The sequence below is a fragment of the Pseudophryne corroboree genome, chromosome 9, assembly GCF_028390025.1.
Source record: "Pseudophryne corroboree isolate aPseCor3 chromosome 9, aPseCor3.hap2, whole genome shotgun sequence".
In the NCBI taxonomy this organism is placed as follows: Eukaryota; Metazoa; Chordata; class Amphibia; order Anura; family Myobatrachidae; genus Pseudophryne; species Pseudophryne corroboree.
Window position 1 is genome coordinate 411,568,892 of NC_086452.1, and position 144,179 is coordinate 411,713,070.

General features: G+C 47.7%; 2 protein-coding genes across 2 annotated transcripts in view; both read left to right on the top strand.

Moving 5' to 3' along the window:
* Positions 1 to 27,985: 27,985 nt before the first annotated feature.
* Positions 27,986 to 99,603, top strand: SNTN (sentan, cilia apical structure protein). Its single transcript, XM_063938835.1, has 4 exons — positions 27,986 to 28,105; positions 87,052 to 87,092; positions 97,123 to 97,262; positions 99,190 to 99,603. Exons 1-4 carry the CDS (start codon positions 28,095 to 28,097, stop codon positions 99,346 to 99,348), a joined length of 351 nt encoding a protein of 116 aa, XP_063794905.1. The 5' UTR covers positions 27,986 to 28,094; the 3' UTR covers positions 99,349 to 99,603.
* A 32,999-nt stretch (positions 99,604 to 132,602) lies between these two features.
* The window catches only part of LOC134957091 (protein S100-B-like), a 64,073-nt gene continuing 52,496 nt past the window's right edge, over positions 132,603 to 144,179 (top strand). The window contains exons 1-2 of the mRNA XM_063938836.1: positions 132,603 to 132,690; positions 133,544 to 133,674. Of these exons, the coding sequence (XP_063794906.1) occupies positions 133,553 to 133,674 (122 nt within the window). The 5' untranslated portion in view covers positions 132,603 to 132,690; positions 133,544 to 133,552. The remainder of the gene's footprint in view (positions 132,691 to 133,543; positions 133,675 to 144,179) is intronic.

Genomic DNA, 144,179 nt, shown 5'->3' on the forward strand with positions numbered 1-144,179 from the left:
CTGCCACCCGTGTGTGGAGAATTTCTACACGCTCAAAGGGGCTCGGGTGTGTTTTCATAAACAATACAGTTTTTGATCTTGCCAGTTGGTAGGCTGCCTGTAATGTATGTGGAGTTAATGATATTTTTAAATACACATAACTATATTTATGAATTTAAGAAAGTCAGAATGCATATATAATCAACTCATTTTTAAGAATTCCAGAGAGCGTATTATAGCTGCTCTAATCTACTACCTAGTGCATTGATTTATTGTACTTTTGACTGTGTTTTTGACAGAATACAAGCACAAATGGTGTACTTATCTATATACACATATCATGTAAACAATTTATGGATCTAAGTGGATAATCTATATTGTAATTGCATTTGACCCAAATAAAGTTGTTGCATAAAATGTACATGTTGTTTATTGAGTTTTTTTGCAAGAAATATAGTTTTAAACTGCTATTCTACTTTGATGGACAGGTAAGCGATATCTAATGATGTTATCACGTCAAATGCACTCTTTCTGGGCAGTCACATTGCTGGCGGCCTTTTGTGGACTTAACCAATCTTCAGGAAAAAAACAGTCAACAGTCCACTATGATTTCACAGACAGCATGCTCAGAGATTATACAAAAGTGCTCAAAGTGGTTTCCTATCTCCTGAATTCTTCTTTAAAATAAGTTACACCCTGTGGGCTAAAGCATTGATCCTATGACTTAGACATATGTTTATGATTTACCATTTATATTTTCTCTAGATGAATATATATCTTGTATTCTCTTTATTTGATCTCATAATAGGTCGAAACACCATTGGACCCCGCTACATCCAGTTTATCTCATGCCTCATTAATGTTGCTGGCACCTGGTGATTGATTAATTAAATTGCCTTGACCAGAGGTTCTCAAATGCGGTCTTCAGGGCACCCCAACAGTCCAGGTGTTAAGTATATCCATGCTTGGCCACAGGTGACTTAATTAGCGCCTCAGTCAATGTGATTTAACCATCTGTGCTGGGCCATGGATGCACCTAAAACCCGGCCTGTTGGGGTGCCTTGAGGACCGCGTTTGAGAACCTCTGGCCTTGATTATTGATTCAGTCGATAGAGTGGCTTCCATGACTATGTATAAAATTAAGGCTGCATGTTCAGTATATGGACTAAATAATACATTGTCAGTGGTCTCTGGTAGGGAGACCAATCCCAGGCCTTTTTTTCAATCCCGGCTACCGGGATTGAAAAATGATCAATCCCGGGATACCTGGGATTGGGTTGAAGATTTTAAAATTAAACTCTTCAGTGCCCCACCCCCCTTCCCACACCCGCCCAGCCCACAGAACTGTAGTGCGGGCTGGTTCAATTGCTGCAGGAGGTGGGTGACAAGGGGCGGTCAGGGCCGCGCAAGAGGCTGGCATCAGACTGCGCTGCGTGACCTCTGACTTCACATCAAGCACGGGGCAGGTGAAGCCGGGAGGAGCGAGCTGGGCAGCGTCTGAGCCTCCTGAGGACGCTCAACCCTGCCTGGCATTGAAAAAACAAGGGGGTTTTCTAATCCCGAAATCCCCGGTATTGAAAGCACCAATCCTGGGATTGAATCCCGGGTCAATTTTAGGCTTAAATTCTGGGATCACACCGATCCCGATCCCGGGATTGGCCACCCTAGTCTCTGGTGACAACTAGGTAAATGCTGCAACACACAGATCAGATTAAATGGGATGTTAACGGAAGCGGCCTGAAAATAAAGATCACTGAGTAAAATAATGAATTACCCATCCAATGAAGCAGAAACAGGATATGCATTTGTAAATCTTTGGGAGATATTATGAATCTTTCGAGATAATAGAGTGGAGAAGTTTTCCACAGCATTCAATCATTGTCTTGCTATCATTTAGCTAGCAGTCTATAAAATAAGTTAGAAGCTGATTGGTTGGTATGGGAAACTTCTCTATTTTGTCTCTCTCTAAGATTTGATACATCTCCCCTTTATTCTGACATAAGACAGTATTACACCAGGGATAGAGAGACTTGTTTCACAACCCTCTTTTCTTCTAGCACTTTTGGGTACAGGTAAAGCCAGATATAATAAAAACATGTTCTCTGTAAAGCACTGCAGAATATGTGGGCGCTCTATAAATAACTGGTAATAAATAAATAAAATGCTCTGTTTACCCTTTATTGCTGGAGGCTCATTAAACAAGCATCTTGCCAGGTAAGAAAAATAATAAAATACTTATAGAGCATCTACAGTACCAATGCACTGTATTGGGATGGCCCCAGGTCTATTAGCACCTTGTGCACACAGAGAAAGATTTAGATTTGGGTGGGGTGTGTCTAAACTGAAATCTAAATTGCAGTGTAAAAAAAAAAAAGGTTGTCGAACATTTGCGAGCTACATGCAAAAATGCAGCTAGTATTTACCCTGTGCAGAAAAAATATAATTGTATTTGCTCCCCTTGCATGACAACATGGTTTGTCCCAGATACAAAATTACATGTGTTTTTTCCCCCTTTACTTACAGTCAGGTCCCTTGTCTCCCATGGGTAAAGAATACACACACATTGTACCCAGGGGGGGAAAAAACACATTGTCCTCCATGGAAAAAAATACAACACATTGGGATCCACAGGAAAAAAACAAACACATAGTGGCCTCCACTGGAAAAAGTAAAACACATTGGCCCCCACAGGAACAAAACATTGTCCCCCACAGGAAAAAAATAATAAAAAAATATTAAAAATAATAAAACACACTGGGGGAATTCAATTGTTTTGGGTCTAAAGTGACCAGGAGCTATGCATTTGTTTTGGGCTCCCATCATTTATCGTGGATTTCTGCTTATACCCTCCTGAGGTGTGAGCAGAAATCCACCCACAGTTCGGCTTTTGCATGAGATAACTGCTGTGCACCTGGCTTTTTAGCACCTTAACTGGCTTGTAGCATTGGAGAAGAAGGTTTACACGGCTGAGCCTGTGCATTTTGGGTGCAAGAAAGGGCCCATTGTGACCAGTGCAGGGCGGGTCACTCAAACAATTGAATATCTCTAGTCACAAGCACCCAAAACAATTGAATTTCTCCCATTGTCAAAAGAAAAATCAATCAGATATATTGTCCTCCACATAAATAAATACATAAAACATTGGTCCCCCACAGGAAAAAAATCAAACACAATAAATGCCCAGGCATCTTATAGAATCCTGACCGGACCTGTCGGTTTGCTGAAGTAGATGAGAGAGACAAGCTCTCTACCCTCCCTGCAGTGGCTGCAGCCTAACTCAGTGACTAAGGGGTTCATGTATTGAGCAGTGAAAAGCGTAGAGAAGGGGACTAGTGGAGAAGTTGCCCATAGCAACTAATCAGCTTTTACCGATCATTTTATAGTGCAGGTATGTACTTGATGAATACTACCTCAGTGCTGATGGTTGACATGGGCCTCATCTCCACTGGACCACTTCTCCACTTTTTTCACTGCTTGATAAATGAACCCCTAAATCATTGCTGCAGAGCACTGTATGGTCGGGATGGTGGGCGGCTGCGTAACCTATGATGTCATATCACCACAGGTCATGGTTAGTGCCGTGTTTAAGCTGAATAGACGAGCCCAGTGTAGCTCGGCCCTGAAGTTAGAACTGGCGGTGCAGTTGGCGCTGTGGCTGCCCCCTGTCCCGCCAGTCTTGTTGGATTTGGGGCATGGCTAGGTGGAGGAGGGCATGAACTGGTTTATATTATGTGTGCTACTAATGTTGTCCTTAGATTTTGAGAATATTACAGATGCATTCCTTCATGTAATGCCCATAGCACCAGTGAAGGCTGGGCGGGAAGGGGAAGAGGGATAGGGATCTAAAGATTAATAATTGAAAACATTTTTGGAGCATGATACAGTACTTCTTTAATTGCTGGTGCTTAAAATAAACACAGTAGTGTAATAATAAAGTTAACTTTCCATATTGTGAGTCAAAAGTTAATTCTTTAAGTCAAGCAGACCAATTCATAGTTTAGACCGAAATGAACTGGACTGTGGAAACATTTTGCAATCTCCAAAATGTAACATACAGTATGTTGCGGCTAGGCTGTGTTGCAGGGGGGTATACACATCAATAACTATTATATGCCTTGAGCTGGCATCCAGCCAGTCAAGTCATATTGGCAGTGGCTACGTCATACACCACCAACCACAACACTGATCCTATGGGGTCATTGCGGGTAGTACCTCTATCAATATTTAGCCAAAGTAAAAAACAAACCTTTTCACCAGCAATAAGTAGAACCCGCTACTCCCTTCCTCTCGGCACTGCACACTAATTGGTCATACTACTGCAGGAGACCTGCATCATCCGCACTAGATACTGGGCAATGTGGTGCAAGAGGGTAGGTGGGACAGCAGTCTCCAGAGTCTGCTCCACTTCCGCTGCTGATTTGATGGGCAGAAATGACAGCCCTGGTTAGGAGCATCAGATTTGTGTCTACAAACAGTGGAGTTATGGATTGACCAGAGCACATTACCCCGGACCTGGTCTTTTTTTTAGTGTCCTCCACTTGTGCTCCTCACACACTATAGCAGAGTTCTGGATGGTCAGCTGCGGTCCCTAGTGCCAGCTGCATAGGTGCCATTTTTAAGACTTTTGTTTCTAGCAGTGGGAGTGATCGCTTATTCTGCCCCCCCCCCCCATCCCTCCTCCTGACTATGTCCCTGGTTATTACTGTCCACTTTGGGAACAGCTGGTCCACTCTATGAGGTCAATTGAATTATCAGCGAATTAACATCAAATTGCCCTTAATTCACTCAGATTTCAACCCATATTTGGGTATTTTGGTTCGAAGCCCCATATGGGTCGATAGTAAAATATGCAACTTGGGGCTACCATAAGTGCGGCATGGAAGCACAAGAAAGCGCCGCCATCACACGTAATTGATCTGACCCCTATGCATTTTAGCATTTGGATCATGTGACTGTCTAGATGGGCTGCCAATGATGGGGTACTATCTTCACTGACTATGCTAAATATTTACTGAGAGTCAGCATATTTTTCTGACATCACATCGAATTACAGTCAGTCAATACATCCATTAATTTACTGATCAATACATAAGCAACATCTGGTGAAGATTATTTTGATCAGGGGTAAATAATGCTGGCAGAACCTACGATGGTAATAGGTTTCAGCGGTGTGCAATGGAAGTCAGTCCACACATAGATAAACATAATGAGTGGTTTATTCATCAGTAGAAGAACAGGTGCAGGTGGTATGTAGTGTTGAAAGTGGAGTGTGCTACTGCGCAGACTCCATGTTGCTGCTTCTCCAGGGAAGCGTCACTCCCTGTACCAAGATGGCCCCTGAGGCTACTATTGAGCATGTGCGGGAGCCATCTTGAAACTGTGTGAGCGTGCCACAATGAGCTTTAGTGAGACCTGCGATTAGCTGCTGATATCACTGCTTTTCCAGTAATCCTGCACTGCTACTCGGTACCTACATACACTCACTGGCCGGTGATATGTACAACACTCAGCTCAGCTCTATCTACCAGTGTGTATAACAGCGAGTACAGCCAACCCCCACATTATCTTCAATAAAACCACTTTCATTGGTTAAGTAACTGGGCTGTACGTGGTTTTAAGGCATCCGCTGGTGTGTACAGAAACTGTGCTATATCCTCTAGCCTGTACACACATATTTCCAACATGCAGCAGGTGCACAATGCAGGCATTCAACACGTGTAACAGCAGGTATGTAGTATGATCAGCAGATCCAGCCAGGAGTATATGGGGTTAATGCAGGTAGGATGCATGTGGTGTAGCACACACCTGTATATACAACTAACGCTTGTGGCCTTGAGCAGAGTAGGCAGCAGTGTGAGTGGGAACGCAGCACTAAAATGTGCCAAGAACATGCCAGTCGTTCTCTCCACTCTCTCTTTGGAAGATGCGTACTCACCTGTATTTATGGCTGACATGAAATATACGCTACCAGACTTTTATTGACTGTCAGTAAATTTTGCCAACACAGAATTGCGATTAACAATATGTTAACTAAAGTGTAGGTCTGTTGAGACCAGATGTTGTCAGTTGGGTGGAAACAGACAATTTCCATCTCTTCGGTCCACAAAACCAGAAAATTACATCCTGGGCACTCCAAACGCTGAACATGGAACAGATGGAGAAAATATTTTTAACATTTGTGGAACGTTGGGTGAGTGATTAAGAAAATAACAATCCTTTGCATCATCAGTAATTAAGGACTTGGTACTGATGGACACCAGTAATGTGCGCTTGCCTTGTCACTACAATAGCATGTAATTTTCCATTCTGCCGGAACAGGGGAGGGAAATATACACAGTTTAAGCCTCTTGTGATACTTCTCAATTATCTGAGTAATGACACTGTCAGATGGCAAATTAGCATGCTTTTATTATCATACCCCTTTTGGTGATGAAAGAGATGAAGAAGGTGATGCTCCCTATTCATTAATACCCACCAGCGTCAGCATGCCTTACTCAGGATGTATCTAATCCTGCCAGCCATCTGTGTGATGCTCAACTGGGCTCATCACAAGACAGAAGACATAGTGCGAGCTGTATCAAAGCTTGGAGAGAGAGATATTGGATATAAAGTACAAACCAATCAGCTCATAACTGTCAGTTTTCAAACACAGCCTGTAACATGGTAGAGAGTAGCTGATTGGTTGGTACTTTACCTCTCCAATGTCTCTCAATCTCCAAGCTTTGATACACCTCCCTCATAGGGGAAATGTTTAAAACCTTCTAAAGACTGGAGAATTTGCCCATAGCAACCAGCTTCTACCTATCATTTTGCACAAAATTTTTAATAGGTAGAAGCTCATTGGTTGCTCCTCCACTCTTTAGAAGGTTTCATATATTTCCTCCAAAGTTTACCAAAGTGTATTGCAAGCCATCTTGCCTTTTCCCCAAAGGTGTGTAGTGTGTAGGTGTGTATTCCACTCTGTAATATTAAGTCTTGTAAACTATTTAATATGTTTTTGTTGCAGTATGTAGTATTGTAGTCACACACAGGGCAGCCATCGGGGGGAACTGTGGGGACTCGAGTTCCAGGCCCTTATAGAGAGGGGGGCCCACCTCTGGCTCCTACAGCCAATGCCCGGAGAGTTGCACAGGCTGTGCAACAACAGCGGGTTGATGTACAGGGAGGGCTTAAAACAAGCCCTATCTGCGCATCATCTTTGTGAATCGTTCCTGCATTGTGCTCCCCCTATATGTAACATCATGATGTGTGACATCACATAGGGATGGAGTGGGGGCCCTGTCTATTTTGTCAGTCCCGGCCACCACAATTTCTGATGGCAGCCCTGCTCACATATATACTGTATATTTATATGCAATATGGTAACTGGGATGCAGAATGTGCAATATGGCAGTCACTGCGATTCTATCCCTGATATACTGTATGGCAGTAATTGGGATTCTGTCTGAGCGCTGTAGCAGCTACTTTAATGCTGTCTGCTTGCTATGGTGGCAATTGGGACACTGCATGCATGCAATGGCGGTGATTTGGATGCTGTCTGAGCACTGTGGCAATGACTAGGATGATGTCTGCATGCTATGGCTGTGACTAGGATGCTGTCTGCATGCTATGGGGGTGACTGGGATGATGTCTGCACACTGTGTATAAGTAATATAAGGAGATGGGATCCGGTCTGAAGATCGACACTGTCTAGGTCGACCACTATAGGTTGACAGTCACTAGATCGACATGGATGGAAGGTCGACAGGGTTTCTAGGTCGACATGTGCTAGGTCGACATTGATGAACCACACCCAAGGAGATCATGTTTTGCTTTCAAATTGTCAGTATCCATGTAGTAGAATAGATAATTTTTTATGCAACATCAGCAATTTTTTCTACATTAAGGTAGGACTTTACCAAGTACATTTTTTATAATTATTATGATTTATCATGGTCACTAAAATAGTCCCTGTATTGCATATGGATCACTAATTTAATGCACTGGTAGAATAGCCTAGGCCAAAAACGTATTTCTGGCCCCCAGGCTGAAAGTTGCCGGCCAGTGCCTGGTAAGGATTACCTGGGCTCTGGGAAGAGTGCTATGCCATGACCATGCCCACCAATTTTGGTAAGTACTGAACGAGAGGGCATAGCTGTTCTCCCTCCTGTGGCAATGCACCAAGTACCTGGACCCGCTAGATGTTTTGACGGTTCTGATTACAGTAATTCCTATTTAAATCCCATACAGTATGTCCCACTTATGTTCAGAAAGCTTTAGCATTTTACACTGTGGAACACCATCTCACGGACAGCGGGATTGCCATGGGCTAGTTAATAAAACAAAAGAAGTTTTCCCCTTTTTCGTTATGTTAATTTTGTTTTATCCAAAGACAACACAATGAATCAGTTACAGTATGCCTTTGATATAAATGGATTAAAATAAGCACAGATGGGAACCAGCATGATAAAGGGGTTGGGTATAATATATCAATATGTAGAAAGTTCACGTTCAATATTTCGACACCATAATGTCAACATGTTCAAAATGTCAACATATGTCCATAATGTCATTTTCACAATGTCAACACTATGAAGTACTATTTTATCTTAAAGCTAACCATATCCCTAATTGCAGCCTAACCCTAACTACAACTAGAGATGAGCGGGTTCGGTTCTCAGAGAACCGAACCCTACCGGACTTCACTAACCGAGCCCGGTTTTTCCCGCCTGACCCGGAAACCAGAACGAGGCAAAACGTCATCATCCTGCTGTTGGATTCTCGCAGGGTTCGGATTCCATATAAGCTGCCGCGCATCGCCGCCATTTTCACTCCGGCATTGGAGAGTGTAGAGAGAGGACTTGTCTCCGTCCTCAGTGTCCTGCATCAGTTCAGTGTTAGTGTCTTGTGCTGCATCAGTCCAGTCACAGTGGTGGTGTCCTCTGCTGCACATGTCCAGTGCTGCTGAATAAATCCAGTCCAGTGGTGCTGTGTTGTGCTGCATCAGTCCAGTGGTGGTGTCTTGTGCTGCATCAGTCCAGTCACAGTGGTGTGTTGTGCTGCATCAGTATAGTCACAGTGGTGGTGTCCCCTGCTGCCATATGTCCAGTACTGCTGTGTAAGTCCAGTCCATTGCAGTGGTGCTGTGTTGTCCTGCATCAGTCCAGTGTTGGTGTCCCTGTGCTGCTGTATATGTCCAGTGGTACTGCCGTATAATTCCAGTGATCCTGCCGTATAATTCCAGTGATCCTGCCGTATAATACCAGTGGCACTGGCGTATAAATCCAGTGATCCTGCCGTATAATTCCAGTGGTACTGGTGTATAAATCCAGTCCACTGATACTGCCGTATATGTCCAGTGGTACTGCCGTATATGTCCAATGATACTGCCGTATATGTCCATTGATACTGCCGTATATATGTCCAGCGGTACTGCCGAATAAATCCAGTGATCCTGCCGTATAATTCCAATGATCCTGCCGTATAATTCCAGTGGTACTGGCGTATAAGTCCAGTGATCCTGCCATATAATTCCAGTGATCCTGCCGTATAATTCCAGTGGCACTGGCGTATAAATCCAGTGATCCTGCCATATAATTCCAGTGGTACTGGTGTATAAGTCCAGTCCACTGATACTGCCGTATATGTCCAGTGGTACTGCCGTATATGCCCAATGATACTGCTGTATATGTCCATTGATACTGCCGTATATGTCCAGCGGTACTGCTGTATAAATCCAGTGATCCTGCCATATAATTCCACTGGTACTGGCGTATAAGTCCAGTGATCCTGCCATCTAATTCCAGTGATCCTGCCTTATAATTCCAGTGATCCTTCCGTATAATTGCAGTGATCCTGCCATATAAGTCCATTGATCCTGCCGTATAATTTCGGTGGCACTGGCGTATAAATCCAGTGATCCTGCCATATACTTCCACTGGTACTGGTGTATAAATCCAGTGATCCTGCCGTCTAATTCCGGTGGCACTGGCGTATAAATCCAGTGATCCTGCCATATAATTCCACTGGTACTGGTGTATAAATCCAGTGATCCTGCCATATACTTCCACTGGTACTGGTGTATAAATCCAGTGATCCTGCCGTATAATTCCGGTGGCACTGGCGTATAAATCCAGTGATCCTGCCATATAATTCCACTGGTACTGGTGTATAAATCCAGTGATCCTGCCGTCTAATTCCAGTGATCCTGCCTTATAATTCCAGTGATCCTTCCGTATAATTGCAGTGATCCTGCCATATAAGTCCATTGATCCTGAAGTATAATTCCGGTGGCACTGGCGTATAAATCCAGTGATCCTGCCGTATAATTCCAGTGATCCTGCTGTATAATTACAGTGGTACTGGCGTATAAATCCAGTGATACTGCCGTATAATTCCAGTGGTACTGGCGTATAAATCCAGTCCAGTGATACTGCCGTATATGTCCAGTGGTACTGCCGTATATGTCCATTGATACTGCCGTATATGTCCAGCGGAATTGCCGTATAAATCCAGTGATCCTGCCGTATAATTACAGTGATCCTGCCATATAATTACAGTGGTACTGGCGTATAAATCCAGTAATCCTGACGTATAAATCCAGTGATCCTGCCGTATAAGTCCAGTGGTACTGGCATATAAATCCAGTCCTGTGATACTGCCGTATATATGTCCAGTGGTACTGCTGTGTAAATCCAGTAGTACTGCCGTATAATTCCAGTGATTCTGCCGTATAATTCCAGTGACCATGACGTATAATTCCAGTGGTACTGGTGTATAAATCCAGTCCAGTGATACTGCCGTATATGTCCAGTGGTACTGCCGTATATGTCCAGTAATACTGCCGTATATGTCCATTGATACTGCCGTATATGTCCAGCGGTATTGCCGTATAAATCCAGTGATCCTGCCGTATAATTCCAGTGGTACTGGCGTATAAATCCAGTGATCCTGCTGTATAATTCCAGTGGTACTGGCGTATAAATCCAGTGATCCTGCATATAATTCCATATAAGTCCATATAATGCCGTATAAGTCCAGTCCAGTGGTGCTGCCATATAAGTTCAGTGGTGCTGTCCTGTGCTGTATATTATATACTCCAAATAAAGGAGTTATTAGTATTTAATCCAATTAATTTTCATAGGGTTTGCCCTGTGTGGTGTAGAAGTACGCCCTCCTGTACCGCATATTGTTATATAACTCCAGAAAAATAATGGAGGATAAAATACAGAAAGATCAAGAACCACTTCTTCCTAGTGCTGAAGCTGCTGCCACTAGTCATGACATAGACGATGAAATGCCATCAACGTCGTCTGCCAAGGCCGATGCCCAATGTGATAGTACAGGGCACGTAAAATCCAAGAAGCCAAAGTTCAGTAAAAAGATCCAAAAAAAGAAATTGAAATGGTCTGAGGAGAAACGTAAACTTGCCAATATGCCACTTATGACACAGAGTGGCAAGGAACGGCTAAGGCCCTGACCTATGTTCATGACTAGTGGTTCAGCTTCACATGACGATGGAAGCCCTCATCCTCCCACTAGAAAAATGATAAGAGTTAAGCTGGAAAAAGCACAGCAAAGAACTGTGCGTTCTAAGATGGTATCACAAATCCCCAAGGAGAGTACAAGTGTGTCGGCGGTTGCAATGCCTGACCTTCCCAACACTGGACGGGAAGAGGTGGCTCCTTCCACCATTTGCACGCCCCCTGCAAGTGCTGGAAGTAGCACCCACAGTCCAGTTTCTGAATATTCAAATTGAAGATGTCACTGTTGAAGTACACCAGGATGAGGATATGGGTGTTGCTGGCGCTGAGGAGGAAGTTGTCGATGAGAATTCTGATGGTGATGTGGTTTGTTTAAATGAGGCACAGGGGGAGACACCTGTTGTCCTTGGATGAAGAAGCCCATTGTGATGCCTGGGCAAAATACCAAAAAGCCACCTCTTCAGTGTGGAATTATTTCTCCACAAATCCGGACAACAGGTGTCAAGCCATGTGTTGCCTCTGTCAATCTGTAATAAGTAGGGGTAAGGACATTAACCACCTAGAAACATCTTCCCTTATACGTCACCTGCAGCGCATTCATCAGAAGTCAGTGTCAAGTTGTGAAACTTTGGGTAAGAGCGTAAGCAGTCCACTGACACCTAAATCCCTTCTTCCTCTTGACCCAAGCTTCTGCAAGCCACACCACCAACTCCTTCAACGTCAACTTCCTCCTCAGTCAGGAACGTCAGTAGTCCTGCAGGCCATGTCACTGGTAAGACTGAGGAGTCCTCTCCTAACCGGGATTCCTCCGGAGGATCCTTGTGTGGTACGCCTGCTGTTGCTGTTGTTGTTGTTGTTGCTGCTGGGAGTCGATCGTCATCCCAGCGGGGAAGTCAGAAGACCACATGTACTACTTCAACTAAGCAATTGACTGTCCAACAGTCTTTTGTGAGGAAGATGAAATACTGTATGACAGCAGTCATCCTGTTGCAAAGTGGATTACTGAGGCCATGACAGCTACGCTGGTGTTAGACGTGCGTCCGGTATCCGCCATTAGTTCAGTGGGACTTAGAGAATTCTTTGAGGTACTGTGTCCTTGGTATCAAATCCCATCTAGGTTCCACTTTACTAGGCAGGCGATATCGAGAATGTACAGAGACGTCAGAAAAAGTGTCCTCAGTGTCCTAAAAAATGCAGATGTACCCACTGTCCACTTAACCACGGACATGGGGACAAGTGGAGCAGGGCAGACTAAGGACTATATGACTGTGACAGTCCACTAGGTAGATGTATGGCCTCCTGCAACAACAACAGCAGCAGCACGAGTAGCAGCATCTCGCAAACGCCAACTTGTTCCTAGGCAGGCTACGCTATGTATCACCGCTTTCTGTAAGAGGCACACCGCTGACAACCTTTTACAGAAACTGAGGGACATCATTGCACAATGGCTTACCCCAATTAGACTCTCCTGGGGATTTGTGATATTGGACAACGCCATCAATATTGTGTGTGCATTACATCTGGACAAATTCCAGCACGTCCCATGTTTTGCACATACAATTAATTTGGTGGTGCAGAATTTTTTTAAAAATGACGGGCATGCAGGAGATGCTGTCGGTGGCCCAAAAAATTGCGGGCCACTTTCGGTATTCAGCCACCGCGTGCCAAACACTGGAGCGCCATCAAACACTCCTGAACCTGCCCTGCCATCACCTGAAGCAAGAGGTGGTAACGAGGTGGAATTCAACACTCTATATGCTTCAGAGGATGGAGGAGCAGCAAAAGGCCATTCAAGCCTATACATCCACCTACGATATAGGCAAAGGAGGGGGAATGCACCTGACTCAAGCGCAGTGGAGAATGATTTCCGTCTTGTGCAAGGTTCTCCAACCCTTCGAACTTTGCCACACGTGAAGTCAGTTCAGACACTGCCAGCTTGAGTCAGGTCATTCCCCTCATCAGGCTTTTGCAGAAGCAGCTAGATAAATTGAAGGATGAGCTAAGACAGAGTGATTCCGCGAAGTACGTGGGACTTGTGGATGGAGCTCTTCATTCGCTTTGCCAGGGTTCAAGGGTGGTCAATCTGTTGAAATCAGAGCACTACATTTTGGCCACCGTGCTCGATCCTAGGTTTAAAGCCTATGTTGTATCTCTCTTTCCGAAAGGTTCAAAGACCTGTTGGTGAGAAAATTGCCAACTCAAGAGGAACGTGACCCGTCAACAGCTCCTCCTTCATTTTCTCCCGCAACTGGCACTGCGAGGAAAAGAATAAGATTTCCTAGCCCACCCACTGACGGTGATGCAGGGCAGTCAGGAGCGAGTGCTGACATCTGGTCCGGACTGAAGGACCTGCCAACGATTACTGACATGTCTGCTGTCACTGCATATGATTCTGTCACCATTGAAAGAATGGTGGAGGATTATATGAGTGACAGCATCCAATTAGGCATGTCAGACAGTCCGTACTTATACTGGCAGGAAATAGAGGCAATTTGGAGGCCCTTACACAAACTGGCTTTATTTTACCTAAGTTGCCTCCCCCCCTCCAGTGTGTACTCCGAAAGACTGTTTAGTGCAGCCGGTAACCTTGTCAGCGATCGACGTAGGAGGTTACTTCCAGTAAATGTGGAGAAGATGATGTTCATCAAAATGAATTATAAATTCCTCCGGGAAGATCTTGACCAGCAATTGCCTCCAGAAAGTACACAGGGCCCTGTGATGGTGGATTCCAATGGGGACGAATTAATACTCTGTGAGGAGAAGGATGTACACACTGGAAGGGGTGAGGAATCGGAGGATGAGGATGAGGTCAACATCTTGCCTCTGTAGAGCCAGTTTGTGCAAAGAGAGATTGATTGGTTTGTTTGGGCCCCCACCAAAAAAGAAGCAGTAATTTCAGCCACAGTCGTGTGGCAGACCCTGTCGCTAAAATGATTGGTTTGTTAAAGTGTGCATGTCCTGTTTATACAACATAAGGGTGGATGGGAGGGCCCAAGGACAATTCCATCTTGCACCTCTTTTTCTTCTTTGCATCATGTGCTGTTTGGGGCCTAGTTTTTTTAAGTGCCATCCTGTCTGACACTGCAGTGCCACTTCTAGATGGGCCAGGTTTTTGTGCCGCACACTTGTGTCTTTTAGCTTAGTCATACAGCCACCTCAGTGCAACCTTTTGGCCTAAAAACAATATTGTGAGGAGTTCAGAATAGACTGGAAATGAGTGGAAATGAATGTTATTGAGGTTTATAATACCGTAGGAGCAAAATTACCCCCAAATTCTGTGGTTTTAACTGTTTTTATGGTGTTTTTTTTTTTCAAAAATCATCCAGATTCAAAACCAAAACTAAAACTAAAACACGAAAGGGTGGTTTTGGCAAAACCAAGCCAAAAACAAAACACGAGGTGGGAATTAGAACCAAAACACAAAACACGAAAAGTGCCTGCCGCACTTCTCCAACTACAACCCTAATTTCGGCCTAGCCCAATCTCTAACCCTAACTGCAGCCTAACCCTATCTCTAACCCTAACTGCAGCCTAACCCTGTCTCTAACCCTAACTGCAGCCTAACCCAATCTCTAACCCTAACTGCAGCCTAACCCTATCTCTAACCCTAACTGCAGCCTAACCCAATCTCTAACCCTAACTGCAGCCTAACCCTACCTCTAACCCTAACTAACCCTATCTCTAACCCTAACTGCAGCCTAACCCTACCTCTAACCCTAACTAACCCTACCTCTAACCCTAACTGCAGCCTAACCCTACCTCTAACCCTAACTAACCCTACCTCTAACCCTAACTGCAGCCTAACCCTACCTCTAACCCTAACTAACCCTACCTCTAACCCTAACTGCAGCCTAACCCTACCTCTAACCCTAACTGCAGCCTAACCCTACCTCTAACCCTAACTAACCCTACCTCTAACCCTAACTGCAGCCTAACCCTGTCTCTAACCCTAACTGCAGCCTAACCCTGTCTCTAACCCTAATTACAGCCTAAAGGTGGGTACACACTATTAGATATATCTGCAGATCAATTGATCTGCAGATATATCTATGTACGGATCGGGCAGTGTGCTGTGCATACACACAGCCCGATCCGTCGGGGGACTGACGTCATGAACTGGGCGGGCGGGCGCTCGCGCCCGCCCAGTTCACCTGTCAATCACCGCCGGCCGCCGCAGCATGTGTACGGGCGGTCGGACGACCGCCCCGTACACACACAGCGACGCGCCAATATATCGTTAGATATATTGGCTGTCGGCTGTGCTGCGCGGCCGACGCGATACGTCTGTGAACGACGGAGTTCACAGACGTATCGCCTGTACACACTGGCCGACGGTCCCGCGATGTATCGGCCGTTCAAGAGAACGGCCGATACATCGACCAGTGTGTACGGGCCTTAAGTCTAACCCAAATTACAGCCTAAGTCTAACCCTAATTGCAGCCTAACTGTAACCCTAATTGTAGTCTAACTCTAACCCTAATTGCAGCCTAACTCTAACCTTAATTGCAGCCTAACTCCCTAATTGCAGCCTAACTCTAACCCTAATTGCAGCCTAACTATAATCCGAATTGCAGCCAGGGCCGGTGCTAGGGTGTTCGGCGCCCCCCTGCAAACTATAAATTTGCGCCCTCCCATATTCCTTTGGCGTGCGCCAGGAAAAGGGGTGTGGTCTCACAAGGGGCATGGCAACACAAAAGTACCCCCATTTAAAATTACGCCAAAATGTAGCACAATCTTATTTATCTTATACGTAATGCCCCACCCGTAGTAGTAGCGTCCTTATGCATAATGCCCCCCCCAGTAGTAGTAGCGTCCTTATACATAATGCCTCCCCAGTAGTAGTAGCGTCCTTATACGTAATGCCTCCACCAGTAGTAGTAGCGTCCTTATACGTAGTGCACTCCAAGTAGTAGTAGCGCCCTTATACATAATGCCCCTTCCAGTAGTAGTAGCGTCCTTACACATAATGGCCCCCCCAGTAGTAGTAGCATCCTTATACGTAATGCCCCCCAGTAGTAGTAGCGTCTTTATACATAATGCACCCACAGTAGTAGTAGCATCCTTATACGTAATGCCCCCCAGTAGTAGTAGCGTCCTTATACGTAGTGCACTCCAAGTAGTAGTAGCGTGCTTATACGTAGTGCACCCCCAGTAGTAGTAGCGTCCTTATACGTAATGGCCCCCCCAGTAGTAGTAGTGTCCTTGTACATAATACCCCCCCAGTAGTAGTAGCGTCCTTATACGTAATGGCCCTCCCAGTAGTAGTAGTGTCCTTACATGTGATGCCCCCCCAGTAGTAGTAGTGTCCTTACATGTGATGCCCCCCCAGTAGAAGTAGCGTCGTTATACGTAATGCCCCCCCTGTAGTGGCGTCCTTATATGTAATGCCCCCCCCAGTAGTAGTAGCGTCGTTATACGTAATGCCCCCCCTGTAGTGGCGTCCTTATACGTAATGCCGCCCCTGTAGTAGTAGCGTCATTATATGTAATGCCCCCCCTGTAGTTGCGTCCTTACACGTAATGCACCCCCCCAGTAGTAGCGTCCATAAAGCACTAGAGATGTGCACTTGAAATTTTTCGGGTTTTGTGTTTTGGTTTTGGGTTCGGTTCCGCGGCCGTGTTTTGGGTTCGAACGCGTTTTGGCAAAACCTCACCGAATTTTTTTTGTCGGATTCGGGTGTGTTTTGGATTCGGGTGTTTTTTTCAAAAAACACTAAAAAACAGCTTAAATCATAGAATTTGGGGGTCATTTTGATCCCAAAGTATTATTAACCTCAAAAACCATAATTTCCACTCATTTTCAGTCTATTCTGAATACCTCACACCTCACAATATTATTTTTAGTCCTAAAATTTGCACCGAGGTCGCTGGATGACTAAGCTAAGCGACCCTAGTGGCCGACACAAACACCGGGCCCATCTAGGAGTGGCACTGCAGTGTCACGCAGGATGGCCCTTCCAAAAAACACTCCCCAAACAGCACATGACGCAAAGAAAAAAAGAGGCGCAATGAGGTAGCTGTGTGAGTAAGATAAGCGACCCTAGTGGCCGACACAAACACCGGGCCCATCTAGGAGTGGCACTGCAGTGTCACGCAGGATGGCCCTTCCAAAAAACCCTCCCCAAACAGCACATGACGCAAAGAAGAAAAAAAGAGGCGCAATGAGGTAGCTGTGTGAGTAAGATAAGCGACCCTAGTGGCCGACACAAACACCTGGCCCATCTAGGAGTGGCACTGCAGTGTCACGCAGGATGGCCCTTCCAAAAAACCCTCCCCAAACAGCACATGACGCAAAGAAGAAAAAAAGAGGCGCAATGAGGTAGCTGTGTGAGTAAGATAAGCGACCCTAGTGGCCGACACAAACACCTGGCCCATCTAGGAGTGGCACTGCAGTGTCACGCAGGATGGCCCTTCCAAAAAACACTCCCCAAACAGCACATGATGCAAAGAAGAAAAAAAGAGGCGCAATGAGGTAGCTGTGTGAGTAAGATAAGCGACCCTAGTGGCCGACACAAACACCGGGCCCATCTAGGAGTGGCACTGCAGTGTCACGCAGGATGGCCCTTCCAAAAAACACTCCCCAAACAGCACATGACGCAAAGAAGAAAAAAAGAGGCGCAATGAGGTAGCTGTGTGAGTAAGATAAGCGACCCTAGTGGCCGACACAAACACCGGGCCCATCTAGGAGTGGCACTGCAGTGTTACGCAGGATGGCCCTTCCAAAAAACACTCCCCAAACAGCACATGACGCAAATAAAAATGAAAGAAAAAAGAGGTGCAAGATGGAATTGTCCTTGGGCCCTCCCACCCACCCTTATGTTGTATAAACAGGACATGCACACTTTAACCAACCCATCATTTCAGTGACAGGGTCTGCCACACGACTGTGACTGAAATGACGGGTTGGTTTGGACCCCCACCGAAAAAGAAGCAATTAATCTCTCCTTGCACAAACTGGCTCTACAGAGGCAAGATGTCCACCTCATCATCATCCTCCGATATATCACCGTGTACATCCCGCTCCTCACAGATTATCAATTCGTCCCCACTGGAAGCCACCATCTCAGCTCCCTGTGTACTTTGTGGAGGCAATTGCTGCTGGTCAATGTCTCCACGGAGGAATTGATTATAATTAATTTTAATGAACATCATCTTCTCCACATTTTCTGGAAGTAACCTCGTACGCCGATTGCTGACAAGGTGAGCGGCGGCACTAAACACTCTTTCGGAGTACACACTTGTGGGAGGGCAACTTAGGTAGAATAAAGCCAGTTTGTGCAAGGGGCTCCAAATTGCCTCTTTTTCCTGCCAGTATAAGTACGGACTGTCTGACGTGCCTACTTGGATGCGGTCACTCATATAATCCTCCACCATTCTTTCAATGGTGACAGAATCATATGCAGTGACAGTAGACGACATGTCCGTAATCGTTGTCAGGTCCTTCAGTCCGGACCAGATGTCAGCATCAGCAGTCGCTCCAGACTGCCCTGCATCACCGCCAGCGGGTGGGCTCGGAATTCTGAGCCTTTTCCTCGCACCCCCAGTTGCGGGAGAATGTGAAGGAGGAGATGTTGACAGGTCGCGTTCCGCTTGACTTGACAATTTTGTCACCAGCAGGTCTTTGAACCCCAGCAGACTTGTGTCTGCCGGAAAGAGAGATCCAAGGTAGGTTTTAAATCTAGGATCGAGCACGGTGGCCAAAATGTAGTGCTCTGATTTCAACAGATTGACCACCCGTGAATCCTTGTTAAGCGAATTAAGGGCTCCATCCACAAGTCCCACATGCCTAGCGGAATCGCTCCCTTTTAGCTCCTCCTTCAATGCCTCCAGCTTCTTCTGCAAAAGCCTGATGAGGGGAATGACCTGACTCAGGCTGGCAGTGTCTGAACTGACTTCACGTGTGGCAAGTTCAAAAGGTTGCAGAACCTTGCACAACGTTGAAATCATTCTCCACTGCGCTTGAGACAGGTACATTCCACCTCCTATATCGTGCTCAATTGTATAGGCTTGAATAGGCTTTTGCTGCTCCTCCATCCTCTGAAGCATATAGAGGGTTGAATTCCACCTCGTTACCACTTCTTGCTTCAGATGATGGCAGGGCAGGTTCAGGCGTTTTTGGTGGTGCTCCAGTCTTCTGTACGTGGTGCCTGTACGCCGAAAGTGTCCCGCAATTCTTCTGGCCACCGACAGCATCTCTTGCACGCCCCTCTCGTTTTTTAAAAAATTCTGCACCACCAAATTCAAGGTATGTGCAAAACATGGGACGTGCTGGAATTTGCCCATATTTAATGCACACACAATATTGCTGGCGTTGTCCGATGCCACAAATCCACAGGAGAGTCCAATTGGGGTAAGCCATTCCGCGATGATCTTCCTCAGTTGCCGTAAGAGGTTTTCAGCTGTGTGCGTATTCTAGAAACCGGTGATACAAAGCGTAGCCTGCCTAGGAAAGAGTTGGCGTTTGCGAGATGCTGCTACTGGTGCCGCCGCTGCTGTTCTTGTGGCGGGAGTCCATACATCTACCCAGTGGGCTGTCACAGTCATATAGTCCTGACCCTGCCCTGCTCCACTTGTCCACATGTCCGTGGTTAAGTGGACATTGGGTACAGCTGCATTTTTTAGGACACTGGTGACTCTTTTTCTGAGGTCTGTGTACATTTTCGGTATCGCCTGCCTAGAGAAATGGAACCTAGATGGTATTTGGTACCGGGGACACAGTACCTCCAACAAGTCTCTAGTTGGCTCTGCAGTAATGATGGATACCGGAACCACGTTTCTCACCACCCAGGATGCCAAGGCCTCAGTTATCCGCTTTGCAGCAGGATGACTGCTGTGATATTTCATCTTCCTCGCAAAGGACTGTTGGACAGTCAATTGCTTGGTGGAAGTAGTAAAAGTGGTCTTACGACTTCCCCTCTGGGATGACCATCGACTCCCAGCAGCAACAACAGCAGCGCCAGCAGCAGTAGGCGTTACACGCAAGGATGCATCGGAGGAATCCCAGGCAGGAGAGGACTCGTCGGAATTGCCAGTGACATGGCCTGCAGGACTATTGGCATTCCTGGGGAAGGAGGAAATTGACACTGAGGGAGTTGGTGGGGTGGTTTGCGTGAGCTTGGTTACAAGAGGAAGGGATTTACTGGTCAGTGGACTGCTTCCGCTGTCGCCCAAAGTTTTTGAACTTGTCACTGACTTATTATGAATGCGCTGCAGGTGACGTATAAGGGAGGATGTTCCGAGGTGGTTAACGTCCTTACCCCTACTTATTACAGCTTGACAAAGGCAACACACGGCTTGACAAATGTTGTCCGCATTTCTGTTGAAATACTTCCACACCGAAGAGCTGATTTTTTTGGTATTTTCACCAGGCATGTCAACGGCCCTATTCCTCCCACGGACAACAGGTGTCTCCCCGGGTGCCTGACTTAAACAAACCACCTCACCATCAGAATCCTCCTTGTCAATTTCCTCCCCAGCGCCAGCAACACCCATATCCTCCTCATCCTGGTGTACTTCAACACTGACATCTTCAATCTGACTATCAGGAACTGGACTGCGGGTGCTCCTTCCAGCACTTGCAGGGGGCGTGCAAATGGTGGAAGGCGCATGCTCTTCACGTCCAGTGTTGGGAAGGTCAGGCATCGCAACCGACACAATTGGACTCTCCTTGTGGATTTGGGATTTCGAAGAACGCACAGTTCTTTGCGGTGCTTTTGCCAGCTTGAGTCTTTTCAGTTTTCTAGCGAGAGGCTGAGTGCTTCCATCCTCATGTGAAGCTGAACCACTAGCCATGAACATAGGCCAGGGCCTCAGCCGTTCCTTGCCACTCCGTGTGGTAAATGGCATATTGGCAAGTTTACGCTTCTCCTCCGACAATTTTATTTTAGATTTTGGAGTCCTTTTTTTACTGATATTTGGTGTTTTGGATTTTACATGCTCTGTACTATGACATTGGGCATCGGCCTTGGCAGACGACGTTGCTGGCATTTCATCGTCTCGGCCATGACTAGTGGCAGCAGCTTCAGCACGAGGTGGAAGTGGATCTTGATCTTTCCCTAATTTTGGAACCTCAACATTTTTGTTCTCCATATTTTAATAGGCACAACTAAAAGACACAGAGGTAGCTACAGCCGTGGACTACCGTACTGTGTCTGCTGCTAATATAGACTGGATGATAATGAGATGAAATCAATATATATTATATCACACTAGTACTGCAGCCGGACAGGTAGCTATATTTATTATGTACTAATGACTGATGACGGACCTGCTGGACACTGTCAGCTCAGCAGCACCGCAGACTGCTACAGTAAGCTACTATAGTAGTATGTATAAAGAAGAAAGAAAGAAAAAAACCACGGGTAGGTGGTATACAATTATGGATGGACCAGCGACTGCCGACACAGAGGTAGCTACAGCCGTGGACTACCGTACTGTGTCTGCTGCTAATATAGACTGGATGATAATGAGATGAAATCAATATATATATATATAATATCACACTAGTACTGCAGCCGGACAGGTATATAATATATATTTATTACGTACTAATGACTGATGACGGACCTGCTGGACACTGTCAGCTCAGCAGCACCGCAGACTGCTACAGTAAGCTACTATAGTAGTATGTATAAAGAAGAAAGAAAGAAAAAAAACCACGGGTAGGTGGTATACAATTATGGATGGACCAGCGACTGCCGACACAGAGGTAGCTACAGCCGTGGACTACCGTACTGTGTCTGCTGCTAATATAGACTGGATGATAATGAGATGAAATCAATATATATATATATATATATATAATATCACTAGTACTGCAGCCGGACAGGTATATAATATATATTTATTATGTACTAATGACTGATGACGGACCTGCTGGACACTGTCAGCTCAGCAGCACCGCAGACTGCTACAGTAAGCTACTATAGTAGTATGTATCAAGAAGAAAGAAAAAAAAAACACGGGTAGGTGGTATACAATTATGGATGGACCAGCGACTGCCGACACAGAGGTAGCTATAGCCGTGGACTACCGTACTGTGTCTGCTGCTAATATAGACTGGATGATAATGAGATGAAATCAATATATATATATATATAATATCACACTAGTACTGCAGCCGGACAGGTATATAATATATATTTATTATGTACTAATGACTGATGACGGACCTGCTGGACACTGTCAGCTCAGCAGCACCGCAGACTGCTACAGTAAGCTACTATAGTAGTATGTATCAAGAAGAAAGAAAAAAAAAAAAACACGGGTAGGTGGTATACAATTATGGATGGACCAGCGACTGCCGACACAGAGGTAGCTACAGCCGTGGACTACCGTACTGTGTCTGCTGCTAATATAGACTGGATGATAATGAGATGAAATCAATATATATATATATATATATATATAATATCACACTAGTACTGCAGCCGGACAGGTATATAATATATATTTATTATGTACTAATGACTGATGACGGACCTGCTGGACACTGTCAGCTCAGCAGCACCGCAGACTGCTACAGTAAGCTACTATAGTAGTATGTATAAAGAAGAAAGAAAAAAAAAAACCACGGGTAGGTGGTATACAATTATGGATGGACCAGCGACTGCCGACACAGAGGTAGCTACAGCCGTGGACTACCGTACTGTGTCTGCTGCTAATATAGACTGGATGATAATGAGATGAAATCAATATATATATATATAATATCACTAGTACTGCAGCCGGACAGGTATATAATATATATTTATCATGTAATGACTGATGACGGACCTGCTGGACACTGTCAGCTCAGCAGCACCGCAGACTGCTACAGTAAGCTACTATAGTAGTATGTATAAAGAAGAAGAAAGAAAAAAAACAAAAACGGGTAGGTGGTATACAATATTATATATATATTATATACAATTATATATATATATATTATATATATTAAACTGGTGGTGATTATTAAACTGGTGGTCAGGTCACTGGTCACACTATCAGCAACTTGCAAGTAGTACTCCTAAGCAGACAATCACAATATATATTATACTGGTGGTCAGTGTGGTCACAATGGCAGTGTGGCACTCTGGCAGCAAAAGTGTGCACTGTACGTTATATGTACTCCTGAGTCCTGCTCTCAGACTCTAACTGCTCCCCACTGTCAGTGTCTCCCCCACAAGTCAGATATACATTATACAGTCACACTATCTATCTATCTATCACTTCAGCAAGTAGTAGTACTCCTCCTAAAGTACTCCTCCTAATGCTCCCCAAAATTACTACTGTGTCTCTCTCTACTCTAGTCTCACTCTCTTCTCTATAAACGGAGAGGACGCCAGCCACGTCCTCTCCCTATGAATCTCAATGCACGTGTGAAAATGGCGGCGACGCGCGGCTCCTTATATAGAATCCGAGTCTCGCGATAGAATCCGAGCCTCGCGAGAATCCGACAGCGGGATGATGACGTTCGGGCGCGCTCGGGTTAACCGAGCAAGGCGGGAAGATCCGAGTCGCTCGGACCCGTGTAAAAAAACATGAAGTTCGGGCGGGTTCGGTTTCCGAGGAACCGAACCCGCTCATCTCTATAAAGCACGTGCGCGCGCACACACAATTCACACATATAGACACACATACACACCCACCATATATATATATACACACACACACACACACACACACATTTCTCTGTCACCCTCCACTTACCTAAGCCACTGTCTCCCTCAGTACAGCACTGCAGCAGCCTGGTCCGTGTAGCTCCGCCCCCTCTGTATCGTTTAGCTCCGCCCATTCCGGTCCGTGTAGCTCCGCCCCCTCCTTTGATATGTACCGAGCCGAGCCACTCTGCCACTGACACACAGGTGAGGGGAAGGGGGGACTGGGCTTTTCATGCTGCCAGCGCCGCACAGCAGCTGGCAGCAGCAGCAGCAGTGGGGTCAGGACGGCGCAGCAGGGAAGGGATGCAAAGCAGGGTAAGCGCCTCTCCCTCCCAGCGCCTCCCTGCACTGCATCCCTTCGCTGAGCGGGTAGCGCCGGGCCTGATTGCAGCCTAACTATAACCCTAATTACAGTCTACCTCCCTAATTGCAGCCTAACTCTAACCTTAATTGCAGCCTAATTCCCTAATTGCAGCCTAACTCTAACCCTAATTGCAGTCTAACTCCCTAATTGCAGCCCAACTCTAACCCTAATTGCAGTCTAACTCCCTAATTGCAGCCCAACTGTAACCCTAATTGCAGTCTAACTCCCTAATTGCAGCCTAAAGGCCCATACACATTAGACGATGTCGCTCTGTGAGCGACATCGTCTAACGTTTCCCCCTCCCGGGCCGGCCGGTCGGCGGCCGCCTGTACGCACTGAGCGATATGACCGCTCATATCGCTCAGTGACGTCACGCCCCCGCCAGCCCTGCATGAAGGTCGTGGACGACAGTCCACATCCTTCATGCATGCCCTATCGGTCGTCGCTGGCGGCATACACACTTGATGATAAAATGAGCGACGTCGTTCAAGGAGGGGGAAAATGAGCGACGTCGCTCATTTTATCGTTAAGTGTGTATGGACCTTAACTCTAACCCTAATTGCAGCCTAACTCTAACCCTAATTGCAGTCTAACTCCCTAATTGCAGGCCAACTCTAACCCTAATTGCAGTCTAACTCCCTAATTGCAGCCTAACTCTAACCCGATTTGTAGTCGAACTCTAACCCTAATTGCAGCCTAATCCTTTCCCCAACCCTAATTGCTGCATAAAGCTGGGTACACACTGTCAGATTTTATGGGTCGACCCAGCAATCAGGGTAATTTTTCACTAAATTGAAGATTTCAATATCTGAGCTACACACTAAGCAATTTTTGTTCAAGTAACCAAATTTCTGCCACACCACACTGAATTTGCATGTGTCCGCCCACAATGAGTATGGCGCAGTCATGGAAAAACGAGGGAAATATGGTGAGATTTTTGAGAATCTGTTAGTATGTCAAATTCAACATTGTGGATGTTGACAGATTATCTGTTGATATTCTAAATATGTCAACATTCTGGTGTCATCATTTTTTATGTCAACACTCTGAATGTCAACACATAGACTGGAACCCTGATAAGGCAATATATGATTAGAGCCCATCTTGGCGATCAGTAGAAATTAAGTGTTTGCTTCCGCAATCACTTTACTTTCTGCTTCAGACAATACAAAAAAGTGAACAGGTTCAAAAGGTCAACTTGGAAATGGTCAACACAAAAATGGTCAACACAATTTGTAAAAAAATTTTGGGGTGTCATTTTCTATGTGTCATCATATGTGACCACAATTAGTGGAAATGTATACCCTCGCAGACTCGCTTCACTTGCTGCAAGGTTACTATTACCAGTCGCAGTCCCTGTGGATGGTAAATCAAGCAAAAGTTGAAAAATATGTGAAACCCCCCCCCCCCCAAAAAAAAACAACATATGTTTTGATCATTGTCATGTCAACCTTTTGAAACATACCTTTCACCTGTTGGCCTTTTGACCATGTCGACCTTTTGACCATGTCGACCTAATGCATGTTGACCATATGGTGTCGACCTATTGACTATCTAGACACTGTCTATCTATACATTGGAACCTGGCTACAACAGGCTTCTTATTTTAGATCCTGGTAATTCCGACATGCCTAGCAGACCCCAAAGAAACCTATGGGGAAAACTTCTGCTCTGGGAGATGGAGGAACTGTAGCAGATATCGGAGGTGCATCCAGGGGATCCGTTGATATTTGTGGGTACCCCCCGAAAACACCAATCTTTGGAGGGCATGCGCAAATATCCTATATATTGAAAGACTAACACTGCTCCTCACCTCTATGGGGGGAATTCAAGTGTTTTGCATGCTGATGGTCACTAGATGGCACCCAACGGAGCTATCCAGGTTTTCCTCCAGTCTGGTGCGCACAGTTTCCGGCGCTGACATTACTGTTATGTTGTTCTGTCATTTTGACGGGCTGGTAACTAGTTATTCAATAATACAGAAATGGGTTCTCTGCGCACTGAGGTGTTAATCTGAGGCGGGCTGTGCTGCTGGTAATGAGGGGTGTCCCACCCCCCCTTAAATGGTAAGTATACAGATGTGGATAAAACCACAGGGAACCAGCGCTCAAACCCTATTTGTAGTGGTGAATGATACGGTTATAAAGTGAAGCTAAAATCAATAATGAAAAAGCAGGTAATATACTTAAGGTTGTTTATTCTAAGATGCTGAGATACTTTCTTTCCCAACAGGTATAAATTCGGTTTAAAAGTCAATCAGTGATTGGGGCACGCTCCTGGTTTGAGCTTAAATTCTGAAGTGCCTAACAGGAAGACCCTAACAGGTCGAAACGCGTTGGAGCTACCCATCTATACTACATTGGACTGAGGACGAATATTCACTACAAAGAAGGACAGTACTGCTAATCCTTTCCGCAAACCATCCGGTCACGTGATCCGGAGTTCCGGAAGCAACCGGTTGCCAGGCGACGGAAGAAGCCCGAGACAGAGGAGAGTGGAAGGCGGAGGGGAAGGGAGAAGGTAAGTCCCTGTAGGAGGAGGAGAGGCGCGGCCAGCCGCTCGGAGAGCCCCGGCCGGGTCCACTTCGCCTCTGTGACAGGCGCACACCCCAGGTCAGCGGCCCCACAGAGCGGGCCTGATTCGGGCGCTCTACTGTGGGACGTGCTGCAGGAGGAATAGCGCCAGTCCAGGGTCCTTATTCTCCACTCTAACCAAAGCATACACTACCGCTGTCAACTGTTCATCACTTCACAAGAGAATCCTTCACTTCAGAGCACAGATTAGCGGGACGCCGCTGTCTGTATAGACTTGTAAACCGTTTGGACTTTAGTACATATTATCATTAATATTTTTTTGTGGCATTTTTTCTTTTTCTTTTTCTCGACTTTACAAAGATTACAGCATTTGTTCTTTCAATTGAACCTTGCACTTCAGAATTTAAGCTCAAACCAGGAGCGTGCCCCAATCACTGATTGACTTTTAAACCGAATTTATACCTGTTGGGAAAGAAAGTATCTCAGCATCTTAGAATAAACAACCTTAAGTATATTACCTGCTTTTTCATTATTGATTTTAGCTTCACTTTATAACCGTATCATTCACCACTACAAATAGGGTTTGAGCGCTGGTTCCCTGTGGTTTTATCCACATCTGTATACTTAGTTATTCAATAAACATGCTCTATACCTTTTTGTTTACTGTAAATGAATAAACACAGAACTTATATAATAGGCCAGCAGCTGCTTAAGACCAAAGACAATTGATCCTCAAAGTAATACGGCATGACTTGAGCTGCAATGAATTTAATTCTCAATCATATTATATTCATAAACAACAATAGGTACATTCATTACCAGTCATTCAAAGTATTGGTAAATATTGTAATAAAATGCAGACATTGCGTAACACTGTCTCATTTCATAAAGAGACCTGAATAAACATTAGCCACACTTGTTAAATATAATTCATGCTCGGTGCACCTTGTTTGATCAGTGCAGCTTGCATCCGAAGTTGCTTAGCAAAATTATGCAGTCAACAAAAATGTGCCAGAAAACACTTGTAGGGCGAGGATCACTTATGAATTATTCTCTTACTGCAAGTGCAAGAATATACTGTAGACCCTAGAGAAAGCTTCGTCCTTCGTTCCAACATGCCAAAGAGGTAATATAGGGAATTATACATTATTGTGGGGACTGCTCATACAGTACTGCTCAGTATTCTTATTTGTAGGCACTCACAGAACTAATTCAATGTTTCATTCCCAGCAGGAACCTCAGTCACGACTAATGTCAAATACCTAATCTGTATTCATGAATGGGAGATTATACAGAGAATTAAGGCAAAAAAATGAGTGGCTATTTTGAAATAACTGTGAAAAGGGCCATTATTTGTAACAAAAATATTTCAGTTTATCCACACAGTATTTATATATATATATATATATATATATATATATATATATATATGTATATATCACTGTATCTTTCCATATATATCTATTTATTGTTCTGCTTACTTCCATACCTTGCATGGGTCAACTGTTTGGCCGGGTTGTCTTCAGTTTGCCGGCGGCTGGGCTCCCGACGACCAGCATACCGGCGCCGGAATCCCGACCGCCAACATACCGACAGCTGTTTTACCTCTTGTGGGTCCATGACCCCCCAGGAGGGAGAATAGATGCGCTCGCCAGCAAGGGGCTCATTTGCGCTCGCCCAGCTGTCGGCATGCTGGCGGTCAGGATTCCGGCGCCGGTATGCTGGCCGCCGTGAGCCCGACTGCCGGCATAACATACTACACCCGTTTGGCTAATTAAGTGAGCCTTCATAAATGGTGTTACATAACAATATGACTTAATTTATGCCGTCATAGGTTAATACAGCTGTTTTTCTTGGAAATGATCTATCTATCTATCTATCTATCTATCTATCTATCTATCTATCTATCTATCTATCTATCTATTCCATACATGTATTTACATATATATATATAGTAAAGGTCAGGTACAAAATGTAAAACAAATAAGCTTAATTGTGCTTCATTATTCCAGTTGCTCATATTGGAATGGGATCCGGTCTGAAGGTCGACACTGTCTAGGTCGACAATGTTTAGGTCGACCACTACAGGTCGACAGTCAATAGGTCGACGTGGATGGAAGGTCGACAGGGTTTCTAGGTCGACGTGTGCTAGGTCGACAGGTCTAAAGGTCGACATGAGTTTTTCAAAAAATTTTTCTTTTTTGAATTTTTTCATACTAAACGATCCACGTGGACTACGATTGGAATGGTAATCTGTGCCGAGCGAAGCGGTAGCGGAGCGAAGGCACCACGCCCGAAGCATGGCGGGCGAAGCGAGCCATGCGAGGGGACGCGGAGCACTATACGAAGAAAGCGACACCCAAAAAAAAATTAAACCTCATGTCGACCTTTAGACCTGTTGACCTAGCACATGTCGACCTAGAAACCCTGTCGACCTTCCATCCATGTCGACCTAGTGACTGTCGACCTATAGTGGTCGACCTAAACATTGTCGACCTATATACTGTCGATTTGATGAACCACACCCATTGGAATTCTGCTTACAAAAGCAATATCTGTGAGTTTAACCCTTAATACGTACACTACTTGTATTCATTGGGGTTTGTGTAGCGTATGCAGTGCTTCATGAGTTGTTATACTTTAGTCATGATCTTAGTGACCGATCAGGTGTTGGCTCTTGGTTTCTATACTGTACTAGGAAAGTGTAGTATTTTTCATAAATGTGCCATAATAATGTCTATCCATTCAGGGAATGCATGTGGATTATTAGATGCACACAAAAAATGGTCTATAGTGAATAGGTCAGCCACTAATGGTTGACATGCATTAGGTCGACAGGGTCAAGAGGTCAACATGGAATAGGTACAGTAGAAAAGATTGACAGGGTCAAAAGGTCGACGTGGAAATTGTCGACACAAAAAGGTAGACAATTATTATTATTTTATTTTTTTCGGGTGTTTTGTCACTTTTCTGCCACAAAAAAAGCCCCATTAGTGTACTGCGTCCCCTCGCTAATGCATCAGGCAAGGTGGCTCGCTGCACTGGGCACATGTTACTATTCCCAATCGTAGTCCACATTGTTGGTAAAGTACGAAAAAGTTGAAAAAAAAATGAAAATCCAAACAACTTATGTTGACCATATTGTCATGATGCCCTTTTACCCTGTTGACCTTGTGAACTGTCTAGCTTTAACATGTTGACCCTTTAACCCTGTCGACAGGGCCGTTTCTAGCCAATTTGGCTCCCAGTGCGAGATTTAAAAATGCGCCCCCCCAATTCACATTAAAAAATGCCCCCCCCCCATAGATCTAAAGAGGAAAAGTATGCGCGTTAAAATGGGCGTGGCTTTGTTAAGATGGGCGTGGCCTCATCTGATCTCATCATCACGGCCACCACAGGATAAGAAAAAAAAAGTCCTCATTTTACACAGCGTGGCTTTGTTAAGATGGGCGTGGCCTCATCTGATCTCATCATCACGGCCACCACAGGATTAAAAAAAAAAAGTCCCCATTTTACACATTGCGGCAGGAAAGTGTCACCATTTTACACCTTTCGGCAGGCACGTGCCCCCATTTTACACAGTACAACAGGCAAGTGTCCCCATTTTACACATTGCGGCAGGCACGTGCCCCCATTTTACACATTGCGGCAGGAAAGTGTCCCCATTTTACACATTGCGGCAGGCAAGTGTCTCCATTTTACATATTACGACAGACAAGTGTCCCCATTTTACACATTCCGGCAGACAGGTGTCCCCATTTTACACAGTACGGCAGGTGGTGGGGGGGGGGGGGGGGGGAGAGAGAGAGAGGGAGAGGGGCTGACTTACATTTAAAGCGGTTCTTCCCGCTCTTCAGCCGCCTCTCCCTCGTCTGCGCAGAACTGGCTGGCTTGGCTCCCCCTTCTCCCTCCTCCCGAGTGCCCAGCTCGGGGGGCGGGGTTTTGCGGAATGACGCGATTGCGTCGTGACGTCACGACGCAAACGCGTCATTCCGCGAAACCCCGCCCCCCGAGCTGGGCACTCGGGAGGAGAGGGGAGTGGGGTTTGAAAGTGCTCAGGAAGTGCCGTGGCGGGTGCCCCGTGCGGTTGCCAGAAACGGCACTGCCTGTCGACCTAATGCATGTCAACCATTAGTGGTCAACCTATTGACTGTAGACCTTTTTAGTGTAGATCTATAGACCGGATACTCCACAGAACAGTGAATGCGATACAATGCAACATAGAAAATGTAGGGCTTGTCACTGTCTTCATCTTTCTGAAATCCTGTTAGTACATTACAGTTACTGGATCTGTTTTATGGATATATGGGGATATTTATCAAATCTTCAAGAGAGGTAAAGTGGAGAAAGATAAAGGACCAGATTTATTAAGCCTGGAGAAGTGATAAAGTGGAAGATGATAACCAGGGGCGTAACTAGAACTTTGTGGGCCCCGTAACAACATTTTTAGGGGGCCAACCCAACTCATGTCTCTACCAGGGTATGGTGCAGTGATGTGAGGTAACATAGATAGAGAGAGACAGTAGGGACAGAGAGAGAGACAGCAGGGAGATAGCTAGAGATAGTAGCAGCAAGGACAGAGAGAGACAGCAGGGGCGTAGATAGAGAGAGGGACAGCAGGGACATAGGTAGAATGGCAGCAGGGACAGAGACAGCAGGGTCATAGATAAAGTGGCAGCATGGACAAATAAATATAGCAGGGACAGATAGTGAGAGGGACAGCAGGGATAGAGAGACAGCAGGGACAGAGAGAGTGGCAGCAGGGACAGAGAGAGAGAGAGACAGTAGGGGCATAGAGTTGCAACAGGGGCATAGAGTGGCAGCAGGGACAAAGAGAGAGAGACAGCAGGGACATATAGTGGTAACAGGGACAGAGAGAGACAGCAGGGACTTAGAGTGGCAACAGAGACAGAAAGAGATAGCAGCAACATAGATAGAGTGGCAGCAGGGATGTAGAGAGAGTGGCAGCAGGGACAGAGACACAGCATGGATGTAGATAAAGAGAGTGGCAGCAGGGACAGGGAAACAGCATGGACATAGATAGATAGAGTGGCAGCAGGGACAGAGAGAGACAGCAGGGACATAGATAGCGAGAGAGACAGCAGGGACATACAGGGACAGAGAGAGACAGCAGGGACATTCAGGGTCAGACTAGCCCACAGGGATACCAGGGAAACCACCAGTAGGCCCCACTGCCTGAGGGCCCACTCCTTCCTCTAGGGATCAGGTTCCAGACTGTGCACTTGTATTATACATGGTAGATATGTTGCATTACACTGCACTAGACTATTGTGTATTTCAAGCCTCTGTGGAGGCTGGCCACACCCCGTTTGTAGGCTGGTCACACCCCTAAGTATGGGCCTCTATATCTGCATTCCCCCGGTGGGATCTTAGTCTGACACTGGGGACATACAGGGACAGAGGGAGAGAAAGCAGGGACATAGAGTGGCAGCAGGGACAGAGAGAGACAGCAGGGACATGGAGAGGCAGCAGGGACAGAGAGAGAGACAGCAGGGACATACAGGGATAGAGAGAGACAGCAGGGACATAGATAGAGTGGCAACAAGGACAGAGAGAGCAGGGACATAGCTAGAGTGACAGCAGGGACAGGGAGAGGCAGCAGGGACATAGATAGAGTGGCAGCAGGGACAGAGAGGCATTCCTGGCCCGTGCCTTAGTTGCCTTTGGCAAATATGGAGTTGTCACCCCCTTCCCCCTCGGAACCAATGCAAAGTGTCAATAAAGGAGATAACGCGTTATGTAGCTATGACTCAGGGAGGTGGGGGCACATGGACTTCTGCCTGCCTGACGCTTCAGAGGTGTAGAAGGGTTGTGACCAGGACTGTGTGGCTGACTTCGTCTGTTGCTGCCGACCCCACTTGGAGGAGGGAGGGGGTTCACCATCAGAGGACTGCTGAGTGGCAGTGCACTGGAGAGCCTGATCCATTCATTAGCTGCGCTACCTCCGACCTCGCGAGATGATGACATCATCATCTTGCGAGTCTCTACAATAGGCGGCTCCGGGTACACATTTAGGCTCTGCACATTGCCGGTGACACCACTCCCCCCATTCCTACCAAAAGGTAAACTGCCGGGTCTGGAACCCGGGGTGTGCTGCCAATAAAAAAAACATGAAAATTAAAAAACAATATGGTGCAGTGACATTGCATCCTGCTCCGTTGGGCCCCATAGCATTTGTATCCCCTGTACCCTCTATAGTTACGCCACTGGTGATAATGCACCAGCCAGTCAGCTCCTAACTGTCATGTTACAGGCTTGGTTTGAAAAATACACAGTTAGGAGACGAGTGGTTGGTGCGTTATCACCTTCCACTTTATCACTTCACCAGGCTTAATAAATCTGCCCTAAAGTACCAACCAATCAACTCCCAATTGTCATTTTTCAAATGCAGTTTGCAACATCACTGGAGCTGACTTGCTGGTACTTTATCTCTCTCCACTTTATCACTCCCCAAGGCTTAGTGCACAGACCCCTTAGTACTTTATCTCTCCCCAAGTTTTGATAAATCTCCCCTTTAGTTTCAAATGGTTTATATAATAGATTTGTCTTTATTTTGTAAATAGTTGTTATATTTCCTTCTTTCAGAAATTATTATACATGTGTCGGCATAATGCTTTTCACTAAGGCGCTGGCTTGCACAGAGTTTGAAAAATTCAATATACTAATCTTAACAATCACCAGACCAGGGGGCTTATGTACTAGCCTGGGAGTTGCAGGCTGTGCGGGAATTTCGGCAAGATACTGACCAGAATTCCTGCATGGCCTGTATCAAGTTGGCTATTACACATATTTGCCTACTTTTCAAAACTGGTTTCAGGGAGACTGCAAGTGGTAGCAGAATGTGCGGCGTGCCGTTGAGGGAGCATGTCATGTACCACCCAAAGGGCGTGTCTAGCTCTACCTATGGGCATATATATTGCAACTCAGGGGTGTGTCCTGCAGCAGAGATGCTGGGTTTAGTATTCTGTTTATGGGTAAGGGGAGGTCCCTTAATTTAATTTAAAAATCACCCTTTGCTTCCTCCTGTAATGAGCAGACAGAGGGGTGGGGGTGCTTTTTTCCCTTCTGGTATCCCCCCAGCACACTGACTAATACCTGTCTGTAACAATACTTGAACCTATCTGGCAATAAAATTATTATTTGTAACATGAATTTGCAAATACATGGAAAAGCTGCTGAACCGCGTCCAGGCTTCTCTGATGTCAGCAGTCCTAACACTACATAATAGCAATGCCCACATTCCCAAAATTATTAAAATAATTACAAATCTCAAAACCTATTTGAAGTATTAAGAACTTGGGCCGGACGTAATTACGCCCGAGATTGGCAGCTGCGTGGGAAGCTGACCGAACTCTGACTTATCTTAAAGGAGCAATTACTTACAAGGCATGGTTTTGCCTTGTAAGTGATTGCCCCATTTTAAGAAAATGTTCGAGTCGCCGGCATCTGGCAAACGTTAAAGTCTGCTTAAATGTTAAATAGCCAATACACACATTATTACTGTATATATATATATATATATATCTCCTATATATTTGCCCAAGTCTGTGACTCTGTGCCCGTAACGCTGGGCAGAGTCACAGCGGTGGGCGGAGTCACAGAGCCCGCCCACCACATGTGTAGCAAGTCTCTGCTCCTGCTGCCTGTCCATGTCACACCCCTCCCCCCCCCCCCCCCCCAGCAAATCTGACTAACCAGCCACGGCGCGCCGAACAACAACAACTGCTGCCCCCGGCATACACATTAGGAGGGACGGGTGGCGCAGGAGAAGGCTCTCATAGCCCTCCCTGCCCCGCGTACACAGACCCGCCACCTCCTCCGCACACATCCCGCTGTCAGGAGCAGAGTGCTGCAGTGACGTCATCTCCTGCAGCACTCTCCTCCGGTCACACAGCCGGCACACACACTCTGCAGTCTCCGGGGGCTGTCAGCATCTACAGGCAAGCTGGAAACACCCCCGGAGCGAGAGAGAAAAGACCCGTGAGGCCACGCCCCTTTTACTCTAGGCCACGCCCCCATTTCGCCGTGCGAGGGAAGGGGGGGGGGGGGGGGCTGGGGGAGGAAATGTCATAGTACAGACTGCTCTCCCACACCTGATGACGCCTCTGGATACTGAACTATTTCTCAGCCTGCAGCAGCCACCCACAGCCCCAACGGTGAGTCCCTCCAACCATCCTAGCCACTGTATCTAACTATCTATGTCTGGTCGCCACTTTACACAACTCCACCCCCTCCACTACTTCCCCCCCTTTCTTCATCAGCTTCCTCACTGGGGACCCTCCCTGCCGCCCCGCGTCTCTGTATCCCCTCCCTACCGCCCCGCGTCTCTCTATCCCCTCCCAACCGCCCCGCGTCTCTTTCCCCTACCTACCGCTCCGCGTCTCTCTATCCCCTCCCAACCGCCCCGCGTCTCTTTCCCCTCCCTACCGCCCCGCGTCTCTCTATCCCCTCCCAACCACCCGCGTCTCTTTCCCCTACCTACCGCCCCGCGTCTCTCTATCCCCTCCCAACCGCCCCGCGTCTCTTTCCCCTACCTATCGCCCCGCGTCTCTCTATCCCCTCCCTACCGCCCCGCGTCTCTCTATCCCCTCCCAACCGCCCCGCGTCTCTTTCCCCTACCTACCGCCCGCGTCTCTCTATCCCCTCCCAACCGCCCCGCGTCTCTTTCCCCTCCCAACCGCCCGCGTCTCTTTCCCCTCCCTACCGCCCCGCGTCTCTCTATCCCCTCCCAACCGCCCCGCGTCTCTTTCCCCTACCTACCGCCCCGCGTCTCTCTATCCGCGTCTCTTTCCCCTCCCTACCGCCCCGCGTCTCTCTATCCCCTCCCAACCGCCCCGCGTCTCTTTCCCCTACCTACCGCCCCGCGTCTCTCTATCCCCTCCCAACCGCCCCGCGTCTCTTTCCCCTCCCTACCGCCCCGCGTCTCTCTATCCCCTCCCAACCGCCCCGCGTCTCTTTCCCCTACCTACCGCCCCGCGTCTCTCTATCCCCTCCCAACCGCCCCGCGTCTCTTTCCCCTACCTACCGCCCCGCGTCTCTCTATCCCCTCCCTACCGCCCCGCGTCTCTCTATCCCCTCCCAACCGCCCCGCGTCTCTATCCCCTACCTACCGCCCGCGTCTCTCTATCCCCTCCCAACCGCCCCGCGTCTCTTTCCACTCCCTACCGCCCCACGTCTCTCTATCCCCTCCCAACCGCCCCGCGTCTCTCTATCCCCTCCCTACCGCCCCGCGTCTCTCTATCCGCGTCTCTTTCCCCTCCCTACCGCCCCGCGTCTCTCTATCCCCTCCCAACCGCCCCGCGTCTCTTTCCCCTACCTACCGCCCCGCGTCTCTCTATCCCCTCCCAACCGCCCGCGTCTCTTTCCCCTCTCTACCGCCCCGCGTCTCTCTATCCCCTCCCAACCGCCCCGCGTCTCTTTCCCCTACCTACCGCCCCGCTTCTCTCTATCCCCTCCCAACCGCCCCGCGTCTCTTTCCCCTACCTACCGCCCCGCGTCTCTCTATCCCCTCCCTACCGCCCCGCGTCTCTCTATCGCCTCCCAACCGCCCCGTGTCTCTTTCCCCTACCTACCGCACGCGTCTCTCTATCCCCTCCCAACCGCCCCGCGTCTCTTTCCCCTCCCTACCGCCCCGCGTCTCTCTATCCCATCCCAACCGCCCCGCGTCTCTCTATCCCCTCCCTACCGCCCCGCGTCTCTCTATCCGCGTCTCTTTCCCCTCCCTACCGCCCCGCGTCTCTCTATCCCCTCCCAACCGCCCCGCGTCTCTTTCCCCTCTCTACCCCCCTGCGTCTCTCTATCCCCTCCCAACCGCCCCGCGTCTCTTTCCCCTACCTACCGCCCCGCGTCTCTCTATCCCCTCCCAACCGCCCCGCGTCTCTTTCCCCTACCTACCGCCCCGCGTCTCTCTATTCCCTCCCAACCGCCCCGCGTCTCTTTCCCCTACCTACCGCCCCGCGTCTCTCTATCCCCTCCCTACCGCCCCGCGTCTCTCTATCCCCTCCCAACCGCCCCGCGTCTCTTTCCCCTACCTACCGCCCCGCGTCTCTCTATCCCCTCCCAACCGCCCCGCGTCTCTTTCCCCTCCCAACCGCCCCGCGTCTCTTTCCCCTCCCAACCGCCCCGCGTCTCTCTATCCCCTCCCAACCGCCCCGCGTCTCTTTCCCCTACCTACCGCCCCGCGTCTCTTTCCCCTCCCTACCGCCCCGCGTCTCTCTATCCCCTCCCAACCGCCCCGGGTCTCTTTCCCCTGCCTACCGCCCCGCGTCTCTCTATCCCCTCCGAACCGCCCCGCGTCTCTTTCCCCTCCATACCGCCCCGCGTCTCTCTATCCCCTCCCAACCGCCTTGCGTCTCTTTCCCCTACCTATCGCCCCGCGTCTCTCTATCCCCTCCCAACCGCCCCATGTCACTTTCCCCTACCTACCGCCCCGCGTCTCTCTATCCCCTCCCAACCGCCCCGCGTCTCTTTCCCCTCCCTACCGCCCCGCGTCTCTCTATCCCCTCCCAACCACCCCGCGTCTCTTTCCCCTACCTACCGCCCCGCGTCTCTCTATCCCCTCCCAACCGCCCCGCGTCTCTTTCCCCTACCTATCGCCCCGCGTCTCTCTATCCCCTCCCAACCGCCCCGCGTCTCTTTCCCCTACCTACCGCCCCGCGTCTCTTTATCCCCTACCAACCGCCCCGCGTCTCTTTCCCCTCCCTACCGCCCCGCGTCTCTCTATCCCCTCCCAACCGCCCCGCGTCTCTTTCCCCTCCCTACCGCCCCGCGTCTCTCTATCCCCTCCCAACCGCCCCGCGTCTCTCTATCCCCTCCCTACCGCCCCGCGTCTCTCTATCCCCTCCCAACCGCCCCGCGTCTCTTTCCCCTACCTACCGCCCCGCGTCTCTCTATCCCCTCCCAACCGCCCCGCGTCTCTCTATCCCCTCCTTACCGCCCCGCGTCTCTTTATCCGCGTCTCTTTCCCCTCCCTACCGCCCCGCGTCTCTCTATCCCATCCCAACCGCCCCGCGTCTCTCTATCCCCTCCCTACCGCCCTGCGTCTCTCTATCCGCGTCTCTTTCCCCTCCCTACCGCCCCGCGTCTCTCTATCCCCTCCCAACCGCCCCGCGTCTCTTTCCCCTCTCTACCGCCCTGCGTCTCTCTATCCCCTCCCAACCGCCCCGCGTCTCTTTCCCCTACCTACCGCCCCGCGTCTCTCTATCCCCTCCCAACCGCCCCGCGTCTCTTTCCCCTACCTACCGCCCCGCGTCTCTCTATTCCCTCCCAACCGCCCCGCGTCTCTTTCCCCTACCTACCGCCCCGCGTCTCTCTATCCCCTCTCTACCGCCCCGCGTCTCTCTATCCCCTCCCAACCGCCCCGCGTCTCTTTCCCCTACCTACCGCCCCGCGTCTCTCTATCCCCTCCCAACCGCCCCGCGTCTCTTTCCCCTCCCAACCGCCCCGCGTCTCTTTCCCCTCCCAACCGCCCCGCGTCTCTCTATCCCCTCCCAACCGCCCCGCGTCTCTTTCCCCTACCTACCGCCCCGCGTCTCTTTCCCCTCCCTACCGCCCCGCGTCTCTCTATCCCCTCCCAACCGCCCCGCGTCTCTTTCCCCTGCCTACCGCCCCGCGTCTCTCTATCCCCTCCGAACCGCCCCGCGTCTCTTTCCCCTCCCTACCGCCCCGCGTCTCTCTATCCCCTCCCAACCGCCTTGCGTCTCTTTCCCCTACCTATCGCCCCGCGTCTCTCTATCCCCTCCCAACCGCCCCGCGTCACTTTCCCCTACCTACCGCCCCGCGTCTCTCTATCCCCTCCCAACCGCCCCGCGTCTCTTTCCCCTCCCTACCGCCCCGCGTCTCTCTATCCCCTCCCAACCACCCCGCGTCTCTTTCCCCTACCTACCGCCCCACGTCTCTCTATCCCCTCCCAACCGCCCCGCGTCTCTTTCCCCTACCTATCGCCCCGCGTCTCTCTATCCCCTCCCAACCGCCCCGCGTCTCTTTCCCCTACCTACCGCCCCGCGTCTCTTTATCCCCTCCCAACCGCCCCGCGTCTCTTTCCCCTCCCTACCGCCCCGCGTCTATCCCCTCCCAACCGCCCCGCGTCTCTTTCCCCTCCCTACCGCCCCGCGTCTCTCTATCCCCTCCCAACCGCCCCGCGTCTCTCTATCCCCTCCCTACCGCCCCGCGTCTCTCTATCCCCTCCCAACCGCCCCGCGTCTCTTTCCCCTACCTACCGCCCCGCGTCTCTCTATCCCCTCCCAACCGCCCGCGTCTCTTTCCCCTCCCAACCGCCCCGCGTCTCTTTCCCCTCCCTACCGCCCCGCGTCTCTCTATCCCCTCCCAACCGCCCCGCGTCTCTTTCCCCTACCTACCGCCCCGCGTCTCTCTATCCGCGTCTCTTTCCCCTCCCTACCGCCCCGCGTCTCTCTATCCCCTCCCAACCACCCCGCGTCTCTTTCCCCTACCTACCGCCCCGCGTCTCTCTATCCCCTCCCAACCGCCCCGCGTCTCTTTCCCCTCCCTACCGCCCCGCGTCTCTCTATCCCCTCCCAACCGCCCCGCGTCTCTTTCCCCTACCTACCGCCCCGCGTCTCTCTATCCCCTCCCAACCGCCCCGCGTCTCTTTCCCCTACCTACCGCCCCGCGTCTCTCTATCCCCTCCCTACCGCCCCGCGTCTCTCTATCCCCTCCCAACCGCCCCGCGTCTCTTTCCCCTACCTACCGCCCGCGTCTCTCTATCCCCTCCCAACCGCCCCGCGTCTCTTTCCCCTCCCTACCGCCCCGCGTCTCTCTATCCCCTCCCAACCGCCCCGCGTCTCTCTATCCCCTCCCTACCGCCCCGCGTCTCTCTATCCGCGTCTCTTTCCCCTCCCTACCGCCCCGTGTCTCTCTATCCCCTCCCAACCGCCCCGCGTCTCTTTCCCCTAACTACCGCCCCGCGTCTCTCTATCCCCTCCCAACCGCCCCGCATCTCTTTCCCCTACCTACCGCCCCGCGTCTCTCTATCCCCTCCCAACCGCCCCGCGTCTCTTTCCCCTACCTACCGCCCCGCGTCTCTCTATGCGCGTCTCTTTCCCCTCCCTACCGCCCCGCGTCTCTCTATCCCCTCCCAACCGCCCCGCGTCTCTTTCCCCTACCTACCGCCCCGCGTCTCTCTATCCCCTCCCAACCGCCCCGCGTCTCTTTCCCCTACCTACCGCCCCGCGTCTCTCTATCCCCTCCCAACCGCCCCGCGTCTCTTTCCCCTCCCTACCGCCCCGCGTCTCTTTCCCCTACCTACCGCTCCGCGTCTCTCTATCCCCTCCCAACCGCCCCGCGTCTCTTTCCCCTACCTACCGCCCCGCGTCTCTCTATCCGCGTCTCTTTCCCCTCCCTACCGCCCCGCGTCTCTTTCCCCTCCCTACCGCCCCGCGTCTCTCTATCCCCTCCCAACCGCCCCGCGTCTCTTTCCCCTACCTACCGCCCCGCGTCTCTCTATCCCCTCCCAACCGCCCCGCGTCTCTTTCCCCTACCTACCGCCCCGCGTCTCTCTATCCCCTCCCTACCGCCCCGCGTCTCTCTATCCCCTCCCAACCGCCCCGCGTCTCTTTCCCCTACCTACCGCCCGCGTCTCTCTATCCCCTCCCAACCGCCCCGCGTCTCTTTCCCCTCCCTACCGCCCCGCGTCTCTCTATCCCCTCCCAACCGCCCCGCGTCTCTCTATCCCCTCCCTACCGCCCCGCGTCTCTCTATCCGCGTCTCTTTCCCCTCCCTACCGCCCCGTGTCTCTCTATCCCCTCCCAACCGCCCCGCGTCTCTTTCCCCTAACTACCGCCCCGCGTCTCTCTATCCCCTCCCAACCGCCCCGCATCTCTTTCCCCTACCTACCGCCCCGCGTCTCTCTATCCCCTCCCAACCGCCCCGCATCTCTTTCCCCTACCTACCGCCCCGCGTCTCTCTATGCGCGTCTCTTTCCCCTCCCTACCGCCCCGCGTCTCTCTATCCCCTCCCAACCGCCCCGCGTCTCTTTCCCCTACCTACCGCCCCGCGTCTCTCTATCCCCTCCCAACCGCCCCGCGTCTCTTTCCCCTACCTACCGCCCCGCGTCTCTCTATCCCCTCCCAACCGCCCCGCGTCTCTTTCCCCTCCCTACCGCCCCGCGTCTCTTTCCCCTACCTACCGCTCCGCGTCTCTCTATCCCCTCCCAACCGCCCCGCGTCTCTTTCCCCTACCTACCGCCCCGCGTCTCTCTATCCGCGTCTCTTTCCCCTCCCTACCGCCCCGCGTCTCTCTATCCCCTCCCAACCGCCCCGCGTCTCTTTCCCCTACTTACCGCCCCGCGTCTCTCTATTCCCTCCCAACCGCCCCGCGTCTCTTTCCCCTCCCTACCGCCCCGCGTCTCTCTATCCCCTCCCAACCGCCCCGCGTCTCTTTCCCCTACCTACCGCCCCGCGTCTCTCTATCCCCTCCCAACCGCCCCGCGTCTCTTTCCCCTACCTACCGCCCCGCGTATCTCTATCCCCTCCCTACCGCCCCGCGTCTCTCTATCCCCTCCCAACCGCCCCGTGTCTCTCTGTACCCTCCCTACCGCCTGCGTCTCTCTGTCCCCTCCCTACCGCACCACGTCTCTCTGTCCCCTCCCTACCGCCCCGCCTCTCTGTATGCCCTCCCTACCGCCCCGCCTCTACCACCCCGCGTCTCTCTGTCCCCTCCCTACCGCCCCACATCTCTGTATCCACTCCCTACCGCCCCGCGTCTCTCTGTCCCTTCCCTACCGCCGCGTGTTTCTCTGTTTCCTCCCCATCGCCCCACGTCTTTGTATCCACTCCCTACCACCCTGCGTCTCTCTATCCCCTCCCTACGTAGCCCCTTTCGACGGTGTGAAGAGTGCCCGTAGGGCGCGATGAATCGCCTAGTATATATATATATATATTGATAAAGCTAAATATTTATCGTATATAATACCCTTTATGAGGTCTAAGAACACTGTACGCTAACTACGTATAAAGTACCGCAAGAGTACGCACGTTGCGTAACGATCGCTTAGCCGTGGTCGAGACGCTCAAGCGTTACGTTCGCTCACGGCCAAGAGATCACTGGCAGGCACGCTATTGGCTGCCGACAACCGTAATGATTCGCTATAGCGATGCGACCGCTCGAGACCACGAGGAGATCACCAGCGGCGCATACGCTCACAATGTAAAACCTTTATATCTAAACCATAAACAGTGTATTATGCAGTAAACCCTTTGTGTAGTGATATGGTGTAAATGCAACACAGTATAACCTTAGTAGCTTAAAAGCAGTTTGAGCGTCACCGACGCTCTGAGAATACTTAACTCTATAAGAAATACACAGATACCTGGGCTTAGGGTCCAACGCCTAATACATATATATATTTGAATGATATACTTGCAAAAGAATTAATACAAATACAAATCATACACTACAATATAACATAGACTAACTAACCAGGTAACTACACAGTAAATACAATACAATTAAGTTTAAGAGAAAAATGAGAGAAAGAGAAGAGAGAGAAAGATATGGCCCATAATAACAAGAGAGAAACAGTATGATTACGGAGAAAAACTTACGCACAAAGGAAAACGATCGCATGCGCCTCTGGACATCCAGCTCCCGATTTTCAGCAATGATAACCGTTGAAGAGTGAGAGCTGGATGTGATCGGCCTTTCTATTTATGCCCCACACACAATGCAATTCAATGGTCCCTACAATCTCATTGTTCATTGGACACAGGAATTCGGCTTCGCATTATAACAAAAGGTCATAGGTTGATTCATACAGGTGGGCTGTGACTATTTCCAACAGCTCAGGTGGGAGGGAAACTGGGTTTCCCGCCGCATGGGTAATAAAGTGCAAATAAAGTAAATGTTCATAAACTTCTTATGTCCATAACTATTCGCACGAGCGATTGATCTGCTTCAAACCAACACCGGAATATTTCTAATTAAATATTCTTCCGATGGATACTAAACACCACTGTATTACTCCTGTCTGACCCTTCGTATCAAACAAAGAGGGATTTCTCTGTTCATGAACATTCTATATTAACCAAACTTTCAGAATCTATCAAAGGGACCATGATCTACAAAATACATTATATAGTGAAAATATGTAAAGATTGAGTCGCACGCTACGATCACATAAACTCTACCGTAAATACGCATACCGTGCGCCTGCGGGTGCCCGCGACTGTGAGTATGCGCACGTACGGGAGAGCGTACGCATGCGCAGCACGGACCTGTGTGAGGTGCAAATATGGTAGTGTGCATAGAGATATTTTTCTGACTTTGACAGTCCACCCTTTGGCAGTCAATAATAACTGCCACCTTCTAAAACATTTCAAAAGAGAAAAATATATGTCAGGGGTTAATACATTTACATGGTTGGGTAGGGGAGGAGAGGATAAGGTAGGAAAAGGGTATGACCTAGTGATATAGCAGAAGCATGTGTGTATGAATCCGTGTTTGGGGGTCATGTATCATCGTGCCGTACATGTTTTAAATCAAGCTTCGAGGTATTGCGAAGTATACATTTGAATTCCTTCTTATCCCGTGGTACGGGTCTGTGGATGGGCTGTCAAACTTTACCGAGCTCTTTTCGGCTTTGGTTGTAACAAAATGGGGGAGCACATTTTAGTTGATGATACATGAATGGGGGAGATATGTGATTGCTGATATCTGTGCCTGTATTCCCTATCGACTATGTGTGTCATTACCTGAGGGTTGTAGAAATGAAGAAAAGACCTAATTACGGTGAATGCGGTGGTATTCTATGTCAGGTAAATGTACATTCGTCGATTGAGGTCTTGTTTGGTGTCTGTTGAATGCAGTCTTCTTTGTGCTTTTGCTCATAAGGTGCGAGCAAAGCTGTCAATGTCCATAGATTTACAAAAGTGTTGGGCTAGCGTAATTTTAAAATTTCTAGGGAAACTGGGGATCCATGGCATAGTTCATCAAAATCTGTGTTTCAGGTTGTCAAAACTTCTTCTTTAATCCATCTGTTGTCTGTATATCGGCTCATCAAATTCCTCGTCCGGGTGGGTCTTTTTACCTTGGAGGAAACGGAAAAACAGGTGAAAGAAACGGACCGTAGAAATCGCATTTTCATCACATCATTGTTTCTACATTTGGGTCATAAATCAAGTCCATTGGAATTACAGTTTCCTCACTCCTTAAACTCATTACCCTAGTACGATGATTGCACTTCATTAAAGCCTGACCGCATCTAAATATCAATCCAATCGATATGACAACACCTAAGATACATAGGAGAAACTTCCCAACATCCATTATGACTCCTTGGGCCCATTCTCCTAAACCGGAGAACCAAATTCGCAGGTTCAACCATGACACCCAACCAGTCAGCTCATTACCTACAGCAGCAAGAGTGAGATTGTGTCTCCTGCGAAATTCCCACTTCAATTGGAGAATATCGTCCATCTTTTGGTCTATGACCTCGACCGGATCCTCGGTGCTATTCGTAATATATGTGCAACATTTCACGCCGTATTGTGTTGCCAGTGTGACACAATATCCGCCTGTCACTGCTGTGAGGTAATTGAGAACCATTCTATGCTGTACCAGTTCTGTTTTGTAAGCTTGAAGTTCCCTTCCAGTATACCTAAATGTGTCATCATACATTTCAGTGATATTATCTAACAAATTTGCGAGCGCCGATATGTATTTATAATTCAGCACTCCTCTAGTGGTGCGGGTGAAATCTAACGCGATTAAGAATTGAATCCCGGTGGATTCACTTATCAGATCAGAGGCCGGATGCTCTGTCTTCTCTATCAGGTGCCTTTTAACAACGTGCTCGTAATGGGTGTGAGTATAAGGAGCTTGGGCACCACGGTGTATGTCTTTCATTTTGTCATGTGATACAGTCATTACTTCAGGCAGTACTTTTCCAATATAACACAATCCTTCAGAGTTTGGGGCAAGCCACTTATACGCCTTTCTCCCGCATATGAAATATGCATCATCGGGGAGAACATATGGGACGGAGTAGGACATAACCATATTACACACCTTCCATGTGAAATCTCCTAACCCTAATTCTTCCATCTGCTTAGTACACGTATCAGGTTGTATGATATGTGCACAGTATCCTGGTGATACCTCTCCAACTCTAGTAATCCTATTTCCTAAGGTATACCTATACCGGAAAGATTTTCCTCTACTGGCTATGTGGCGTACAAGCTCTGTATCTGTAGGCATTCTATCTGCTCTATGCGAAAAGGTCATGGTTTGGTTACTCCATGACACTTCCCAATTTCCCGGCTTTCGGGGATTGGAGATGTTGAAACATAATAGGGACCTATCCACATGGTATTGGTGGAGCTTCAAACTAGGAGGACTGGAGATATTAAACCTTCTGTCCACCGGTCTCCCACCACTTAACTCAAGTACCTCCCCTATCGTTAAAGGAAATGGTACTAGCCCTGATTTGCTATGACCTTGAGGTACTTGAGAGCATACCCAACAATCTGTTTTATTTAACACACTACCCACTAAAGAGTGATAGTCACTCAAGGGATGCCGGTCCATATGGATATTAAAACTGGATTGGCATTTCTTTATGCACCCATCCTCAATGACATTGTTACAAAGCCGACAGATACAGTTTTCTTCAGCTAACAATCCTTCACAATTCCTTCTATGGTCAATGCTATCGGATCGTTTTCTGATACTCGCCTTTACTTGTTGGTTAAGTTGTTCTCGGAAAACTACGCCTCCATTTCTGTCATCAGAACCCATTCCAGAACCTCTCTCGACCTCCATGGTACTCTCGCCAGAACAGACTGCTCTGGTCAACATCATGGTCAACAGGAAAATCCGGATCACAGTCTCTTGGGGCAAGTCCATCTTGTAGGAGGAAACGGAGAAGAATGAGAAGGGGGAAAAAAAACAATTTGAGGGAGAGGGGATGGGAAGTTGGAGAAAAACAATAAAAGGGAACAGGGGATCGACAACTGCTTTTGGTCTTGTGATTTTCAATGCTCAGGTGCCGCCTCAATCTTCCTGGAACAGACACTCCAGTGATACAACCTCTACCGTCTGTTCCTTATCACGGGACCTCTCTGGATCAGCAACCTTCTTACAGTGGGACGAATGAACCCAAGTCTCTCTCTCAGCAACCTTCAATGCTGTAGTGCTAGTCAATAAGACCTGGTATGGTCCTTCCCATCTGTCAATAAGGCAACCTGAGCGTAGAAAATTCCGTATCATTACATAATCCCCAGGTTCAATGTCATGACAATTACTATCTGGTAAATCAGGAATCACTAACTTCAGATTATCATTTTGATTCCTCAACTGTTTACGCATGTTAATCAAGTATTTTACAGTCACTTCATTGTTACATTTCAAATCATCCTGAGGGTTAATCATGACATGCGGTTGTCGACCAAACAAGATTTCAAAGGGAGACAGATTAAGAGGGGACCTGGGAGTGGTTCTGATGCTGTACAGTACAATGGGTAAAGCTTCTGGCCATGTCAATCCTGTCTCTGCCATCACTTTACTCAGTTTATTTTTAATAGTGCTGTTCACTCTTTCCACTTTCGCACTCGCCTGTGGACGGTATGGTGTGTGCAGCTTGCTATCAATTCCCATCAATTTACACATTCCTTGAAAGACATCACCTGTAAAATGGGTACCCCTATCACTTTCGATAATTCTAGGGATACCATATCTACATACAAATTCCTGCACAATTTTTTTAGCAGTAAACATAGCGGTATTTGTGGCCGCCGGAAATGCTTCGACCCAATTTGAAAAAACATCTATACAAACAAGTACATATTTCAAATTTCGACAAGGGGGTAATTGAATGAAGTCAATCTGTATTACCTGGAAAGGGCCGCCGGCAGGTGGGATATGGGATGGTTCTGTAGGTATTGCCTTTCCAATATTCTTTCTCAAACAGGTAAGGCATGACATGGCTCTTTTACTCGCATAAGAGGAGAATCCTGGGGCGCACCAATATGCTCTTACCAACTTGCACATCCCTTCCTTGCCTAGATGAGTCAGCCCGTGAGCTGCTTCAGCCAAACATGGAAGATATGCTCTGGGGGCCACTGGTTTACCATGTCCATCCGTCCAGAGTCCTGAGGACTCCTGGCCATATCCCTTTGCCCTCCAGACTGCCTTTTCCTGTGTGGAACACAAATTTTGCATCTCACACAACTTCTGTGTGTTGATGGTATTAAATACCATCAGTTGTGTGGTGTCTGTCTGTCTGGGGGTAGCAGCTGCTAACTTAGCTGCTTCAACTGCTCGGCTGTTACCAAGTGATACTGGGTCTTGGCTATATGTGTGTGCTTTACATTTGATAACAGCCACTCTGTCGGGTTCCTGTATCGCTGTTAGAAGCCTTTTTATGTGAGCTGCATGCGCTACCGGTGTTCCAGCTGCCGTCATGAAATTTCGGAGGCGCCATAGGGCTCCGAAATCATGGACTACCCCGAATGCGTATCTAGAATCGGTGTAGATATTGGCTGATTTGCCCTTAGCCAATTCACATGCTCTGGTTAGGGCGACCAGTTCAGCAACCTGGGCTGAGTGAGGTGGGCCTAGCGGTTCCGCTTCTATGGTGCCTTGGTCATCTACGACTGCGTATCCAGTACACAAGTCTCCCGAGTCTGACTGTCTATGACAACTACCGTCCGTGTAGAACGTAAGTTCTGCATCTTCCAGTGGGTTGTCACTGATGTCAGGCCTTGCGGTAAAATTTTGGGTCAAATATTCCATACAATCATGAGTGTCTTCCTTTGTATTAAATCCTCCTTCCCCACCACTCTCATCCTCCACCCTTTGTGCCTGTCCAGGCACACCTGGGAGATATGTTGCAGGATTTAATGCACTGCATCTCCTTATGGTGATGTTTACGGGGGCCATTAGTGCCAATTCCCATCTTGTAAACCGCGCTGATGAGACGTGCCTGGTTTGGGCAGAATTTAACAAGGCTGACACTGCATGTGGTGTATGAATTGTGAGGTTGTGACCTAGCACGACGTCTTCGCTTTTCGTTACTAGCAATGCTATCGCAGCAACGCTTCGCAAGCATGTGGGGAGGGATCGCGCTACCGTGTCTAGCTGAGCGCTGTAATATGCTACTGGCCTGCTGGCATCACCGTGCTTTTGGGTTAGTACGCCTGCCGCGCAACCAGCACTTTCTGTTCCGTATAGTTCAAAGGGTTTCCCATAGTCCGGCATACCTAATGCTGGTGCCTGCGTTAGGCACTGTTTAAGTCTCTCAAATGCTGCCTCAGACTCGTCTGTATGCGAAATCCGATTAGGTTTGTTTGAGGAGACCATCTCCTGCAAAGGTAACGCTAAAATGGAAAACCCTGGGATCCAATTACGGCAATACCCACACATTCCTAAAAATGTTCTGATCTGTTGCTGGGTTTGTGGCAGAGTCATGTCTCTAATTGCTTGAATTCTATCAGCGGTCAGGTGTCTCAGTCCTTGTGTTAAACAGTGTCCCAAATATTTTACCTTAGTTTGGCATAATTGCAACTTGTCTTTGGAAACCTTGTGTCCTGTGTCTGAAAGATGAAACAGGAGCTGTTTCGTATCCTTCAGGGATGCCTCCAATGAATCAGAACACAGCAGTAGATCATCCACGTACTGTATTAATACTGATCCACTCACTGGTTGGAAAGACTGTAAACAATCATGCAAAGCCTGAGAAAATATACTTGGGCTATCTATGAATCCTTGTGGTAATCGAGTCCATGTGTATTGGACTCCTCTGTATGTAAATGCAAACAAATATTGACTGTCAGGGTGCAGAGGTACCGAAAAGAAAGCGGAGCAGAGGTCAATAACAGTGAAAAATTTCGCAGTGGGAGGGATTTGCATTAGGATGACAGCTGGATTTGGCACTACGGGGAACTGACTCTCAACTATTTTGTTAATCCCCCTTAGATCCTGCACTAGCCTGTAACCCCTCCCCCCACTCTTTTTCACAGGGAAGATGGGACTATTAGCAGTGCTGGACGTTCTTACCAGAATGCCCTGTTGTAGCAAGCGCTCTATTACGGGATAAACTCCTAACTCCACCTCTGGCTTCAGAGGGTACTGTGGGATTTTTGGAGCTATCCTACCATCTTTTACTTGTACAACTACCGGAGCTACGTTTGCCATTAATCCAGTGTCCTGTCCATCTTTTGTCCAAAGTGACTCTGGTATCTGAGATGTCATTTCTTCTACTTGGGAGGGAGTCCTATTTGTCATAGTGGTATGTGACATTAATTTTGACGGGGAGTCTAACATGTCTCGTACTTCCTGAGCGTGATTCTCAGGTATGTCCAAGAATACACCTTCAGGAGTACAATAAATGACGCACCCCATTTTACACAGTAAGTCTCTTCCCAGGAGATTGGTCGGTGCCGATGCAGCCAGCAAAAAGGAATGCTTGGTATGTAACGGCCCTACTGTAATCTCGGCTGGTTTGCTAACAGGGTAGTGCTGGACTACTCCCGTTACCCCTATGGCTGGAATTGTCTTACCAGTGGTTCTCATGCCCACTGTCGAATTTATCACTGATTTGGCCGCCCCTGTGTCTACAAGAAAGTTTAATGATTTACCAGCTACATTGATTGCAATTTCTGGTTCACTTCCAAGGCTTGCAATCAATTTTACTGGCTGCAGATTACAGGTATGGCCACACCCCTATTGGGTATGGTGACCTCCCTGAATCCCGCTGGCAGCAACTACTTGTGAGGGAGTTAACTGGGAACTACCAGAGGCCTGCCAATCTCTGTTTGGGGGGTATCTTTTTGTTTCCCCTGCATGTGGCTCATAACTCCGTTTCTGCGGACCCTGCTCCCAATGTCGTGTGTCGTGTCGTTGTCTAGGGGGTTGATAAGATTTTTGTACATTTCTCGATCTACAGTCTCGTGCAAAGTGTCCCTGTCTGTGACAAAAATAACATGTTACCACATTTGACTTACCCACAGGGTTTGGTGATGTTAACACAGGCTGTTTTGTGGTCAGGGCCTGTATACTTACTGCCATTAACTTATCACTTTGTTGTTCCCTGTGTCTGGTGATGTTCCTATCGTGATCAATAGCAGCCTCTCTCAAAGTAGCCACAGACAGACCTCGCCAACATGGTTGTGTGGTCTGTACCCTAGTCTTTAATGATTCTTTTAAACCATCCATCAGTACCGATACTGCTACTTCTCGATGGTTTATGTTTGTTTTAATGTCCTCTATGCCTGTGTATTTTGCCATTTCTGATAATGCTCTGTGAAAATACTCTGCAGCTGTTTCTGACTCCTTCTGTTTAATGGAGAATATTTTGTTCCATTTAACTACGGCTGGGAAATACTCCTTTAACTGTAAGCTTATTCTTTTTACATTGTCTTTGTTGTACACATCTGTAAGAGGTACATCCTGATCTAATCCGCAATCAGCTAAAAATTGAGTTGCGTCAACATTGGAGGGTAAACATGCTCTCAGCAATATCTGCCAGTCTTTATTGTTGGGCTCTACAGTGTTACCTAAGTCTCTGATGTATTTTTGGCTGGCAACTAAGTCTTTTCTAGGGTCAGGGAATTCAGACACTATGGTCCTTAATTCCATTCTGGAAAATGGGCTATACATGGCAATGTTCCTCACAGGGGTGACTCCTGATGTGTCAGTTTTCCCATTTGGAACAGCTATTACCCTAACAGGAGTAACTCTAACAACATCACTCTGTGTGGGTTCTACAGCCTGTGGTGAAATGGCTTCAGCATAGTGTATGGTGCCGTACTTACCTGTAGATACGACCTCACCTATCCCTCCGCTAGGGGCCCTTGTTACTAATCTCGTGGGTGGAGCTGTGCCTACTGTGGTCTCTGCTATGGTGGCTGCTAGAGAGAGCGCTGAAATTGTTGCCGATTCGTCTTCTTGATCACACTCCTGAGGAAAGTTCAAAACAGGGTACAACTTGCACGGGTTAATACTTGCATTGGTTAATTGGTTAACATTATCTTTAACATTTACACAGTTGCTAAGTGTTTGTGTGTTACACCTTAGTGCGTCATTCTCCGCAACCAATTTCTCTCCTGATATGTATGGTGGCAGTGGGGCCGTGGCTATCAGTTTTCTGATTGAGCCAGATCCCGCCGCCTGAGCCAATCCTCTCTGTATGTCACCCTCCTGTTGCCACAACTGCAAATAATCATAATGCTTGATTCGTCTCTTTGCTGATTTAATGAGACATATCCTTCTCCTTAAATTCGTTAACACTTCTGTGCTGAAGCTACCTACTCTTGGGAATTTCTCCCCGTCATGTACTGTCATTCTCTCCCATTCATCACATAAAGCTTCTGTGTGACTTCCGTATTTCTCACACATTACATACCTTGCCGACCCAATTGGTCGGTTCACTGAATCAACCCGAACCGAGGTTGATCGCCCCCTACCTGAACAAGTGGCCCCCATAGTTCGAAAGTGTTGCTTTATCCAGCCAACCCTTACGCAAACCAAATGTCCAAAATAGGCTGACGGTGGCGGTTTACCGAGTACCCCACTCACTCGCCCACGCCGACCAATACGACCTGATCACACCGATATGGTGCTGGCGTACTCGACCTAGGGCCCCTGCGACCTGAACCTCTATTTACTGGAACCTGTGAGGGTGATCCGAAGAACACTTACTCTTTCCAGTAACTATTGGTTGCTGGATAGTTCCTGAGTGAGCAGCGAACTTCCCTTAAAATAAAAAAAATTACACAAATCACGTTAGAATGTACAAATAGCGTTTATGACCTTCGTACACAAATAGTACCGGTCAGGTTTACTAATGTACACAATTACGTGCGGTACAATCGTTCAGCACATAAGCAACTAATCTTATGTACGGAGCGACCAGTGGAATCGAAAATTGCGGCTGCGAATTCCTTCAGCAAGAGCTTGTATGGCCTATATGGGTGTTGCACCAACCCTTTCTTGGTGTTGTGCCTGTGGACTGTATAGCGGACTTCCTTGTCTGCTGTACCTGAACCTGTTGGTCTGCTATGACCTCCTGGTCTGTTACAGTATGACCTCCTGGTCTGCTACACTCTAATGCTCAAATTGTATGTTTTAACCAGGGATGCCTCCCTAGCCACCATGTACGTCACTTACACGCATGTACCTCACGAGAACTCGACTTTTCTTGTGGTTCAACCTGTAAAATTGTATACACCACACTCACTCACCACATGTACACTTTTGTTTCTATTTCTATTTCTGCGCAGAAATTTCTCTTTAGACCAGATGTGTTACAAATTAGGAGAAGGATCTATTAATTTAAATTTTGAATTTTAAAAAAAATAGATTTGCGCGATTTATCGCCTGGCGTTACTTATCGCGTTGAGAGGAGAGAAAAAAAAAAAAAACTTGTGATTTGAGTTACGTGGGCGTACCCGTACGCTCCGTTGCGTAATATACGCTGCGTGCGTCGGCCCTTGGATTGCGTACGCAAGTCTCAGTCTTTTGTTAGAGACACGTGTACGCAAAGCAAAGATCCACCGTAACACAATTTATACGTTTATCAATGTAGATGATCCTTTATCATCTACCACGCACCACACTGACTTCGCCTTGTCTCTCAGGCACAGCTGTGTGTTTGTCTATACTTTAACTATATTACCTTTACTCTTAAACTCTGAAATAGTGACAAATCTCTCTAAGCACGTTTATCAACTATAGAACTGGCAAACAGGAGAGTGACATACGAAAATACACCAATGAAAAGGAAATGCAGATATATATGTGTGCGTGCGTGTGTACGCAAGACAGAAAAATAAACAGTTTTAAAAAGACACTATTGTTTTGTTCTTACCTCCGGTTCCCGGATTCCTTCAGCACCCTTTACTAAGAGAAGCAGACGCTTATCCAAACAGCACTACGAGGAATATGATCTCCCGCCCTTTGCTGCTGGATAATGTCTGCTGAAATTACCTAGTGTAGATATGTGAAGGACAGGACGAGCCCGCAATTGATAAAGCTAAATATTTATCATATATAATACCCTTTATGAGGTCTAAGAACACTGTACGCTAACTACGTATGAAGTACCGCAAGAGTACGCACGTTGCGTAACGATCGCTTAGCCGTGGTCGAGACGCTCAAGCGTTACGTTCGCTCACGGCCAAGAGATCACTGGCAGGCACGCTATTGGCTGCCGACTACCGTAATGATTCGCTATAGCGATGCGACCGCTCGAGACCACGAGGAGATCACCAGCGGCGCATACGCTCACAATGTAAAACCTTTATATCTAAACCATAAACAGTGTATTATGCAGTAAACCCTTTGTGTAGTGATATGGTGTAAATGCAACACAGTATAACCTTACTAGCTTAAAAGCAGTTTGAGCGTCACCGACGCTCTGAGAATACTTAACTCTATAAGAAATACACAGATACCTGGGCTTAGGGTCCAACGCCTAATATATATATATTTGAATGATATACTTGCAAAAGAATTAATACAAATACAAATCATACACTACAATATAACATAGACTAACTAACCAGGTAACTACACAGTAAATACAATACAATTAAGTTTAAGAGAAAAATGAGAGAAAGAGAAGAGAGAGAAAGATATGGCCCATAATAACAAGAGAGAAACAGTATGATTACGGAGAAAAACTTACGCACAAAGGAAAACGATCGCATGCGCCTCTGGACATCCAGCTCCCGATTTTCAGCAATGATAACCGTTGCAGAGTGAGAGCTGGATGTGATCGGCCTTTCTATTTATGCCCCACACACAATGCAATTCAATGGTCCCTACAATCTCATTGTTCATTGGACACAGGAATTCGGCTTCGCATTATAACAAAAGGTCATAGGTTGATTCATACAGGTGGGCTGTGACTATTTCCAACAGCTCAGGTGGGAGGGAAACTGGGTTTCCCGCCGCATGGGTAATAAAGTGCAAATAAAGTAAATGTTCATAAACTTCTTATGTCCATAACTATTCGCACGAGCGATTGATCTGCTTCAAACCAACACCGGAATATTTCTAATTAAATATTCTTCCGATGGATACTAAACACCACTGTATTACTCCTGTCTGACCCTTCGTATCAAACAAAGAGGGATTTCTCTGTTCATGAACATTCTATATTAACCAAACTTTCAGAATCTATCAAAGGGACCATGATCTACAAAATACATTATATAGTGAAAATATGTAACGATTGAGTCGCACGCTACGATCACATAAACTCTACCGTAAATACGCATACCGTGCGCCTGCGGGTGCCCGCGACTGTGAGTATGCGCACGTACGGGAGAGCGTACGCATGCGCAGCACGGACCTGTGTGAGGTGCAAATATGGTAGTGTGCATAGAGATATTTTTCTGACTTTGACAATATATATAATGTTTTGTAGTTTTTTTTTTGTGTTGTTTTAGAGGAGATAAATTTTAAAATTAATGATACACAAAAGAAACAATTATATACAGTATTACAGAATATATTACAGAATTATATATTACAGTATATATATATATATATATATATACTAGGTGATTCATTGAGCCCTACGGGCGCTCTTCACACCGTCGTAAGGGGCTACGCCCCCTTAACCCTTGCACACCCTTGTGGCGAGCAATATTTTTATTATATGGAGTATTACCTCCAATCATAATTGTGTGAGTGGTTAAATATTGCACGTACAAAGGGCATGCGATGGTCAAGGGGTGAGAAGCCCCTTGAAACGGCGTGAATAGCGCACGCAGGGCCTGTGAATCACCTAGTAGGTGCTTTGGTTGGGGGAGTGGCGGGTGTGGGGAAGACGCGGATGGGATCGAGGGGTGCCACGAGAGGGGGAGGGGCGGTTGCGGTGGTGCCGCAGGTGGGGGTCTGGAGCCACCGCGGCTGTGGGAGGAGCAGTTGCGGGGGTGCCCCGGGTGGGGGAGGGGTGAATGCGGTGGTGCGGCGGGAGGAGCGGGTGCGGGGTTGCTGCCGGTGGGGGAGGGGGTCCGGAGCTACCGCGGGTGCTGGAGGAGGTGTGTGGGGGTGCTGCAGATAGGGCCCGGAGGTACTGTGAGTGAGGGAGGGGTGGGTAATGGTTATCCTGCTTCTCCTCCTAGAAGTAGCTAAGCTGCTGTCCTCCCTTTGGCAGTGGCTCTCCCAGAGACTCGCACAGCAGCCAGTCACTATTGTTAGCACCGGTATCCCAATGCGCCACATTACAGGGAAGAAGATGCACTCAATAAACTACAGCTCCCAGCAGCCCTATGGGCCGGAATGCTTCGGCGCTAAGGGCTACTGGGAGCTGTAGTTTAGGGGGCGTTACGTGTGTACGCATCACTGGTACAGGGGGCATTACGTGTCTAAGCGGCACTGGTACAGGGGCATTACGTGTCTAAGCGGCACTGGTACAGGGGACGTTACGTGTGTAAGCATCACTGTTACGGGGGGCATTACGTGTGTAAGCGGCACTGGTACAGGGGGGCATTACGTGTGTAAGCATCACTGGTACAGGGGGGCGTAACGTGTGTAAGCGGCACTGGTACAGGGGTGTTACGTGTGTAGGCGTCACTGGTACAGAGGGCGTTACGTGTGTAAGCGGCACTGGTACAGGGGGCGTTACGTGTGTAGGTGTCACTGCTACAGGGGGCGTTACATGTGTAAGCGGCACTGGTACAGGGGGGCGTTACGTGTGTAAGCGGCACTGGCACAGGGGGGCGTTACGTGTGTAAGTGGCACTGGTACAGGGGGGCGTTACGTGTGTAGGCGGCACTGGTACAGGGGGCGTTACGTGTGTAAGCATCACTGGTACAGGGGGTGTTACGTGTGTAAGCGTCACTGGTGCAGGGGGCGTTACTTGTGTAAGCATCACTGCTACAGGGGGTGTTACTTGTGTAAGCGTCACTGTTTCAGGGGGGCATAACATGTGTAAGCGGAACTGGTACAGGGGGCGTTACGTGTGTAAGCATCACTGGTACAGGGGGGCGTTACGTGTGTAAGCATCACTGGTACAGGGGCCGTTACGTGTCTAAGCATCACTGGTACAGAGGGCGTTACGTGTCTAAGCGGCACTGGTACAGAGGGCGTTACGTGTGTAAACGTCACTGCTACAGGGGGCTTTACGTGTGTAAGCGTCACTGCTACAGGGTGCGTTACGTGTATAATCGGCACAGATACAGGGGCGTTACGTGTCTAAGCGTCACTGGTACAGAGGGCGTTACGTGTCTAAGTGGCACTGGTACAGAGGGCGTTACGTGTGTAAGCGTCACTGCTACAGGGGGCGTTATGTGTGTAAGCGTCACTGGTACAGGGGGCGTTACGTGTGTAAGCGTCACTGGTACAGGGGGCGTTACGTGTGCAAGCATAACTGCTACAGGGGGCGTTACGTGTGTAAGCGTCACTGCTACAGGGGGCGTTACGTGTGTAAGCGTCACTGGTACAGGGGGCGTTACGTGTGTAAGCGTTACTAGTACAGGGGGGCGTTACGTGTGTAAGCATCACTGGTAAAGGGGGCATTACTTGTGTAAGCGTCACTGGTACAGGGGGTGTTATTTGTGTAAGCGTCACTGGTACAGGGGGCGTTACATGTGTAAGCGTCACTGGTACAGGGGGCATTACATGTGTAAGCGTCACTGGTACAGGGGGGGGGCGTTACGTGTGTAAGCATCACTAGTAAAGGGAACATTACTTGTGTAAGCGTCACTGGTACAGGGGGTGTTACTTGTGTAAGCGTCACTGGTACAGGGGGCGTTACATGTGTAAGCGTCACTGGTACAGGGGGCGTTACGTGTGTAAGCATCACTGGTAAACGGGGCGTTACTTGTGTAAGCGTCACTGGTAAAGGGGGCGTTACTTGTGTAAGCGTCACTGATACAGGGGGGCGTTACATGTGTAAGCGTCACTGGTACAGGGGGCATTACATGTGTAAGCGTCTCTGGTACAGGGGGGCGTTACATGTGTAAGTGTGTCTACTAAAGGGGGTATTATGGGGGTCATTCCGAGTTGTTCGCTCATTATTTTTTCGTCGCAACGGAGCGAATAGTCGCTAATGCGCATGCGCAATGTCCGCAGTGCGACTGCGCCAAGTAAATTTGCTATGCAGGTAGGAATTTTACTCACGGCATTACGAGGTTTTTTCTTCGTTATGGTGATCGTAATGTGATTGACAGGAAGTGGGTGTTTCTGGGCGGAAACAGGCCGTTTTATGGGAGTGTGTGAAAAAACGCTACCGTTTCTGTGAAAAACGCGGGAGTGGCTGGAGAAACGGAGGAGTGTCTGGGCGAACGCTGGGTGTGTTTGTGACATCAAACCAGGAACGACAAGCACTGAACTGATCGCAGATGCCGAGTAAGTCTGGAGCTACTCCGAAACTGCTAAGAAGTGTCTATTCGCAATTCTGCTAATCTTTCGTTCGCAATTTTAATATGCTAAGATTCACTCCCAGTAGGCGGCGGCTTAGCGTGTGCAAAGCTGCTAAAAGCAGCTTGCGAGCGAACAACTCGGAATGACCCCCTATGTGCGCTGTGCCTTTGTAAAGTATGCAAGGTTGTCAATTTATGGTTTGCAGGGGGGGGGGCGTCGAACACCCTAGCACCGGCCCTGACTGCACACCCACTGCACTGCACAGCACTGTCACCTTTTACATTGATTCAGCATCCAGACATTACCCTCCGTGATATCACCCCCTCTATCCATTACATTAGCCATCTCGGGGCTTCCAGGCTGGCAGCCCAGATGCTGTGTTGCGGAGTCAGGGCCTCTGGGGATCTGGGTGCGGCTGTGGCGGGGAGGCAGTTCTGTGACATCACGCGCAGAGAGGCTCCGGGGCTCAGAGAGTATGCGGCGCAGGGAGGGCTATAAAAGCCTTCCGCTGCGCCGCTTTCATACATGTTTGCAGTGGCCGCAGCAGCTTTTGTTCCACCTGCGCTGCGGCTAGGGAGTGGGGATTGTTGATGGCAGGCGGACTGGCAGCAGGACATACGACGCTGCAGCAAAAGGATTTTCCCCCCTATCTACAGCGCAGAGACTTGCTGCAGATGCAGTGGCATAGCCTCCTGCTGCACATTTTTGGCAGGTACAGTCCCTTTTTTTTATGGTCTATACCGATTTTTGACTCTCCAAGCTTCCATTGAAAGTATAGGAAAAGGGGCGTGGCATTGTGGCTGTACCCGTGACCACGCCCCCTTTTCGAATTTGTATAAATTTTTATGTGTTAATTGTTGGAGGGTATGTTGCTGCAGATGCAGTGGGCCTATTTTGGGGTGTGGGCCTGGAGCTGCAGCTCCATCAGTCCCATTGCTAATCCTGCTCTGTGAAAACACAGCAGGCAAAGGGCAGACCCTCCCATTGGATGTAACTTGTGTGGGAGGGCGTTTCTCCCCAAATCAGCTGTGGACTGGGTGTGATAGACCTGCCACTAACCCAATGAGTGATGCGTTATACACACAGGCACAAAGTCACAGAGCTGGGCTATTATATAGTAGAGATGAGCGCCTGAAATTTTTCGGGTTTTGTGTTTTGGTTTTGGGTTCGGTTCCGCGGCCGTGTTTTGGGTTCGACCGCGTTTTGGCAAAACCTCACCGAATTTTTTTTGTCGGATTCGGGTGTGTTTTGGATTCGGGTGTTTTTTTCAAAAAACCCTAAAAAACAGCTTAAATCATAGAATTTGGGGGTCATTTTGATCCCATATTATTATTAACCTCAAAAACCATAATTTCCACTCATTTTCAGTCTATTCTGAATACCTCACACCTCACAATATTATTTTTAGTCCTAAAATTTGCACCGAGGTCGCTGGATGACTAAGCTAAGCGACCCTAGTGGCCGACACAAACACCTGGCCCATCTAGGAGTGGCACTGCAGTGTCACGCAGGATGGCCCTTCCAAAAAACACTCCCCAAACAGCACATGACGCAAAGAAAAAAAGAGGTGCAATGAGGTAGCTGTGTGACTAAGCTCAGCGACCCAAGTGCCCGACACAAACACCTGGCCCATCTAGGAGTGGCACTGCAGTGTCACGCAGGATGTCCCTTCCAAAAAACCCTCCCCAAACAGCACATGACGCAAAGAAAAAAAGAGGCGCAATGAGGTAGCTGTGTGAGTAAGATTAGCGACCCTAGTGGCCGACACAAACACCGGGCCCATCTAGGAGTTGCACTGCAGTGTCACGCAGGATGTCCCTTCCAAAAAACCCTCCCCAAACAGCACATGACGCAAAGAAAAATAAAAGAAAAAAGAGGTGCAAGATGGAATTGTCCTTGGGCCCTCCCACCCACCCTTATGTTGTATAAACAGGACATGCACACTTTAACCAACCCATCATTTCAGTGACAGGGTCTGCCACACGACTGTGACTGATATGACGGGTTGGTTTGGACCCCCACCAAAAAAGAAGCAATTAATCTCTCCTTGCACAAACTGGCTCTACAGAGGCAAGATGTCCACCTCATCATCATCCTCCGATATATCACCGTGTACATCCCCCTCCTCACAGATTATCAATTCGTCCCCACTGGAATCCACCATCTCAGCTCCCTGTGTACTTTGTGGAGGCAATTGCTGCTGGTCAATGTCTCCGCGGAGGAATTGATTATAATTCATTTTAATGAACATCATCTTCTCCACATTTTCTGGATGTAACCTCGTACGCCGATTGCTGACAAGGTGAGCGGCGGCACTAAACACTCTTTCGGAGTACACACTTGTGGGAGGGCAACTTAGGTAGAATAAAGCCAGTTTGTGCAAGGGCCTCCAAATTGCCTCTTTTTCCTGCCAGTATAAGTACGGACTGTGTGACGTGCCTACTTGGATGCGGTCACTCATATAATCCTCCACCATTCTTTCAATGTTGAGAGAATCATATGCAGTGACAGTAGACGACATGTCCGTAATCGTTGTCAGGTCCTTCAGTCCGGACCAGATGTCAGCATCAGCAGTCGCTCCAGACTGCCCTGCATCACCGCCAGCGGGTGGGCTCGGAATTCTGAGCCTTTTCCTCGCACCCCCAGTTGCGGGAGAATGTGAAGGAGGAGATGTTGACAGGTCGCGTTCCGCTTGACTTGACAATTTTGTCACCAGCAGGTCTTTGCACCCCAGCAGACTTGTGTCTGCCGGAAAGAGAGATCCAAGGTAGGTTTTAAATCTAGGATCGAGCACGGTGGCCAAAATGTAGTGCTCTGATTTCAACAGATTGACCACCCGTGAATCCTTGTTAAGCGAATTAAGGGCTGCATCCACAAGTCCCACATGCCTAGCGGAATCGCTCCCTTTTAGCTCCTTCTTCAATGCCTCCAGCTTCTTCTGCAAAAGCCTGATGAGGGGAATGACCTGACTCAGGCTGGCAGTGTCTGAACTGACTTCACGTGTGGCAAGTTCAAAGGGCATCAGAACCTTGCACAACGTTGAAATCATTCTCCACTGCGCTTGAGACAGGTGCATTCCACCTCCTATATCGTGCTCAATTGTATAGGCTTGAATGGCCTTTTGCTGCTCCTCCAACCTCTGAAGCATATAGAGGGTTGAATTCCACCTCGTTACCACTTCTTGCTTCAGATGATGGCAGGGCAGGTTCAGTAGTTTTTGGTGGTGCTCCAGTCTTCTGTACGTGGTGCCTGTACGCCGAAAGTGTCCCGCAATTCTTCTGGCCACCGACAGCATCTCTTGCACGCCCCTGTCGTTTTTTAAAAAATTCTGCACCACCAAATTCAAGGTATGTGCAAAACATGGGACGTGCTGGAATTTGCCCATATTTAATGCACACACAATATTGCTGGCGTTGTCCGATGCCACAAATCCACAGGAGAGTCCAATTGGGGTAAGCCATTCTGCGATGATCTTCCTCAGTTGCCGTAAGAGGTTTTCAGCTGTGTGCGTATTCTGGAAAGCGGTGATACAAAGCGTAGCCTGCCTAGGAAAGAGTTGGCGTTTGCGAGATGCTGCTACTGGTGCCGCCGCTGCTGTTCTTGCGGCGGGAGTCCATACATCTACCCAGTGGGCTGTCACAGTCATATAGTCCTGACCCTGCCCTGCTCCACTTGTCCACATGTCCGTGGTTAAGTGGACATTGGGTACAACTGCATTTTTTAGGACACTGGTGAGTCTTTTTCTGACGTCCGTGTACATTCTCGGTATCGCCTGCCTACAGAAGTGGAACCTAGATGGTATTTGGTAACGGGGGCACACTGCCTCAATAAATTGTCTAGTTCCCTGTGAACTAACGGCGGATACTGGACGCACGTCTAACACCAACATAGTTGTCAAGGACTCAGTTATCCGCTTTGCAACAGGATGACTGCTGTGATATTTCATCTTCCTCGCAAAGGACTGTTGGACAGTCAATTGCTTACTGGAAGTAGTACAAGTGGGCTTACGACTTCCCCTCTGGGATAACCATCGACTCCCAGCAGCAACAACAGCAGCGCCAGCAGCAGTAGGCGTTACACGCAAGGATGCATCGGAGGAATCCCAGGCAGGAGAGGACTCGTCAGAATTGCCAGTGACATGGCCTGCAGGACTATTGGCATTCCTGGGGAAGGAGGAAATTGACACTGAGGGAGTTGGTGGGGTGGTTTGCGTGAGCTTGGTTACAAGAGGAAGGGATTTACTGGTCAGTGGACTGCTTCCGCTGTCGGCCCAAGTTTTTGAACTTGTCACTGACTTATTATGAATGCGCTGCAGGTGACGTATAAGGGAGGATGTTCCGAGGTGGTTAACGTCCTTACCCCTACTTATTACAGCTTGACAAAGGGAACACACGGCTTGACACCTGTTGTCCGCATTTCTGGTGAAATACTTCCACACCGAAGAGCTGATTTTTTTGGTATTTTCACCAGGCATGTCAACGGCCCTATTCCTCCCACGGACAACAGGTGTCTCCCCGGGTGCCTGACTTAAACAAACCACCTCACCATCAGAATCCTCCTGGTCAATTTCCTCCCCAGCGCCAGCAACACCCATATCCTCCTCATCCTGGTGTACTTCAACACTGACATCTTCAATCTGACTATCAGGAACTGGACTGCGGGTGCTCCTTCCAGCACTTGCAGGGGGCGTGCAAATGGTGGAAGGCGCATGCTCTTCACGTCCAGTGTTGGGAAGGTCAGGCATCGCAACCGACACAATTGGACTCTCCTTGTGGATTTGGGATTTCGAAGAACGCACAGTTCTTTGCGGTGCTACTGCTTTTGCCAGCTTGAGTCTTTTCATTTTTCTAGCGAGAGGCTGAGTGCCTCCATCCTCATGTGAAGCTGAACCACTAGCCATGAACATAGGCCAGGGCCTCAGCCGTTCCTTGCCACTCCGTGTGGTAAATGGCATATTGGCAAGTTTACGCTTCTCCTCCGACAATTTTATTTTAGGTTTTGGAGTCCTTTTTTTACTGATATTTGGTGTTTTGGATTTGACATGCTCTGTACTATGACATTGGGCATCGGCCTTGGCAGACGACGTTGCTGGCATTTCATCGTCTCGGCCATGACTAGTGGCAGCAGCTTCAGCACGAGGTGGAAGTGGATCTTGATCTTTCCCTAATTTTGGAACCTCAACATTTTTGTTCTCCATATTTTAATAGGCACAACTAAAAGGCACCTCAGGTAAACAATGGAGATGGATGGATACTAGTATACAATTATGGATGGACTGCCGAGTGCCGACACAGAGGTAGCTACAGCCGTGGACTACCGTACTGTACTGTGTCTGCTGCTAATATAGACTGGTTGATAAAGAGATGTAGTAGTAGTATGTATGTATAAAGAAGAAAGAAAAAAAAACCACGGGTAGGTGGTATACAATTATGGACAGACTGCCCAGTGCCGACACAGAGGTAGCTACAGCCGTGGACTACCGTACTGTACTGTGTCTGCTGCTAATATAGACTGGTTGATAAAGAGATGTAGTAGTAGTATGTATGTATAAAGAAGAAAGAAAAAAAAACCACGGGTAGGTGGTATACAATTATGGACGGACTGCCCAGTGCCGACACAGAGGTAGCTACAGCCGTGGACTACCGTACTGTACTGTGTCTGCTGCTAATATAGACTGGTTGATAAAGAGATGTAGTAGTAGTAGTATGTATGTATAAAGAAGAAAGAAAAAAAAACCACGGGTAGGTGGTATACAATTATGGACGGACTGCCCAGTGCCGACACAGAGGTAGCTACAGCCGTGGACTACCGTACTGTACTGTGTCTGCTGCTAATATAGACTGGTTGATAAAGAGATGTAGTAGTAGTATGTATGTATAAAGAAGAAAGAAAAAAAAACCACGGGTAGGTGGTATACAATTATGGACGGACTGCCCAGTTCCGACACAGAGGTAGCTACAGCCGTGGACTACCGTACTGTACTGTGTCTGCTGCTAATATAGACTGGTTGATAAAGAGATGTAGTAGTAGTAGTATGTATGTATAAAGAAGAAAGAAAAAAAAAACACGGGTAGGTGGTATACAATTATGGACGGACTGCCGAGTGCCGACACAGAGGTAGCTACAGCCGTGGACTACCGTACTGTACTGTGTCTGCTGCTAATATAGACTGGTTGATAAAGAGATGTAGTAGTAGTATGTATGTATAAAGAAGAAAGAAAAAAAAACCACGGGTAGGTGGTATACAATTATGGACGGACTGCCGAGTGCCGACACAGAGGTAGCTACAGCCGTGAACTACCGTACTGTGTCTGCTGCGACTGGATGATAAATAATGATATAAAAAATATATATATATCACTACTGCAGCCGGACAGGTATATATTATATAATGACGGACCTGCTGGACACTGTCTGTCAGCAGAATTAGTTTTTTATAGAATAAAAAAAAACACACCACACAAGTGAAGTCACACGACGAGTGTTTAACTTTTTCAGGCAATCACAATATAGTATACTATACTACTAACTATACTGGTGGTCAGTGTGGTCAGGTCACTGGTCAGTCACACTGGCAGTGGCACTCCTGCAGCAAAAGTGTGCACTGTTTAATTTTAATAATAATATGTACTCCTGGCTCCTGCTATAACCTATAACTGGCACTGCAGTGCTCCCCAGTCTCCCCCACAATTATAAGATGTGTGAGCTGAGCACAGTCAGATATATACATAGATGATGCAGCACACTGGGCTGAGCAGTGCACACAGATATGGTATGTGACTGAGTCACTGTGTATCGTTTTTTTCAGGCAGAGAACGGATATATTAAATAAAACTGCACTGTCTGGTGGTCACTGTGGTCAGTCACTAGTAAACTCTGCACTCTCTACAGTTCTACAGTACTCCTAAGCTCCAGTAAATCAGGTCAATCTCTCTCTCTCTCTCTTCTAATCTAAATGGAGAGGACGCCAGCCACGTCCTCTCCCTATCAATCTCAATGCACGTGTGAAAATGGCGGCGACGCGCGGCTCCTTATATAGAATCCGAGTCTCGCGAGAATCCGACAGCGTCATGATGACGTTCGGGCGCGCTCGGGTTAACCGAGCAAGGCGGGAAGATCCGAGTCGCTCGGACCCGTGAAAAAAAACATGAAGTTCGTGCGGGTTCGGATTCAGAGAAACCGAACCCGCTCATCTCTATTATATAGGATATATATATATATATATATATATATATATATATATATTCTGTAATATATAATTGTTTCTTTTGTGTATCATTAATTTTAAAAATTTTCTCCTCTAAAACAACACAAAAAAATAACTACGGAGGACACTTTTTGGGTTTTGGGTTTTGGTTTTGGATCTGGATGCCCACTCGTGTTTTGGATCTGGATTGGTTTTGCCAAAACCACCCTTTCGGGTTTTGGTTTTGGATCTGAATGATTTTTGAAAACACTATAAAAACAGCTAAAAACACAGAATTTGGGGGTAATTTTGATCCTACGGTATTATTAACCTCAATAACATTCATTTCCACTCATTTCCAGTTTATTCTGAACACCTCACACCTCACAATGGGGGGCAGTTTTTAGCAGCCGTGCAAACGCATAGTCGCCGCCCACGGGGGAGTGTATTTTTGCTTTGCAGGAGTCATAGGCGTGCGCACGGGGGGTGCCTGGTGCGCACAGGCACCCCCTAATGTCCGGCACACTCCACACGCCACGCCGGCTACAGATGCCGCTGAGACCTGGACTTCTCATTGCTGCACTGCTTCTCCCATCCCGCTGCACCTGTGCCCGCTGTGGACGCTAAACAGTATATGTCCGGCCAAGGGGGGGAAACTGACTGACGTTGCACTATGCCTCGCGATGTGACAAGCCCTCCCTCCCCGCCCGCGCTCTCAGTGCACTGTGCGGGTTCCCTGCCCCTGCCTTCACGCGCCACTCAGGAGGACTTGGAGCTGCCGTCGGACCAAACGACACATCCAGTGTCAGTGTCACTGAGGCAGTAAGTCACCTCACACTGCATGCTGCAGGGGAAAGGGGGGGGGGGGGGGGGAGAGGGGGGCAGGCCAGCCAAGGGGAATAAAATTCTATATATATATATATATATATATATATAAAGCAGTACATCCATGGACATTATGTAATCTTTCTATTCTTCTTTTCTTTCATGTTTTTTTTTTTTTCCCATAAAAAGCTGGGCCAAGCATGTGCACTTATAGTCTGTAGGTGCACTCAGGAAACTACTGAATACTTGGCTCAGCTAGTATATATATATATATATATAATGTGTAAACCTTTTCTTTCTTCTTTTTTTTTTATAAGTGTACCCACATATTTCATTTCTTTTTGATCTCATTCTTTTCTTTTTTGATGAGAGTGATTATACGCATACCGTGTGACATAATGTGGATTTCGGCTCATACTATGTTTCATAGTGTGAAATTTCGTCTCATACTGTGTGGCATAGTGTGAATTTCGGGCCATACCATGTGACATAATGTGAATTTCGACTCATACTGTGTGGCCTAATGTGAATTTTGGCTAATACCTTGTGACATAATGTGAATTTCAGCTCACACCATTTGGCGTAACGTGAATGTGGCTCATACTGTTTATCATAATGTGAATTTTCTGCTCATACTGTGTGGTATAACATGAATTTCGGCTCATACTGTGTATTATAATGTGAATTTTTGGCTCACAGTGTGTGGTATAATGTGAATTTCAGCTCATACCATGTGGCATAATGTGAATGTGGCTCATATCGTTTGACATGATGTGAATGTTAGGCTCATTCTGTGTGGTGTAATGTGAATTTTGGTTCATACTGTGTGACATAATGGGAATTGCATCTCATACCATGTGACATATTGCAAATTTTGGTTCATACTGTGTGGCATAATGTAAATAAGGGGCACTACTGTCAGTAGCCAGTGAGCATGGTGACGTGTGACAAATGCTGGTGTCCTGCGGAGGAGGTGACTGTTGGCATAGAAAGAGGCAGATGTGGCTCTGATGTCACATGTGTATATTTTAAACTTTACTTTTGTTATATTAAAACTTAACTGTTTGGCCCCCTAGATCTTCCGTTCTTTTCAGAGTGGCCCACTCAACATCGGGGTGTAGGTGCTGGGGGTGCAAGGGGTGAGGGTGGGGAAGGGAATGCATTCGTTCTACCACTATACCTAGGCCCAACACTATCTAGTTCCGCCACTGGGTCAGGGATAGGTTGGGGAAGTGTAAGCGACGATAGGGTACATCCGCAGCTAGGACTCAGGGTTATGCTGTAGCGGACAGTCAGTACTGGTTGGTGGTCACATTATTATGTTTTATTTTATTTCTCTGGGGTGTATTATATCTACTTTCTTATTAGGAACTAGGAAGAAATTAGATTAAGCCACTGATTTTACTGAGAGAATGTAAAATAGTGCTAGATACGCCCAAAAGGCGGTGCTAGACATGCCCCTCCTGCGGTGCACCCCCTAATAAAATTAGCTGCGCACGCCTATGGCAGGAGTGCGAACGCCTGTGCAGCCGAGCAGCAGCAAACACATTTTGTGCAAAACAAGACCAGCCCTGTAGTTACTTATTCTGTGCGATGATTGCTGTGACGAATGACACGGTAATGACGTCAAATACCCGCCCAGCAAACGCCCGGCCATGCCTGCGTTTTTCCAAACACTCCCAGAAAACGGTCAGTTAACACCCAGAAATGCCCTCTTCCTGTCAATCTTCTTGCGATCGGCTGTGCGACTGAATGTGTCGCTAGAACCTGTGCAAAACCACGATGTTCTTTGTACTCATATATCGCGCGTGCGCATTGCGGTGCATACGCATGCGCAGATTAGCCGTTTTTTTCACTGATCGCTATGCATCGAACAACGGCAGCTAGCGATCAACTCGGAATGACCCCCAATATTGTTTTTAGGCCAAAAGGTTGCACAGAGGTCACTAAATGACTAAGCTAAGCGACACAAATGGGCGTCACAAACACCTGGCCCATCTAGGAGTGGCACTGCAGTGGCAGACAGGATGGCAGTTTTAAAAAATAGGCCCCAAAGAGCAAATAATGCAAAGAAAAAAAAGGTGCAAGATGGAATTGTCCTTGGGCCCTCCCACCCAGCCTTATGTTGTATAAACAGCAGTGCTGTAACTAGGCATTTTAGAGCTGTGTGCAAGAAATGGCATTGGCGCCCCCCCCCCTCCATGCAACATAGGGGTAGTGCTCGCCGTAGGTGCGCGGAAAAAATATAGGGGAGTGGCTTCATGGGGAAGGGGTGTGGCCACAAAATAATGCCAATTCATACTATGGTGCACAGTAGTCTCCATTATTCACATTATGCCGCACAGTAGCGCCACTACACCAGGTAGAGCCCACTTTTACACACTATGGCAGCCAGTCCCCCTTTTTACACATTACGGCAGCCAGTCCCCCTTTTTACACATTACTGCAGACAGCGTGCCCTTTTTACACATTACGGCAGACAGTGTCCCCCTTTTTACACATTACTGCAGACAGCGTGTCCTTTTTACACATTACGTCAGACAGCGTCCCCCTTTTTACACATTACAGCAGACAGCGTGCCTTTTTACACATTACAGCAGACAGCGTCCCCCTTTTTACACATTACGGCAGACAGCATCCCCCTTTTTACACATTACGGCAGAGAGCGTCCCCTTTTTTACACAGTACGGCAGACAGCATGCCTTTTTACACATTATGGCAGACAGCGTCCCCCTTTTTACACATTACGGCAGACAGCATCCCCCTTTTTACACATTACGGCAGAGAGCGTCCCCCTTTTTACACAGTACGGCAGACAGCATCCCTTTTTTACACATTACAGCAGGCAGTGTCCCCTAACTGCGCTGGTAAAGTACTCTGTAATGACAACAGAATGTTGACGGGATTTGGTATCGGGGACACAGTAAGTCCATCAACTGTCTAAATCCTACTGCACTGATGGCGGATACCAGACGCACATCTAACACCAACATAGCTGTCAAGGCCTCAGTAATCCACTTTGCAACAGGGTGACTCCTGTCATATTTCATCTTCCTAGCGAAGGACTTTTGGACAGTCAATTGCTTAGTTGAAGTAGTACAAGTGGTCTTCTGACTTCCCCTCTGGGATGACGATCGACTCCCAGCAGTAGCAGCAGTAGGCGTACCACTCAAGGATTCTATGGAGGAATCCCGGTTAGGAGAGGGCTCATCGGTCATGCCAGTGACATGGCCCGCAGGACTACTTACGTTGCTGACTGAGGAGGAATTTGAAGTTGAGGGAGTTGGTGGTGTGGCTTGCAGGAGCATGGGTACAACAGGAAGAAGGGATTTAGGTGTCAGGGGACTGCTTACACTCTTACCCAAAGTATCTGAACTTGACAATGACTTCTAATGAATGCGCAGCAGGTGACGTATAAGGGAGGATGTTCCTAGGTGGTTAACTTCCTTACCCCTACTTATTACTGATTGACAGAGGCAACACACGGCTTGACACCTGTTGTCCGGATTTGTGGAGAAATAATTCCACACCGAAGAGGTGGCTTTTTTGGTATTTTGCCCATTCATAACAATGGGCTTTCTCATCCCATGGACAACAAATGTCTCCACTAGTGCCTTATTCAAACAAACCACATCACCATCAGAATCCATATCGTTAACTTCCTCCTCGGCGCCAGCTACACCAATATCCTCCTCATCCTGGTGTACGTCTACAGAGACATCCTCAATCTCAAAATCAGCAAGTGGACCGGCGGTGCTCCTCCCAGCACTTGCAGGGGGCGTGCAAAAGGTGGTAGGAGCCTTTCCATACAGTCTTGGGAAGATCAGGCCTAGACATCGCAACCACGGACACACTTGGACTCTCCTTGGGGATTGTGATATCTCTGAATGCACAGTTGTTTTTTCCTGTGCTTTAACAAGCTTAATTTTTTTAATTTTTCGAGAGGGACGAGGGCTTACATCCTCATGAGAAGCTGAGCCACCAGTCATGAACATAGACCAAGGCCTAAGCCTTTCCTTGCCACTTTGTGTCGTGAATAACATATTGCCAATTTTACGTTTCTCATCAGATCATTTCTTTTTTTTCTGATTATTAATTTTTGCTTCCTGGATTTTACATGCCCTCTATGACATTGGGCATCGGTCTTAGCAGACGATGTTGATGGAATTGCATCGTCAATGTCATGACTGGTGGCTTCAGCACTAGTAGTGGTTCCTGATATTCCACTATTTTTTCCTCCAAATTGTTGTTCTCCATTTCAGAGGACAGCACCCCTTTATTATTACAGCACACAGAACAGTGCACCTTAACTTTCACAGCACCCCTGTATTCTTACAGCATACAGGACCAGTGTGCTTTTATTTCAACAACAGAAGCACCCATGAATTATTACAGCATACAAGACTGGGCCAGCACACCTGTATTTTCTCAGTATACATGAACAGTGTGCTTTGATTTTAACAACTGCACCCCTGAATTATTACAGCATACAAAACTGGGCCAGCACCCCTGTATTTTCACAACATACAGGACCATTGTGCTTTGATTTTAACAACTGCACCCTTGATTTTTTCCAGCATACAGGGACAGTGTAATATTATTTTAACAGCAGCACACAGAACAGTACACCTTGACGTGTGCTTTTATTTTAACAGAGGCACCCCTGAATTTTTACAGCATACAGGGCCAGTGTGCTTTTATTTTAACAGAAGGACCCCTGTATTTTCACAGCATACAGGAACAGTGTGCTTTGATTTTAACAACTGCACCCCTGAAGTTTTACAGCATACAGGACCAGTGTGCTTTTATTTTAACAGAGGCATCCCTGAATTTTTACAGCATACAAGACTGGGCCAGCACCCCTGTATTTTCACAGCATACAGGACCAGTGTGCTTTGATTTCAACAACTGCACCCCTGAATTTTTACAGCATACAGGGCCAGTGGGCTTTTATTTTAACAACTGCACCTCTGAATTTTTACGGCATACAGGACCAGTGTCCTTTTATTTTAACAGAAGCACCCCTGAATTTTGACAGCATACAAGACTGGGCCAGCACCCCTGTATTTTTACAGCATACAGGACCAGTGTGCTTTGATTTTAACAAATGCGACGCTGAATTTTTACAGCATACAGGACTAGTGTGCTTTTATTTTAACAGAAGCACCCCTGAATTTTTACAGCATACAGGAGGACAGTGCCTCTGCCCCCTGTACAACACAGTGACAGCAACAACACCCATGTACAGCTGCAGCACCCCTAACAGTACATGATGAAACACCAGTGACAGCCAGGACAACACTCCTAACATCACAGTGACAGGACAGCACCCCTAACAGCACCCCTAAAGAGAACGTGCTGACCCCACCTGATGCCACCACCCACAGAGAGACAGAGGTCTGTCTCCCTCACTCTCCAAGTCCGGCGGGAAAATGACAGTGACGCGCAGCTGTTTATATGGAATACATAAGTCACCCATGACTTTATTCTGACGCACTTAACATTTATCACTTAACTAGCTTATCACTATGAAATAACCACACAGACACCAACTGCAAGATTTAAAAGGTCAAACTGGTATTTATTGTTTGATGACCTGTCATTTAAACTAAATATTGGAGGATGGCGAGAAAAGGCGCTACCAACTCACCAGCACCAGTCAACTATAATAAACCAATAAAACTAGGAGGGGACTCACAACCGCCTCCTTAAACATAACCCGCACTGTGCAGGACTCACCCCCCTTACTCTAGCAGAGCCTTAGACGAACCCGCACGGGAACATCTGTAGTCCACCCGCAAGGGGAGGACACACTCGCTGTTCTATCAAAGGGGGTGCCCCACAGTGACCACTTATGTAACTTTGACCGCTGGCTGGTAGCGACTTTCCGCCACAAGGATTTTCAACAAAAAACGCAGACCACCATCCCACCAAAACCAAAGGATAAAACTCAACCCGACAAAACTCGGAAGATACTCTCCAAAAACACACCAATACCCGCAGGGGAAAGGTGAACACCGTCCTCCCTATAAAACTGCACATTGCGAAGAACCAAAAGCGGGTGCCTAACAACCAACCCCCCTATCGCCTGCACATATACTGACACCGCAGAATTAACTTTCTTCCTAGCTTTCTCAATTGCAGAAAAACGCACAGCACCCCGCCAGTGAAAACGGGGCACTATGTCAGACCATACAACTGTCACTCTGGGCCAGGATGCTCGCAACGCGACCAAGTCCGCCTTGATACTCAGGATGAGGTTGATGCCTTTGACTCGACCCATATCATTCCCCCCGAGGTAAATGACAATCCAGCCAGGCCGCCCCCACCTTCGTTCATGGCGAAACAGCAGGCGAAGTAAACCCATCCACCACAAACCTCTAACACCCAACCATCTAACTACCTTGTCCCCAAAGAAATCGCATGTTCGCCCTGCCATAGGATGCCTCTCCGCCCAAAAAATGTAAGAATGGCCAATAAGCCAAATCTGATCCGAGACATCCAAAGCAGCTGCAAAAGAAAATTCCTACCGTCAGCAAAATATTCAAAGTACAGAACATAACAAAAACATGCAGACAAAATAACCCAAGTGAAGGAGAAAACTCAAAAAACCTCCCGTGGACCGTGAGTGATGCCAATTGTAATTTGGCCCCCTCAGAGGAAAATTTAAAAATTCACTTCACACCCTCCATTCCTGAACGCTAGCCGTTCAAGAACTGATGGGTAAAACACGTTTTTGGGTTCGCGCAACAGGCTCAGCAAAACAAACGAACATATTGAACTCCCCAGAAGCCAGGTCGTAAGACCAGCCAACTGAAACCGGGCTTCTTCAACCCAAGCCGGCGTCCTACCAGCATAGGCAAGACCACTCACCACAGCAGTGTTCACGACTGCCGCCCCCCCGGCCACACCGACCGCCAGCGATCCAAGGCAACCGGCCACCTTATCCCCTAGTCGACAAGCTTCCACAGGAAGGGAGGAACCGGTAAACCCCCAAAAGGAACCAGCTCCCGAAACTTTCCGAACTCAAAACGAGACAGCGCATCAGCAATTCTATTGTCAACACCCGGGATGCGCAGCCGTGAAATGAATATTATGCCTCAGGCATTTAAGCACTAAATAACGCAACAGGCGCAACGCCTGTGGAGAGGACGAGCGTTGGTTATTAACAGCGTGTACGACACCCAGATTGTCGCAGCGGAACACAATACTCCGATCCGACAAGCTGAGTGAGCACAATTCGACGGCCACTATCAACGGGAACAATTCCAAAAGAAGCAAGTTCTTTGTGAAACCGCGGGAAACCCATGATGAAGGCCAAGGCGCGGCACACCACTCCGTCCTGAAAAAAGCCCCAAAGCCCGAACCGCCGGCAGCATCAGTAAAAAGTTGCAACGCGGCGTTGGAACAGCGCTCAGCTGGCCATAATTAAAGGTAACCAAAAAAGCGGACCAGACTTGCAAATCCTCCCTAATCTCGCGCGAAATATAAACCATATGGTGAGGTTTGCGAACCCCCGCTATGGACCTCTCAAGTTTACGGCAGAACACGCGCCCCATGGGTATGATCCTGCACGCAAAATTAGAAGATCCAAGTAATGACTGCACCCGTTGTAATATGACCCTACGATTGAGGAGGCATTGCTCTATGAAATCCAGCAATTTTTGCACCTTATCGGCGGAAAGCCGGCAGCAACCAGCCCCCGAATCGATTTCAATGCCCAAATAACTGAGGCAAACCGTGGGCCCCTCAGTCTTATCCGAGGCCACGGGCACCCCGAGACGACCGAACAAACACTGGGCTAAACCCAGGACGTCCCCGGAAACCGAACTATCCCTCGGACCCACAAAGAGAAAATCGTCTAAGTAGTGTGCAACCCCCGGGTGACCGGAGGCAGACACCACGTACCAATGTAAAAACGAACTGAATTTCTCAAAGTAGGCACAAGAAATGGAACAACCCATAGGCAAGCACCTGTCGATGTAGAAACGCCCCCCCCCCCCCCCCCTAACCGAAAACCTAAGAAACGAAGGGAATCGGGGTGAATGGGCAGCAGGCGGAAAGCGGACTCAATGTCCAGCTTGGCCATAAGGGCGCCGGGACCCGCCGTTTTGACTAACCGAAGGGCCTCATCAAAGGATTGGTACCGCACCCTGCAAGACTCCGCCGGGATGGCGTCGTTGACCGAGCCGGCACGGGGGTGCGACAAATGTTGAATGAGGCGGAATTGACCCGGGGCCTTCTTGGGAACCACCCCCAAAGGAGAGATGCACAGCTGGGGCACAGGAGGGGACGGGAAAGGGCCGCACATGCGCCCCAAGCTGATTTCAGCCTGCACCTTACGGGAGACCACTTAAGGGAAATCGCGCGCGGACTTCAAATTGCGGGATACAATGAGGACTGAATCCGGGATGGGAAGCCTGAAACCGTGACGGAAACCTTCTAACAAAAACAGCCCGGAAGTGAGGTCAGGGTAAGCACCCAACCACTTGGTCAATTCCGGGATGTTAATGTTAACGCCTTACTTTCCACTTCCAAGCACCTCGGCAGCCTCAGAGGGCCGGGACCCGGGAGTGGAAGTGCAATCCTTGGCCGAGTGCCCCCCGCCGCACACCTTGCAGGAGTGGCGAAAACGGCAGTTAGAACCCCGGGAACACTTGCCATCATTGAAAGCGAAGCATTTCCCTTTATTCCCCAGAGTCGGGCTCGGCCAGACGCCCAAACCCGGTTTACCGCCTTGGGACTCAGGGAGGGGCCTACCATGTTGCGTGACCTCCAGCCACACTTCAAAGTCCTTAAACCCCAAGGGTAGTGTCGGGTTACCGTCTTGGTTGCGACGGAATTTCTCGTCGTATTCCCGCCACGCGTAACCCTTGGAGGTCAAGTACATTTCGTGCACCAGGAATAAATATTTGACCGTGTTATGATACTCCGCCGGCCTCATCTCGGCGTAGCACGCCGTAATTAATAAAAACCCTCGGAGCCACTGATGAAAATTGCGAAATGCATTTTCACCAATGCCCCCGACTTTCCTAGCCTTATTGAAAGCCTTCCGCATGTCATCCGTAAGGGTGAACATGTCGACATATTTACCCTTTTAATCTTTTCCCTCATCCGTTTACGCAAACCTCTGGTGACCGCAGTGTTCGCGCAGTGCACCATTTCCGTAAAACGCGGAGGGTCCGACGCGACCGCCGAACCCTTGCCCTTAGCCTTCTTATCTTTTTTGTGTATGCGATGCACAATGAGCCTGGCTAATTTACGCGGGCGCCTAGGGGACCCAGAAGACCTAGTATCAGAAGAAGAGCTGGAAGAACTATCAGAAGAAGAAGGATTAACTATCTCACCAGTTCCAGAAGGACCTCCCACCTCTTCAGACGCGGCGGTGGGGCCGGACAGCACGTCTTCAGGGACCCGAGATCCCCCAGCTTCGCCTGTTCCCACTTGCTCGCTCTGTGCCGCCAATCTCCTCTGCGTTGCACTGGACGTTGCTACCGCCATGGCTCCCGACGATCCACCCGGGGGAGAGACCCCCGTTGACACATCGACACCTAACGGGGAGACAGCAGGGGGGGGGGAGGTACAAAAACGGCAGCCGCCAGAGGGGCAACCGGAGGCAATGGAGGGGGGAAGCAGAAAGGGGGGGCTAGGAAAAGGGGGCCAGCGCGGCCAAGGCCTCAGTGCTCGCCGAGCCAACGGCCGCACCAAAGGAGGGAGGCCAGGTGGCCGGAGTGGCAAAACCAGGGTGCCACGCGAACGGAGCCTGCGGAAATGGCGCCGACCAATATGAAGTCTGCGGGAGGGCCCTGGGAGAAAAACATATATCGCGCGTGCGCATTGCGGTGCATACGCATGCGCAGATTAGCCGTTTTTTTCACTGATCGCTATGCATCGAACAACGGCAGCTAGCGATCAACTCGGAATGACCCCCAATATTGTTTTTAGGCCAAAAGGTTGCACCGAGGTCACTAAATGACTAAGCTAAGCGACACAAATGGGCGTCACAAACACCTGGCCCATCTAGGAGTGGCACTGCAGTGGCAGACAGGATGGCAGTTTTAAAAAATAGGCCCCAAAGAGCAAATAATGCAAAGAAAAAAAAGGTGCAAGATGGAATTGTCCTTGGGCCCTCCCACCCAGCCTTATGTTGTATAAACAGCAGTGCTGTAACTAGGCATTTTAGAGCTGTGTGCAAGAAATGGCATTGGCGCCCCCCCCTCCATGCAACATAGGGGTAGTGCTCGCCGTAGGTGCGCGGAAAAAATATAGGGGAGTGGCTTCATGGGGAAGGGGTGTGGCCACAAAATAATGCCAATTCATACTATGGTGCACAGTAGTCTCCATTATTCACATTATGCCGCACAGTAGCGCCACTACACCAGGTAGAGCCCACTTTTACACACTATGGCAGCCAGTCCCCCTTTTTACACATTACGGCAGCCAGTCCCCCTTTTTACACATTACTGCAGACAGCGTGCCCTTTTTACACATTACGGCAGACAGTGTCCCCCTTTTTACACATTACTGCAGACAGCGTGTCCTTTTTACACATTACGTCAGACAGCGTCCCCCTTTTTACACATTACAGCAGACAGCGTGCCTTTTTACACATTACAGCAGACAGCGTCCCCCTTTTTACACATTACGGCAGACAGCATCCCCTTTTTACACATTACGGCAGAGAGCGTCCCCTTTTTTACACAGTACGGCAGACAGCATGCCTTTTTACACATTATGGCAGACAGCGTCCCCCTTTTTACACATTACGGCAGACAGCATCCCCCTTTTTACACATTACGGCAGAGAGCGTCCCCCTTTTTACACAGTACGGCAGACAGCATCCCTTTTTACACATTACAGCAGGCAGTGTCCCCTAACTGCGCTGGTAAAGTACTCTGTAATGACAACAGAATGTTGACGGGATTTGGTATCGGGGACACAGCAAGTCCATCAACTGTCTAAATCCTACTGCACTGATGGCGGATACCAGACGCACATCTAACACCAACATAGCTGTCAAGGCCTCAGTAATCCACTTTGCAACAGGGTGACTCCTGTCATATTTCATCTTCCTAGCGAAGGACTTTTGGACAGTCAATTGCTTAGTTGAAGTAGTACAAGTGGTCTTCTGACTTCCCCTCTGGGATGACGATCGACTCCCAGCAGCAGCAGCAGTAGGCGTACCACTCAAGGATTCTATGGAGGAATCCCGGTTAGGAGAGGGCTCATCGGTCATGCCAGTGACATGGCCCGCAGGACTACTTACGTTGCTGACTGAGGAGGAATTTGAAGTTGAGGGAGTTGGTGGTGTGGCTTGCAGGAGCATGGGTACAACAGGAAGAAGGGATTTAGGTGTCAGGGGACTGCTTACACTCTTACCCAAAGTATCTGAACTTGACAATGACTTCTAATGAATGCGCAGCAGGTGACGTATAAGGGAGGATGTTCCTAGGTGGTTAACTTCCTTACCCCTACTTATTACTGATTGACAGAGGCAACACACGGCTTGACACCTGTTGTCCGGATTTGTGGAGAAATAATTCCACACCGAAGAGGTGGCTTTTTTGGTATTTTGCCCATTCATAACAATGGGCTTTCTCATCCCATGGACAACAAATGTCTCCACTAGTGCCTTATTCAAACAAACCACATCACCATCAGAATCCATATCGTTAACTTCCTCCTCGGCGCCAGCTACACCAATATCCTCCTCATCCTGGTGTACGTCTACAGAGACATCCTCAATCTCAAAATCAGCAAGTGGACCGGCGGTGCTCCTCCCAGCACTTGCAGGGGGCGTGCAAAAGGTGGTAGGAGCCTTTCCATACAGTCTTGGGAAGATCAGGCCTAGACATCGCAACCACGGACACACTTGGACTCTCCTTGGGGATTGTGATATCTCTGAATGCACAGTTGTTTTTTCCTGTGCTTTAACAAGCTTAATTTTTTTAATTTTTCGAGAGGGACGAGGGCTTACATCCTCATGAGAAGCTGAGCCACCAGTCATGAACATAGACCAAGGCCTAAGCCTTTCCTTGCCACTTTGTGTCGTGAATAACATATTGCCAATTTTACGTTTCTCATCAGATCATTTCTTTTTTTTCTGATTATTAATTTTTGCTTCCTGGATTTTACATGCCCTCTATGACATTGGGCATCGGTCTTAGCAGACGATGTTGATGGAATTGCATCGTCAATGTCATGACTGGTGGCTTCAGCACTAGTAGTGGTTCCTGATATTCCACTATTTTTTCCTCCAAATTGTTGTTCTCCATTTCAGAGGACAGCACCCCTTTATTATTACAGCACACAGAACAGTGCACCTTAACTTTCACAGCACCCCTGTATTCTTACAGCATACAGGACCAGTGTGCTTTTATTTCAACAACAGAAGCACCCATGAATTATTACAGCATACAAGACTGGGCCAGCACACCTGTATTTTCACAGTATACATGAACAGTGTGCTTTGATTTTAACAACTGCACCCCTGAATTTTTACAGCATACAAAACTGGGCCAGCACCCCTGTATTTTCACAACATACAGGACCATTGTGCTTTGATTTTAACAACTGCACCCTTGATTTTTTCCAGCATACAGGGACAGTGTAATATTATTTTAACAGCAGCACACAGAACAGTACACCTTGACGTGTGCTTTTATTTTAACAGAGGCACCCCTGAATTTTTACAGCATACAGGGCCAGTGTGCTTTTATTTTAACAGAAGGACCCCTGTATTTTCACAGCATACAGGAACAGTGTGCTTTGATTTTAACAACTGCACACCTGAAGTTTTACAGCATACAGGACCAGTGTGCTTTTATTTTAACAGAGGCATCCCTGAATTTTTACAGCATACAAGACTGGGCCAGCACCCCTGTATTTTCACAGCATACAGGACCAGTGTGCTTTGATTTCAACAACTGCACCCCTGAATTTTTACAGCATACAGGGCCAGTGGGCTTTTATTTTAACAACTGCACCTCTGAATTTTTACGGCATACAGGACCAGTGTCCTTTTATTTTAACAGAAGCACCCCTGAATTTTGACAGCATACAAGACTGGGCCAGCACCCCTGTATTTTTACAGCATACAGGACCAGTGTGCTTTGATTTTAACAAATGCGACGCTGAATTTTTACAGCATACAGGACTAGTGTGCTTTTATTTTAACAGAAGCACCCCTGAATTTTTACAGCATACAGGAGGACAGTGCCTCTGCCCCCTGTACAACACAGTGACAGCAACAACACCCATGTACAGCTGCAGCACCCCTAACAGTACATGATGAAACACCAGTGACAGCCAGGACAACACTCCTAACATCACAGTGACAGGACAGCACCCCTAACAGCACCCCTAAAGAGAACGTGCTGACCCCACCTGATGCCACCACCCACAGAGAGACAGAGGTCTGTCTCCCTCACTCTCCAAGTCCGGCGGGAAAATGACAGTGACGCACAGCTGTTTATATGGAATACATAAGTCACCCATGACTTTATTCTGACGCACTTAACATTTATCACTTAACTAGCTCATCACTATGAAATAACCACACAGACACCAACTGCAAGATTTAAAAGGTCAAACTGGTATTTATTGTTTGATGACCTGTCATTTAAACTAAATATTGGAGGATGGCGAGAAAAGGCGCTACCAACTCACCAGCACCAGTCAACTATAATAAACCAATAAAACTAGGAGGGGACTCACAACCGCCTCCTTAAACATAACCCGCACTGTGCAGGACTCACCCCCCTTACTCTAGCAGAGCCTTAGACGAACCCGCACGGGAACATCTGTAGTCCACCCGCAAGGGGAGGACACACTCGCTGTTCTATCAAAGGGGGTGCCCCACAGTGACCACTTATGTAACTTTGACCGCTGGCTGGTAGCGACTTTCCGCCACAAGGATTTTCAACAAAAAACGCAGACCACCATCCCACCAAAACCAAAGGATAAAACTCAACCCGACAAAACTCGGAAGATACTCTCCAAAAACACACCAATACCCGCAGGGGAAAGGTGAACACCGTCCTCCCTATAAAACTGCACATTGCGAAGAACCAAAAGCGGGTGCCTAACAACCAACCCCCCTATCGCCTGCACATATACTGACACCGCAGAATTAACTTTCTTCCTAGCTTTCTCAATTGCAGAAAAACGCACAGCACCCCGCCAGTGAAAACGGGGCACTATGTCAGACCATACAACTGTCACTCTGGGCCAGGATGCTCGCAACGCGACCAAGTCCGCCTTGATACTCAGGATGAGGTTGATGCCTTTGACTTGACCCATATCATTCCCCCCGAGGTAAATGACAATCCAGCCAGGCCGCCCCCACCTTCGTTCATGGCGAAACAGCAGGCGAAGTAAACCCATCCACCACAAACCTCTAACACCCAACCATCTAACTACCTTGTCCCCAAAGAAATCGCATGTTCGCCCTGCCATAGGATGCCTCTCCGCCCAAAAAATGTAAGAATGGCCAATAAGCCAAATCTGATCCGAGACATCCAAAGCAGCTGCAAAAGAAAATTCCTACCGTCAGCAAAATATTCAAAGTACAGAACATAACAAAAACATGCAGACAAAATAACCCAAGTGAAGGAGAAAACTCAAAAAACCTCCCGTGGACCGTGAGTGATGCCAATTGTAATTTGGCCCCCTCAGAGGAAAATTTAAAAATTCACTTCACACCCTCCATTCCTGAACGCTAGCCGTTCAAGAACTGATGGGTAAAACACGTTCTTGGGTTCGCGCAACAGGCTCAGCAAAACAAACGAACATATTGAACTCCCCAGAAGCCAGGTCGTAAGACCAGCCAACTGAAACCGGGCTTCTTCAACCCAAGCCGGCGTCCTACCAGCATAGGCAAGACCACTCACCACAGCAGTGTTCACGACTGCCGCCCCCCGGCCACACCGACCGCCAGCGATCCAAGGCAACCGGCCACCTTATCCCCTAGTCGACAAGCTTCCACAGGAAGGGAGGAACCGGTAAACCCCCAAAAGGAACCAGCTCCCGAAACTTTCCGAACTCAAAACGAGACAGCGCATCAGCAATTCTATTGTCAACACCCGGGATGCGCAGCCGTGAAATGAATATTATGCCTCAGGCATTTAAGCACTAAATAACGCAACAGGCGCAACGCCTGTGGAGAGGACGAGCGTTGGTTATTAACAGCGTGTACGACACCCAGATTGTCGCAGCGGAACACAATACTCCGATCCGACAAGCTGAGTGAGCACAATTCGACGGCCACTATCCACGGGAACAATTCCAAAAGAAGCAAGTTCTTTGTGAAACCGCGGGAAACCCATGATGAAGGCCAAGGCGCGGCACACCACTCCGTCCTGAAAAAAGCCCCAAAGCCCGAACCGCCGGCAGCATCAGTAAAAAGTTGCAACGCGGCGTTGGAACAGCGCTCAGCTGGCCATAATTAAAGGTAACCAAAAAAGCGGACCAGACTTGCAAATCCTCCCTAATCTCGCGCGAAATATAAACCATATGGTGAGGTTTGCGAACCCCCGCTATGGACCTCTCAAGTTTACGGCAGAACACGCGCCCCATGGGTATGATCCTGCACGCAAAATTAGAAGATCCAAGTAATGACTGCACCCGTTGTAATATGACCCTACGATTGAGGAGGCATTGCTCTATGAAATCCAGCAATTTGTGCACCTTATCGGCGGAAAGCTGGCAGCAACCAGCCCCCGAATCGATTTCAATGCCCAAATAACTGAGGCAAACCGTGGGCCCCTCAGTCTTATCCGAGGCCACGGGCACCCCGAGACGACCGAACAAACGCTGGGCTAAACCCAGGACGTCCCCGGAAACCGAACTATCCCTCGGACCCACAAAGAGAAAATCGTCTAAGTAGTGTGCAACCCCCGGGTGACCGGAGGCAGACACCACGTACCAATGTAAAAACGAACTGAATTTCTCAAAGTAGGCACAAGAAATGGAACAACCCATAGGCAAGCACCTGTCGATGTAGAAACGCCCCCCCCCCCCCCTAACCGAAAACCTAAGAAACGAAGGGAATCGGGGTGAATGGGCAGCAGGCGGAAAGCGGACTCAATGTCCAGCTTGGCCATAAGGGCGCCGGGACCCGCCGTTTTGACTAACCGAAGGGCCTCATCAAAGGATTGGTACCGCACCCTGCAAGACTCCGCCGGGATGGCGTCGTTGACCGAGCCGGCACGGGGGTGCGACAAATGTTGAATGAGGCGGAATTGACCCGGGGCCTTCTTGGGAACCACCCCCAAAGGAGAGATGCACAGCTGGGGCACAGGAGGGGACGGGAAAGGGCCGCACATGCGCCCCAAGCTGATTTCAGCCTGCACCTTACGGGAGACCACTTAAGGGAAATCGCGCGCGGACTTCAAATTGCGGGATACAACGAGGACTGAAACCGGGATGGGAAGCCTGAAACCGTGACGGAAACCTTCTAACAAAAACAGCCCGGAAGTGAGGTCAGGGTAAGCACCCAACCACTTGGTCAATTCCGGGATGTTAATGTTAACGCCTTACTTTCCACTTCCAAGCACCTCGGCAGCCTCAGAGGGCCGGGACCCGGGAGTGGAAGTGCAATCCTTGGCCGAGTGCCCCCCGCCGCACACCTTGCAGGAGTGGCGAAAACGGCAGTTAGAACCCCGGGAACACTTGCCATCATTGAAAGCGAAGCATTTCCCTTTATTCCCCAGAGTCGGGCTCGGCCAGACGCCCAAACCCGGTTTACCGCCTTGGGACTCAGGGAGGGGCCTACCATGTTGCGTGACCTCCAGCCACACTTCAACGTCCTTAAACCCCAAGGGTAGTGTCGGGTTACCGTCTTGGTTGCGACGGAATTTCTCGTCGTATTCCCGCCACGCGTAACCCTTGGAGGTCAAGTACATTTCGTGCACCAGGAATAAATATTTGACCGTGTTATGATACTCCGCCGGCCTCGTCTCGGCGTAGCACGCCGTAATTAATAAAAACCCTCGGAGCCACTGATGAAAATTGCGAAATGCATTTTCACCAATGCCCCCGACTTTCCTAGCCTTATTGAAAGCCTTCCGCATGTCATCCGTAAGGGTGAACATGTCGACATATTTACCCTTTTAATCTTTTCCCTCATCCGTTTACGCAAACCTCTGGTGACCGCAGTGTTCGCGCAGTGCACCATTTCCGTAAAACGCGGAGGGTCCGACGCGACCGCCGAACCCTTGCCCTTAGCCTTCTTATCTTTTTTGTGTATGCGATGCACAATGAGCCTGGCTAATTTACGCGGGCGCCTAGGGGACCCAGAAGACCTAGTATCAGAAGAAGAGCTGGAAGAAGAACTATCAGAAGAAGAAGGATTAACTATCTCACCAGTTCCAGAAGGACCTCCCACCTCTTCAGACGCGGCGGTGGGGCCGGACAGCACGTCTTCAGGGACCCGAGATCCCCCAGCTTCGCCTGTTCCCACTTGCTCGCTCTGTGCCGCCAATCTCCTCTGCGTTGCACTGGACGTTGCTACCGCCATGGCTCCCGACGATCCACCCGGGGGAGAGACCCCCGTTGACACATCGACACCTAACGGGGAGACAGCAGGGGGGGGGAGGTACAAAAACGGCAGCCGCCAGAGGGGCAACCGGAGGCAATGGAGGGGGGAAGCAGAAAGGGGGGGCTAGGAAAAGGGGGCCAGCGCGGCCAAGGCCTCAGTGCTCGCCGAGCCAACGGCCGCACCAAAGGAGGGAGGCCAGGTGGCCGGAGTGGCAAAACCAGGGTGCCACGCGAACGGAGCCTGCGGAAATGGCGCCGACCAATATGAATGCTGCGGGAGGGCCCTGGGAGAAAAACCCCCATCGTAAGACCCCGAAAACGGAGCCAACCCCGGACCCTCTGGGACGGGCCAAGATGTTACTGAGCCCTGCGAGTGCGCAAACGCCAGCGGCAAACAAGGGGCAGAAAAAGCCCACCCCCCCCGGAAATCAGGCAACGCCCCGGAGGTCATGACCGGGAATTGTAGTGCACCGGACCAGGCCACCGACACCGAAGCAGCCTGAGACGCACTGCCTATTGCCGCAAATGAAGCGGCCATGGTGCCGCGACCTGACCCCATCTGCTGTACCATGAGCTGGCCAGCAGATGGCGTCACATCGCCGGGCCACAGGCCACCGGCCGATGGCAGCAGGATCTGGGACACCGGGAGGGCACCCGGATGAATCCCAGATGCCTGCCTGTCCACCCCCGACGCCGACGCCCCAATGCTCACCGCGGCCACGGGAACCAGGGGAACGGCGGGGGAAAAAAAGGTACCAACCCCGCCCCCAGCTGCATTGGTAAATGCAGGCCCTGCCCCCCGAGCTGCGCCCGAAACTGCAGATATTGATACTAAAACATCCACCAGCCAGGCACCCGCAGGGGAACTGGCTGGGGAGAGCACCGGTCTAACTCGCCTCCGTGCGGCGTCATGGGACCCGCTCGGCGGGTCACCCGACCCGCTCACTGCAGCCGCGAGGAGGGAGGACAGACGGACCAGGGAGGCCGGAGACCCGGCGCGCGCGGCTCCACCACCGTGCCGAGCTCAGCAGCTGCCGGGGAGACACCGCCACCCGAGAAGAGCAGCAACAGCTCTCCTGCGAGCGGTGCAGCGGGGGGGGGGGGACCACGTGCACACGCGGCCGGCGGTAACCAGCCGTCGTGAGCGGGCGGGCTGCCTCAGCAAGGCGGCGGGGAGGGGGCGCTGATCTATGCGGACGGGGCATGGTGCAAGGGGAGACACAGGACAGAGAGGGCACAACACAGAATAAAAGGCAGCGGGGTGAAAAGGAAATATAAGCAAACAGACTACAGCAATTAAACTCCTTACTGCATCCGAAGAAAACTGGCAAGAGGAAGATGGCTGCCTACACCCAGGACTATATACCCCTGCATATACTCCTCCTACCCACACCTGATAGGCACCCTAGGTCACCTGACCCCAACTGTCCATCACTAAGGCTAGCCCTGCCTACCTTAACCAAATGTCACAAAAATTCCGGGTGCTTATGTGGCTTCGAGCCTATGCGTATCTCTGCCTGCCAAACCCGCGAGAATCTGACAGCGAGATAATGACGTTGTGCTTTGTTCTGGTTTCTGAGCTCTGTTACCGCCTCGGAACGTGAAGATCGGGGGGAATTCGGTTCTCTGAGAACCGAACCCGCTCATCTCTACCAAGTTACTTAGCCTAGTAGTACACACTCAGTTGCTACCCAGTGCCTTGCATTCAGTCACAATTGCAGGTGCAGCTGACTCTGTACCACTTGAAGATTCACAGACATGGGGTATATGCAATTGCGGTCGAATTCCCGAAAATGTCGAAAAACGGGACATTTTCGCCAAAAAAAAAAATTCGACAATGCAATTCAGTACTTTTCGTAAAAAAAATGGACTTTCAAAATTCGACTTTTTGAAATTCGACATTTGTCAAATTCGACATTTCTGCAATGGTACAAATGCGGCAATTCGACAAAAGTATATTGAAGATTGTAAATTCGACAACAGTGCTTTTAGACAGTAAATTCGTCATTTTCAATCCGCCACACTTTGCTGGCGGAATCTAATAAAAAAATTTAAAAACATGTTTTTTTTGTGTTTTTTTTATTGGTAATAGCATATCTATTTATATTAGAAGGGATTAGGTACTTGGTTTGTCTATTTTGGAGGCACAAGTATTATTTATATATTTTTAAAAATATATATATTTTTTTATTTTATTTTTAAATGGAATGGTAAAAATCAGAAAAAAAAAAATGCGTGGGGTCCCCCCTCCAAAGCATAACCAGCCTCGGGCTCTTCGAGCCGGTCCTGGTTCTAAAAATCCGGGGGAAAAACTGACATGGGACCCCCCGTATTTTTAAAACCAGCACCGGGCTCTGCGCCTGGTGCAAAAAATACGGGGGACAAAAAGCGTAGGGGTCCCCCGTATTTTTTACACCAGCATCGGGCTCCACTAGCTGGGTAGATAATGCCACAGCCGGGGGTCACTTTTATACAGCGCCCTGTCAGTTTTTCCCCCGGATTTTTAGAACCAGGACCGGCTCGAAGAGCCCGAGGCTGGTTATGCTTAGGAGGGGGGACCCCACGCAATTTTTTTTCGTGGTTTTTCCCGGGTTTTTTTACATTTTTACAAGTCTAATCAAAATCCGTCAAATCGGCCGTTTTTCGACAGCGGGACTGTCGAATCCGTTTTTTATTGAATACAGTATGTTGAATTCCGGCACCCACTTGCCGGAATTCGACGGTCGAATTGTGTCGAATTAAAAAACGGCCGAAAAATTGCCGCGATTCGCCGGCAATTGCATATACCCCAAGTGCAAGTACACCTGATGCTTCGGGTCGCATGTACAGGGTGAAAAAAATTGCAAAGATCGCTTTGTATGTGAATCAGTGAAGTGAAGTATTTCTGTATCATAACATTGTCTGCATACGGGGCCTGATTCAGGTTTGTTGGCAAAGCAAAAAAAGCAAACAACTGGGCAAAACCATGTTGCACTGCAGGTGGGGCTGATATAATATGTGCAGAGAGATGTAGATTTGGGTGGGTTATATTGTTTCTGTGCAGGGTAAATACAGGCTGCTTTATTTTTACACTGCAATTACGATTTCAGGGGGTAATTCCAAGTTGATCGCAGCAGGATTTTTGTTAGCAATTGGGCAAAACCATGGCCCTCATTCCGAGTTGTTCGCTCATTCTTTTTCATCGCATCGCAGCGATTTTCCGCAAACTGCGCATGTGCAATGTTCGCACTGCGGCTGCGCCAAGTAAATTTGCTAAGAAGTTTGGTATTTTACTCATGGCATTACGAGGTTTTTTCTTCGTTCTGGTGATCGTTGTGTGATTGGAGGAAGTGGGTGTTTCTGGGCGGAAACTGGCCGTTTTATGGGAGTGTGTGAAAAAATGCTGCCGTTTCTGGGAAAAACGCGGGAATGGCTGGAGAAACGGGGGAGTGTCTGGGCGAACGCTGGGTGTGTTTGTGACGTCAAACCAGGAACGAAACTGACTGAACTGATTGCACTGGCAGAGTAAGTGTCGAGCTACTCAGAAACTGCTTAGAAATTTCTATTCGCAATTTTGAGAATCTTTCGTTCGCAATTTTGCTAAGCTAAGATACACTCCCAGTAGGCGGCGGCTTAGCGTGTGCAATGCTGCTAAAAGCAGCTTGCGAGCGAACAACTCGGAATGAGGGCCCATGTGCACTGCAGGGGAGGCAGATATAACATGTGCAGAGAGAGTTAGATTTGGGTGTGGTGTGTTCAATCTGCAATCTAATTTGCAGTGTAAAAATAAAGCAGCCAGTATTTACCCTGCACAGAAATAAAATAACCCACCCAAATCTAACTCTTTCTGCACATGTTATATCTGCCTCCCCTGCAGTGCACATGGTTTTGCCCAATTGCTATCAAAAATCCTGCTGCGATCAACTTGGAATTACCCCCTCAGTTTGAACACACCCCACCCAAATCTAACTCTCTCAGCACATGTTACATCTGCGCCCCCCCCCCATGCACTGCACATGGTTTTGCCCAGTTGAGGGCTTTTTAGCTTTGCAAAACCTGAATCAGGCTCACCGTTCTAAGCATTGGTTTTAACTACATTAATTATATTTTGTGCTATAAGATTTTTTTTCTTCATTATTTTCATTTCACTGCGGTTATTGATTTGAGCAAATGTATTTGTCTTTATCTCACTGCAGTGCTGCTATTCCAATCCCCAAACAGCTATCTTCAATTAAGGGTAAGTCTGCTCCAATTGTAAGTCAAGTAATGATGTTATGCATTTACTGTACTATGGGGGGTAATTCCAAGTTGATCGCTGCAGGACATTTTTTAGCAGTTGGGCAAAACCATGTGCACTGCAGGGGTGGCAGATATAACGTGCAGAGAGAGATAGATTTGGGTGGGTTATATTGTTTCTGTGCAGGGTAAATCCTGGCTGCTTTATTTTTACACTGCAATTTAGATTGCAGATTGAACACACCACACCCAAATCTAACTCTCTCTGCACATGTTACATCTGCCTCCCCTGCACTGCACATGGTTTTGCCCAACTGCTAAAAGATTTCCTGCTGCGATCAACTTGGAATTACCCCCTATGCCATTAGATTACTAAAGCACACTCCTAGATATACTGTACACATTGACATAGATACAACAGATGCATCAGTACACATCTGTCTACGACACCAAAGCTTCAAGCTACCAAACGTGTGTACTTTTGGTACCCTTAGCTGAGCTACATAACTGCTGTATACACGCCATTGGGGAGAGCTGAGCTGTGTGATACCTCACTGCAATATAATACCAAGGAAATGGTGAAATAAATAAAATCATGTAATTCGTAAAATAGCTATAAAGACATATAGAAATTGATAAAATACAGATGTGTCCTCAATACACATGTACTTTCTGGAACATATGGCGCCGGACACCTGATGCATGCTATAGGTAGCGATTCCCGGACTATGTGCATCCTAGCTTCATACAAGTCGCTTATATTGTGCTAGTAATTGGTATATAGAGGAATTGGTATAAAGTACAGATTATGGTCCGACACATAGGGGGTCATTCCGAGTTGTTTGCTCGCAAGCTGCTTTTAGCAGCATTGCACACGCTAAGCCGCCGCCTACTGGGAGTGAATCTTAGCATCTTAAAATTGCGAACGAAAGATTCGCAATATTGCGATAAGATATCTCTGTGCAGTTTCTGAGTAGCTCGAGACTTACTCTGCCAGTGCGATCAGTTCAGTGCTTGTCGTTCCTGGTTTGACGTCACAAACACACCCAGCGTTCGCCCAGATACTCCTCCGTTTCTCCAGCCACTCCCGCGTTTTTCCCAGAAACGGTAGCGTTTTTTCCCACACGCCCCTAAAACGGCCTGTTTCCGCCCAGAAACACCCACTTCCTGTCAATCACATTACGATCACCAGAACGATGAAAAAACCGTGAGTAATATTCCTAACTGCATAGAAAATTTACTTGGCGCAGTCGCAGTGCGAACATTGCGCTTGCGCATTAAGCGGAAAATCGCTGCGATGCGAAGAAATTTACCGAGCGAACAACTCGGAATGACCCCCCATGGATTGGTTTACTGTTATCAATCCTTAGTGTTTCGTCTTTCTTACAGCGGTCAGCATCAGAGTGGTACACAACGGGGGTCATTCCGAGTTGTTCGCTCGTTGCCGATTTTCGCAACGGAGCGATTAAGGCAAAAATGCGCATGCGCATGGTACGCATTGCGCATGCGGTTAGTATTTTAGCACAAAACTTAGTAGATTTACTCACGTCCGAACGAAGATTTTTCATCGTTGAAGTGATCTGAGTGTGATTGACAGGAAGTGGGTGTTTCTGGGCGGAAACTGTCCGTTTTCTGGGAGTGTGCGGAAAAACGCAGGCTTGTCAGGGAAAAACGCGGGAGTGTCTGGAGAAACGGGGGAGTGGCTGGGCGAACGCTGGGCGTGTGTGTGACGTCAAACCAGGAACGAAACGGCCTGAGCTGATCGCAATCTGTAAGTCTCGAGCTACTCAGAAACTGCTAAGAAATTTCTATTTGCAATTCTGCTAATCTTTCGTTCGCATTTCTGCTAAGCTAAGATACACTCCCAGAGGGCGGCGGCCTAGCGTGAGCAATGCTGCAAAAATCTGCTAGCGAGCGAACAACTCGGAATGACCCCCATCACCTGCAGCCATTTCTAGCGCCAGCACCCAGGGTATCTGTACATAGAGCCTAATTCAGACCTGATCACTCACTAGGTTTTTTTTTTCAGTCCTGCGTTCGCATAGTCGCCGCCCATAGGGGGGTGTATTTTCGCTTTGCAAGTGTGCGAACGCATGTGTAGCAGAGTTGTACAAACAGATCTTGTGCAGTCTCTGAGTAGCCCAAGACTTACTCAGCCGCTGCGAACACTTCACCCTATGGACCGGAATTGACGTCAGGAACCATGGACACGCCTGCATTTTTCCAACCGCTCCCAGAATGGTCAGTTGACACCCACAAACACCTTCTTCCTGTCAGTCTCCTTGCGAACGCCCATACGAATGGATTCTTCGCACAAACCCAAAACCCAAATCGCTGAGCGCCGATCCGCTTTGTACCCGTGCGATGCGCCTGTGCATTGCGGTGTATACGTATGAGCAGTTTGGACCTGATCGCAGGCTGTACGAAAACGCAGCCTAGCGATCAGGTCTGAATTAGGCCCATTGTACCTTTGCGGCACTAGAGATGCGGATATGACGCATATTCAGTACAAAACGGTTTTAAAGGATGTCTGGCGCGCCTTAGTCTCAAAGTCCGTGGAGCGCCAAATGTACCTATCACTTTAAAGAATGTACTAGAAAAATGACACCTAGAATGAATCTGATTGGTTGATACATCTCCTCTTGTACACCTTAAAAGGTTTGGGAGGCGATGTATTAAACCTTGGAGAGACTGTTAAATGACAGAAGCTGATTGGTTGGTACTTTATCTCTCTCCACTGTATCTCTCTTCAAGATTTGAAACATCTACTCCCCTCTCAGTAGTGTATATCATACTTACCGACTTTGCTGTCCCCTTTCCCAACCCGGTCTGCGCATAGGGGGTGTAGTGGAATGATCGCATCATCATGGCTCCGCCCCGAGGTTACACAGTGCCAAGAAAACAGGCATTGTATAGAGGAGGCGGGACTACAATGAGTCAGCACCAATCGCAACATCAGGTGCCCTCAGACTACCCACTTGGACTCTGTAAGTGGGCGGCTGCGGGGTGGGGAAGGGGGGTGCGAGCATCTAAAGGGGATGCGGGAGACTATCCCACCTTTCCAGGGGGACTGGGATCACCACCCAATTTTTTGCAAGCCTCCCAGCCATTCCGGGAAGGTAGGCAAGTATGATGTACAGTACATATAGCTTTTTAAAATAATTTATATTTCTACCCTACAGTACAAGAATTACAAAATACAGATGTACAATTTAGTTAAGAGATATAATGTAATCAAACTTATTTTTTTTACATTTTTCAAGAGATCAGAGAAAACTGTGTAAAATCTGGAAAATTATTTTCTCGTAGTCCATAAGGTATATTGGGGACACATTAGTACCATGAGGTATGGATGGGGTCCAAAGGAGCCAGTGCACTTTAAATTTCTTCCACTGGGTGTGCTGGCTCCTCCCCTCTATGACCCCTCCCACAGGCAGTTATAGGTAAAATAGTGCCCGAAGGAGAAATGACATACTTGAGAGAAGGAACATAACAACAATAAGTGGTGAGATTTACACAACAGCACACCAAAACATAACCGGGCCAGCAATGGCTGGCAACAAAACAGCAACAGCTGAACAGGTAACACAGAACAGAGAACCTGCAGAAAGTCACCGCACAGAGGCGGGCGCCCAATATCCCTTATGGACTACGAGAAAGGATTTACCGGTAGGTATCAAAATCGTATTTTCTCTAGCATCCATAAGGGATATTGGGGACAGAATTAGTACGATGGGGATGTCCCAAAGCTTCCAGAACGGGTGGGAACGTGCGGAGACTGCTGTAGCACCACCTGCTCAAACTGGGTATCCTCTTTGGCCAGGGTATCAAATTTGTAGAACTTCACAAAGGTGTTCTTCCCCGACCAGGTAGCAGCTCAGCATAGTTGCAAGGCCGAGACTCCACGGGCAGGAAGACCCCACCGATTTTGTACAGTGGGCCTCCAGAGACTTAGGAACAATTAAGGCTGCCGACACCTAGGGCCGTTGGATAGTAAGCCTAATCCAACGATGAATGGACTGCTTTGAAGCAGGGCAACCCTTCTACTGCGAATCATAGAGCACGAACAAGGAATCCATCTTTCTAATCCGAGCCGTTCTCTTGACATAGATTTTCAAGGCTCGCACTGCATCCAATGCCTCCGGAGGGGCAGAAGTGCCAGAACTGGACGGAATCACAATAGGTTGATTCAAGTGAAACGCGGAGACAACCTTCAGCAGGAACTGCTGTCTAGTCCTGAGCTCTGCTCTGTCCTCGTAAAAGACCAAGTATGGACTTTTACACGATAAGGCCCCCAATTCTGAGACACGTCTAGCAGAAGCCAGAGCCAGTAACATCACCGTCTTCCACGTGAGGTACTTGTCTTCCACCGTCATCAGAGGTTCAAACCAGGAGGACTGCAGAAAACGTAACACCACATCCAAATCCCAAGGTGCCGTAGGCGGCACAAACGGAGATTGTATGTGAAGCACCCCTTGCAAGAAGGTCTGAACTTCTGGCAATAGAGCCAACTTCTTCTGGAAGAAGACAGAAAGAGCTGAAATCTGGACCTTAATAGATCCCAGACGTAAGCCTTTATCCACTCCAGCCTGCAGGAAATGAAGGAATCTTCCCAAGTGAAAGTCTGCAGATGGAAATGTGCATTCCTCACACCAGGAGACATATTTCCGCCAGATATGATGATAGTGTTTTGATGTCACAGGTTTTTTGGCTTGCACCATAGTGGCACTGACCTTTTTGGAGAGCCCTTTGTGAACTAGGATGTTCCGCTCAACTTCCATGCCATCAAATGAAGCCGCCATAAGGCCAGGTAGACGAACGGTCCTTGCTGAAGGAGATCCCTTCTTAATGGCAGAGGCCAAGGGTCTTCTATGGACATGTCCAGAAGAGCCGCGTACCACGCTCTTTGGGGTCAATCCAGGGCAATCAAGATTGCTTGCACTCCTTGATGCCTGATCCTCTTGAGCACTTTGGGATCAACGGAATCAGAGGAAATAGGTAGACCAGCTGGTAAGACCAAGGCGATGTCAGCGCATCCACTGCGCTCGCCTGAGGGTCTCTGGTTCGCGAGCAATAGCAGTACAGCTTTTTGTTGAGGCGAGACGTCACCATGTTGATCTGTGGGCATCCCCTTCTGTCGATGATCTGTTGAAACACCTGAGGGTGTAGTCCCCTATCCCCCGGGTGGAGATTGTGGCGACTCAGGAAGTACGCTTCCCGGAATGAAGATAGCGGACAGTGCTCTAGCATTTCTTTCTGCCCAGAGGAGTATCCTTGACACTTCTCGCATGCAGGGCTGCTTTTTGTCCCTCCTTGTCGATTGATGTACGCCACAGCCGTGGCGTTGTCCGACTGAACCTGGATTGCCAGATTCCTGAGCAGAGGGGAGGACTGAATCAGAGCATTGTAGATAGCCCGAAGTTCCAGGATGTTGATCGTAAGTAGGGCTTCTTGGGCAGATCACCTGCCCTGGATGACAGCTCCCCATTTTCTTAGACTCCCATCCGTCGTGAGGAGGACCCAATCCTGAATCCCGAAGTGTCGACCTTCCAGGAGATTGGAAGACTGTAGCAACCACAGGAGAGAAATCCTGGCCTGTGGTGACAGCTGAATCATCCGGTGCATCTGGAGATGGGAACCGGACCACTTTTTCAGGATGTCCAATTGGAAGGGTCTGGCATGGAACTGTCCATACTGTATCACCTCGTACGATGCCACCATCTTTCCCAATAATTTTATGCAAAGATGAATGGACACTCGAACAGGTCTGAGGAACATGTAAACCATTTCCTAAAGTTTCTCGCTTTTTCCACCGGGAGGAACACTCTCTGTGCTACAGTCTCTAGTAGCATACTCAGAAACAGGAGCCACTGAGACGGTTCCAGGTGGGACCTCTGTAGATTGAGGATCCACCCGGGGTGAGACAGAAGTTGGATAGTGCGATCTATATGGAGCAGTAGAAGCTCCCGGGAACTCGCTTTTATCAGGAGATTATCCAGGTAAGGGACTATATTGACCACCTGGACTCTGAGTTGAAACATAATTTCCGCCATCACCTTCGTGAACACCCTCGGAGCTGTAGACAGGCCAAAGGGTAACGCCTGGAAATGGTAGTGATCGTTCAGCAGGGCGAACCTAAGATAGGCCTGATGAGGAGGCCAAATTGGGATATGGAGGTAGGCATCCTTGATATCTAGAGACACTAGGAACTCCTGGTGTTCCAGGCCTACGGTCACTGCTCTCAAAGATTCCATCTTGAATTTGAAAACCTTCAGGTAAGGATTCAAGGACTTCAGATACAAAATGGGTCTTACAGACCCGTCTGGTTTTGGTACTACGAATAGGCTGGAGTAGTAACCTTGTCCTTGTTGATGCAGGGGCACCGGAACAATGACCTGGGACTGGACCAGCTTTGTGATAGCCAGTAGCAGCGTTACACGCATATTTTCCAAAGCTGGTAAGCTTGATTTGAAAAATCGTTGGGGAGGAGCACCGTCGAACTCCAACTTGTAACTCTGTGACATCCTGGCAGAAACCTTCCCAGATATGGCTGAAGCGACGTAACCGAGCTCCCACCACGAGATCCTCTCGGCGTGGGTGGGCACCATCATGCTGAAGCTTTTGCGGAAGCTGAACTGGTGCTCTGTTCCTGAGAGCCGGCAACAGCTGGTTTCTTAGGCTTACCTCTGTTGCCTCTAGCTGCATTGGAGGCACCCCTGGCCCTAGATTGAAATCTGGTGGACCAAAAGGACAGGGCAGACGGTTCCGGGTAGGTACGTCTAGCAGGTGGAGCCCCAGTGGGAAGAAACATGGATTTTTCAAAAGTAACCTTGGAAGTCCAATTCACCTCCGAAGAGCCATTCACCTGTAAAGGGAAGAGATTACACATTTCGTTTGGAATCAACATCTGCAATCCACAGACGCAACCATATGGCTCTGCGTGCAGATACAGCCACAGCAGTGGTCCTAGCATTAATATTGCCAATCTCTTTTAGGGAGTCACAGAGGACTCTAGCCGTGTCCTGAATGTGTTTCAGTAAAGTAACTGTAGTAACCAGGGTCATATCCCCCGAGAGACCCTCCTGAATTTGAGTAGTCCAGGAATGAATTGCATGTGTCATCCAGCAGCCTGCAATGACTGGTCTTTGAGATACACCTGCAGCAGTGTAGATAGATTTCAGTGTGGCCTCAATTTTTCTATCCCCCAGGCCCTTTCCCGTAAAGGATCCTGGGGCAGGGAGTACCGCCCTTTTGGAAAGGCGAGAGACAGAGACGTCTACAGCTGGAGATTCTTCCCAGAACTTTCTGCCTTCAGGGGCAAAGGGAAAGGTATGCAAAAATCGTTTTGACACCTGATATTTTTTATCAGGCGTTTTCCAGGCTAATTTAAACAAATGATCTAATTTCTTGGAATCAGGAAAGTGATGACTGTCAGTTTGTCTTGTGGGCGGAAAAATGACTGCTGATTTGTAGCGTCCTCCAGGGGGGAGCTTTAGCACATCCCTTATAGCCAAAATGAGGGGTTCAATAACCTGTGCACATCATTCCCATCATCCTGTATATCATCATCAGTATCTCATAGGAGTGCAGATAAAGCACATTTATGTGCACCTGTAGTAGAAAGGGGGGGTGGGGGGCATCAGCCCTGGCAGCCAGACTTGCTACTGCTTGTTGAAGTTCTTATTATTAACAGTTTCTTATATAGCACAGCATATTCCGTTGTGCTTTACACAGTGGTGCAAGTAGAAATATTTTCTTAGTGGTACTGAATGCCAAAAAATGGGCATGGCCACTTGTTGTGAGGGGCGTGGCCACATGCTGCTGGTGGGAGTGGCTACATGACACAGCCCCCCCTCCTTTTTTTTTATCTGGAGGTAAGGCTAAAAATATATAGTAATACCTCCAGTATAATAGAAATATATAGTGATACCTCCAGTATAATAGAAATATATAGTAATGCCCCCAATTTAATAACAATATATAGTAATTCCTCCATTATAACAGGAACATACAGCCACTGTCGCACTCTCAGTAACCCTGACAAAGAGGAGCCGTCATGCTGCCAAGCACCATGGTCTTGTTGCTTTGTGCACATTATAATTGTGGTAATGGTAAAGTGTGTGGCAGGTGGTACTGCTACCCGCTGCCAAATTCTAACTCTCTCTGCAAATGTTATATCTGCCCCCCCCCCCCCCCCCCCTGCAGTGCACATGGTTTTGCCCAATTGCTAACAAACTTGCTGCTGCGATCAACTCAGAATTACCCCTAAAGTCCTGTAATTTTGAGTGGGAGCAAGTAATATGTGTGGATGAGAGACGCAGATCTTGTGCAGAGCGAAGAGGTCGGTTAGGAAAATATCTTGATGAGTTCTTCTGTTTTATTGGCATTAGCAGTTAATTGAGATGACATATCAGACATCATATTTTTGATAGCCCCCAGCCAGGAGAGTTCGTGACTCTCCCCCACAATGTCAGCATTTTGTGATGGCTGACTACACTGCTCACATGATAAGGAGTCAGATGAGGGAGGGGAGAATCTGGCAGTACAAACACTGCATAATTTTTGTTTCACCATTATGGAGTAACATACAATAACACATACAACACAGACTGAGTTACAAAAAAGTCTGCCCTTTTGCATGTGAGAGGAGACAAGGAGTTAGAGAGGACACCAGCACACCAACGCTGCAGAGCCCCAGTGAGGCTGTCAGCGTTTTTTATATAGATATATCAGTTAAACTGTTTCTAACTAGGATTCCCCTAGAGGAATATGGTGCACAAATAGCGTCTCTCCCTCTACTCAAACACCCTGTACCAGTGATCCAGCGTGTGACAGATCGGAGGAGCTGTGTGAGGCTGCTGCTTATGCAGAGGAAGGCACCAAAATGCAGCTGAGCCCACTCTGATATAGCTCCACCCCCCGTAATTGTGCCGGAGCTACTGTACATATTTACAGTATACTGGATATGTCTTCTAAATGCGCTGTAGTGTCACATAAATGTTAAGTACAGCAAATGTCAGCCAATGTCACACAGGGGCTACAGTGGGTCCCCCCAGGAGGGACCCGTATGCCTCACCCGCGCTTTTGCTGCACCATGAACCGGGGAACCCCCCTAGCTTGATCCCCGGTTTGTACTCACCATCGACGATCACCTTCAGGCAGCGTTAGGGGTGTGCGGCATGCTGCAACTGCGACAGCTAAGGCGCAGTGCCCCGCTGAACTAAAAGCCCCTCAGGACGGTGGTCCTGCAGCAGGGAAGCGGCTCTGCACCTCACGAGTCCCCTCCCTAACTCCCATGATGCAGGTATGCTGTTGCCAAAACAACATACCGAAAATAATAAAGTTTTAAAAGAAACTGAAGAAATCTCTCTGGAGCTCCAGAGTGTGCATCCTCTCCTGAGAGCACTTTTTTCTAAACTGCCTGTGGGAGGAGGCATAGAGGGGAGGAGCCAGCACACCCAGTAGAAGAAATTTAAAGTGCACTGGCTCCTTTGGACCCCGTCTATACCCCATCGTACTAATGTGTCCCCAGTATCCCTTATGGATGCTAGAGAAATAAGGGAACTTTTTGTGGGGGAAGGGAGAGTGAAATCAGGTCACTGAAATGCTTTAAGGAACATTAGGACCTCCGAAAACTCCCCCCTGTAAAATCCAGCAATGTTTAACTGCATAAAACAGTGTCATTAGTACCGTCAGGCTATTCTAGTCCCTGCAGCGCAGAAAATAATGAGATGTGGAAATCGAGTTTATTATGCTAATATCAGCCTTGAACAAAAGAAAAGTTTTTCTTGCATAGGCTCTGTGTGGTACAAATTGAAATAATTCAGGCAGCGGTGCATTGAATTATATGCCATAAAATATTGAAGTGACTTTGGAACTAACTAGTGCTATACAATTAATATAATTTGATTGACAGGTTTTGCTAAATAATTACATATTATGTGACAATTCTCCTGTAAACGTCTTAAAAATAGATGGGTGTAAATGTGAAGTTTCACACGGTCTCCTATCATCTCATGTCTCCTGTCTAGCATTGGGGAAAGGATCTGATCTAGAGAAAGCCATCGCCACAACAGTACTTGTCTATAATTCACATGCAGACGTCGATGGAAAAATCAGCAAAGCTGGGGCGAAGGAGTTGTTGCAAACGCAGTTCCAGAACTTTGCTCAGGTAATTTGTCTCTTACCACCACTTTAGATAACAAAATCAAAGCCTGCCAGTGTTAATTACAACAGTGGCATCACTGGGGTGGGTGACACCCGATGCGGCTCTGTAGACTCCTCGCACACATACAGTATATTGTGGTGTTGAAAAACCTTAGGCCCTCATTCCGAGTTGATCGCTCGCTAGCTACTTTTGGCAGCCGTGCAAATGCATAGTCGCCACCCACGGAGGAGTGTATTTTCGCTTTGCAAGAGTGCGAACGCCTGTGCAGCCGAGCGGTACAAAAACATTTTGTGCAAAACAAGACCAGCCCTGTAGTTACTTATTCTGTGCGATGATTGCAGCTACGAAGGTCCCGGAATTGACGTCAGATACCCGCCCTGCAAATGCCTGGACACACCTGCGTTTTCCCAAACACACCCAGAAAACTGTCAGTTGACACCCATAAACTCCCACTTCCTGTCAATCTCCTTGCGATCGGCTGTGCGAATGGAATCGTCGCTAGAAGCAATGCAAAACCACGATGGTCTTTGTACCCGTACGCCGTGCGCATGCATTGCGGCCCATACGCATGCACAGTTTTGCCGTTTTTTTTAAATGATCACTACGCAGCGAACGACGGCAGCTAGCGATCAATTCGGAATGAGGGCCTTAAATCTGTGGTACAGACTGTATATTGCAATGAAATATTTACTCAGTTATCAGCATAAACAACTTTCTTAATAGAATAAATGACAAAACTGCGCCCAAGGTCTCTATGGTGCAGATTTATCCCAATCCGCATGATCTGAGGATGCAGATGTGATGTGATAAAATCGCCCCAACACCCATTGCATGGATGTATCAATTATCTCATGCAGGGATAGAGTTGGCGAGAAAGCTCTGTCCCTGAAAATCCACTCCGCAGCCTTTTCGGGGAATTTTTCACAAAATACCAGCCGCCGGGTTCCCTGCCATCCGCTGCGACCCCCTCTAACACAACTGATCATACTTACCAAACCAAGGGACCAGGGATAGGTGCTACAGTGGGGCTGTCGGTCTTCAGATCCTTTCCTTGCACTATAGGGCCTGACTTGGATGCAAAGCGCCCACAAATGCGACTGTGACAGCAGGTGCTCCATGCTTCCGGGAAGAGTGGTCACGTTTCCCGGCCCAATGCCACCCACCCGCGCAGCCGCAACTGAACTGCCCCGCCCCCTGCCTCACAATGCCAGTAATCATTTTGTAGTTGGGGTGGGGCCACAATGAAATTGTCACGCAGTCAAGCTCCCTGTTCCGCCCCCTATTCAGCATCACGCAGTCAAGCTCCCTGTTCCGGCCCCTATTTAGCATTACATTTTCTTCTTCCCGTTGTGTGAAGTTATAAACAGATATTATGTTTTTCTAGCCAGTCTACTTGTGAGCTGGAGGTATCAGCTGTCATATAGGTTTCATTTGAAAAGCCAATATTCAAAGCTCTCACACCATCCCCCTCTCTTTCCAATTTACTGCAACATCATACTTGCTTACTTTTATGTTTTTGGGGGCGATGCCGAGCTCTTCACATAATTAGGGCCTGCCCCACATTGCAGCTCTGTGGGGAAAGGGATAAAGCTAAAATAACGTGATACACATCATTTTAGACCTTCCCCTCCATCTAGACCTGCAGTTCTCAGTATTATCTCCCCATCCTACCACTTCAGTAGGAAGTGAGCCAGAGGCGGGAGATCCGCCCACTCTTCCTGAGGTCTCCCGAACCTTTGCAGGAGAGTAGAAATGTGCAACATAACTTATCAGACAGCCAGGATGACTTTCTCTACTCTGTTGTTTACATTGCTACAATATTGCAGGGTATTATAAAACATTCATCTTAATTTTTACTGGGCAATATGAGTTATGTTTAGAGAATTTGATTCATCAAATAAATGAAAAAGCTTTTGTTTTGTCATTACAGGGCCAAGATACAAAACCAAAGTACAAAGAACTTATTACAGATCTGGAACAAGATAGTGAAGGACAAATGGACTATGAAGACTTCATGGTCCTGTTGCTAAGTGTGACTCTGATGTCTGACCTTTTCAAGGAAATCCGACAAACTAAGAACACCAAGTGAAACGCAGTGAATAAGGCTCCACCCACCACGATGACCTTATGGCAAACTTACAGCCCCACCCCTTTGTATCTTGGGAAGGCATATGTTTGACTACACTAAGGAGAAGGAGGCATTCAGTCCTGGGTTTCTAATAAAACACAAAGCCAAAGTTCACTGTTTTGGAGACATTGGGAGAAAGTTCTTTGTTCTACATGTAGTTTAAGTTCATGATTATAGGTATACTGTAATTTAATTAATTAAAATATCTTAAGTACATTCCTTAAGTGTGATTTATACAAATGTTCCTTTTCAAAACAGGCAAGTTATTAAAACAGGTTTGTGTCAGACAGTATTCTAGAGATGTGCGGCGGGCACTTTTCGTGTTTTGTGTTTTGGTTCTGGTTCCATGCTCGTGTTTTGGATCTGGATTGGTTTTGCCAAAACCACCCTTTCGTGTTTTGGTTTTGGATATGGATGACTTTTGAAAAAAACATAAAAACAGCTAAAATCACATAATTTGGGGGTAATTTTGATCCTACGGTATTATTAACCTCAATAACATTCATTTCCACTCATTTCCAGTCACCTCACACCTCACAAAATAGTTTTTAGGCCAAAAGGTTGCACCGAGGTGGCTGGATGACTAAGCAAAGCGTCACAAGTGTGCGGCACAAACACATGGCCCATCTAGGAGCGGCACTGCAGTGTCAGACAGGATGGCACTTAAAAAAACTAGGCCCAATACAGCACATCATGCAAAGAAGAAAAAGAGGTGCAATGAGGTAGCTGTATGACTAAGCTAAGGGACACAAGTGTGCGGCACAAACACCTGGCCCATCTAGGAGTGGCACTGCAGTTGCAGACAGGATGGCACTTAAAAAAAATAGACCCCAAACAGCACATCATGCAAAGAAGAAAAAGAGGTGCAATGAGTTAGCTCTATGACTAAGCTAAGCGACACAAGTGTACGGCACAAACAACATGGGACGTGCTGGAATTTGCCCAGATGTAATACATGCACAATATTGGTGGCACAGGAGAGCATACCCCTAAACCACACACACACACACACACACACACACACACACACACACACACACACACACACACACACACGGCAAAGCCTGTAAAATTAATTTTGATAATAATAACCCTTTTATTTTGAGCTATTATAATAATATGCAGCACAGGCAAGTGTACCCCTACACCACACAGGGCAAACCCTGTAAAAATTATTTTGATAATAATATAAGTAATGTATATAACCCTTTTATTTGGAGTAAATAATATACAGCAGAGGACACCACCACTGGACTTATGGCAGCACAAGGCACCACCACTGGACTGATGCAGCACAAGACAGCACCACTGGACTGGACTGGACTTATACGGCAGTACCCGTGGACTTATACGACAGTACCCCTAGAGTTGTACAGCAGTGTCAGGCAGGATGGCACTTTAAAAAAACTAGTCCCCATCAGCACATGATGCAAAGAAGAAAAAGAAGTGGAAGATGGAATTGTCCTTGGGCCCTCCCACCCACCCTTATGTTGTATAAAGAGGACATGCACTCTTTAACAAACCAATCATTTCAGCGACAGGGTCTGCCACACGACTGTGGCTGAAATGACTGGTTTGTTTGGGCCCCCACCTAAAAGAAGCAACTAATCTCTCCTTGCACAAACTGGCTCTACAGAGGCAAGATGTCGACCTCATCCTCCGATTCCTCACCCCTTTCACTGTGTACATCCTCCTCCTCACAGAGTATTAATTCATCCCCACTGGAATCCACCATCACAGGGCCCTGTGTACTTTCTGGAGTCAATTGCTTGTACAGGTCTTCCCGGAGGAATTTATAAATAATTTTGATGAACATCATCTTCTCCACATTTAGTGGAAGTAACCTCCTATGCCGATCGCTGACAAGGTGACCGGCTGCACTAAACACTCTTTCGGAGTACACACTGGAGGGGGGGCAACTTAGGTAAAATAAAGCCAGTTTGTGCAAGGGCATCCAAATTGCCTCTTTTTTCTGCCAGTATACATACGGACTGTCTGACATGCCTACTTGGATGCTGCCACTCATATAATCCTCCACCATTCTTTCAGTGGTGACAGAATCATATGCAGTGACAGTAGACATGTCAGTAATCGTTGGCAGGTCCTTCAGTCCAGCCCAGATGTCAGCACTTGCTCCTGACTGCCCTGCATCACCGCACGCGGGTGCTTTGGAAATCTTAACCTTTTCCTCAGTGCCCCAGTTGCAGGAGAAAATTAAGGAGGAGCTGTTGACGGGTCATGTTCCGCTTGAGTTGACAATTTTCTCACCAGCAGGTCTTTGAATCTCTACAGTCTTGTGTCTGCCGGAAAGAGAGATACAACGTAGGCTTTAAACCTAGGATCGAGCATGGTGGCCAAAATGTAGTGCTCTGATTTCAAGAGATTGACCACCCTTGAATCCTGGCAAAGCGAATGAAGGACTCCATCCACAAGTCCCACATATTTTGCGGAATCGATCCATCTTAGCTCCTCCTTCAATTTCTCCAGCTGCTTCTGCAAAAGCTTGATGAGGGGAATAACCTGACTCAAGCTGGCAGTGTCTGAACTGACTTCGCGTATAGCAAGTTCGAAGAGTTGGAGAACCTTGCACAAGACGGAAATTATTCTCCACTGCGCTTGAGTCAGGTGCATTCCCCCTCCTTTGCCTATATTGTAGGTGGATGTATAGGCTTGAATGGCCTTTTGCTGCTCCTCCATCCTCTGAAGCATATAGAATGTTGAATTCCACCTCGTTACCACCTGTTCCTTCAGGTAATGGCAGGGCAGGTTCAGGAGGTTTGCTGGTGCTCCAGTCTTTGGCACGCGGTGGCTGAATGTCAAAAGTGGCTCGCAATTTTTTGGGCCACCGACAGCATCTCCTGCACGCCCCTGTCGTTTTTCAAAAAATTCTGCACCACCAAATTAATTGTATGTGGAAAACATGGGACGTGCTGGAATTTGCCCAGATGTAATGCACGCACAATATTGGTGGCGTTGTCCGATATCACAAATCCCCAGGAGAGTCTAATTGGGGTAAGCCATTGTGCGATGATGTCCCTCAGTTTCCATAAGAGGTTGTCAGCGGTGTGCCTCTTACAGAAAGCGGTGATACATAGCGTAGCCTGCCTAGGAACAAGTTGGCATTTGCGAGATGCTGATACTGGTGCCGCTGCTGTTCTTGCTGCGGGAGGCAATACATCTACCCAGTGGGCTGTCACAGTCATATAGTCCTTAGTCTGCCCTGTTCCACTTGTCCGTGGTTAAGTGGACAGTGGGTACAACTGCATTCTTTAGGACAATGAGGACACTTTTTCTGACGTCTCTGTACATTCTCGGTATCGCCTGCCTAGTGAAGTGGAACCTAGATGGGATTTGGTACTGGGAAGACACTACCTCCATCAATTCTCTAAGTCCCACTGAACTAATGGCGGATACCGGACACACGTCTAACACCAACATAGCTGTCAAGGCCTCAATTATCCACTTTGCAACAGGATGACTGCTGTCATTTTTCATCTTCCTCACAAAGGACTGTTGGACAGTCAATTGCTTACTGGAAGTAGTACAAGTGGTCTTCTGACTTCCCCTCTGGGATGACGATCGACTCCCAGCAGCAATAACAGCAGCGGCAGCAACAGCAGCAGCAGCAGCAGGCGTACCACTCAAGGATCCTCCGGAGGAATCCCGTTTAGGAGAGGATTCCTCAGTCTTGCCAGTGACATGGCTTGCAGGACTACTGACGTTTCTGACTGAGGAGGAAGTTGACATTGAGGGATTTGGTGGTGTGGCTTGCAGGAGCTTGGGTACAAGAGAAAGAAGAGATTTAGGTGTCAGTTGACTGCTTACGCTCTTACCCAAAGTTTCACATCTTGACACTGACTTCTGATGAATGCGCAGCAGGTGACGTATAAGGGAGGATGTTCCTAGGTGGTTAACGTCCTTACCCCTACTTATTACAGATTGACAGAGGTAACACACGGTTTGACACCTGTTGTTCGGATTTGTGGAGAAATAATTCCACACCGAAGAGATTACTTTTTTGGTATTTTCCCCAGGCATCACAATGGGCTTATTCGTCCCACAGACAACAGGTGTCTCCCCCGGTGCCTGATTTAAACAAACTTCATCAAAATCCTCATCCTCAACTTCCTCCTCAGTGCCAGCAACACCCATATCCTCATCCTGGTGTACTTCAACAGTGACATCTTCAATTTGAATATTCAGAAACTGGACTGTGGGTGCTACTTCCAGCACTTGCAGGGGGCGTGAAAATGGTGGAAGGAGTTATCTCTTTCCGTCCAGTGTTGGGAAGGTCAGGCATCGCAACCGCGACACACTTGGACTCTCCTTGGGGATTTGTGATACCATCTTAGAACGCATATTTCTTTGCTGTGCTTTTGCCAGCTTAACTATTATCCTTAGCCGTTCCTTGCCACTCTGTGTCGTAAATGGCATATTGGCAAGTTTATGTTTCTCCTCAGACCATTTCAATTTATTTTTTGGGGTCTTTTACTGAACTTTGGCTTTTTGGATTTTACATGCCCTGCACTATCACATTGGGCATCGGCCTTGGCAGACGATGTTGATGGCATTTCAACATCTATGTCATGACTAGTGGTAGCAACTTCAACACTAGGAGGAAGTGGTTCTTGATCTTTACTTATTTTATCCTCCAAATTTTTATTCTCCATTATTTTTCTGGAGTTATATAAAAATATGCAGTATAGGAGAGCGTACCTCTACACCACACAGGGCAAACCCTGTGAAAATAACATGGATTATTATTAATAACCCCTTTAGTTGGATAAAATAATATACAGCACAGGACAGCACCACTGAACTTATATGGCAGCACCACTGGACTGGATTTATACGGCAGTACCACTGGAATTATATGGCAGTATCTCTGGAATAATACGGCAGTATCACTGGAATTATACAGCAGTATCACTTGAATTATACGGCAGTACCACTGGATATATGCGGTAGAGATGAGCGCCTGAAATTTTTCGGGTTTTGTGTTTTGGTTTTGGGTTCGGTTCCGCGGCCGTGTTTTGGGTTCGACCGCGTTTTGGCAAAACCTCACCGATTTTTTTTTGTCGGATTCGGGTGTGTTTTGGATTCGGGTGTTTTTTTCAAAAAACACTAAAAAACAGCTTAAATCATAGAATTTGGGGGTCATTTTGATCCCATATTATTATTAACCTCAAAAACCATAATTTCCACTCATTTTCAGTCTATTCTGAATACCTCACACCTCACAATATTATTTTTAGTCCTAAAATTTGCACCGAGGTCGCTGGATGACTAAGCTAAGCGACCCTAGTGGCCGACACAAACACCTGGCCCATCTAGGAGTGGCACTGCAGTGTCACGCAGGATGGCCCTTCCAAAAAACACTCCCCAAACAGCACATGACGCAAAGAAAAAAAGAGGTGCAATGAGGTAGCTGTGTGACTAAGCTCAGCGACCCAAGTGCCCGACACAAACACCTGGCCCATCTAGGAGTGGCACTGCAGTGTCACGCAGGATGTCCCTTCCAAAAAACCCTCCCCAAACAGCACATGACGCAAAGAAAAAAAGAGGCGCAATGAGGTAGCTGTGTGAGTAAGATTAGCGACCCTAGTGGCCGACACAAACACCGGGCCCATCTAGGAGTGGCACTGCAGTGTCACGCAGGATGTCCCTTCCAAAAAACCCTCCCCAAACAGCACATGACGCAAAGAAAAATAAAAGAAAAAAGAGGTGCAAGATGGAATTGTCCTTGGGCCCTCCCACCCACCCTTATGTTGTATAAACAGGACATGCACACTTTAACCAACCCATCATTTCAGTGACAGGGTCTGCCACACGACTGTGACTGATATGACGGGTTGGTTTGGACCCCCACCAAAAAAGAAGCAATTAATCTCTCCTTGCACAAACTGGCTCTACAGAGGCAAGATGTTCACCTCATCATCATCCTCCGATATATCACCGTGTACATCCCCCTCCTCACAGATTATCAATTCGTCCCCACTGGAATCCACCATCTCAGCTCCCTGTGTACTTTGTGGAGGCAATTGCTGCTGGTCAATGTCTCCGCGGAGGAATTGATTATAATTCATTTTAATTAACATCATCTTCTCCACATTTTCTGGATGTAACCTCGTACGCCGATTGCTGACAAGGTGAGCGGCGGCACTAAACACTCTTTCGGAGTACACACTTGTGGGAGGGCAACTTAGGTAGAATAAAGCCAGTTTGTGCAAGGGCCTCCAAATTGCCTCTTTTTCCTGCCAGTATAAGTACGGACTGTGTGACGTGCCTACTTGGATGCGGTCACTCATATAATCCTCCACCATTCTTTCAATGTTGAGAGAATCATATGCAGTGACAGTAGACGACATGTCCGTAATCGTTGTCAGGTCCTTCAGTCCGGACCAGATGTCAGCATCAGCAGTCGCTCCAGACTGCCCTGCATCCCCGCCAGCGGGTGGGCTCGGAATTCTGAGCCTTTTCCTCGCACCCCCAGTTGCGGGAGAATGTGAAGGAGGAGATGTTGACAGGTCGCGTTCCGCTTGACTTGACAATTTTGTCACCAGCAGCTCTTTGCACCCCAGCAGACTTGTGTCTGCCGGAAAGAGAGATCCAAGGTAGGTTTTATATCTAGGATCGAGCACGGTGGCCAAAATGTAGTGCTCTGATTTCAACAGATTGACCACCCGTGAATCCTTGTTAAGCGAATTAAGGGCTGCATCCACAAGTCCCACATGCCTAGCGGAATCGCTCCCTTTTAGCTCCTTCTTCAATGCCTCCAGCTTCTTCTGCAAAAGCCTGATGAGGGGAATGACCTGACTCAGGCTGGCAGTGTCTGAACTGACTTCACGTGTGGCAAGTTCAAAGGGCATCAGAACCTTGCACAACGTTGAAATCATTCTCCACTGCGCTTGAGACAGGTGCATTCCACCTCCTATATCGTGCTCAATTGTATAGGCTTGAATGGCCTTTTGCTGTTCCTCCAACCTCTGAAGCATATAGAGGGTTGAATTCCACCTCGTTACCACTTCTTGCTTCAGATGATGGCAGGGCAGGTTCAGGCGTTTTTGGTGGTGCTCCAGTCTTCTGTACGTGGTGCCTGTACGCCGAAAGTGTCCCGCAATTCTTCTGGCCACCGACAGCATCTCTTGCACGCCCCTGTCGTTTTTTTAAAAATTCTGCACCACCAAATTCAAGGTATGTGCAAAACATGGGACGTGCTGGAATTTGCCCATATTTAATGCACACACAATATTGCTGGCGTTGTCCGATGCCACAAATCCACAGGAGAGTCCAATTGGGGTAAGCCATTCTGCGATGATCTTCCTCAGTTGCCGTAAGAGGTTTTCAGCTGTGTGCGTATTCTGGAAAGCGGTGATACAAAGCGTAGCCTGCCTAGGAAAGAGTTGGCGTTTGCGAGATGCTGCTACTGGTGCCGCCGCTGCTGTTCTTGCGGCGGGAGTCCATACATCTACCCAGTGGGCTGTCACAGTCATATAGTCCTGACCCTGCCCTGCTCCACTTGTCCACATGTCCGTGGTTAAGTGGACATTGGGTACAACTGCATTTTTTAGGACACTGGTGAGTCTTTTTCTGACGTCCGTGTACATTCTCGGTATCACCTGCCTACAGAAGTGGAACCTAGATGGTATTTGGTAACGGGGGCACACTGCCTCAATAAATTGTCTAGTTCCCTGTGAACTAACGGCGGATACCGGACGCACGTCTAACACCAACATAGTTGTCAAGGACTCAGTTATCCGCTTTGCAACAGGATGACTGCTGTGATATTTCATCTTCCTCGCAAAGGACTGTTGGACAGTCAATTGCTTACTGGAAGTAGTACAAGTGGGCTTACGACTTCCCCTCTGGGATGACCATCGACTCCCAGCAGCAACAACAGCAGCGCCAGCAGCAGTAGGCGTTACACGCAAGGATGCATCGGAGGAATCCCAGGCAGGAGAGGACTCGTCAGAATTGCCAGTGACATGGCCTGCAGGACTATTGGCATTCCTGGGGAAGGAGGAAATTGACACTGAGGGAGTTGGTGGGGTGGTTTGCGTGAGCTTGGTTACAAGAGGAAGGGATTTACTGGTCAGTGGACTGCTTCCGCTGTCGGCCCAAGTTTTTGAACTTGTCACTGACTTATTATGAATGCGCTGCAGGTGACGTATAAGGGAGGATGTTCCGAGGTGGTCAACGTCCTTACCCCTACTTATTACAGCTTGACAAAGGGAACACACGGCTTGACACCTGTTGTCCGCATTTCTGGTGAAATACTTCCACACCGAAGAGCTGATTTTTTTGGTATTTTCACCAGGCATGTCAACGGCCCTATTCCTCCCACGGACAACAGGTGTCTCCCCGGGTGCCTGACTTAAACAAACCACCTCACCATCAGAATCCTCCTGGTCAATTTCCTCCCCAGCGCCAGCAACACCCATATCCTCCTCATCCTGGTGTACTTCAACACTGACATCTTCAATCTGACTATCAGGAACTGGACTGCGGGTGCTCCTTCCAGCACTTGCAGGGGGCGTGCAAATGGTGGAAGGCGCATGCTCTTCACGTCCAGTGTTGGGAAGGTCAGGCATCGCAACCGACACAATTGGACTCTCCTTGTGGATTTGGGATTTCGAAGAACGCACAGTTCTTTGCGGTGCTACTGCTTTTGCCAGCTTGAGTCTTTTCATTTTTCTAGCGAGAGGCTGAGTGCCTCCATCCTCATGTGAAGCTGAACCACTAGCCATGAACATAGGCCAGGGCCTCAGCCGTTCCTTGCCACTCCGTGTGGTAAATGGCATATTGGCAAGTTTACGCTTCTCCTCCAACAATTTTATTTTAGGTTTTGGAGTCCTTTTTTTACTGATATTTGGTGTTTTGGATTTGACATGCTCTGTACTATGACATTGGGCATCGGCCTTGGCAGACGACGTTGCTGGCATTTCATCGTCTCGGCCATGACTAGTGGCAGCAGCTTCAGCACGAGGTGGAAGTGGATCTTGATCTTTCCCTAATTTTGGAACCTCAACATTTTTGTTCTCCATATTTTAATAGGCACAACTAAAAGGCACCTCAGGTAAACAATGGAGATGGATGGATACTAGTATACAATTATGGATGGACTGCCGAGTGCCGACACAGAGGTAGCTACAGCCGTGGACTACCGTACTGTACTGTGTCTGCTGCTAATATAGACTGGTTGATAAAGAGATGTAGTAGTAGTATGTATGTATAAAGAAGAAAGAAAAAAAAACCACGGGTAGGTGGTATACAATTATGGACGGACTACAGAGGTAGCTACAGCCGTGGACTACCGTACTGTACTGTGTCTGCTGCTAATATAGACTGGTTGATAAAGAGATGTAGTAGTAGTATGTATGTATAAAGAAGAAAGAAAAAAAAACCACGGGTAGGTGGTATACAATTATGGACGGACTGCCGAGTGCCGACACAGAGGTAGCTACAGCCGTGGACTACCGTACTGTACTGTGTCTGCTGCTAATATAGACTGGTTGATAAAGAGATGTAGTAGTAGTATGTATGTATAAAGAAGAAAGAAAAAAAAAACACGGGTAGGTGGTATACAATTATGGACGGACTGCCCAGTGCCGACACAGAGGTAGCTACAGCCGTGGACTACCGTACTGTACTGTGTCTGCTGCTAATATAGACTGGTTGATAAAGAGATGTAGTAGTAGTATGTATGTATAAAGAAGAAAGAAAAAAAAACCACGGGTAGGTGGTATACAATTATGGACGGACTGCCCAGTGCCGACACAGAGGTAGCTACAGCCGTGGACTACCGTACTGTACTGTGTCTGCTGCTAATATAGACTGGTTGATAAAGAGATGTAGTAGTAGTATGTAAGTATAAAGAAGAAAGAAAAAAAACCCACGGGTAGGTGGTATACAATTATGGACGGACTGCCCAGTGCCGACACAGAGGTAGCTACAGCCGTGGACTACCGTACTGTACTGTGTCTGCTGCTAATATAGACTGGTTGATAAAGAGATGTAGTAGTAGTAGTATGTATGTATAAAGAAGAAAGAAAAAAAAACCACGGGTAGGTGGTATACAATTATGGACGGACTGCCGAGTGCCGACACAGAGGTAGCTACAGCCGTGGACTACCGTACTGTACTGTGTCTGCTGCTAATATAGACTGGTTGATAAAGAGATGTAGTAGTAGTATGTATGTATAAAGAAGAAAGAAAAAAAAACCACGGGTAGGTGGTATACAATTATGGACGGACTGCCGAGTGCCGACACAGAGGTAGCTACAGCCATGAACTACCGTACTGTGTCTGCTGCGACTGGATGATAAATAATGATATAAAAAATATATATATATCACTACTGCAGCCGGACAGGTATATATTATATAATGACGGACCTGCTGGACACTGTCTGTCAGCAGAATGAGTTTTTTATAGAATAAAAAAAAAAACACCACACAAGTGAAGTCACACGACGAGTGTTTAACTTTTTCAGGCAATCACAATATAGTATACTATACTACTAACTATACTGGTGGTCAGTGTGGTCAGGTCACTGGTCAGTCACACTGGCAGTGGCACTCCTGCAGCAAAAGTGTGCACTGTTTAATTTTAATAATAATATGTACTCCTGGCTCCTGCTATAACCTATAACTGGCACTGCAGTGCTCCCCAGTCTCCCCCACAATTATAAGATGTGTGAGCTGAGCACAGTCAGATACGAGTGTTTAACTTTTTCAGGCAATCACAATATAGTATACTATACTACTAACTATACTGGTGGTCAGTGTGGTCAGGTCACTGGTCAGTCACACTGGCAGTGGCACTCCTGCAGCAAAAGTGTGCACTGTTTAATTTTAATAATAATATGTACTCCTGGCTCCTGCTATAACCTATAACTGGCACTGCAGTGCTCCCCAGTCTCCCCCACAATTATAAGATGTGTGAGCTGAGCACAGTCAGATATATACATAGATGATGCAGCACACTGGGCTGAGCAGTGCACACAGATATGGTATGTGACTGAGTCACTGTGTATCGTTTTTTTCAGGCAGAGAACGGATATATTAAATAAAACTGCACTGTCTGGTGGTCACTGTGGTCAGTCACTAGTAAACTCTGCACTCTCTACAGTTCTACAGTACTCCTAAGCTCCAGTAAATCAGGTCAATCTCTCTCTCTCTCTCTTCTAATCTAAATGGAGAGGACGCCAGCCACGTCCTCTCCCTATCAATCTCAATGCACGTGTGAAAATGGCGGCGACGCGCGGCTCCTTATATAGAATCCGAGTCTCGCGAGAATCCGACAGCGTCATGATGACGTTCGGGCGCGCTCGGGTTAACCGAGCAAGGCGGGAAGATCCGAGTCGCTCGGACCCGTGAAAAAAAACATGAAGTTCGTGCGGGTTCGGATTCAGAGAAACCGAACCCGCTCATCTCTAATATGCGGCAGTATCACTGGACTGGATTTATACGCCAGTACCACTGGATTTATACGGCAGTACCACTGGACATATACGGCAGTATCACTGGATTTATACGGCAGTACCACTGGACATATACGGCAGTATCACTGGACTGGATTTATATGACAGTACCACTGGACTTATACGGCAGTACCACTGGCCTGGATTTATATGGCAGTATCACTGGACTTATACGCCAGTACAACTGGAATGATACGGCAGTATCACTGAAATTATATGTCAGTACCACCGGACTTATATGGCAGTATCACTAGACTGGATTTATACGCCAGTACCACTGGATTTATACGGCAGTACCACTGGACATATACGGCAGTATCACTGGATTTATACGGCAGTACCACTGGACATATACGGCAGTATCACTGCACTGGATTTATACACCATTACCACTGGATTTATACGGCATGACCACTGGACTTATATGGCAGTATCACTGTAATTATATAGCAGTATCACTGGACATATATATACGGCAATATCATTGGACTGGATTTATATGCCATTACCGCTGGAATTATATGGCAGTACCACTGGATTATACGGCAGTACCATTGGATTATACGGCAGTACCACTGGACATATACGGCAGTATCACTGGACTGGATTTATACGCCAGTACCACTGAAATTATATGGCAGTACCACTGGATATATACGACAGTATCACTGGATTTATACGGCAGTACCGCTGGATTTATACGGCAGTACCGCTGGACATATACGGCAGTATCACTGGACATATATGGCAGTATCACTGGACTTATACGGCAGTACCACTGGACATATACAGCAGCACAGGGACACCACTACTGGACTGATGCAGGATAACACAGCACCACTACAATGGACTGGACTTATACAGCAGCACTGGACATATGGCAGCAGAGGACGCCACCACTGTGACTGGACTGATGCAGCACAAGACACCACCACTGGACTGATGCAGCACAACACAGCACCACTGGACTGGATTTATACAGCAGCACTGGACATATGGCAGCAGAGGACGCCACCACTGTGACTGGACTGATGCAGCACAAGACACCACCACTGGACTGATGCAGCACAACACAGCACCACTGGACTGGATTTATACAGCAGCACTGGACATATGGCAGCAGAGGACACCACCACTGTGAGTGGACAGATGCAGCACAAGACACTACCACTGAACTGATGCAGGGCACTGAGGATGGAGACACGTCCTCTCTCTACACTCTCCGATGCCGGTGTGAACATGGCAGCGACGTGCGGCGCCTAATCTGGAATCCAAACCCTGCGAGAATCCGACAGCGGGATGATGACGTTTTGCCACGTTCTGGTTTCCGAGTCAGGCGGGAAAACCCTTCATCTATCGTTCTCAGCTGCAATACAATACAGAGAACAATGCAGCAGGGGATTAAGTCATTACAGCAGGGGATAAAATCCAACTGCCCAGTCTCAGTTAATCCTATTAAAGGTCAAGATAAACATGGACCCATCTGTATGTGACATTTGGCATAGATGAGTCTATAAAATTGAACAGCCTCCCCTTAGCATGTCCTTGCAGACTCCTCACATAATTGCCTACAAAATAATGTGACATATGTTCAACACCAACTGCCAGTGAGCTAGGGGCAGATTTATTAAGCCTGGTGAAGTGATAAAGTGGAAGGAGATAACGCACCAGCCAGTCAGCTCCTAACTGTCATTTTTCAAACCCAGCCTGAGACATGGAAATTAGGAGCTGATTGGCTGGTACTTTATCACCTTCCATTTTATCACTTCACCAGGCTTAATACAGCTGCGCTATAGATCCTAAATTGTGGAGGTCACTAAAATAAATATATTGAATGGACAGCAACTGATATTATCTGCAATAAAGTCCAGAATAACATATTAGTCTTATGTAAACATATCTCTCTGACACTACTAGAAGGTAGTCCTCAGGGTTGCGTCTAAATCCAAGTGGACTAAAGGACCTTGGCCAAATCTAACCCTACCCCTCCTCCCAGTGCCTAACCCTAACCTGCCCTCCTGCAGCCTAACCATAACCCCTCACACACCCTAACCCTAACTTTTCCCCTTAAATCTAACCTGCCCTCCCACAGTCTAACCCTATCATCCCTCTGTGACTCTGTGCCTGTGTGTCTAATGCTGGGCGTGGCTAGGAGCTCTCATTGGGTTAGTGGCAGGTCTATCACACCCAGTCCACAGCTGATTGGGCAAGAAACGCCCTCCCACACAGGTTACATCCAATGGGAGACTCTGCCCTTTAGCTGCCGTGTGTTCCCAGAGCAGGATTAACAATGGGGCCGATGGAGCTGCAGCTTCAGGTCCACACCCCAAAATAGGCCCACTGCATCTGCAGCAACATACCCTCCAACAATTTACACATAAAAATCGCTACAAATTCGAAAAGGGGGCGTGGCCACGGGTAAAGTGGCGTGGCCACGGGTAAAGTGGCGTGGCCACGCCCCTTTTCCTATACTTTCAATGGAAGTTTGGAGAGCCAAAAATCGGTACAGACCATAAAAAAAAGGTACTGTACCTGCCAAAAAGGTACAGTTGGAGGGTATGCCACTGCATCTGCAGCAAGTCTCTGCACTGTAGATAGGGGGGGGGGGGGGAATCCTTTTATTGCAGCGTCCTATGTCCTGCTGCCAGTCCGCCTGCCCCCTCCGGCATCAACAATCCCCACTTCCTAGCCGCGGCGCAGGTGAAACAAAAGCTGCTGTAGCCACCGGCATAGATGTGTATGAAAGCGGCGCAGCAGAAGGCTTTCATAGCCCTCCCTGCGCCGTATACTCTCTGAGCCCCGGAGCCTCCTCTGCGTGTGATGTCACAAGGTGCCTCCCAGCCACAGCTGCTCCCAGATCCCCAGAGGCCCTGACTCCGCAACACAGCACCTGGCTGCCGGCCTGGAAGCCCCGAGATGGCTAATGTAATGGATAGAGTGGGCGATATCGCGGAGGGTAATGTCTGGATGCTGAATCAACGTAAAAGGTGACAGTGCTGTGCAGTGCAGTGGGTGTGCAGTGTCACTGACACTGCACAGCACTCTCACCTTTTACATTGATTCAGCGAGTCAGTCAGTTCTGCCAGCCAGTCACTATTGTTAGCGCCGATGTCCCAACACGCCGCATTACAGGGAAGCAGACGCACTAAATAAACTACAGCTCCCAGCAACCCCTTAGCGCCGAAGCATTCCGGCACTAAGGGCTGCTGGGAGCTGTAGTTTATTGAGTGCATCTTCTTCCCTGTAATGCGCCGGGTTGGGATACCAGCGCTAACAATAGTGACTGGCTGCTTGGCTGCTGTGCGAGTGTCCGGGAGAGCCACTGCCAAAGGGAGGTGTAAAGTTCAATTAGTTTACAAAGAAAAGCAATACCTAATCACACTGTGGTTCGGGCCGCTGCGGCCGCTAAACGTAAATGAATAACCGCTAGGATATGTATGCACGTTGCGTATACACGCCGGCACGCTATGCGTACAATGCAGCGACACGTGTGGCTGAATACACCCTATCCTCAACAAGAATGGAATGTGACACCAGTAGTTAAATGTTATGTTGTGGTCCAACACAAAAACAATATTTACTCAAAAGATACAAGTAAAGATACAACAGTAATACAGGGAAGAGCTACAACCAATAGTACATACGTTTGTTCGCGAGCACTCCCGGATCCAGGCCTCAGTCAGTCTTAGCAAGATGACCTTCAGAGAGTAGACTGAGCCCGGTCAGGAGGCCTTTCTTTTATACAATGGGTCCAAATACAATACAATAGGAAATGTAAGCTCTTCTTCCACAGGTCAAGGGGCAGGTCATTTACAGTACATGAGGGGTCATAGGTTGGTTTGAAAGAATGGTCGATGTTTGGTCCAGGTGTACTTGCAGGTGTTCGCCACTGGGTTCCCGCTGAATATCAAGAGTACAGTATTTACAGTATTTCTGAATATTACAACTCTGTGCATATCTATGCGCAGAAACATGCGATTAACTGCACATAACAACCGGAATGTAGATCTCAAAATACTACACATCTGTATACCAAACACTAAGTCCTAACCTTGTCCTGTTCCCTTACATCCTGTAAAGCTGAATAACTCTATTGTTCTACCCTTTGAGTAAATGTAACTTGCTGGCAATGGCCCTCATTCCGAGTTGTTCGCTCGCTAGCTGCTTTTAGCAGCATTGCACACGCTAAGCCGCCGCCCCCTGGGAGTGTATCTTAGCTTAGTAGAATTGCGAACGAAAGATTTGCGAATAGAAATTTCTTAGCAGTTTCTGAGTAGCTCGACACTTACTCTGCCACTGCGATAAGTTCAGTCAGTTTCGTTCCTGGTTTGACGTCACAGACACACCCAGCGTTCGCCCAGGCACTCCCCCGTTTTTCCAGCCACTCCCGCGTTTTTCCCAGAAACGGCAGCGTTTTTTCACACACACCCATAAAATGGCCAGTTTCCGCCCAGAAACACCCACTTCCTGTCAATCACACTACGATCACCAGAACGAAGAAAAATCCTCGTAATGCCGTGAGTAAAATACCTAACTTTTGAGTAAAATAACTAAGCGCATGCGCTCTGCGAACATTGCGCATGCGCAGTAAGCGACTAATCGCAATATAGCGAAATACGGCAACGAGCGAACAACTCGGAATGAGGGCCAATGTGTGTGGAGACTATGTGTAAATTGTGTGCTATAGGGATTGAATATTGAATATGTCTTTGTAGCTTTTCTGTGCGAATGCGTATGCTACCGTATATACTCATACCATGCGCCAATATGCAAGGCTCGTAAACCAGTGTACGTAGCGTGCATGTATGCGTACGCATGGCAAAAACGCGCACGCACAGAGGCCACTCTGTGTGGTGTTTGCACGTGGTGTGTGTATAATATTTTCGACTTCGACAGAGGACAGCAGCATAGCTGCTTCCAGGAAGAGAAGCAGCCCCTCCCCACTTGCAGTACCCCCGGCCCTCATTTACGGCACTCTCCACCACCCGCTGGCTACGGACCCCTTCCCCCACCTGCAGCAAAGTACAAATTTTTCCTGCTTATAGTTATTAAAGGTATTCAAAATACAGGCAGTTATACTGGAGAGTTTGTTGACCAGTAAACTATAAAAGTATCGATCTGAGTATTTCATCTCGGAATCGCAACTCCTAATAGCCCTGATTTTCGGTTGATTATTCCCTAAAAAGGAACATGACCTATCAAGAAGCTGGTTAGGGCATGATTCACTACGCAACGGCTTTGCCAAATTAGCTAATCCTGGAGTAGGCGTCTTGTGAAAATAGGCGCCTCCTGCCAGCTTCTGTGATCTGCTGCTGCGTCCGAAGGCATAGCATTGGATCACTCTGTCTGGACATTGGTCATCTGAGTGTACCTCAGGTTACTCAGGTTGGCCGGTGTTTTCACGCAGTCAGGGGCCAATGAAGCAGCCACTGACATTGGCCTGCTCTGAAAACCAGCCTAACACTCCCTTGTTTTTCTAAAACCCCAAGCCCTTCCCCACCCCTGAATGCCGACAGCGTGTCACCTTAGGGGGCACATGCGCAGTACAGGTCCTGCGCATGACCATATCCAAAAACATAGGAGATGTACACAAACCTTTAGGTTCAGGAACGTGTTCCTGGGTCATGGTTTCTGTGGATCGTTGGTGGGACTTTCTTTGTCCTAATTTGGACATTTTTACGAAATTGTCAGGTACGGGGATATATTGGCGACTCCTGAACTTAGCAAAATTAACCAGGACTCATTTCATTCACTTATATAAGCAAGACTTCTACATCATTGACATAGTTGAGCTCAGATAGCCTTGGTCAGAAAGTCAACGCTAAGTTAAGCAGAAGACAAGTTCTCCCAGATGGATCATATTGAAGTCTCCGGCATAATTTAATGGGCCATTGTAACATGAGCCTTGGAGTTAGGTGTTGTGCAGGACAGTCTGTGGCATACAATTTACAATGAACATTAAGAGTGTCAGCAATACATTAATAATGAAGATATTTAACACAGCAACTTCCACTTTAGACGCGTCATAAAGAGACAACAGACAGGTCTGGAAGAGACGGTTGCTGTATAAGGCTGAGCTAAGCCACAGGTATACAGTACATCAAGCTTCTACGAATTACTTGAGCAGTAAAGTGAGCTAAACCAGCTTTGAGACATGGCAGCTGTGGAATCTGCAGTCTATAGCCTCCTGAATGTTTTCCACAAATACTCAGCTAAGGAGGGAGACAATTTAAAATTGAACAGATCAGAGCTGTCTACATTACTCACCAGGGAATTGCCTTGCTGCTACAGGGTAAGTAATTGTGCCCAGCTGCACTCTTAATGTACCCTGATAACTTCATCTTGTTCATAAAATAGTCTGTGTGGATGAGCAACTAGGGATTAGAGGTACATCGCAAAAACGTGTATTAACGTTGTTGCTTATTGATTCCATTTATCTACCAGATATCCTGGACTCATATTGAGCACCATTTGGTAATTGCTTACTTGCTGACATAATGGGTTTTGTGTCTACAGCTGCGCTACAGAAACTTTAAGGTCTTGCTATGAACTAAGTCCCTGAAATGACATGGAAACTGCATTGAGACAAACTTTCGAGCTTTCTCGTGCTGCTGCATAATCCATGTGGCCTTTTTTCATCAACGTAATATCCCTCTAGGGAGGCGACTACCCACAAACCTGAAATGTGTTTTCAGTAGTTTCCTTAAAGTGGACGTAAACCCCCGACTACAGCACAATATCTATCATACATAGCCAGAGGACACAGCTCAGGACTATACATGTCATGTGTTTAGCTCGTAACTTAATTTAGGATTCCACGCTCGTGCCTGTTGTCCACTGGACTATGATCATCAAGGAAGTCAGTCCTGCCCCATTTTTTAATCCCACTATTCAGATTGAATAAATCTCAATCCAGAGATTCCTGGGATTGAATTGGATAAAGATATCCCCCCATCCCCTCCCCCCCCCCCCCCCCCCCCCACACACACTTTCCTTCTTCCTCATTTCCACTGATATCCTTCGCCCTCCTCCCCTTTTACTTACCATAGATACACAGCAATGGTCAGAAGGGGCTTCTTTTGTCGAAAGGTGCGTTGTCTGGTCCTCTCCCAGGTCCAACTAGAGTAGAAGAGTCTGAGTTCTGTGATGCGGTTGCTCTCAGTTAGTGATTGGCTGGGAACGTGCCACACAGTGATTATGTCACTACCTAGTGCGCTCCCAGCCTATCAGTGACTGAGAGCAACTTCATCATAGGACTCCACCGGGCTGGAAGAGCCTGAGAGTACCGGATAGTGCAACAGAAACCAGTGTGTTTTAAATCCCGTAATACACATCATTCAACATACTGATTCTGGGACAAATTTACCTAATTGCCATAATAAGATACAGTTAGGAGGATTTCCACTTCGAAAGGACCCAGGTTTTGTTATGAACCTTCTTCATTTGATCAAATATCGGTGGAGTCACTTGACTTCAAATGCAAACATAGATTTAATTTGCCACCAACATATATGTCATATTACAATCATGTTTCCATGCCATATACCGTTAGAAAGCAAATTATACCCAAAGCATTGGTTGGGTACGAAATCCTAGCAGTCAGTTTCAAGACAGTCAGAAGACCAAGAATGGAATCCTGATGGCCAGAATCCCCATGGATCCTGGTATTTTCACTTTGCCCCTAATCCTAAACCACCCCTTTCCACAGCCTAACCCTAACCCCCTTCCCCCTACCCCAAACCCGCAGCCTAATCCTGACCCTCCCCCTAGTGCCTAACCTCAACCCCGGTAGTTACCTCTGGGATCTGTCGAGATTCTTACCATTGCGATCACACTGTCAGTTTTCTGACTATCGGGATCCTGACTGTTGGGATTTTGAAGCACAACATACAATGGAGTCTGTGGAACAATGATTTCAGAGTCCTATCAATCAGCATCAGTTCCCCCCTTCTAGACTTGCAGTCTGACCTCAATGGCACCATATGAGAATGTATTTGCAAGAGCAGTATTTTGTTAATTCTGTAATCATCCATCAAGTAAGAGGTCATCAAATTAATTATATTTTGGAGCATTTCCTGGCTTATTAGTATGATAAACTCTACAAAATATGTCTGTCAGGTGGTAAGTGGAACAAGTTAAAGTACTGCAGAATTCCAGAGAGGTAATCTTGAAACTATTACATCTATTGTATCTAAAAATTTGAAAAAGTTAAAAATGTACGTAAAAGAAACTCTAAGATTCTGGATGGTGAAATATTCTATGTTAAATTGTGGCAATAATTTCTCTGGGGCTCCTGATCCTCATTGTCCTGAATATTTGCTTGAATGTTTGGATATGATCCCATTCAAGATATGGGTCTGGCATAGCTGTAACTAGACATTTTGGTGCCCTGTGCCAGAAAGAAAATTTAAAATAGGGACAGTGCGCACCAACTCGGGAGGTGGGGGAGGCAGAGCTCATTCAGCTCAGGCAGGAGTGGACGGTGCACTACACAGTGAAGGAGTCGGGCACCCGCCGCCGGGTTTAGGTGTATATCAGTACACTGCAGCGGGCAGATTGCTTCAGTCGGTTCTCCGCCTATAGTGCATTTGCTCACCCTACCCTAGTTTCGTCCCTGGGTTCTGGTATCTCATTGCTTCATTCATTGGATTTAGAAAGTGAGAAAGATGGTGATAATGATGCAGATTACTTGGAAATTACTGTACAAGTCATAAAAGACTGTAACCCTCAGGATCCTCCTCACTCTATGAAGTTTAAATAGTATTAGTCAAGAGGTCAATTACATTCAATCTCTTGCATGTATTATACATTTTAGGGGGGAATTCAATTACCTGTGGTTATTAGTGACCGTGGGTTCTTGTCGCGCCAGGCGCTTTTCATTTATCCCCGATAAACCAGCATGAGTCGCGGCTCATCTGGGATTATGTTTCTCCTGCCTCAGTTTCACTGAACCTGTGTGTTTTTGGGAGAGAATTTTTTTCTATTTTTTTTCGGGCAGCCAAATTGGATAGCCCGAAAAAAAAATACAGAATAAGCATTGGGAAACATCCGCTCCCAGTGTTTATTCTCTACTAACTGAGAATTCCCCACCTTAGCTGAGTTTTCATATGCTAAATGAAGAATGTGTCCATGATTTTTCACCTTTAAGGGGAGATGTACAAAGCCTTGCAGAGTGATAAAGTGGTGAAAATAAACAACCAACCAGCCAATCAACACCTGTCATTTGTCAAACACAGCCTGTAAAATGGCAGTTAGGAGCTGATTGGCTGGAACTTTATCTCCATCTACTTTATCATTCTCCAAGCTTTGATAAACCTGCACCTAAAACTGAACTATTTCTGGTGAAGGCATATTCTGCATATTCAATAATACCCATTTTGGGACTTTGAGCGAGAGATACAGTAATAAACCTTCTACAGTTGACAAATGGAGAAGTTGCCAATAGCAGCCAATCAGATTCTAGCTATCATTTTATAGAATGTCCAAATGGAAATCTTGATTAAGCAATGCAAACTGGGGGAGGTCAAGACACAATCACCATGAGATAACCCCTGGCAGATATGAGTTGGTGGTCAACTGCAGGGTTGAGTGCAAAATGATATATCCACAAGTTCAAGATCATTAAGGAAAGGGACATACAGCTAAAGCATGTGCCATTTGACATTTAATTCAAGAAGGACCCAGTAGCCAGGATGGCTCTTGTTTGTGGAACCAATTACCAGAAAATGAATCAGAACATGAGGGTGGTTTTGCCTTATTGAAATGACAAAGGACAAATATGGCTATCAGACTGTCTGAAGATTTTTACAATGACTAGTACACGTTTCACGTCTCTACCTCGCACTCTCTCTCCAACTCAGCCCCACCACCACTTTGGGGACAGTGGCAGGTTGGGAGTTTGACTGGGGCTGTGCAATAGGGAAATGCAGGGGGGGGGGGGGGGGGAGTTCCGGTTGCCCAGAACCCCCTTCTCTTGGCAATTTATGACAACAATATGTGCACTGTACCAAACAGTAGCTACCAGAAAGAAGAGACAGGAGTCTTACCATGTGGTGGAAGAATGTGTGCCAAGAAAGTGCAGTAAAGGTTCTATTATGTTTGTTCATTTATTTATTATAGTAAGTTTAACCTTTTCCTGACTACTTATCTTATTTATATTTTTTACATATGTTTGATACAGCCTATACTATAGATCATCTATACTATATTCCATGTTCCGCAAAGCGGGATATTTGCAGATTGCATTTGGAAACCCCCCTTTAGAAATTCCGAGTTTGCCACTGAGTGCATCCGTCAGACCGTAACGCAGGTGTCCTAAGGCGAGAAGAAGGAGGCCAGAAACCTCCCATGGGAGCAAAAGTACAAAAGGCTGCTTTATTATTGGTGGCTTATAATGCTGCTGCTTCACCATAGGCCCACCACCCACCAGCAAAGACAATTGTCATTTGCTACCTTACTGTGGGGGTGATTCCGAGTTGTTCGCTCGCTAGCTGCTTTTAGCAGCATTGCACACGCTAAGCCCCCGCCCTCTGGGAGTGTATTTTAGCTTAGCAGAAGTGCGAACGAAAGATTAGCAGAATTGCGAATAGAAATTTCTTAGCAGTTTCTGAGTAGCTCCAGACTTACTCAGCCATTGCGACCAGCTCAGTCAGTTTCGTTCCTGGTTTGACGTCACAAACACACCCAGCGTTTGCTCAACCACTCCCCCGTTTATCCAGCCACTCCTGCGTTTTGCAACTCGAACGCCTGCGTTTTTCCGCACACTCCCATAAAACGGCCAGTTTCCGCCCAGAAACACCCACTTCCTGTCAATCACACTACGATCGGCACAGCCATGAAAAAGCTTTGTTATGCCGTGAGTAAAATACCTAACTTTTGTGTAAAATAACTAAGCGCATGCGCTCTGCGAACCTTGCGCATGAGCAGTTAGCGACTAATCGCAGTATAGCGAAAATCGGCAACGAGCGAACAACTCGGAATGACCCCCCGTATGTATTAAGTGTTCCTCTAAGCTCATTTTGACAGGGCCATCTTTGCAGACTGTTTTAGGTCATTTTATTTACTTTATAACATGATCCCTTTATGTCTTGAACAGAGCAGTATGTTAACACTGTAAAAAATAAAGCATAATAATAAGCAAGACAGCAGCAGTCGACTGACAGTGATCATCACCACATATTGTTGTACAGCCTTATGGTGCCTACAAGAGATAGACCACCTAAAATGTCTATCTGCATATGTACAGTATCCACATTTAGTAGCATTTATGGGACTATATACCTCTTCTACACTTGCAAGTAAGGTGAGGCGTATAAAATGAATCAATATACTGACATAGGCGTGCACAATATTGGGGTGCATGAGCCGTGCAGCAGTGTATGTGTAACACTTAAGTGGCATGGTCAGACCACATGCGACTGTGTTCCCCAGTTTTTGAAGAGGAGATCCGTTCTGCAGATGTGCATAATATAATATTTAAATATTTAAAAAAATATTTTTTAAATTATATTAAGTGAGAAAAAAACAACAACAATATTATGAACAGTTTTGAAGGGAACAATTGTCAGTTAAGTGGTTAATTACTCCTATTTTGATGGACATATTCTGATCTCAGATTCCTGTCCCATCTCTCAGCGCCCAATGCCCCTCAAAGCCTACACTCACCGCGCATGCTCCCTTTCCTCACACAACCTATTGGACCCCCTTAAGTCAGGCATTCAATCCAAGCACTCATCAGAGATTGCACTGACAATGGTGGTCAATGATTTCATCACTGCTACGTCTACAGGCCATTACTCACACAAACAAAAAAACCCCCTTGCGCTATTCAGACTCAATTAGAGGCAACAAGGCTTGAATAATCTCAAATAAGATTATAATTACAAGATGATTTTATTATCTATAAAATTGATCAAATATGAACATATATAATTCATTAATAACTGTAATATGCGCATATACATAAAAATAAGACTAAAACATTAATAATAATACAACTACTAGTGAGCATAAGAGGTGGATCGTATAACTAACAGTGACCACAGTGGGCTAGACACTGATAACGTCCTTGCTTTTAATTTTCAAATAAGACCTTCTCATCAAATGTGTTCATGAGTCATTCATAATTAGATATCATATGGTGTAATATATTTGAAGCCTTTGTTTAAAGATCTCTCAATGAATAGAATTCATCCAATTGCTCACATATACTGATGGTGCTTTACTTGTGGGATATCATTCAAAAAGGTCATGGAGGAAGTAATACACACCCGGGACTCTTAGTGCATCGCAAGCACCTGTGAGAACAAAGCTCCCGTCTCAATTGCCACAAATGATGTCCTCCGTCTCCCACTGAAACTGGCTCCCGTGCACACACCTGTATTGGTTTGGAGAGAGAAGTAACAGTCCGGCTCCCGGAGCCCCGCGCACTGCAGGCGCTAGAGATAGATTCCGCTCCTGTTTTCCAGCCGCCGCATATAGCGTCCTCTCGTCTCCTGCGTGTCAGTCTCAGACACCGCTGCACTTCAATGAGAGCTAACAGCCAAGGTCCACCGGGTCACAGATAGGGCACTTTCTCTTTCAGTTATTAATGAATTATATATGTTCATATTTGATCAATTTTATAGATAATAAAATCATCTTGTAATTATAATCTTATTTGAGATTATTCAAGCCTTGTTGCCTCTAATTGAGTCTGAATAGCGCAAGGGGGGTTTTTTGTTTGTTTTAGTTCACACCCGGTTTTTTAAAAATCGGGTGGATTGTGTTGGCCATATCCACAGGCCATTTCACCTTTGTTGCTGCAGGATAGATCTTGTGAGGTATGAGAGTATTGGATTAATTCCCTGATACCTGTGCGGAGTGGGGTTGACTGTGTATATAGGCACCCACTCGCAATTACACATATTTATATATATATATGTATATATATATATATATATATACAATAGCGCCAGACATCACTAGTGTTTTTTAAGGCCATTACTCACGTCTGATTCTCCTGGATATCTTTGCCACTGTTGACCAGTCTCTTCTCATACATACATTTCCTAGGTCCAATAATGATTCACATCCCACTTAGTGCACTGCTCTTTCAGTTTTGGTTTCTCTGGATCTACCTACTTTCTGCTTCCTCTTGTTGGCAGAGTGTGCTGGGCTCTCTGGTGTAGTGACATCAGTCCACACACTTAGTGACTCAAACAGTAATGCAGTCATTAGTGTACACAGGTGACTCATATGTAACACTGGTAGCGGTAATCAGGAGCCCATATATCACACAAGGTAACAGGATTAGGTAGTGGTACTTATCAGGAGATGTCTGTGGTGGTGAAGCATGGAGGACTGCACAGCCGTGCAGTCTGACTCCCACTATAGAGAAGATGATGCATGCACTGGAACACTATTGTCACGATCTGGGTATCTGGACGCCATTTCTTACCCATCAGATGCCTCCTAAGGCTGGCTCAGCGCTCCAGGACCGGATCCCATCTGTTATCCTGATGTGTACATTCCTGTATCCTCTCCTGTCACTCTGGGACGCTGTCACAGTAAACGTCATATTACACCTGGCATGGCGTCTCCCGCGGCCTCCGCCGCCGTCCCTGAACTTCTGCATGCAGAGTGTCTGAGTGGCGATTACGTCAGCAGCGGCCTCCGCTGTGTCCGCGTGGTTGGATGTGCATCTGTCAGCCTGGCGCCTCCTGTCTCCGGTGGCCGGCGCCGCCATTACTGTTTTCATTACCACATGGATTACAAACCAAACTTCCCTCCAAGTGTCTGCATGGGCGCAGCCATCTTGGATTCTGTCAGCTGATCATTTCCACCAATCTGTTCTCAGTATTGATAATCTGCATAATTGCCTAGCCAATCCCTTCCTTGCTGCAGGTATAAATACACTGTGCCTGAGCAAGGAAGGCGTCAGTGCTTTGGTTGTCAAACCTAGTTCCTGTTTGTCTCTCTCCTGTGATTGTCTTCCAGGTTCCAGCTCCTGTCTCAAGACTTCCACCATAGAGACCCGCACCAGCATTCCACCTGCGGTGTAGCCTGACTCTCCAATCCATTGTGGATTCATCTGTTTCCAGCTACAACATTACCTGCTTCCAGCTCAGCTTCCAGCAGAGTACAGCTTCCCTTAAAGGGCCGGTGTCCTTTCTACACTTTACCACTCTCCACCGGTATTATTATTTCTCCGCTCTCAAGTTCTACATTTCAGTTCATATTTCATCGCTCCCAAGTTCATTTATTATTTAACTGGTTCCAGCCAGTATCCACTCCGTGCTAACAACAGTCTGGTTCCAGCCAGTATCCACAGCAGATGTTTTATCTTCAGCAACCCAGCTTTTCCTGGAACACCAGCTGGCACAATCCTGGGTTATCTCCATTGCTACAGTCGGGCCTGGTAAGGACTTTCCATCTAGAAGATCATAAGAACTATCTCACACTACCAGTGCCCTGTGGCTCCTGCCATCCTGTAGTACCCAGGAACTGTATTTATTCTTTGCTGACTTTTACGTTTTCTTTTACTGCTGCTGTGTGGCGGAGTTGTCATAATAAACATCATTGACTTTTATCCAAGTTGTCGTGGTCACGCCTTCGGGCAGTTATTATTCATGTTACTTACATGTCCAGGGGTCTGATACAACCTCCCAGGTTCCGGTACATCTCAGCCCCTACAACTGAGGCTGCCTCCCGTCAGCTCAGGCCCTCAGTTGTGACAACTATGAGTCTCTGTAGCTGAGATCTGCTCCCAGTCTCAGCTCTGCACACTTGTACACCAGGACTCTGTCTCTCAGTCTCTCTGTGTCATAAACTCCTCACTCTCTGAGATGGAGGAACAGGAACTGCATCATATAACTCCGCCTCCGAGTGACTGCTGGCACTAGAGGTCTAACACTAGGGGATGCACCCATAGACTGATACACAGAAGGAGACAAGTACAGAGCGCACCATATCCTAACACCTCTAGCAGTTGGACTAGAGTACCACAAAGCTCTCTGGTATGCCCTCTTCTATTCCCCATCTGTGCCACGTCTTATGGAAAACACATAAGTTCTCTTGTATTTCTGCACCATCTCTAAGAAGATGATATATCTATTTATCCTCTCCGGATTGCAACCTTCTTGTGTTGGACCATGTTACTGGATGTCTATCTGCCATTGCATCTTGCAGGCTCTTCTCAGCAGCTCAAACTCAATCTTTTAGAAAATGAGTTAATAATATTCTCACTAGTCAGCAGACACTGTCCACCTGATATCTCGATAACGGTGGGCAATCCGAAAATAGATCCTACTGTTCCAGTTCTCTTCTTAGGTATCATCCTTGACACAGAACTGTCCTTTTTACCCGTTGTGACAGGACGGTCCCGTACGAAAGCACTCGCCGCTTTCGCGTCCCGTCGGCTGCGCACAGAATGGAAGGTCAAGTCACAGGAGGCCTGACCACATAGGGGATTCCCGCTTACCGTCAGTAACCACCTGTTAATGACTCCACCCACTGTGTTGTGGGCGGGTTTATGCTGCCACCACCAAACTCCTAACCTGCCGTGGCGTTTGGAACCACGGTTCTGCTCTGTATGTGCCGACGCACTGCCTTACCACACCTGTGTGGTGTTGACGAATCCCCACTAGCCACTTGCTAGGCCTCTACCGGTAGCTGGCGGAAGGCGGAACTTGGAGACGTTAGGTGCTTCCCTGGACAGCCAGAGGACGGGGCTAGGTTTGGCCTAACCCTGTAGGTCACAAGAGTGAAGCAATCTTCTTGAGGCAATGATGTTTATTTGCTCAAATATAGTTCTAAAGAGAACTCTTCCCTATTGCTAGGGGCAACAGCATACAGCAAGATGTTCCAGCAGAATAAGATGGTACAATTACAACCTGGAGGCTCACAGGCATCCTCTTTTTATCTCAGTTCTACACACAGTACCACAGGGGGGTAAGCCCTCCCTGTCTACTCCAACCAATCAGGTTATTCTACAAAATACCAATAAATCACATTTTTACAAGGATATAAGTGCAATAAAACAATATCCTCCTTCCTGTGACACAGACGTTTGGTATCAGATTAACATTCACTATTGATAAATTTATCACATAGCTTCAAAATACAAATGTTTCTGTCCCATTCACATCTCCAGGCAAGCCCAGATCCCCCCGTGATTAGCACCTCTCTCTAAGGAACTTACACATCAAAAGGTATTGTCATTCACACCTCTCTGCTAGGACAGGGCCATTAGCATGCCACTTCCTACTGACAGGAGATGATTATTCAGACATCTATAGTAAGTGCATTTTCCCCCCTTAAGATACAGCTGACCATATCTTGAATATAAAATAGATACAGTTAAACATGCATTCCTGCAATTGTGCATAGAGCACTACATATGACATGTTAAAACACATCATTAAACAAACTTTTAAACAGTCCGCGCCCAGCGCCGTAAGTACGTTTAACAGTGATGCCAAGCGCCCATTGTCCTGATAATGGCGCCGGGCACTAGGGGTTAACCCCTTCAGTGCGGCGGCCATTTTCCCTGTGGGCTGGAGCCTCTCTGGCCACACTCCCCCCCCCCCCCCCCCCCATTCAAGCGGGTCAACCAGGGACCCATGTCCCAACGATTTGGGTCCTGGTCCCGCAGTCCTTAATGAGGTTACCGGGAGTTCTTTGGGGGTTCAGGCTCCTCCTGACGTGACAGTCCATCCGCCTTGCTATGAGCCTTGCCTTGCTTGTGGATAATATGAGAGTCATAAACCTGAAGAGCAAGGCTCCACCGCAACAGTCTGTCCAATTTCCCCAAGGTAGGTTGCCGCCACCTAACAGGTGGGTGGTAAGTCACCACGGTGGGGGGCCAGTTACACACAAGTGCCACCCACGGTGTCCCAATTGTGGCATACCCCACCTCCCACAATAGCAGTATACTGCTCAAACAGGCCACAGGGTGCTCCTGCCCATGTGGCTCTTTCTGGCTCGGTACTACTCCCAGTCCGTGCAGTGGCGCAGTAGTTCGTAACACACAGTCCTGGTCAAGAATGTGCGCCATCAGCACTGAGCGAGTACCCGAGCCTCCTTCAATGACTGGAATGCCAACTCGCAAGCGGGTGCAAAGTCCACTGACTTGGGAATGCCCTTCCTAGCCATCTCTGTCAAGGGGTTCACTACAGGACTAAAGTCAATGACAACGTGTCCGTAGGGCCTTACAGGTTCTATGGTCAGTACCGGTCTGGGTGATGTGGGTCGGGGACAGCCTCTGGTTGCCTCCACCCCCTCTGGTTTGGGCCTACCCCTGTCTCCTCCCACATGGTGCCCCAGGCACTGCACCTCCGTCATACCTATCTGGCAACTGTCTGCCCTAACTGTCAGACCTGCCCTCCAATCCTCTTCTGTCGACCTATGACTCGGGAAACCTACCCTGTCACCTAGGCCTACTCTTCCCTCCTCGTCCGCTACCTGTGCCACAGTGATGGCGGCCAGACCACCAGCCTCTGGATCCTGTGTGGCATCCACTACAGGGAGGCTGCGTGTCTTCCCCGATCTACTGCGCACAGGCAGGGGACCTGCTATGTCCACAGCAACTTGCTGTAAAGGTTCTCCTATGGGCAGAGGCCCAGAGACAACACAACCGCTGGAGTGCCCCAGCTGCCAACGCATGGCACCAGCCTTACAGTTGGTCTGGGCGTCATCCGACATTCCAGACCAGGGTAAGCTCTGTGTCAGGCACTTCAGGGTACGGTCTGTCTCCGGGTTACTGTCCAAAGGGGTTTCGCTGGCAACCGACACCGGTTGCGCAGGAACGTTCCCTGGGGGGACCAGTTGGACACATTCCCTATCTGGTCTATCCCCTCCCACTTTCCTGGCTACCCTGTACCTTAACCCTTCCCGCCAGGTCAAACTTCCCGCCCCAACCCTGTCAAGGTCGCTGCCAGAGTGGCGCCTCATGCCTTTCGGGGATGGGTCAGAGAGTTGAGCCTCCCTAAACTCCTGCCTGTGGCCCTCAATCTCTCCTAAATTGGGACACTCTACAGGGGGATCTAGGTGGGGACTATTAGGGTCAGTCTGGTAGGGGTCGGTCATGGAAAAGTCAGGGTGGTTTCTCATACTCACCGCCGGAGTTGGCAAACCACTGGGGTCAGGAGCATCATTGGGCACCACCACAGGATCAAACGAGCTGGAACAGACATCCTCTGCGTTGCTAGGGGACGTAGGCATACCAGAGGCAAAAGGCATGCGGGGTCGATGTGCCGATCTAGCCGCTGTAATCTTTTCCTCTGGGCTGGTTGAAGCTGTGGTTGGCTGTGCTGGCAGTTGTCTAGCAGCTGTAGTCTTTTCCTCTGGGCTGGGCTGTGCTGGAGCAGCTGATGTCAATGGTGGTTGTGGAACTTGACTCCGGGGAATGGCGCCAGCAAACGTGGTGACGATCCCACCACCCAGGTCATTTCCCAGGACCACATCAGTTGGGAGACCATCCATGACGGCAACTTCTCGCAACTCTGGTCCAGCTCCCCAGTCCAGGTAGACTCTTGCCATGGGAACCGCTTTCTCCATTCCATCTGCCAGGTGACCTTGGCAGTGCGACCCTGCAATACTGCAGCAGGATCTATAAGGTGGGGGCTCACCACAGTGATTGAGGCCCCAGAGTCTCCTAGGCTTTCCCCCTGCAGGGGTCCCACGTGGACCGGCTGCAGGTGCCTCCACATGTTGTGTAGGGGCTGTTTGGCCATGCAGGTGACTCTCTCCGCAGAGTGCACCTGTCTCTCGCCACACTCCATCGGATTGACTGGAGGGGGAACAGTCTCTGTAGGCTCATCTCCTCTCGTCAAACAAGCGAGCCGGGCTCCAGCACTCGGATTTGGGGCACGAGTCTGGGGTGCTTGGAATGCAGGACAGTTCATCCTCAGATGTCCGATTTTCCCACAGCCGTAGCACTTCTTCTCCAGTCGTGGCACCGATGATCTCTGATCAGTTGCAGGGACGCTGCGGTGCGGTTGCTGGCTAAGAGCACCCAGGTTGGAAGATGCTTGTCTTTGGGGGTGATGAGCTGAAGAGGGGGGTCCCCTTGGTGGTGCAGTCTTTTGGAGCTGGCTGCTGGCTGGGCGCTTCTGTCCCTGTGGCCGAATTGCCACATACTTGTCTGCTAACTGGGCAGCCATCTTTAAGCTGGGTGGCTCCCGATCTAGCACCCACTCCTTCACTTCTGGGGCGCACCTGCGGTAGAACTGCTCCCTGCAGATCAGGTTGATCAGTGCGTCCCATGTAGTGGCTTCAGAATCCTTTACCCACTTCACCACGTACTGCCGCAGCTGGGTGGCAAACTGTCCATGGGTGCTACTAGGATTCTTGGGCAAGTCTCTGAACTTCTTCCTGTAAGACTCTAGAGTGATGAAGAATCGCTGGAGGAGGGCCTTCGCGACTTCGTCGTAATCCCCACAGTCCTCAGTGGCCACTCCTCGATAGGCCTCCAAGGCCTCTCCATGCAGAGTGGGCACAAGGTGTCTCACCCACTCTGACTTGGGTAGATCGTGTAGTTTACAAGTCCTTTCAAAAACTTGCAAATGTCCATCAATGTCCCCATCACTGTCTGCAAACTTGGCAAACTGAATACGTCCTGATCTGTGTACAACAGCTGACAACGGCTCCCGGGGTACCACGACCTGTGGTGCCCGCTCATCACGCCACATCTGGATGATGATCAAGCGCTCTTGCTCCTTTGCCCTTTCCCCCAATTCCGCTAGCCGATCTGCTAGGCTATCCGTACTGCCCCCCCTGGGACGTTGGGATCCTGGCCCTGCTAGGGATTGCTGGGAAACATTGCTGCTGTGAGAGAGGGCGGGGCTTGTGGCTCTCACCGGTTCCTTACGAAGGTCCACTGTTGGGCCGTCCTCTGCGATGCTGACGCCGTCAGTGCTTTCCACCTCCGCCCGATGAGACTCCTCCACACTCATGAGCGCCGCCTTCATGACGCTTCTGGACGCGTTGGAAGGGATATCCACACCCTTCTCCTGGCACACGATCTCCAGATCGCCCTTGGACATTCCGCTGAATTCCGCCATCTTGTGCGTTCTCCTGCGCTGCAGTTACTCCTCTCCTGATGAAAAGCCGCCTGGGAATATCCCACCACTATGCCACCAATTTCTGTGACAGGACGGTCCCGTACGAAAGCACTCGCCGCTTTCGCATCCTGTCGGCTGCGCACAGAATGGAAGGTCAAGTCACACGAGGCCTGACCACATAGGGGATTCGCGCTTACCGTCAGTAACCGCCTGCGTTGTGGGCGGGTTTATGCTGCCACCACCAAACTCCTAACCTGCCGTGGCGTTTGGAACCACGGTTCTGCTCTGTATGTGCCGACGCACTGCCTTACCACACCTGTGTGGTGTTGACGAATCCCCACTAGCCACTTGCTAGGCCTCTACCGGTAGCTGGTGGAAGGCGGAACTTGGAGACGTTAGGTGCTTCCCTGGACAGCCGGAGGACGGGGCTAGGTTTGGCCTAACCCTGTAGGTCACAAGATGAAGCAATCTTCTTGAGGCAATGATGTTTATTTGCTCAAATATAGTTCTAAAGAGAACTCTTCCCTATTGCTAGGGGCAACAGCATACAGCAAGATGTTCCAGCAGAATAAGATGGTACAATTACAACCTGGAGGCTCACAGGCATCCTCTTTTTATCTCAGTTCTACACACAGTACCACAGGGGGGTAAGCCCTCCCTGTCTTCTCCAACCAATCAGGTTATTCTACAAAATACCAATAAATCACATTTTACAAGGATATAAGTGCAATAAAACAATATCCTCCTTCCTGTGACACAGACGTTTGGTATCAGATTAACATTCACTATTGATAAATTTATCACATAGCTTCAAAATACAAATGTTTCTGTCCCATTCACATCTCCAGGCAAGCCCAGGTCCCCCGTGATTAGCACCTCTCTCTAAGGAACTTACACATCAAAAGGTATTGTCATTCACACCTCTCTGCTAAGACAGGGCCATTAGCATGCCACTTCCTACTGACAGGAGATGATTATTCAGACATCTATAGTAAGTGCATTTTTCCCCCTTAAGATACAGCTGACCATATCTTGAATATAAAATAGATACAGTTAAACATGCATTCCTGCAATTGTGCATAGAGCACTACATATGACATGTTAAAACACATCATTAAACAAACTTTTAAACAGTCCGCGCCCAGCGCCGTAAGTACGTTTAACAGTGATGCCAAGCGCCCATTGTCCCGATAATGGCGCCGGGCACTAGGGGTTAACCCCTTCAGTGCGGCGGCGGCCATTTTCCCTGTGGGCTGGAGCCTCTCCGGCCACACCCGTCATCAAGTCTGTAACAAAATTCTGCTACATACATCTAATAAACATTGCAGAATTCACAAATATGTCACATAAGTTCATGCAGAAGCCTAAATTCCCACAAAGAAGATGGAAGATGGAACTGCAGAATTGTATGTATGCATTCATTCGTTTTAAGATGCATCTCTGTACACCAAGTATATGGCAAGTGCAAGTGTGATCTGATAATGGTGACAGATTTAAAACCAAGCCTTTAGATAGGTCAAAGGCGGAACAGTGCTTACTGTGCCCTGTGCTGAGCTCACCCCGAACCTGTGACATCACGCAAGGAAGCTGGGCTGGAACCAGAAAATGGAGAGCTGCCCTTTGGACATTGTGTGCAGCGCTGAAGCAGGCACCCTGCTAGCCAGATGCAGGGACCTTTCAGTAGTGACGGTGCCTCCCCCAGGGCCCAGTAGCCTAGGCGATGGCAGCTCTTGCACACACCTCCCTATGGCCCTGGAAACTCCTACTCCCCTATAGATTGTTAGTTTGCCACTTAGTTATAGCATTGTCTTACTATTTTATTTTTCCTTGTTTATTGCATGTTAAACTATTTTATATTGGCCCTCATTCCGAGTTGTTCGCTCGGAGATTTTCATCGCATCGCAGTGAGAATTCTCTTAGTGCGCATGCGCAATGTTCGCACTGCGACTGCGCCAAGTAACTTTACTATGAAGAAAGTAAGTTTACTCACGGCTTTTTCATCGCTCCGACGTTCGCATTGTGATTGACAGGAAATGGGTGTTACTGGGCGGATGCACAGCGTTTTAGGGGCGTGTGGCTGGAAACGCTACCGTTTCCGGAGAAAACGCAGGAGTGGCCGGGGAAACGGTGGGTGTGCCTGGGCGAACGCTGGGTGTGTTTATGACGTCAGCCAGGACCGAAAAGCACTGAACTGATCGCACAGGCAGAGTAAGTCTGAAGCTACTCAAAAACTGCTAACTCGTTTGTAATCGCAATATTGCGCATACATCGGTCGCACATTTAAGAAGCTAAGATTCACTCCCAGTAGGCGGCGGCTTAGCGTGTGTAACTCTGCTACATTCGCCTTGCGAGCGATCAACTCGGAATGAGGGCCATTGTTTGTTCATACTATTATATTTTTTTCCCTGTATGGCACTACGGACACTTGTTGGCACTATATAAATATAAGATAATAAGAATATATAAATAAATAAGCCCCAACATATCTAGGGAGTCTCTTCAAATTTACTGAACTGTTTGGTGAGCTATTATATCCTTATAACTTACTGTATAGCTGGAGGTGCATCATCCTGTATGTAGTCACTAGATGCTTAGCAGTACACTTGTAACCATTGGACGTTTTCCATTACAGGATGACGCTATGGCAGTGCTAGATTTGGATGGTGATGGAGAAGTTGACTTTATGGAGTTTATTGAATTTGTCACAGATATCACCACTGAACTCCAGGACATGTACATCCACAATGTAAGGAAATATAAAAGGTAAATAATCTGCTGATCATAGATTGAGATCCTCATTGTTATTGCAATGGTACCCAGCAAGGTTTCTGATTTTATTATTATTATCCTTTATTTATATGGCGCAACAAGGGTTCTGCAGCGCCCAATTACAGAGTCCATAAACCAATACTCAAAACAGGAAAACAACGACTTAGTGCTGAAACACACGACCCGGCTTTTGCCGGCCGGGAAAAAGCCGGACAGCTTTTTCCCGTGCCGGCATTGTAGTTAACAGTGTGAGGGCTAGGGTCCCTTCACACTGCACGGCCCCGGCCCGGCTGCCGGGTTGCAGCCGGGTCTCACCACTGGAAGGTCCGGCGGCCGGGCGGCCGCCGGGCCGTCTTTGGAGCCAGTAAACCATGTGTGTGAAGGGGAGCTTTCACACACAACGGTTTTTTCTGAAGCCGTGTCTGATGCTGCGCATGCGCACAGCATCACACACGGCTCAAAGCCGTCCTGTGTGACAGACACTGCCGGTTTCTCCCGGATGGCAAAAAGCCGGACAAAGTTTGTCCGGCTTTTTGCCATCCGGGAAAAACCGGAGTGTGTGTTACAGCCCTTACAGTAGAAGACAATACAGGACAAGTACAGAGTAAATAAACATAGCTACATCAGCAGATGGAACTGAAATAAGTATCAGAGTGGCAGAAAACCCAAGGGATTCGGCAGATGTATTAACCTGGAGATGGCATAAGGAAATGATAAACCAGTGATAAGTGCAAGGTGATAACAGCACCAGCCAGTCAGCTTCTAACTGTAAATTTGCATATTGGAGGTGATTGGCTGGTGCGTTTATCTCCTTGCACATATCACTGGTTTATCACTTCCTTATGCCTTCTCCAGGTTAATACATTTGCCCCCTCAGTGCCATTGAAGGGAGTATGGAGTAGAAGATGGTTTAAGTAAGACAAGGAAAGGCACATGAGGGTTGAGGGCCCTGATCATGACAGCTTACATTCTAAAGGGGAGGGGCAGACAGACAGGGGTGACACAGATGGGGCAGAGAGAGAGTGTGGAACAGAGAGCTAAATAAGGGCACAAATCATCATGGCTCATAAAGAATTTAATAAAAACAATTAATAAAAAGTAAATATAGATCTTATTACATAAATTATAATTAAATAAGGTAAAACCATACATGTTGACTTTTGGGTTCTCTATTTCTGTGGAGATCCCGGTGGAATGATGTAAGTGGCGTGTACTGTGGCTGTGTGAGTGTTGTTGTCATGCCCTCTGTGGAATAAATCTGTGAACTGCAGCATAACACCGTGGGAGCAGAACCATGATGATGTGATTCATGATTCATTCACTATTCAATTGCTGACCCGGGAGGGTTCCCTGCACTGACGGGAGTCAGTGAGAAGTACTCAAAATCCAGGAATCTCCTAAACATTCCGGAAGAGTAGGCAAGTATGGGTAACCGTAAAACAGTTACATTGTAAGAAACTATTTCCACAGTTTGTTAAAATTTAGCTTCAAGATTTTAAGTTATGGCAAAATAACCCGGGGGGGGGGGGGGGGGGGGGGGGGGGCAGGATAAGCTTGAAAATGTTGGGAGAGGGACTTCAAACCAATCTCCCAAATTGCAGCTAGGAAGATGGGGGGTACCCTTTCCCTCGTAATGAAATCAATGGGTCCACCCTATTTAGATTGACACTCATTAGGTCGACCACTATTGGTCAACAGGCACCAGGTCGACACCTGTAAAAGGTCAACATGGTCATCAGGTCAACATGGAAATGGTCGACATGGAAAAGGGTCAACATTAGTTTTTTTGGTGGGTGTTTTGTGTTGTCTTCTGCGTAAAGTGACTGGGAACCCCAATTAGTGCACCGTGTCCCCTCGCATGGTTCGCTTCACTCGCCATGCTTCGGACAAGGTGCCTCACTCCACTACCGCTGTGCTCAGCACAGGTTACTATTCCCAATCGTAGTCCACATGGATCATAAAGCAGTCCACGTCGACCTAATGCATGTTGACCAATAGTGGTCGACCTCATGACTGTCAACTCAAGTGAGGTCGACCTATTGACCGTATCCCCCTCTTCCAAACTAGGGGCCTCAGCAGAAGCTACTGCCAAGTGATCAGTCTAACAACCAGGCGTTGACCCCTACACTACAGAAAATGTGTTGAGTACAGGAAAGTGAGAAGAGTTTCTTCTAACCAGACATCCATAAATAACAAGGTCCAGGATTTAATATAGAATCTATGGGTTAACGTGTGCTAAATGCAGAATGATTGAATAGCTCTGGGTGCTAGACCTGTGGGTAAATTTACTAAGATGGGAGTTCTATTTCAGATGGGATGTTGCCCATAGCAACCAATCAGCTTCTCCTTCTCATTTATCTAGCACCATGAATTAGAATAAGCAAAAAGGATAATTTTATTTTCTGGGAAAAAACAAGGTATACTTTGTGTGGGTACTACATAAAGATTTATGGATATTGCTGTTGGAATCTTACGAGTGCAAATATAAAAAAAATGGCCTCAGCACAGGGGTGAAAAAGCCCTCAGCAGTGAAGGGGTTAAGATGACCCCTAGCTGACTGCACATACTACAAGTAAATGATACTATATTTACCACTGAATTTCTATTGTCTGTACACAGTACACATGTTGCATATATGCACTCGCATAGCAATGTACAGTAGTTTGATATCCATCTGGGATAAAGGACTTGGCAGGCCAGCCTGGTTACCATGTAATGAAGAGATGTCATCACGTCTATTATCCAGTCACACCCATGCTGTAGAGCTAAATAATACCACATGAAAATCTGTAAGACGCACTTACATTCACAGTCAGGCCATAAATGATTCAGGCCATTAGAAACTGGAAACGAAGAGGGTTATTTAAAGCACGTAGGCACATTGCAAATATGCTCTTTTAATATTGAGTATGGGGTGTTTTGTACATGCACAGTTGTATGAGGACACATGTTGTAACATTCATACATTTAACCAACTGGTAGCCCCTGCATCGACTCACCTTTAAATCAGGACACTCATGATTTACACAGGTTCTGTGGCTGGCTAATGTCAAGCCCATACTTGCCTACCCTCCCGGAATGGCCGGGAGGCTCCCGAAAATCGGGTGACCCTCCCGGTCCCCCGGAAAGGTGGGCAAGCCTCCCGCTTTCCCCCTTGGCCGCCCGCAGCAGAGAACAAGTGGGCGGCCCGAGCGGGTCCGATGACGCGATTCGCGCTCCGCCCCCCGCTATGCAGCGCCTCATTTCTCGGCACAGCACATCGGGGGGTGGAGTCATGATGACGCAACCCTGATGCAACGCCCCCAGACCGCCCATCCTGCTGCCGGACACGCCCCTGAACCTGCCCGTCCTGCTGCCGGTCACGGCCCTATGCACCTACAATGCTGCCTCCTCCCGGAGGAGGAGGCAGCATTGTAGGCAAGTATGGTCAAGCCTGCATTTCACCTGGTTTCAATCAGCCACAGAACCTGTGTAAATTATGAGTGTCACAAAGAGAAAGAAAAAAGCAGACTCTTTTGTTGGGGGGCACTCTTATCAACATATATTCGTTAAAACGTAGCTTTTATTATTTCTATCATTAAAAGACACACAAAATACACACAATATGCTTTCTCACGAAGAAGGCAATATTCTATAAGAGCGTATTAAGTGGCTATTTCAGGTTGGATTGCAAATCGCGATCCAACCGGAATGTTTATGATCGTCCCGCGGGCGCGTGACCGCACTTTCTGCAGGGGAGCCGCAGAAAATGCGATCACCTCTGCCTGTCAGAGGGGGGTGCATGCAACGCTCCGTTTCCAGGGAGGAGACGGAGCGTTGCAGGGGAGGTGCGGCGCGAACCGGGGTGGGCGGAGTAGGCTGAATGGGGGCGTGTCGTGGGCATGATCACGGCGGCTGTGTGATGTCACACACAGCCGCCGTGATCAGGGAGAAGGCGCCGGCAGGAGGCTTCCAGTATTTCTGCTAACTAGCAGAAATTGCGATTACTCGCAATTTCTGCTTGTTGAAGGGGGGGGGGAGGCTCTGGTCAGCATGCTGGGCGGCCTTGACGAGCGATGGCCGGCCCTCAACATGCTAGGAAAAGTATAGAAAATTCTGCTAATTAGCAGAATTTGCTATCCTTACTGAATTAGCCCCTAAATCAGTGAGGGCTAAATATCCCATTGACACACCAGTCTATGGATGCTGCAGTGCGTAGCAATATCACGTGACAACCAGTATAACGTAAATTGGATAGCTTCTAAAGATTCCTACTCTGAAGTCATCATTTCATTGTTAGTAAGATATGGATCCTAAGTTATAAACAGTACAATTGACTTCACACATACAATGTATTTTATTTGACAGTATGTAGCATGTTTTACTTTATCTACAATGACATACTATTGAGGAGTATCAAATGGAGCATAGCAGGTTTCCCTCCATTAAACCAGCTTATAAAAATATCTAGATAAACAGCATTATGCTCATATAACAATGCATTATGAACATATTTGTTGGTATAACTGAGAGAAGTATGGAATTTGGTTATTGTTGTGTAAAGTTGGAAAAGCACATACATGTGATAGGAGACGAGATCTGCATTTAACCATCTGCCATCGCCAGAGCTGGATTAAGGCATTGGGGGGCCCGGGGTACTTAACACAGGGGGGACCTAAGGTCTAAAACTAAAAGTATCATATATATATATATACATACACCAGATCCGGCACTCCTATCATCCCACACAGTAACTTGCCAGGTGCCCACCGTGACGACCGTGTTGCAGCGGCCCACTATAGAATCACACCACTCGCCGGCACTCCGGACAAATTTCAGTCTGATAATCTTGATAAAAGTGCAGCCGAGCACTGAAACGTCTATTTAACTCAAGATGACTTCCTAGTCTTCATTTATTTGTCAGGAGTGCCGCCGAGTGGTGTGATTCTATATATATATTGACCAGTAGTTTCCATCCCCCCTCGTTAAAAAACAATCTACCCATCTCACAATTTCTACGAGTAATGCGAATCAATAACGACGAAGAAATTAGGGAGAAACAATTGGTGGAAATGAAACAAAGGTTTAGAGAAAGAGGTTACTCTACCAAAGTGATCAGCAACAGTTTGCGTAGAGCCAGGAACTTATTCAGCAAAAAATCACCTAAGGTTGTTGCTAATGATAATCGTATGATCTACACTACGAAGTTTGACAATTATGCACATTTTACACGTAAAACACTGCGGAAGCATTGGCCAATCTTAAAATCTGATCAAGGGTTACCATTTACACACACAAACCCACCGATGATGGCTTACAAACGAGGGCCTAACCTACGACAGATGCTGATGAGGCCTACATCAGTACCTGAGACTAAGTTGAATTTTCTTCAGATTATGAGTAAAAAGCCTGGCTGCTTTTCATGTGGGAAATGCACAACGTGCAGATCCCTGCAGACTGGTTCTACCTTTCCCCATCCACATTCCGGCAGGAATATCAAAATCAGGTACCACCTACATTGTAGACTCGACTTCGTGGTGTATACCCTAACATGCCCCTGCGGTTTATGTTACGTGGGGCTTACCACCCGTTGTTTTAGGGAACGGATGGCGAACCATCGGTTATCTATTAGGACTGCATTACAAACAGGTACCAGTGATAAGCCTGTTGCCAGACACTACCTGCAACGAGGACATCAGGTAGCAAATTTGAAATGCAGACTCATCGATTGGGTTCCACCGTTGAGTCACGGTGGGGCCGGAACCCAAGTTTTACGCCAAAGGGAGAGCTTCTGGATTGCTCACCTCAACACGGTCTCACCCAAAGGCCTAAATGAACATGCCGCTATGAATGTTTTCTTGTGAATTAATTAGCAGATACTCCTATAGATGTCAACATGGGTATAAACCTGAGGGATTCTGTGGCATTTATGAGTTAACCTGACCATGAAAAAATGTTTAATGTGAGTGCTATGGTTTGAGACATAACCTGTGAACCTCTGTTGAAAACATTTTTTTAAAACATTTTTTCAGATATAAAGAAAATTGAGTTTCTTTACATGTATTAACTAATTACGTGTTTAATAAACATTGATGGTATTAATTACTGAGAAAGATTACTCTGATGCATGATAATTAGTTTTGGAGGTTTCTGTTTACGGTCTCACACTGTAGCACATCGAGCTTTTATTGGATGTATATGATTTTTGTAATATGTCTGTACACAGTGACCACTGCGTCCCTTTGATGATTTAAGTTGTGAATATGTCTTAGATCCATTTTTAGATTCCCTAGTGGACTGTGTGTATTCTCCCCTCCAGTGTGTATGTTTTCTTTCCACCCTTCTGCATTAACTGAAGTTTCGCCTGTCAGTATTGTGAATCAGCTGTCTGAACCTATTAGGCTATCGTAGAGACCGGAGCGCACGACGCTTCCGGTTTCCGACTTCCGGGTCGTGGAACGCATTTGCGTTCCACTGAAGTCGCGACTGTTGCTTTTCCCCTGTGCGGCGGCGTTCTCGGCAGCGGGACGGCCCCCAGGTGGTGGGGGTATTGGATGGACGCCAGCGAGGACGGCGGCCTCCGCGGGTATGACTTTTGTGCACTATGAGAGCGTCCAGGGATGGATTAGATAGGGTGCACCATACACTTCCGGTCTGAATGGTATTTAAGGACAGCCCATCAGCCTCTCAGCTGTGTGGCTGTAGAGGTGGTGAGGACGCGAACACCCTTCGTGAGTATTGCAGTTTCTTTATATGTGTGGTATGACAGCAATTGCACTGGAGGTTTCTAGGACTAAGAGGTTGGCCTATTGTGTATTTGCTTACAGTGATTACTTTGGTTGTCTCAGTCGTCCCATAAGAAGTGAACTCTAATGAACCTAATAGTAAGTACCTGGGTGTGCGTTCACTGAACAGGTGAAAATGTGTATTATACACATGTTAATAAGTTTGAGTGTTTTTTCAGATATATGTATTGGTTTATTTACCTACAGAAATTCTGCTTGAATATGACCTTATTAACCCTACAGACCTGGCATTGTCTGAACCTGACATATTGATTAGTAAGTGTCCAGGGCTAGCGACATTTTGAAGCTAGTGTTTTCCTATCTTATAGGTTGGTGACACCTGGTATCCACATATGGTGTGATATATATCCGCGGTGTAGATTTGCCCACACACGACTATAACTTGTATAGACACTGGTCAATACACACGATTCACTCTGGTGATTAATGAATCTTTTTTATAATCGACCTAAAAGGGCGTGGTGGTCCACCAATGTTCTATTTGTTTGTTTTCTTGTTGTATTGTGTTTGTTTAATATGTGTGTATATTTTATTTTATGTTTTTCCAGTAATCAATATATGATGCTCTCATAAACTGGAAGCTTATCTTGATAAAGATCCTAAATTGAGGATCGAAACGTCGATTAAATAAGCCTAGATTTGACTGCAATAAAGCTATTGTGAAAGATGAACGTGTGACAAATCATTGAACTGGAAGAGTGCACCTCCACATCGTTGGACCTCTGTTTAAATATTGTGGGTCTCCCATGTATATGGAGACTTCCACTAGGAGCACCCCATTGTTGTTATAACATTCTGATGCGAGTGCAGGAATATACTTGCTATGTTTTATGGTTGGTTGTGAACCTCCATATTTTCTGACACCCATCACTATATTGTGTATTAATTGAGTTACAAAAAATAGAATACTCAAGTGGTCAGACTGTTTTTATTACCTTTTAATTTGTGATAAAACTGTATGTTTTTCTGTTGTTGTTGTTTGTAGACCATTGGGTAGGTTTTCCTCATATACCACAGATATCGCCATAACATGGCCCAGGGAGGCACATGTCCATTTGATGAAGGGTTGTTATCTAGAGCCGAGCAGGGCATTATTTCATTTACTGACGACGATATTGAAAAAGTCCTGTTCGATAAATTAGATTTCGACACCTTGCCTGCTGAATCATCTGCAGACATATTTTATAAGATATTGAGACTAAAACGCAGAGAGGTGGATCTATTATTACACGGACAGTTTCTGTCTGAATATCACAGACGGAAACTGATACCTCGTGGCTTTAGGGTCAATAATGTACCGACCCTGGGCCGAAATAACCCAGTTTTCTGTAGTAGATGGTGCTCCATTCTCAATAAAAGTTCGCTTGATCTGTTGATATTGGTTGTAGAGGAAGTAGGAAGTGAACTGAAGAAGGTCAAGGTAGAGATTGAGCAATTGGAGGCCAGTTCGTTGTCCACCCTACGGGACGATAAGAACAATAACTGGGTAGATAGATTGCAGACGCAGGTGGACACATACAGGAATGAATTAACCTCATTTAAAAGAAAAAAATTGTCCACTGTAACAGCGGACTATCAAAATCACACCGTATACCGATGGCTGTTGGGCAACAGTAATCCGCATCAAGGCAATCGGACCGGACGATTTTTTAGGAAGCATAGACATAACCCCTTTCCACGTGAGACTGCTTCATCTATATCCACGTCTGATACTGATTTATCCGACGCACAGCGGGGCAATACTGCCCATTTTTTTGAAAAAACAACTGGACCCAAGGGCCTTCCACCGGCCCGCGGAGACTCGCGAAACACCGAACAACCACTAGGAGAGGCAGTTATAAAAAGGAGGGGTCGCAGGAAACAAAACTAGATTTAGTATTCAATTTATCTGAACGTAGTCTTGATCAGTCTGAATTGAGTCTTCTTGCGAGAGGATTGTCATTTGTACCCACTTTTCCTCATCAAGTCTTCCAGGGCACAGTTGATCAGTACCGGTTTGGGAGAAATCTCAGACTTAGGGAATACTTTTCGGGTCAGCCCAAACAGGCCGAAAAAAAGTCTTTCAGAAAAAGTTCTAAATTTGATCCTGTTTCATACAATCCCAGCATGAAGACATTCCTCCGACTGGTCAATGACGATATACAACATTTCAAGCCACCACGTATTTTTGATAATCTCACTCCGGGTGAGAGAAAGGCACTCAAGAGGCTGAGGGATGATACCTCAGTCGTTATAAGACCAGCCGACAAAGGTGGCGCCGTGGTAGTCCAGGACTGGACTGATTACGATTCAGAGGTGAGTCGCCAGTTGGCGGACACCAACACATACCGAAGGGTAGCGACCAATCCTATACCCTCCATTAAAAAGACCATTGATCTAAGTTTGAGGAGAGGACTAGAAAGTAATTGGATAGATCAGGATCTTTTTGATTTTTTGAGTGTAGATGAGCCAAAATGTCCCATTATCTATACACTCCCTAAAATTCATAAAACGATGACTAATCCGCCTGGGCGACCGATCATCGCAGCCGAAGGCTCATTACTACAACCGATAGCTAGGTGGGTGGATTCTATACTACAGCCGCATGTTAACAAGTGCCGCAGCTATATACGCGACACTAGCGATTTTCTTCATCAATTAGGACAGATTGAGGTACCGAGGGGCAATTGCCTCTTATGCACTATGGATGTACAATCATTGTACACCATTATACCACATAATGAAGGACTGGAAACAATAAGGGATGTACTCACTGGTAGTACAGTTGGTAATGTACCTACTGAATTTATTCTAGAACTAACCAATCTAGTTTTGAGTCTAAACCACTTCAAATACAAGGATTCATATTTCCTCCAATGCTCAGGGACAGCCATGGGCTCCAATCTGGCGCCTGCATATGCTAATTTGTATATGTCGAACTTCGAGGAAACGCATATTTTGCCCATCTATGGATCGAAAATTTCCTTCTATAAACGATTCATTGACGATGTCTTCCTACTGTGGGAGGACACACAGGAATCCTTTATTGAAATGGTTAACAATATCAACATGCTTAATAGCCCGGTTAAATTTACACACGAGAGCTCACAACATTCAGTTCATTTTTTAGATGTGAATGTGTCCATACAAAATGGAGCTTTTGTTACTTCCCTATACAGGAAGTCCACAGATAGAAACACCACTTTATTGACCAGTAGTTTCCATCCCCCCTCGTTAAAAAACAATCTACCCATCTCACAATTTCTACGAGTAATGCGAATCAATAACGACGAAGAAATTAGGGAGAAACAATTGGTGGAAATGAAACAAAGGTTTAGAGAAAGAGGTTACTCTACCAAAGTGATCAGCAACAGTTTGCGTAGAGCCAGGAACTTATTCAGCAAAAAATCACCTAAGGTTGTTGCTAATGATAATCGTATGATCTACACTACGAAGTTTGACAATTATGCACATTTTACACGTAAAACACTGCGGAAGCATTGGCCAATCTTAAAATCTGATCAAGGGTTACCATTTACACACACAAACCCACCGATGATGGCTTACAAACGAGGGCCTAACCTACGACAGATGCTGATGAGGCCTACATCAGTACCTGAGACTAAGTTGAATTTTCTTCAGATTATGAGTAAAAAGCCTGGCTGCTTTTCATGTGGGAAATGCACAACGTGCAGATCCCTGCAGACTGGTTCTACCTTTCCCCATCCACATTCC

Excerpts from the sequence above, each read along its gene's own strand:
- SNTN (XM_063938835.1), top strand. Across the intron at positions 87,093-97,122 it reads ACAGCTATCTTCAATTAAGG|CATTGGGGAAAGGATCTGAT; the intron begins GTAAGTCTGCTC and ends TCTCCTGTCTAG. Across the intron at positions 97,263-99,189 it reads AGTTCCAGAACTTTGCTCAG|GGCCAAGATACAAAACCAAA; the intron begins GTAATTTGTCTC and ends TTGTCATTACAG.